At 37.4% G+C, this 144,179-nt stretch overlaps 3 protein-coding genes across 4 annotated transcripts; 1 reads left to right on the top strand and 2 right to left on the bottom strand.

Moving 5' to 3' along the window:
* Positions 1-44,942: 44,942 nt before the first annotated feature.
* LOC137388454 (uncharacterized) lies at positions 44,943-93,203 on the bottom strand. Its single transcript, XM_068074940.1, has 14 exons — positions 93,063-93,203; positions 91,672-91,855; positions 91,019-91,215; positions 89,935-90,105; positions 88,718-88,826; positions 86,731-86,787; positions 80,065-80,121; positions 79,779-79,856; positions 57,953-58,118; positions 57,529-57,685; positions 55,681-55,864; positions 55,405-55,601; positions 48,380-48,550; positions 44,943-45,068 (listed from the first exon to the last, which is right to left on the bottom strand). Exons 1-14 carry the CDS (start codon positions 93,201-93,203, stop codon positions 44,943-44,945), a joined length of 1,995 nt encoding a protein of 664 aa, XP_067931041.1.
* Positions 93,204-99,172: 5,969 nt separating this feature from the next.
* On the top strand, positions 99,173-105,935 carry LOC137387134 (mucin-2-like). 2 transcript variants are annotated; one of them, XR_010977871.1, is made up of 12 exons: positions 99,173-101,298; positions 101,454-101,519; positions 101,794-101,912; positions 102,496-102,649; positions 102,741-103,291; positions 103,496-103,537; positions 103,716-103,752; positions 103,872-103,891; positions 104,440-104,516; positions 105,033-105,085; positions 105,394-105,454; positions 105,761-105,786. XR_010977871.1 is itself a non-coding variant. In XM_068073448.1 (11 exons), the coding sequence occupies exons 1-11, from the start codon at positions 101,232-101,234 to the stop codon at positions 105,779-105,781; spliced, it is 1,248 nt and encodes a 415-aa protein (XP_067929549.1). In that variant the 5' UTR covers positions 99,178-101,231; the 3' UTR covers positions 105,782-105,935. The 2 variants fall into 2 exon arrangements, 1 of the variants encoding a protein (XP_067929549.1); XM_068073448.1 differs by lacking the exon at positions 103,872-103,891 and having other exon boundaries at positions 99,178-101,298; positions 105,761-105,935.
* Positions 105,936-109,722: 3,787 nt separating this feature from the next.
* On the bottom strand, positions 109,723-117,727 carry LOC137387597 (uncharacterized). Its single transcript, XM_068074064.1, has 18 exons — positions 117,578-117,727; positions 116,592-116,690; positions 116,413-116,484; positions 115,755-115,898; positions 115,530-115,631; positions 114,916-115,148; positions 114,521-114,702; positions 114,090-114,186; positions 113,477-113,647; positions 113,121-113,264; positions 112,795-112,912; positions 112,432-112,523; positions 112,158-112,272; positions 110,888-110,965; positions 110,624-110,788; positions 110,388-110,504; positions 110,100-110,191; positions 109,723-109,899 (listed from the first exon to the last, which is right to left on the bottom strand). The coding sequence occupies exons 1-18, from the start codon at positions 117,636-117,638 to the stop codon at positions 109,798-109,800; spliced, it is 2,184 nt and encodes a 727-aa protein (XP_067930165.1). The 5' UTR covers positions 117,639-117,727; the 3' UTR covers positions 109,723-109,797.
* Positions 117,728-144,179: the final 26,452 nt, after the last annotated feature.

The following is a 144,179-nucleotide window of genomic DNA, read 5'->3' on the forward strand; positions in this document are numbered from 1 at the left end:
GGTAGCTCAAGGAGGTAGCTCAAGGAGGTAGCTCAATGAGGTAGCTCAAGGAGGTAGTTCAAAGAGGTAGCTCAAAGAGGTAGCTCAAGGAGGTAACTCAAGGAGGTAGCTTAAGGAGGTAGCTCAATGAGGTAGCTCAATGAGGTAGCTCAAGGAGGTAGCTCAAGGAGGTAGCTCAAGGAGGTAGCTCAAGGAGGTAGCTCAAGGAGGTAGCTCAATGAGGTATCTCAAGGAGGTAGTTCAAAGAGGTAGCTCAAAGAGGTAGCTCAAGGAGGTAGCTTAAGGAGGTAGCTCAAAGAGGTAGCTCAAGGAGGTAGCTCAATGAGGTAGCTCAAGGAGGTAGCTCAAGGAGGTAGCTCTAGGAGGTAGCTCAAGGAGGTAGCTCAAGTAGGTAGCTCAATGAGGTAGCTCGAGGAGGTAGCTCGAGTAGGAAGCTCGAGGAGGTAGCTCAAAGAGGTAGCTCAAGGAGGTAGCTCAAAGAGGTAGCTCAAGGAGGTAACTCAAGGAGGTAGCTGAAGGAGGTAGCTCAATGAGGTAGCTCAATGAGGTAGCTCAAGGAGGTAGCTAAAGGAGGTAGCTCAAGGAGGTAGCTCAAGGAGGTAGCTCAAGGAGGTAGCTCAATGAGGTAGCTCAAGGAGGTAGTTCAAAGAGGTAGCTCAAAGAGGTAGCTCAATGAGGTAGCTTAAGGAGGTAGCTCAAAGAGGTAGCTCAAGGAGGTAGCTCAATGAGGTAGCTCAAGGAGGTAGCTCAAGGAGGTAGCTCTAGGAGGTAGCTCAAGGAGGTAGCTCAAGTAGGTAGCTCAATGAGGTAGCTCGAGGAGGTAGCTCGAGTAGGAAGCTCGAGGAAGTAGCTCGAGGAGGTAGGTCGAGGAGGTAGCTCGAGGAGGTAGCTCGAGGAGGTAGCTCGAGGAGGTAACTCGAGGAGGTAGCTCTAGGAGGTAGCTCGAGGAGGTAGCTCGAGGAGGTAGCTCAAGTAGGTAGCTCAATGAGGTAGCTCGAGGAGGTAGCTCGAGAAGGTAGCTCGAGGAGGTAGCTCGAGGAGGTAGCTCGAGGAGATAGCTCGAGGAGGTAGCTCGAGGAGGTAGCTCGAGGAGGTAGCTCGAGGAGGTAGCTCGAGGAGGTAGCTCGAGGAGATAGCTCGAGTTGGTAGCTCAAAAAGGTAGCTCAAGGAAGTAGCTCAATGAGGTAGCTCAAGGAGGTAGCTCAATGAGGTAGCTCAAGGAGGTAGCTCAAGGATGTAGCTCTAGGAGTTAGCTCAAGGAGGTAGCTCAAGTAGGTAGCTCAAGGAGGTAGCTCAAGGAGGTAGCTCAAGGAGGTAGCTCAAGGAAGTAGCTCAATGAGGTAGCTCAAGGAGGTAGTTCAAGGAGGTAGCTCAAGGAGGTAGCTCAAGGAGGAAGCTCAAGGAGGTAGCTCAAGGAGGTAGCTCAATGAGGTAGCTCAAGGAGGTAGGTCAAAGAGGTAGCTCAAGGAGGTAGCTCAAGGAGGTAGCTCAAGGAGGTAGCTCAAGGAGGTAACTCAAGGAGGTAGCTCAAGGAGGTAGCTCAATGAGGTAGCTCAATGAGGTAGCTCAATGAGGTAGCTCAAGGAGGTAGCTCAAGGAGGTAGCTCAAGGAGGTAGCTCAAGGAGGTAGCTCAATGAGGTAGCTCAAGGAGGTAGCTCAAAAAAGTAGCTCAAAGAGGTAGCTCAAGGAGGTAGCTCAAAGAGGTAGCTAAAAGAGGTATCTCAAGGAGGTAGCTCAAAGAGGTAGCTCAAGGAGGTAGCTCAAGGAGGTAGCTCAAGGAGGTAGCTCAAGGAAGTCGCTCAATGAGGTAGCTCAAGGAGGTAGTTCAAGGAGGTAGCTCAAGGAGGTAGCTCTAGGAGGTAGCTCAAGGAGGTAGCTCAAGGAGGTAGCTCAATGAGGTAGCTCAAGGAGGTAGCTCAAAGAGGTAGCTCAAGGAGGTAGCTCGAGGAGGTAGCTCAAGGAGGTAGCTCGAGGAGGTAGCTCGAGGAGGTAGCTTAAGTAGGTAGCTCAATGAGGTAGCTCAAGGAGGTAGCTCAATGAGGTAGCTTAAGGAGGTAGCTCAAAGAGGTAGCTTAAGGAGGTAGCTCAATGAGGTAGCTCAATGAGGTAGCTCAAGGAGGTAGCTCAAGGAGGTAGCTCAAGGAGGTAGCTCAAGGAGGTAGCTCAAGGAGGTAGTTCAAAGAGGTAGCTCAAAGAGGTAGCTCAAGGAGGTAACTCAAGGAGGTAGCTTAAGGAGGTAGCTCAATGAGGTAGCTCAATGAGGTAGCTCAAGGAGGTAGCTCAAGGAGGTAGCTCAAGGAGGTAGCTCAAGGAGGTAGCTCAATGAGGTAGCTCAAGGAGGTAGTTCAAAGAGGTAGCTCAAAGAGGTAGCTCAAGGAGGTAGCTTAAGGAGGTAGCTCAAAGAGGTAGCTCAAGGAGGTAGCTCAATGAGGTAGCTCAAGGAGGTAGCTCAAGGAGGTAGCTCTAGGAGGTAGCTCAAGGAGGTAGCTCAAGTAGGTAGCTCAATGAGGTAGCTCGAGGAGGTAGCTCGAGTAGGAAGCTCGAGGAGGTAGCTCGAGGAGGTAGCTCGAGGAGGTAGCTCGAGGAGGTAGCTCGAGGAGGTAGCTCGAGGAGGTAACTCGAGGAGGTAGATCGAGGAGGTAGCTCGAGGAGGTAGCTCGAGGAGGTAGCTCAAGTAGGTAGCTCAATGAGGTAGCTCTAGGAGGTAGCTCGAGAAGGTAGCTCGAGGAGGTAGCTCGAGGAGGTAGCTCGAGGAGGTAGCTCGAGGAGGTAGCTCGAGGAGGTAGCTCGAGGAGGTAGCTCGAGGAGGTAGCTCGAGGAAATAGCTCGAGGAGGTAGCTCGAGGAGGTAGCTCGAGGAGGTAGCTCGAGGAGGTAGCTCGAGGAGGTAGCTCGAGGAGATAGCTCGAGTTGGTAGCTCAAGAAGGTAGCTCAAGGAAGTAGCTCAATGAGGTAGCTCAAGGAGGTAGCTCAATGAGGTAGCTCAAGGAGGTAGCTCAAGGATGTAGCTCTAGGAGGTAGCTCAAGGAGGTAGCTCAAGTAGGTAGCTCGAGGAGGTAGCTCAATGAGGTAGCTCAAAGAGGTAGCTCAAAGAGGTAGCTCAAAGAGGTAGCTCAAAGAGGTAGCTCAAAGAGGTAGCTCAAGGAGGTAGCTCAAGGAAGTAGCTCTAGGAGGTAGCTCAAGGAGGTAGCTCAAGTAGGTAGCTCAATGAGGTAGCTCAAGGAGGTAGCTCAAGGAGGTAGCTCAAGGAGGTAGCTCAATGAGGTAGCTCAAGGAGGTAGCTCAAAGAAGTAGCTCAAAGAGGTAGCTCAAGGAGGTAGCTCAAAGAGGTAGCTAAAAGAGGTATCTCAAGGAGGTAGCTCAAAGAGGTAGCTCAAGGAGGTAGCTCAAGGAGGTAGCTCAAGGAGGTAGCTCAAGGAAGTAGCTCAATGAGGTAGCTCAAGGAGGTAGTTCAAGGAGGTAGCTCAAGGAGGTAGCTCAAGGAGGTAGCTCAATGAGGTAGCTCAAGGAAGTAGCTCAAAGAGGTAGCTCAAGGAGGTAGCTCAAGAAGGTAGTTCAAGGAGGTAGCTCAAGGAGGTAGCTCAAGGAGGTAGCTCAAGGAGGTAGCTCAAGGAGGTAGCTCAATGAGGTAGCTCAAGGAGGTAGCTCAAAGAGGTAGCTCAAGGAGGTAGCTCAAGGAGGTAGCTCAAGGAGGTAGCTCAAGAAGGTAACTCAAGGAGGTAGCTCAAGGAGGTAGCTCAATGAGGTAGCTCAATGAGGTAGCTCAAGGAGGTAGCTCAAGGAGGTAGCTCAAGGAGGTAGCTCAAGGAGGTAGCTCAAGGAGGTAGCTCAATGAGGTAGCTCAAGGAGGTAGCTCAAAGAAGTAGCTCAAAGAGGTAGCTCAAAGAGGTAGCTCAAGGAGGTAGCTGAAGGAGGTAGCTAAAGGAGGTAGCTCAAGGAAGTAGCTCAATGAGGTAGCTCAAGGAGGTAGTTCAAGGAGGTAGCTCAAGGAGGTAGCTCAAGGAGGTAGCTCAAGGAGGTAGCTCAATGAGGTAGCTCAATGAGGTAGCTCAAGGAGGTAGCTCAAGGAGGTAGCTCAAGGAGGTAGCTCAAGGAGGTAGCTCAAGGAGGTAGCTCAATGAGGTAGCTCAAGGAGGTAGCTCAAAGAAGTAGCTCAAAGAGGTAGCTCAAGGAGGTAGCTCAAAGAGGTAGCTAAAAGAGGTATCTCAAGGAGGTAGCTCAAAGAGGTAGCTCAAGGAGGTAGCTCAAGGAGGTAGCTCAAGGAGGTAGCTCAAGGAAGTAGCTCAATGAGGTAGCTCAAGGAGGTAGTTCAAGGAGGTAGCTCAAGGAGGTAGCTCAAGGAGGTAGCTCAATGAGGTAGCTCAAGGAAGTAGCTCAAAGAGGTAGCTCAAGGAGGTAGCTCAAGAAGGTAGTTCAAGGAGGTAGCTCAAGGAGGTAACTCAAGGAGGTAGCTTAAGGAGGTAGCTCAATGAGGTAGCTCAATGAGGTAGCTCAAGGAGGTAGCTCAAGGAGGTAGCTCAAGGAGGTAGCTCAAGGAGGTAGCTCAAGGAGGTAGCTCAATGAGGTAGCTCAAGGAGGTAGTTCAAAGTGGTAGCTCAAAGAGGTAGCTCAAGGAGGTAACTCAAGGAGGTAGCTTAAGGAGGTAGCTCAATGAGTTAGCTCAATGAGGTAGCTCAAGGAGGTAGCTCAAGGAGGTAGCTCAAGGAGGTAGCTCAAGGAGGTAGCTCAAGGAGGTAGCTCAATGAGGTAGCTCAAGGAGGTAGTTCAAAGAGGTAGCTCAAAGAGGTAGCTCAAGGAGGTAGCTTAAGGAGGTAGCTCAAAGAGGTAGCTCAAGGAGGTAGCTCAATGAGGTAGCTCAAGGAGGTAGCTCAAGGAGGTAGCTCTAGGAGGTAGCTCAAGGAGGTAGCTCAAGTAGGTAGCTCAATGAGGTAGCTCGAGGAGGTAGCTCGAGTAGGAAGCTCGAGGAAGTAGCTCGAGGAGGTAGCTCGAGGAGGTAGCTCGAGGAGGTAGCTCGAGGAGGTAGCTCGAGGAGGTAACTCGAGGAGGTAGCTCGAGGAGGTAGCTCGAGGAGGTAGCTCGAGGAGGTAGCTCAAGTAGGTAGCTCAATGAGGTAGCTCGAGGAGGTAGCTCGAGAAGGTAGCTCGAGGAGGTAGCTCGAGGAGGTAGCTCGAGGAGATAGCTCGAGGAGGTAGCTCGAGGAGGTAGCTCGAGGAGGTAGCTCGAGGAGGTAGCTCGAGGAGGTAGCTCGAGGAGATAGCTCGAGTTGGTAGCTCAAAAAGGTAGCTCAAGGAAGTAGCTCAATGAGGTAGCTCAAGGAGGTAGCTCAATGAGGTAGCTCAAGGAGGTAGCTCAAGGATGTAGCTCTAGGAGTTAGCTCAAGGAGGTAGCTCAAGTAGGTAGCTCAAGGAGGTAGCTCAAGGAGGTAGCTCAAGGAGGTAGCTCAAGGAAGTAGCTCAATGAGGTAGCTAAAGGAGGTAGTTCAAGGAGGTAGCTCAAGGAGGTAGCTCAAGGAGGAAGCTCAAGGAGGTAGCTCAAGGAGGTAGCTCAATGAGGTAGCTCAAGGAGGTAGGTCAAAGAGGTAGCTCAAGGAGGTAGCTCAAGGAGGTAGCTCAAGGAGGTAGCTCAAGGAGGTAACTCAAGGAGGTAGCTCAAGGAGGTAGCTCAATGAGGTAGCTCAATGAGGTAGCTCAATGAGGTAGCTCAAGGAGGTAGCTCAAGGAGGTAGCTCAAGGAGGTAGCTCAAGGAGGTAGCTCAATGAGGTAGCTCAAGGAGGTAGCTCAAAGAAGTAGCTCAAAGAGGTAGCTCAAGGAGGTAGCTCAAAGAGGTAGCTAAAAGAGGTATCTCAAGGAGGTAGCTCAAAGAGGTAGCTCAAGGAGGTAGCTCAAGGAGGTAGCTCAAGGAGGTAGCTCAAGGAAGTCGCTCAATGAGGTAGCTCAAGGAGGTAGTTCAAGGAGGTAGCTCAAGGAGGTAGCTCAAGGAGGTAGCTCAAGGAGGTAGCTCAAGGAGGTAGCTCAATGAGGTAGCTCAAGGAGGTAGCTCAAAGAGGTAGCTCAAGGAGGTAGCTCGAGGAGGTAGCTCAAGGAGGTAGCTCGAGGAGGTAGCTCGAGGAGGTAGCTCAAGTAGGTAGCTCAATGAGGAAGCTCAAGGAGGTAGCTCAATGAGGTAGCTTAAGGAGGTAGCTCAAAGAGGTAGCTTAAGGAGGTAGCTCAATGAGGTAGCTCAATGAGGTAGCTCAAGGAGGTAGCTCAAGGAGGTAGCTCAAGGAGGTAGCTCAAGGAGGTAGCTCAAGGAGGTAGTTCAAAGAGGTAGCTCAAAGAGGTAGCTCAAGGAGGTAACTCAAGGAGGTAGCTCAAGGAGGTAGCTCAATGAGGTAGCTCAATGAGGTAGCTCAAGGAGGTAGCTCAAGGAGGTAGCTCAAGGAGGTAGCTCAAGGAGGTAGCTCAATGAGGTAGCTCAAGGAGGTAGTTCAAAGAGGTAGCTCAAAGAGGTAGCTCAAGGAGGTAGCTCAATGAGGTAGCTCAATGAGGTAGCTCAAGGAGGTAGCTCAAGGAGGTAGCTCAAGGAGGTAGCTCAAGGAGGTAGCTCAATGAGGTAGCTCAAGGAGGTAGTTCAAAGAGGTAGCTCAAAGAGGTAGCTCAAGGAGGTAGCTTAAGGAGGTAGCTCAAAGAGGTAGCTCAAGGAGGTAGCTCAATGAGGTAGCTCAAAGAGGTAGCTCAAGGAGGTAGCTCTAGGAGGTAGCTCAAGGAGGTAGCTCAAGGAGGTAGCTCAATGAGGTAGCTCAAGGAGGTAGCTCAAAGAAGTAGCTCAAAGAGGTAGCTCAAAGAGGTAGCTCAAGGAGGTAGCTCAAGGAGGTAGCTAAAGGAGGTAGCTCAAGGAAGTAGCTCAATGAGGTAGCTCAAGGAGGTAGTTCAAGGAGGTAGCTCAAGGAGGTAGCTCAAGGAGGTAGCTCAAGGAGGTAGCTCAATGAGGTAGCTCAATGAGGTAGCTCAAGGAGGTAGCTCAAGGAGGTAGCTCAAGGAGGTAGCTCAAGGAGGTAGCTCAAGGAGGTAGCTCAATGAGGTAGCTCAAAGAGGTAGCTCAAAGAAGTAGCTCAAAGAGGTAGCTCAAGGAGGTAGCTCAAAGAGGTAGCTAAAAGAGGTATCTCAAGGAGGTAGCTCAAAGAGGTAGCTCAAGGAGGTAGCTCAAGGAGGTAGCTCAAGGAGGTAGCTCAAGGAAGTAGCTCAATGAGGTAGCTCAAGGAGGTAGTTCAAGGAGGTAGCTCAAGGAGGTAGCTCAAGGAGGTAGCTCAATGAGGTAGCTCAAGGAAGTAGCTCAAAGAGGTAGCTCAAGGAGGTAGCTCAAGAAGGTAGTTCAAGGAGGTAGCTCAAGGAGGTAACTCAAGGAGGTAGCTTAAGGAGGTAGCTCAATGAGGTAGCTCAATGAGGTAGCTCAAGGAGGTAGCTCAAGGAGGTAGCTCAAGGAGGTAGCTCAAGGAGGTAGCTCAAGGAGGTAGCTCAATGAGGTAGCTCAAGGAGGTAGTTCAAAGAGGTAGCTCAAAGAGGTAGCTCAAGGAGGTAACTCAAGGAGGTAGCTTAAGGAGGTAGCTCAATGAGTTAGCTCAATGAGGTAGCTCAAGGAGGTAGCTCAAGGAGGTAGCTCAAGGAGGTAGCTCAAGGAGGTAGCTCAATGAGGTAGCTCAAGGAGGTAGTTCAAAGAGGTAGCTCAAAGAGGTAGCTCAAGGAGGTAGCTTAAGGAGGTAGCTCAAAGAGGTAGCTCAAGGAGGTAGCTCAATGAGGTAGCTCAAGGAGGTAGCTCAAGGAGGTAGCTCTAGGAGGTAGCTCAAGGAGGTAGCTCAAGTAGGTAGCTCAATGAGGTAGCTCGAGGAGGTAGCTCGAGGAGGTAGCTCAAGTAGGTAGCTCAATGAGGTAGCTCGAGGAGGTAGCTCGAGAAGGTAGCTCGAGGAGGTAGCTCGAGGAGGTAGCTCGAGGAGATAGCTCGAGGAGGTAGCTCGAGGAGGTAGCTCGAGGAGGTAGCTCGAGGAGGTAGCTCGAGGAGGTAGCTCGAGGAGATAGCTCGAGTTGGTAGCTCAAAAAGGTAGCTCAAGGAAGTAGCTCAATGAGGTAGCTCAAGGAGGTAGCTCAATGAGGTAGCTCAAGGAGGTAGCTCAAGGATGTAGCTCTAGGAGTTAGCTCAAGGAGGTAGCTCAAGTAGGTAGCTCAAGGAGGTAGCTCAAGGAGGTAGCTCAAGGAGGTAGCTCAAGGAAGTAGCTCAATGAGGTAGCTCAAGGAGGTAGTTCAAGGAGGTAGCTCAAGGAGGTAGCTCAAGGAGGAAGCTCAAGGAGGTAGCTCAAGGAGGTAGCTCAATGAGGTAGCTCAAGGAGGTAGGTCAAAGAGGTAGCTCAAGGAGGTAGCTCAAGGAGGTAGCTCAAGGAGGTAGCTCAAGGAGGTAACTCAAGGAGGTAGCTCAAGGAGGTAGCTCAATGAGGTAGCTTAATGAGGTAGCTCAATGAGGTAGCTCAAGGAGGTAGCTCAAGGAGGTAGCTCAAGGAGGTAGCTCAAGGAGGTAGCTCAATGAGGTAGCTCAAGGAGGTAGCTCAAAGAAGTAGCTCAAAGAGGTAGCTCAAGGAGGTAGCTCAAAGAGGTAGGTAAAAGAGGTATCTCAAGGAGGTAGCTCAAAGAGGTAGCTCAAGGAGGTAGCTCAAGGAGGTAGCTCAAGGAGGTAGCTCAAGGAAGTCGCTCAATGAGGTAGCTCAAGGAGGTAGTTCAAGGAGGTAGCTCAAGGAGGTAGCTCAAGGAGGTAGCTCAAGGAGGTAGCTCAAGGAGGTAGCTCAATGAGGTAGCTCAAGGAGGTAGCTCAAAGAGGTAGCTCAAGGAGGTAGCTCGAGGAGGTAGCTCGAGGAGGTAGCTCGAGGAGGTAGCTCGAGGAGGTAGCTCAAGTAGGTAGCTCAATGAGGTAGCTCAAGGAGGTAGCTCAATGAGGTAGCTTAAGGAGGTAGCTCAAAGAGGTAGCTTAAGGAGGTAGCTCAATGAGGTAGCTCAATGAGGTAGCTCAAGGAGGTAGCTCAAGGAGGTAGCTCAAGGAGGTAGCTCAAGGAGGTAGCTCAAGGAGGTAGTTCAAAGAGGTAGCTCAAAGAGGTAGCTCAAGGAGGTAACTCAAGGAGGTAGCTTAAGGAGGTAGCTCAATGAGGTAGCTCAATGAGGTAGCTCAAGGAGGTAGCTCAAGGAGGTAGCTCAAGGAGGTAGCTCAAGGAGGTAGCTCAATGAGGTAGCTCAAGGAGGTAGTTCAAAGAGGTAGCTCAAAGAGGTAGCTCAAGGAGGTAGCTTAAGGAGGTAGCTCAAAGAGGTAGCTCAAGGAGGTAGCTCAATGAGGTAGCTCAAGGAGGTAGCTCAAGGAGGTAGCTCTAGGAGGTAGCTCAAGGAGGTAGCTCAAGTAGGTAGCTCAATGAGGTAGCTCGAGGAGGTAGCTCGAGTAGGAAGCTCGAGGAGGTAGCTCGAGGAGGTAGCTCGAGGAGGTAGCTCGAGGAGGTAGCTCGAGGAGGTAGCTCGAGGAGGTAACTCGAGGAGGTAGCTCGAGGAGGTAGCTCGAGGAGGTAGCTCGAGGAGGTAGCTCAAGTAGGTAGCTCAATGAGGTAGCTCGAGGAGGTAGCTCGAGAAGGTAGCTCGAGGAGGTAGCTCGAGGAGGTAGCTCGAGGAGGTAGCTCGAGGAGGTAGCTCGAGGAGGTAGCTCGAGGAGGTAGCTCGAGGAGGTAGCTCGAGGAGATAGCTCGAGAAGGTAGCTCGAGGAGGTAGCTCGAGGAGGTAGCTCGAGGAGGTAGCTCGAGGAGGTAGCTCGAGGAGATAGCTCGAGTTGGTAGCTCAAGAAGGTAGCTCAAGGAAGTAGCTCAATGAGGTAGCTCAAGGAGGTAGCTCAATGAGGTAGCTCAAGGAGGTAGCTCAAGGATGTAGCTCTAGGAGGTAGCTCAAGGAGGTAGCTCAAGTAGGTAGCTCGAGGAGGTAGCTCAATGAGGTAGCTCAAAGAGGTAGCTCAAGGAGGTAGCTCAAAGAGGTAGCTCAAAGAGGTAGCTCAAGGAGGTAGCTCAAGGAAGTAGCTCTAGGAGGTAGCTCAAGGAGGTAGCTCAAGTAGGTAGCTCAATGAGGTAGCTCGAGGAGGTAGCTCGAGTAGGTAGCTCGAGGAGGTAGCTCGAGGAGGTAGCTCGAGGAGGTAGCTCGAGGAGGTAGCTTGAGGAGGTAGCTCAAGGAGGTAGCTCAAGGAGGTAGCTCAAGGAAGTAGCTCAATGAGGTAGCTCAAGGAGGTAGTTCAAGGAGGTAGCTCAAGGAGGTAGCTCAAGGAGGTAGCTCAAGGAGGTAGCTCAAGGAGGTAGCTCAATGAGGTAGCTCAAGGAGGTAGCTCAAAGAGGTAGCTCAAGGAGGTAGCTCAAGGAGGTAGCTCAAGGAGGTAGCTCAAGAAGGTAACTCAAGGAGGTAGCTCAAGGAGGTAGCTCAATGAGGTAGCTCAATGAGGTAGCTCAAGGAAGTAGCTCAAGGAGGTAGCTCAAGGAGGTAGCTCAAGGAGGTAGCTCAAGGAGGTAGCTCAATGAGGTAGCTCAAGGAGGTAGCTCAAAGAAGTAGCTCAAAGAGGTAGCTCAAAGAGGTAGCTCAAGGAGGTAGCTCAAGGAGGTAGCTAAAGGAGGTAGCTCAAGGAAGTAGCTCAATGAGGTAGCTCAAGGAGGTAGTTCAAGGAGGTAGCTCAAGGAGGTAACTCAAGGAGGTAGCTTAAGGAGGTAGCTCAAGTAGGTAGCTCAATGAGGTAGCTCAAGGAGGTAGCTCAAGGAGGTAGCTCAAGGAGGTAGCTCAAGGAGGTAGCTCAATGAGGTAGCTCAAGGAGGTAGCTCAAGGAGGTAGCTCAAGGAGGTAGCTCAATGAGGTAGCTCAAGGAGGTAGTTCAAAGAGGTAGCTCAAAGAGGTAGCTCAAGGAGGTAGCTTAAGGAGGTAGCTCAAAGAGGTAGCTCAAGGAGGTAGCTCAATGAGGTAGCTCAAGGAGGTAGCTCAAGGAGGTAGCTCTAGGAGGTAGCTCAAGGAGGTAGCTCAAGGAGGTAGCTCAAGGAGATAGCTCAAGGAGGTAGCTCAAGGAGGTAGCTCAAGGAGGTAGCTCAATGAGGTAGCTCAAGGAGGTAGTTCAAAGAGGTAGCTCAAAGAGGTAGCTCAAGGAGGTAGCTTAAGGAGGTAGCTCAAAGAGGTAGCTCAAGGAGGTAGCTCAATGAGGTAGCTCAAGGAGGTAGCTCAAGGAGGTAGCTCTAGGAGGTAGCTCAAGGAGGTAGCTCAAGTAGGTAGCTCAATGAGGTAGCTCGAGGAGGTAGCTCGAGTAGGAAGCTCGAGGAGGTAGCTCGAGGAGGTAGCTCGAGGAGGTAGCTCGAGGAGGTAGCTCGAGGAGGTAGCTCGAGGAGGTAACTCGAGGAGGTAGCTCGAGGAGGTAGCTCGAGGAGGTAGCTCGAGGAGGTAGCTCAAGTAGGTAGCTCAATGAGGTAGCTCGAGGAGGTAGCTCGAGAAGGTAGCTCGAGGAGGTAGCTCGAGGAGGTAGCTCGAGGAGGTAGCTCGAGGAGGTAGCTCGAGGAGGTAGCTCGAGGAGGTAGCTCGAGGAGGTAGCTCGAGGAGGTAGCTCGAGGAGGTAGCTCGAGGAGGTAGCTCGAGGAGGTAGCTCGAGGAGGTAGCTCGAGGAGGTAGCTCGAGGAGGTAGCTCGAGGAGGTAGCTCGAGGAGATAGCTCGAGTTGGTAGTTCAAGAAGGTAGCTCAAGGAAGTAGCTCAATGAGGTAGCTCAAGGAGGTAGCTCAAGGAGGTAGTTCAAGGAGGTAGCTCAAGGAGGTAGCTCAAGGAGGTAGCTCAATGAGGTAGCTCAAAGAGGTAGCTCAAAGAGGTAGCTCAAGGAGGTAGCTCAAAGAGGTAGCTCAAAGAGGTAGCTCAACGAGGTAGCTCAAGGAAGTAGCTCTAGGAGGTAGCTCAAGGAGGTAGCTCAAGTAGGTAGCTCAATGAGGTAGCTCGAGGAGGTAGCTCGAGTAGGTAGCTCGAGGAGGTAGCTCGAGGATGTAGCTCGAGGAGGTAGCTCGAGGAGGTAGCTCGAGGAGGTAGCTCGAGGAGGGAACTCAAGGAGGTAGCTCAAAGAGGTAGCTCAAAGAGGTAGCTCAATGAGGTAGCTCAAGGAGGTAGCTCAAGGAGGTAGCTCAAGGAAGTAGCTGAATGAGGTAGCTCAAGGAGGTAGTTCAAGGAGGTAGCTCAAGGAGGTAGCTCAAGGAGGTAGCTCAAGGAGGTAGCTCAAGGAGGTAGCTCAATGAGGTAGCTCAAGGAGTTAGCTCAAAGAGGTAGCTCAAGGAGGAAGCTCAAGGAGGTAGCTCAAGGAGGTAGCTCAAGGAGGTAACTCAAGGAGGTAGCTCAAGGAGGTAGCTCAATGAGGTAGCTCAATGAGGTAGCTCAAGGAGGTAGCTCAAGGAGGTAGCTCAAGGAGGTAGCTCAAGGAGGTAGCTCAAGGAGGTAGCTCAATGAGGTAGCTCAAGGAGGTAGCTCAAAGAAGTAGCTCAAAGAGGTAGCTCAAGGAGGTAGCTCAAAGAGGTAGCTAAAAGAGGTAGCTCAAAGAGGTAGCTCAAAGAGGTAGCTCAAGGAGGTAGCTCAAGGAGGTAGCTCAAGGAGGTAGCTCAAGGAAGTAGCTCAATGAGGTAGCTCAAGGAGGTAGTTCAAGGAGGTAGCTCAAGGAGGTAGCTCAATGAGGTAGCTCAAGGAGGTAGTTCAAAGAGATAGCTCAAAGAGGTAGCTCAAGGAGGTAACTCAAGGAGGTAGCTTAAGGAGGTAGCTCAATGAGGTAGCTCAATGAGGTAGCTCAAGGAGGTAGCTCAAGGAGGTAGCTCAAGGAGGTAGCTCAATGAGGTAGCTCAAGGAGGTAGCTCAAGGAGGTAGCTCTAGGAGGTAGCTCAAGGAGGTAGCTCAAGTAGGTAGCTCAATGAGGTAGCTCGAGGAGGTAGCTCGAGTAGGAAGCTCGAGGAGGTAGCTCGAGGAGGTAGCTCGAGGAGGTAGCTCGAGGAGGTAGCTCGAGGAGGTAGCTCGAGGAGGTAGCTCAAGTAGGTAGCTCAATGAGGTAGCTTAAGGAGGTAGCTCAATGAGGTAGCTCAATGAGGTAGCTCAAGGAGGTAGCTCAAGGAGGTAGCTCAAGGAGGTATCTCAAGGAGGTAGCTCAAGGAGGTAGCTCAATGAGGTAGCTTAAGGAGGTAGTTCAAAGAGGTAGCTCAAAGAGGTAGCTCAAGGAGGTAACTCAAGGAGGTAGCTTAAGGAGGTAGCTCAAGTAGGTAGCTCAATGAGGTAGCTCAATGAGGTAGCTCAAGGAGGTAGCTCAAGGAGGTAGCTCTAGGAGGTAGCTCAAGGAGGTAGCTCAAGTAGGTAGCTCAATGAGGTAGCTCGAGGAGGTAGCTCGAGTAGGAAGCTCGAGGAGGTAGCTCGAGGAGGTAGCTCGAGGAGGTAGCTCGAGGAGGTAGCTCGAGGAGGTAGCTCGAGGAGGTAGCTCAAGTAGGTAGCTCAATGAGGTAGCTTAAGGAGGTAGCTCAATGAGGTAGCTCAATGAGGTAGCTCAAGGAGGTAGCTCAAGGAGGTAGCTCAAGGAGGTAGCTCAAGGAGGTAGCTCAAGGAGGTAGCTCAATGAGGTAGCTTAAGGAGGTAGTTCAAAGAGGTAGCTCAAAGAGGTAGCTCAAGGAGGTAACTCAAGGAGGTAGCTTAAGGAGGTAGCTCAAGTAGGTAGCTCAATGAGGTAGCTCAAGGAGGTAGCTCAAGGAAGTAGCTCAAGGAGGTAGCTCAAGGAGGTAGCTCGAGTAGGTAGCTCGAGGAGGTAGCTCGAGGAGGTAGCTCGAGGAGGTAGCTCGAGGAGGTAGCTCGAGGAGGTAGCTCGAGGAGGGAACTCAAGGAGGTAGCTCAAAGAGGTAGCTCAAAGAGGTAGCTCAAGGAGGTAGCTCAAGGATGTAGCTCTAGGAGGTAGCTCAAGGAGGGAGCTCAAGTAGGTAGCTCAAGGAGGTAGCTCAAGGAAGTAGCTCAATGAGGTAGCTCAAGGAGGTAGTTCAAGGAGGTAGCTCAAGGAGGTAGCTCAAGGAGGTAGCTCAATGAGGTAGCTCAAAGAGGTAGCTCAAAGAGGTAGCTCAAGGAGGTAGCTCAAAGAGGTAGCTCAAAGAGGTAGCTCAAGGAGGTAGCTCAAGGAAGTAGCTCTAGGAGGTAGCTCAAGGAGGTAGCTCAAGTAGGTAGCTCAATGAGGTAGCTCGAGGAGGTAGCTCGAGTAGGTAGCTCGAGGAGGTAGCTCGAGGAGGTAGCTCGAGGAGGTAGCTCGAGGAGGTAGCTCGAGGAGGTAGCTCGAGGAGGGAACTCAAGGAGGTAGCTCAAAGAGGTAGCTCAAAGAGGTAGCTCAATGAGGTAGCTCAAGGAGGTAGCTCAAGGAGGTAGCTCAAGCAAGTAGCTCAATGAGGTAGCTCAAGGAGGTAGTTCAAGGAGGTAGCTCGAGGAGGTAGCTCAAGTAGGTAGCTCAATGAGGTAGCTTAAGGAGGTAGCTCAATGAGGTAGCTCAATGAGGTAGCTCAAGGAGGTAGCTCAAGGAGGTAGCTCAAGGAGGTAGCTCAAGGAGGTAGCTCAAGGAGGTAGCTCAATGAGGTAGCTTAAGGAGGTAGTTCAAAGAGGTAGCTCAAAGAGGTAGCTCAAGGAGGTAACTCAAGGAGGTAGCTTAAGGAGGTAGCTCAAGTAGGTAGCTCAATGAGGTAGCTCAAGGAGGTAGCTCAAGGAAGTAGCTCAAGGAGGTAGCTCAAGGAGGTAGCTCAAGGAGGTAGCTCAATGAGGTAGCTTAAGGAGGTAGCTCAAAGAGGTAGCTTAAGGAGGTAGCTCAAGGAGGTAGCTCAAGGAGGTAGCTCAAGGAGGTAGCTCAAGGAGGTAGCTCAAGGAGGTAGCTCAATGAGGTAGCTCAAGGAGGTAGTTCAAAGAGGTAGCTCAAAGAGGTAGCTCAAGGAGGTAGCTTAAGGAGGTAGCTCAAAGAGGTAGCTCAAGGAGGTAGCTCAATGAGGTAGCTCAAGGAGGTAGCTCAAGGAGGTAGCTCTAGGAGGTAGCTCAAGGAGGTAGCTCAAGTAGGTAGCTCAATGAGGTAGCTCGAGGAGGTAGCTCGAGGAGGTATCTCGAGGAGGTAGCTCGAGGAGGTAACTCGAGGAGGTAGCTCGAGGAGGTAGCTCGAGGAGGTAGCTCGAGGAGGTAGCTCAAGTAGGTAGCTCAATGAGGTAGCTCGAGGAGGTAGCTCGAGAAGGTAGCTCGAGGAGGTAGCTCGAGGAGGTAGCTCGAGGAGGTAGCTCGAGGAGGTAGCTCGAGGAGGTAGCTCGAGGAGGTAGCTCGAGGAGGTAGCTCGAGGAGGTAGCTCGAGGAGGTAGCTCGAGGAGGTAGCTCGAGGAGGTAGCTCGAGGAGGTAGCTCGAGGAGGTAGCTCGAGGAGGTAGCTCGAGGAGGTAGCTCGAGGAGATAGCTCGAGTTGGTAGTTCAAGAAGGTAGCTCAAGGAAGTAGCTCAATGAGGTAGCACAAGTAGGTAGCTCAAAGAGGTAGCTCAAGGAGGTAGCTCAAGGATGTAGCTCTAGGAGGTAGCTCAAGGAGGGAGCTCAAGTAGGTAGCTCAAGGAGGTAGCTCAAGGAAGTAGCTCAATGAGGTAGCTCAAGGAGGTAGTTCAAGGAGGTAGCTCAAGGAGGTAGCTCAAGGAGGTAGCTCAATGAGGTAGCTCAAAGAGGTAGCTCAAAGAGGTAGCTCAAGGAGGTAGCTCAAAGAGGTAGCTCAAAGAGGTAGCTCAAGGAGGTAGCTCAAGGAAGTAGCTCTAGGAGGTAGCTCAAGGAGGTAGCTCAAGTAGGTAGCTCAATGAGGTAGCTCGAGGAGGTAGCTCGAGTAGGTAGCTCGAGGAGGTAGCTCGAGGAGGTAGCTCGAGGAGGTAGCTCGAGGAGGTAGCTCGAGGAGGTAGCTCGAGGAGGGAACTCAAGAAGGTAGCTCAAAGAGGTAGCTCAAAGAGGTAGCTCAATGAGGTAGCTCAAGGAGGTAGCTCAAGGAGGTAGCTCAAGGAAGTAGCTCAATGAGGTAGCTCAAGGAGGTAGTTCAAGGAGGTAGCTCAAGGAGGTAGCTCAAGGAGGTAGCTCAAGGAGGTAGCTCAAGGAGGTAGCTCAATGAGGTAGCTCAAGGAGTTAGCTCAAAGAGGTAGCTCAAGGAGGTAGCTCAAGGAGGTAGCTCAAGGAGGTAGCTCAAGGAGGTAACTCAAGGAGGTAGCTCAAGGAGGTAGCTCAATGAGGTAGCTCAATGAGGTAGCTCAAGGAGGTAGCTCAAGGAGGTAGCTCAAGGAGGTAGCTCAAGGAGGTAGCTCAAGGAGGTAGCTCAATGAGGTAGCTCAAGGAGGTAGCTCAAAGAAGTAGCTCAAATAGGTAGCTCAAGGAGGTAGCTCAAAGAGGTAGCTAAAAGAGGTAGCTCAAAGAGGTAGCTCAAAGAGGTAGCTCAAGGAGGTAGCTCAAGGAGGTAGCTCAAGGAGGTAGCTCAAGGAAGTAGCTCAATGAGGTAGCTCAAGGAGGTAGTTCAAGGAGGTAGCTCAAGGAGGTAGCTCAATGAGGTAGCTCAAGGAGGTAGTTCAAAGAGATAGCTCAAAGAGGTAGCTCAAGGAGGTAACTCAAGGAGGTAGCTTAAGGAGGTAGCTCAATGAGGTAGCTCAATGAGGTAGCTCAAGAAGGTAGCTCAAAGAGGTAGCTCAAGGAGGTAGCTCAAGGAGGTAGCTCAAGGAGGTAGCTCAATGAGGCAGCTCAAGAAGGTAGTTCAAAGAGGTAGCTCAAAGAGGTAGCTCAAGGAGGTAGCTTAAGGAGGTAGCTCAAAGAGGTAGCTCAAGGAGGTAGCTCAATGAGGTAGCTCAAGGAGGTAGCTCAAGGAGGTAGCTCTAGGAGGTAGCTCAAGGAGGTAGCTCAAGTAGGTAGCTCAATGAGGTAGCTCGAGGAGGTAGCTCGAGTAGGAAGCTCGAGGAGGTAGCTCGAGGAGGTAGCTCGAGGAGGTAGCTCGAGGAGGTAGCTCGAGGAGGTAGCTCGAGGAGGTAGCTCAAGTAGGTAGCTCAATGAGGTAGCTCAAGGAGGTAGCTAAAGGAGGTAGCTCAAGGAGGTAGCTCAAAGAGGTAGCTCAAGGAGGTAGCTCAATGAAGTAGCTTAAGGAGGTAGCTCAAAGAGGTAGCTTAAGGAGGTAGCTCAATAAGGTAGCTCAATGAGGTAGCTCAAGGAGGTAGCTCAAGGAGGTAGCTCAAGGAGGTAGCTCAAGGAGGTAGCTCAAGGAGGTAGTTCAAAGAGGTAGCTCAAAGAGGTAGCTCAAGGAGGTAACTCAAGGAAGTAGCTTAAGGAGGTAGCTCAATGAGGTAGCTCACGTAGGTAGCTCAAGGAGGTAGCTCAAGGAGGTAGCTCAAGGAGGTAGCTTAAGGAGGTAGCTCAAGGAGGTAGCTCAATGAGGTAGCTCAAGGAGGTAGTTCAAAGAGGTAGCTCAAAGAGGTAGCTCAAGGAGGTAGCTTAAGGAGGTAGCTCAAAGAGGTAGCTCAAGGAGGTAGCTCAATGAGGTAGCTCAAGGAGGTAGTTCAAAGAGATAGCTCAAAGAGGTAGCTCAAGGAGGTAGCTCAAGTAGGTAGCTCAATGAGGTAGCTCGAGGAGGTAGCTCGAGTAGGAAGCTCGAGGAGGTAGCTCGAGGAGGTAGCTCGAGGAGGTAGCTCAAGTAGGTAGCTCAATGAGGTAGCTCAAGGAGGTAGCTCAAGGAGGTAGCTCAAGGAGGTAGCTCAAGGAGGTAGCTCAAGGAGGTAGTTTAAAGAGGTAGCTCAAAGAGGTAGCTCAAGGAGGTAACTCAAGGAGGTAGCTTAAGGAGGTAGCTCAATGAGGTAGCTCACGGAGGTAGCTCAAGGAGGTAGCTCAAGGAGGTAGCTCAAGGAGGTAGCTTAAGGAGGTAGCTCAAGGAGGTAGCTCAATGAGGTAGCTCAAGGAGGTAGTTCAAAGAGGTAGCTCAAAGAGGTAGCTCAAGGAGGTAGCTTAAGGAGGTAGCTCAAAGAGGTAGCTCAAGGAGGTAGCTCAATGAGGTAGCTCAAGGAGGTAGCTCAAGGAGGTAGCTCAAGTAGGTAGCTCAATGAGGTAGCTCGAGGAGGTAGCTCGAGTAGGAAGCTCGAGTAGGTAGCTCGAGGAGGTAGCTCGAGGAGGTAGCTCGAGGAGGTAGCTCGAGTAGGTAGCTCGAGGAGGTAGCTCGAGGAGGTAGCTCGAGGAGGTAGCTCGAGGAGGTAGCTCGAGAAGGTAGCTCGAGGAGGTAGCTCAAGTAGGTAGCTCAATGAGGTAGCTCGAGGAGGTAGCTCGAGTAGGTAGCTCGAGGAGGTAGCTCGAGGAGGTAGCTCGAGGAGGTAGCTCGAGGAGGTAGCTCGAGGAGGTAGCTCGAGGAAGTAGCTCGAGGAGGTAGCTCGAGGAGGTAGCTAGAGGAGGTAGCTCGAGGAGGTAGCTCGAGGAGGTAGCTCGAGGAGGTAGCTCGAGGAGGTAGCTCGAGGAGATAGCTCGAGTTGGTAGCTCAAGAAGGTAGCTCAAGGAAGTAGCTCAATGAGGTAGCTCAAAGAGGTAGCTCAAGGAGGTAGCTCAAGGAGGTAGCTCAATGAGGTAGCTCAAAGAGGTAGCTCAAAGAGGTAGCTCAAGAAGGTAGCTCCAAGAGGTAGCTCAAAGAGGTAGCTCAAGGAGGTAGCTCAAGGAAGTAGCTCTAGGAGGTAGCTCAAGGAGGTAGCCCAAGTAGGTAGCTCAATGAGGTAGCTCGAGGAGGTAGCTCGAGTAGGTAGCTCGAGGAGGTAGCTCGAGGAGGTAGCTCGAGGAGGTAGCTCGAGGAGGTAGCTAGAGGAGGTAGCTCGAGGAGGTAACTCAAGGAGGTAGCTCAAAGAGGTAGCTCAAAGAGGTAGCTCAAGGAGGTAGCTCAAGGAGGTAGCTCAAGGAAGTAGCTCAGTGAGGTAGCTCAAGGAGGTAGTTCAAGGAGGTAGCTCAAGGAGGTAGCTCAAGGAGGTAGCTCAAGGAGGTAGCTCAAGGAGGTAGCTCAAGGAGGTAGCTCAATGAGGTAGCTCAAGGAGGTAGCTCAAAGAGGTAGCTCAAGGAGGGAGCTCAAGGAGGTAGCTCAAGGAGGTAGCTCAAGGAGGTAACTCAAGGAGGTAGCTCAAGGAGATAGCTCAATGAGGTAGCTCAATGAGGTAGCTCAAGGAGGTAGCTCAAGGAGGTAGCTCAAGGTGGTAGCTCAAGGAGGTAGCTCAAGGAGGTAGCTCAATGAGGTAGCTCAAGGAGGTAGCTCAAAGAGGTAGCTCAAAGAGGTAGCTCAAGGAGGTAGCTCAAAGAGGTAGCTAAAAGAGGTAGCTCAAGGAGGTAACTCAAAGAGGGAGCTCAAGGAGGTAGCTCAAGGGGGTAGCTCAAGGAGGTAGCTCAAGGAAGTAGCTCAATGAGGTAGCTCAAGGAGGTAGTTCAAGGAGGTAGCTCAAGGAGGTAGCTCAAAGAGGTAGCTCAAGGAGGTAGCTCAAGGAGGTAGCTCAATGAGGTAGCTCAAGGAGGTAGCTCAAAAAGGTAGCTGAAGGAGGTAGCTCAAGGAGGTAGCTTAAGGAAGTAGCTCAAGGAGGTAACTCAAGAAGGTAGCTCAAGGAGGTAGCTCAATGAGGTAGCTCAATGAGGTAGCTCAAGGAGGTAGCTCAAGGAGGTAGCTCAAAGAGGTAGCTCAAGGAGGTAGCTCAAAGAGGTAGCTCAATGAGGTAGCTCAATGAGGTAGCTCAATGAGGTAGCTCAAAGAGGTAGCTCAAAGAGGTAGCTCAAGGAGGTAGCTCAAGGAGGTAGCTCATAGAGGTAGCTCAAGGAGGTAGCTCAATGAGGTAGCTCAAGGAGGTAGCTCAAGGAGGTAGCTCTAGGAGGTAGCTCAAGGAGATAGCTCAAGTAGGTTGCTCAATGAGGTAGCTCAAGGAAGTAGCTCAAAGAGGTAGCTCAAGGAGGTAGCTCAAGAAGGTAGTTCAAGGAGGTAGCTCAAGGAGGTAACTCAAGGAGGTAGCTTAAGGAGGTAGCTCAATGAGGTAGCTCAATGAGGTAGCTCAAGGAGGTAGCTCAAGGAGGTAGCTCAAGGAGGTAGCTCAAGGAGGTAGCTCAAGGAGGTAGCTCAATGAGGTAGCTCAAGGAGGTAGTTCAAAGAGGTAGCTCAAAGAGGTAGCTCAAGGAGGTAACTCAAGGAGGTAGCTTAAGGAGGTAGCTCAATGAGTTAGCTCAATGAGGTAGCTCAAGGAGGTAGCTCAAGGAGGTAGCTCAAGGAGGTAGCTCAAGGAGGTAGCTCAAGAGGTAGCTCAATGAGGTAGCTCAAGGAGGTAGTTCAAAGAGGTAGCTCAAAGAGGTAGCTCAAGGAGGTAGCTTAAGGAGGTAGCTCAAAGAGGTAGCTCAAGGAGGTAGCTCAATGAGGAAGCTCAAGGAGGTAGCTCAAGGAGGTAGCTCTAGGAGGTAGCTCAAGGAGGTAGCTCAAGTAGGTAGCTCAATGAGGTAGCTCGAGGAGGTAGCTCGAGTAGGAAGCTCGAGGAGGTAGCTCGAGGAGGTAGCTCGAGGAGGTAGCTCGAGGAGGTAGCTCGAGGAGGTAGCTCGAGGAGGTAGCTCAAGTAGGTAGCTCAATGAGGTAGCTCAAGGAGGTAGCTCAAGGAGGTAGCTCAAGGAGGTAGCTCAAGGAGGTAGCTCAAGGAGGGAGCTCAATGAGGTAGCTTAAGGAGGTAGCTCAAAGAGGTAGCTTAAGGAGGTAGCTCAATGAGGTAGCTCAATGAGGTAGCTCAAGGAGGTAGCTCAAGGAGGTAGCTCAAGGAGGTAGCTCAAGAAGGTAGCTCAAGGAGGTAGCTCAAGGAGGTAGCTCAAGGAGGTAGTTCAAAGAGGTAGCTCAAAGAGGTAGCTCAAGGAGGTAACTCAAGGAGGTAGCTTAAGGAGGTAGCTCAATGAGGTAGCTCAATGAGGTAGCTCAAGGAGGTAGCTCAAGGAGGTAGCTCAAGGAGGTAGCTCAAGGAGGTAGCTCAAGGAGGTAGCTCAATGAGGTAGCTTAAGGAGGTAGCTCAAAGAGGTAGCTCAAAGAGGTTGCTCAAGGAGGTAACTCAAGGAGGTAGCTTAAGGAGGTAGCTCAAGTAGGTAGCTCAATGAGGTAGCTCAAGGAGGTAGCTCAAGGAGGTAGTTCAAAGAGGTAGCTCAAAGAGGTAGCTCAAGGAGGTAACTCAAGGAGGTAGCTTAAGGAGGTAGCTCAATGAGGTAGCTCAATGAGGTAGCTCAAGGAGGTAACTCAAGGAGGTAGCTTAAGGAGGTAGCTCAAGTAGGTAGCTCAAGGAGGTAGCTCGAGGAGGTAGCTCGAGGAGGTAGCTCGAGGAGGTAACTCGAGGAGGTAGCTCGAGGAGGTAGCTCGAGGAGGTAGCTCGAGGAGGTAGCTCAAGTAGGTAGCTCAATGAGGTAGCTCGAGGAGGTAGCTCGAGAAGGTAGCTCGAGGAGGTAGCTCGAGGAGGTAGCTCGAGGAGGTAGCTCGAGGAGGTAGCTCGAGGAGGTAGCTCGAGGAGGTAGCTCGAGGAGGTAGCTCGAGGAGGTAGCTCGAGGAGGTAGCTCGAGGAGGTAGCTCGAGGAGGTAGCTCGAGGAGGTAGCTCGAGGAGGTAGCTCGAGGAGGTAGCTCGAGGAGGTAGCTCGAGGAGATAGCTCGAGTTGGTAGTTCAAGAAGGTAGCTCAAGGAAGTAGCTCAATGAGGTAGCTCAAGGAGGTAGCTCAAAGAGCTAGCTCAAGGAGGTAGCTCAAGGATGTAGCTCTAGGAGGTAGCTCAAGGAGGGAGCTCAAGTAGGTAGCTCAAGGAGGTAGCTCAAGGAAGTAGCTCAATGAGGTAGCTCAAGGAGGTAGTTCAAGGAGGTAGCTCAAGGAGGTAGCTCAAGGAGGTAGCTCAATGAGGTAGCTCAAAGAGGTAGCTCAAAGAGGTAGCTCAAGGAGGTAACTCAAAGAGGTAGCTCAAAGAGGTAGCTCAAGGAGGTAGCTCAAGGAGGTAGCTCAAAGAGGTAGCTCAAGGAGGTAGCTCAAGGATGTAGCTCTAGGAGGTAGCTCAAGGAGGGAGCTCAAGTAGGTAGCTCAAGGAGGTAGCTCAAGGAAGTAGCTCAATGAGGTAGCTCAAGGAGGTAGTTCAAGGAGGTAGCTCAAGGAGGTAGCTCAAGGAGGTAGCTCAATGAGGTAGCTCAAAGAGGTAGCTCAAAGAGGTAGCTCAAGGAGGTAGCTCAAAGAGGTAGCTCAAAGAGGTAGCTCAAGGAGGTAGCTCAAGGAAGTAGCTCTAGGAGGTAGCTCAAGGAGGTAGCTCAAGTAGGTAGCTCAATGAGGTAGCTCGAGGAGGTAGCTCGAGTAGGTAGCTCGAGGAGGTAGCTCGAGGAGGTAGCTCGAGGAGGTAGCTCGAGGAGGTAGCTCGAGGAGGTAGCTCGAGGAGGGAACTCAAGAAGGTAGCTCAAAGAGGTAGCTCAAAGAGGTAGCTCAATGAGGTAGCTCAAGGAGGTAGCTCAAGGAGGTAGCTCAAGGAAGTAGCTCAATGAGGTAGCTCAAGGAGGTAGTTCAAGGAGGTAGCTCAAGGAGGTAGCTCAAGGAGGTAGCTCAAGGAGGTAGCTCAAGGAGGTAGCTCAATGAGGTAGCTCAAGGAGTTAGCTCAAAGAGGTAGCTCAAGGAGGTAGCTCAAGGAGGTAGCTCAAGGAGGTAGCTCAAGGAGGTAACTCAAGGAGGTAGCTCAAGGAGGTAGCTCAATGAGGTAGCTCAATGAGGTAGCTCAAGGAGGTAGCTCAAGGAGGTAGCTCAAGGAGGTAGCTCAAGGAGGTAGCTCAAGGAGGTAGCTCAATGAGGTAGCTCAAGGAGGTAGCTCAAAGAAGTAGCTCAAATAGGTAGCTCAAGGAGGTAGCTCAAAGAGGTAGCTAAAAGAGGTAGCTCAAAGAGGTAGCTCAAAGAGGTAGCTCAAGGAGGTAGCTCAAGGAGGTAGCTCAAGGAGGTAGCTCAAGGAAGTAGCTCAATGAGGTAGCTCAAGGAGGTAGTTCAAGGAGGTAGCTCAAGGAGGTAGCTCAATGAGGTAGCTCAAGGAGGTAGTTCAAAGAGATAGCTCAAAGAGGTAGCTCAAGGAGGTAACTCAAGGAGGTAGCTTAAGGAGGTAGCTCAATGAGGTAGCTCAATGAGGTAGCTCAAGAAGGTAGCTCAAAGAGGTAGCTCAAGGAGGTAGCTCAAGGAGGTAGCTCAAGGAGGTAGCTCAATGAGGCAGCTCAAGAAGGTAGTTCAAAGAGGTAGCTCAAAGAGGTAGCTCAAGGAGGTAGCTTAAGGAGGTAGCTCAAAGAGGTAGCTCAAGGAGGTAGCTCAATGAGGTAGCTCAAGGAGGTAGCTCAAGGAGGTAGCTCTAGGAGGTAGCTCAAGGAGGTAGCTCAAGTAGGTAGCTCAATGAGGTAGCTCGAGGAGGTAGCTCGAGTAGGAAGCTCGAGGAGGTAGCTCGAGGAGGTAGCTCGAGGAGGTAGCTCGAGGAGGTAGCTCGAGGAGGTAGCTCGAGGAGGTAGCTCAAGTAGGTAGCTCAATGAGGTAGCTCAAGGAGGTAGCTAAAGGAGGTAGCTCAAGGAGGTAGCTCAAAGAGGTAGCTCAAGGAGGTAGCTCAATGAAGTAGCTTAAGGAGGTAGCTCAAAGAGGTAGCTTAAGGAGGTAGCTCAATAAGGTAGCTCAATGAGGTAGCTCAAGGAGGTAGCTCAAGGAGGTAGCTCAAGGAGGTAGCTCAAGGAGGTAGCTCAAGGAGGTAGTTCAAAGAGGTAGCTCAAAGAGGTAGCTCAAGGAGGTAACTCAAGGAAGTAGCTTAAGGAGGTAGCTCAATGAGGTAGCTCACGTAGGTAGCTCAAGGAGGTAGCTCAAGGAGGTAGCTCAAGGAGGTAGCTTAAGGAGGTAGCTCAAGGAGGTAGCTCAATGAGGTAGCTCAAGGAGGTAGTTCAAAGAGGTAGCTCAAAGAGGTAGCTCAAGGAGGTAGCTTAAGGAGGTAGCTCAAAGAGGTAGCTCAAGGAGGTAGCTCAATGAGGTAGCTCAAGGAGGTAGTTCAAAGAGATAGCTCAAAGAGGTAGCTCAAGGAGGTAGCTCAAGTAGGTAGCTCAATGAGGTAGCTCGAGGAGGTAGCTCGAGTAGGAAGCTCGAGGAGGTAGCTCGAGGAGGTAGCTCGAGGAGGTAGCTCAAGTAGGTAGCTCAATGAGGTAGCTCAAGGAGGTAGCTCAAGGAGGTAGCTCAAGGAGGTAGCTCAAGGAGGTAGCTCAAGGAGGTAGTTTAAAGAGGTAGCTCAAAGAGGTAGCTCAAGGAGGTAACTCAAGGAGGTAGCTTAAGGAGGTAGCTCAATGAGGTAGCTCACGGAGGTAGCTCAAGGAGGTAGCTCAAGGAGGTAGCTCAAGGAGGTAGCTTAAGGAGGTAGCTCAAGGAGGTAGCTCAATGAGGTAGCTCAAGGAGGTAGTTCAAAGAGGTAGCTCAAAGAGGTAGCTCAAGGAGGTAGCTTAAGGAGGTAGCTCAAAGAGGTAGCTCAAGGAGGTAGCTCAATGAGGTAGCTCAAGGAGGTAGCTCAAGGAGGTAGCTCAAGTAGGTAGCTCAATGAGGTAGCTCGAGGAGGTAGCTCGAGTAGGAAGCTCGAGTAGGTAGCTCGAGGAGGTAGCTCGAGGAGGTAGCTCGAGGAGGTAGCTCGAGTAGGTAGCTCGAGGAGGTAGCTCGAGGAGGTAGCTCGAGGAGGTAGCTCGAGGAGGTAGCTCGAGAAGGTAGCTCGAGGAGGTAGCTCAAGTAGGTAGCTCAATGAGGTAGCTCGAGGAGGTAGCTCGAGTAGGTAGCTCGAGGAGGTAGCTCGAGGAGGTAGCTCGAGGAGGTAGCTCGAGGAGGTAGCTCGAGGAGGTAGCTCGAGGAAGTAGCTCGAGGAGGTAGCTCGAGGAGGTAGCTAGAGGAGGTAGCTCGAGGAGGTAGCTCGAGGAGGTAGCTCGAGGAGGTAGCTCGAGGAGGTAGCTCGAGGAGATAGCTCGAGTTGGTAGCTCAAGAAGGTAGCTCAAGGAAGTAGCTCAATGAGGTAGCTCAAAGAGGTAGCTCAAGGAGGTAGCTCAAGGAGGTAGCTCAATGAGGTAGCTCAAAGAGGTAGCTCAAAGAGGTAGCTCAAGAAGGTAGCTCCAAGAGGTAGCTCAAAGAGGTAGCTCAAGGAGGTAGCTCAAGGAAGTAGCTCTAGGAGGTAGCTCAAGGAGGTAGCCCAAGTAGGTAGCTCAATGAGGTAGCTCGAGGAGGTAGCTCGAGTAGGTAGCTCGAGGAGGTAGCTCGAGGAGGTAGCTCGAGGAGGTAGCTCGAGGAGGTAGCTAGAGGAGGTAGCTCGAGGAGGTAACTCAAGGAGGTAGCTCAAAGAGGTAGCTCAAAGAGGTAGCTCAAGGAGGTAGCTCAAGGAGGTAGCTCAAGGAAGTAGCTCAGTGAGGTAGCTCAAGGAGGTAGTTCAAGGAGGTAGCTCAAGGAGGTAGCTCAAGGAGGTAGCTCAAGGAGGTAGCTCAAGGAGGTAGCTCAAGGAGGTAGCTCAATGAGGTAGCTCAAGGAGGTAGCTCAAAGAGGTAGCTCAAGGAGGGAGCTCAAGGAGGTAGCTCAAGGAGGTAGCTCAAGGAGGTAACTCAAGGAGGTAGCTCAAGGAGATAGCTCAATGAGGTAGCTCAATGAGGTAGCTCAAGGAGGTAGCTCAAGGAGGTAGCTCAAGGTGGTAGCTCAAGGAGGTAGCTCAAGGAGGTAGCTCAATGAGGTAGCTCAAGGAGGTAGCTCAAAGAGGTAGCTCAAAGAGGTAGCTCAAGGAGGTAGCTCAAAGAGGTAGCTAAAAGAGGTAGCTCAAGGAGGTAACTCAAAGAGGGAGCTCAAGGAGGTAGCTCAAGGGGGTAGCTCAAGGAGGTAGCTCAAGGAAGTAGCTCAATGAGGTAGCTCAAGGAGGTAGTTCAAGGAGGTAGCTCAAGGAGGTAGCTCAAAGAGGTAGCTCAAGGAGGTAGCTCAAGGAGGTAGCTCAATGAGGTAGCTCAAGGAGGTAGCTCAAAAAGGTAGCTGAAGGAGGTAGCTCAAGGAGGTAGCTTAAGGAAGTAGCTCAAGGAGGTAACTCAAGAAGGTAGCTCAAGGAGGTAGCTCAATGAGGTAGCTCAATGAGGTAGCTCAAGGAGGTAGCTCAAGGAGGTAGCTCAAAGAGGTAGCTCAAGGAGGTAGCTCAAAGAGGTAGCTCAATGAGGTAGCTCAATGAGGTAGCTCAATGAGGTAGCTCAAAGAGGTAGCTCAAAGAGGTAGCTCAAGGAGGTAGCTCAAGGAGGTAGCTCATAGAGGTAGCTCAAGGAGGTAGCTCAATGAGGTAGCTCAAGGAGGTAGCTCAAGGAGGTAGCTCTAGGAGGTAGCTCAAGGAGATAGCTCAAGTAGGTTGCTCAATGAGGTAGCTCAAGGAAGTAGCTCAAAGAGGTAGCTCAAGGAGGTAGCTCAAGAAGGTAGTTCAAGGAGGTAGCTCAAGGAGGTAACTCAAGGAGGTAGCTTAAGGAGGTAGCTCAATGAGGTAGCTCAATGAGGTAGCTCAAGGAGGTAGCTCAAGGAGGTAGCTCAAGGAGGTAGCTCAAGGAGGTAGCTCAAGGAGGTAGCTCAATGAGGTAGCTCAAGGAGGTAGTTCAAAGAGGTAGCTCAAAGAGGTAGCTCAAGGAGGTAACTCAAGGAGGTAGCTTAAGGAGGTAGCTCAATGAGTTAGCTCAATGAGGTAGCTCAAGGAGGTAGCTCAAGGAGGTAGCTCAAGGAGGTAGCTCAAGGAGGTAGCTCAAGAGGTAGCTCAATGAGGTAGCTCAAGGAGGTAGTTCAAAGAGGTAGCTCAAAGAGGTAGCTCAAGGAGGTAGCTTAAGGAGGTAGCTCAAAGAGGTAGCTCAAGGAGGTAGCTCAATGAGGAAGCTCAAGGAGGTAGCTCAAGGAGGTAGCTCTAGGAGGTAGCTCAAGGAGGTAGCTCAAGTAGGTAGCTCAATGAGGTAGCTCGAGGAGGTAGCTCGAGTAGGAAGCTCGAGGAGGTAGCTCGAGGAGGTAGCTCGAGGAGGTAGCTCGAGGAGGTAGCTCGAGGAGGTAGCTCGAGGAGGTAGCTCAAGTAGGTAGCTCAATGAGGTAGCTCAAGGAGGTAGCTCAAGGAGGTAGCTCAAGGAGGTAGCTCAAGGAGGTAGCTCAAGGAGGGAGCTCAATGAGGTAGCTTAAGGAGGTAGCTCAAAGAGGTAGCTTAAGGAGGTAGCTCAATGAGGTAGCTCAATGAGGTAGCTCAAGGAGGTAGCTCAAGGAGGTAGCTCAAGGAGGTAGCTCAAGAAGGTAGCTCAAGGAGGTAGCTCAAGGAGGTAGCTCAAGGAGGTAGTTCAAAGAGGTAGCTCAAAGAGGTAGCTCAAGGAGGTAACTCAAGGAGGTAGCTTAAGGAGGTAGCTCAATGAGGTAGCTCAATGAGGTAGCTCAAGGAGGTAGCTCAAGGAGGTAGCTCAAGGAGGTAGCTCAAGGAGGTAGCTCAAGGAGGTAGCTCAATGAGGTAGCTTAAGGAGGTAGCTCAAAGAGGTAGCTCAAAGAGGTTGCTCAAGGAGGTAACTCAAGGAGGTAGCTTAAGGAGGTAGCTCAAGTAGGTAGCTCAATGAGGTAGCTCAAGGAGGTAGCTCAAGGAGGTAGTTCAAAGAGGTAGCTCAAAGAGGTAGCTCAAGGAGGTAACTCAAGGAGGTAGCTTAAGGAGGTAGCTCAATGAGGTAGCTCAATGAGGTAGCTCAAGGAGGTAACTCAAGGAGGTAGCTTAAGGAGGTAGCTCAAGTAGGTAGCTCAAGGAGGTAGCTCGAGGAGGTAGCTCGAGGAGGTAGCTCGAGGAGGTAACTCGAGGAGGTAGCTCGAGGAGGTAGCTCGAGGAGGTAGCTCGAGGAGGTAGCTCAAGTAGGTAGCTCAATGAGGTAGCTCGAGGAGGTAGCTCGAGAAGGTAGCTCGAGGAGGTAGCTCGAGGAGGTAGCTCGAGGAGGTAGCTCGAGGAGGTAGCTCGAGGAGGTAGCTCGAGGAGGTAGCTCGAGGAGGTAGCTCGAGGAGGTAGCTCGAGGAGGTAGCTCGAGGAGGTAGCTCGAGGAGGTAGCTCGAGGAGGTAGCTCGAGGAGGTAGCTCGAGGAGGTAGCTCGAGGAGGTAGCTCGAGGAGATAGCTCGAGTTGGTAGTTCAAGAAGGTAGCTCAAGGAAGTAGCTCAATGAGGTAGCTCAAGGAGGTAGCTCAAAGAGCTAGCTCAAGGAGGTAGCTCAAGGATGTAGCTCTAGGAGGTAGCTCAAGGAGGGAGCTCAAGTAGGTAGCTCAAGGAGGTAGCTCAAGGAAGTAGCTCAATGAGGTAGCTCAAGGAGGTAGTTCAAGGAGGTAGCTCAAGGAGGTAGCTCAAGGAGGTAGCTCAATGAGGTAGCTCAAAGAGGTAGCTCAAAGAGGTAGCTCAAGGAGGTAACTCAAAGAGGTAGCTCAAAGAGGTAGCTCAAGGAGGTAGCTCAAGGAAGTAGCTCTAGGAGGTAGCTCAAGGAGGTAGCTCAAGTAGGTAGCTCAATGAGGTAGCTCGAGGAGGTAGCTCGAGTAGGTAGCTCGAGGAGGTAGCTCGAGGAGGTAGCTCGAGGAGGTAGCTCGAGGAGGTAGCTCGAGGAGGTAGCTCGAGGAGGGAACTCAAGGAGGTAGCTCAAAGAGGTAGCTCAAAGAGGTAGCTCAATGAGGTAGCTCAAGGAGGTAGCTCAAGGAGGTAGCTCAAGGAGGAAGGAGGTAGCTCAAGGAGGTAGCTCAAGGAGGTAGCTCAAGGAGGTAGCTCAAGGAGGTAGCTCAATGAGGTAGCTCAAGGAGGTAGCTCAAAGAGGTAGCTCAAAGAGGTAGCTCGAGGAGGTAGCTCGAGGAAGTAGCTCGATGAGGTAACTCGAGGAGGTAGCTCGAGGAGGTAGCTCGAGGAGGTAGCTCGAGGAGGTAGCTCGAGGAGGTAGCTCGAGGAGGTAGCTCGAGGAGGTAGCTCGAGGAGGTAGCTCGAGGAGGTAGCTCGAAGAGGTAGCTCGAGGAGGTAGCTCGAGGAGGTAGCTCGAGGAGGTAGCTCGAAGAGGTAGCTCGAAGAGGTAGCTCGAGGAGGTAGCTCGAGGAGGTAGCTCGAGGAGGTAGCTCTAGGAGGTAGCTCAAGGAGGGAGCTCAAGTAGGTAGCTCAAGGAGGTAGCTCAAGGAAGTAGCTCAATGAGGTAGCTCAAGGAGGTAGTTCAAGGAGGTAGCTCAAGGAGGTAGCTCAAGGAGGTAGCTCAATGAGGTAGCTCAAAGAGGTAGCTCAAAGAGGTAGCTCAAGGAGGTAACTCAAAGAGGTAGCTCAAAGAGGTAGCTCAAGGAGGTAGCTCAAGGAAGTAGCTCTAGGAGGTAGCTCAAGGAGGTAGCTCAAGTAGGTAGCTCAATGAGGTAGCTCGAGGAGGTAGCTCGAGTAGGTAGCTCGAGGAGGTAGCTCGAGGAGGTAGCTCGAGGAGGTAGCTCGAGGAGGTAGCTCGAGGAGGTAGCTCGAGGAGGGAACTCAAGGAGGTAGCTCAAAGAGGTAGCTCAAAGAGGTAGCTCAATGAGGTAGCTCAAGGAGGTAGCTCAAGGAGGTAGCTCAAGGAGGAAGGAGGTAGCTCAAGGAGGTAGCTCAAGGAGGTAGCTCAAGGAGGTAGCTCAAGGAGGTAGCTCAATGAGGTAGCTCAAGGAGGTAGCTCAAAGAGGTAGCTCAAAGAGGTAGCTCGAGGAGGTAGCTCGAGGAAGTAGCTCGATGAGGTAACTCGAGGAGGTAGCTCGAGGAGGTAGCTCGAGGAGGTAGCTCGAGGAGGTAGCTCGAGGAGGTAGCTCGAGGAGGTAGCTCGAGGAGGTAGCTCGAGGAGGTAGCTCGAGGAGGTAGCTCGAAGAGGTAGCTCGAGGAGGTAGCTCGAGGAGGTAGCTCGAGGAGGTAGCTCGAAGAGGTAGCTCGAAGAGGTAGCTCGAAGAGGTAGCTCGAAGAGGTAGCTCGAAGAGGTAGCTCAAGGAGGCAGCTCAAGGAGGTAGCTCGAGGAGGTAACTCAAGGAGGTAGCTCGAGGAGGTAACTCGAGGAGGTAGCTCGAGGAGGTAGCTCGATGAGGTAGCTCGAGGAGGTAGCTTGAGGAGGTAGCTCGAGGAGGTAGCTCAAGGAGGTAGCTCAATGAGGTAGCTCAAGGAGGTAGCTCAAAGAGGTAGCACAACGTGGTAGCTCAAGGAGGTAGCTCAAGGAGGTAGCTCAAGGAGGTAGCTCAAGGAGGTAGCTCAAGGAGGTAGCTCAAGGAGGTAGCTCAATGAGGTAGCTCAAGGAGGTAGCTCAATGAGGTAGCTCAATGAGGTAGCTCAAGGAGGTAGCTCAAAGAGGTAGCTCAAGGAGGTAGCTCAAGGAGGTAGCTCAAAGAGGTAGCTCAAAGAGGTAGCTCAAGGAGGTAGCTCAAAGAGGTAGCTCAAGGAGGTAGCTCAAGGAGGTAGCTCAAGGAGGTAGCTCAAGGAGGTAGCTCAATGAGGTAGCTCAAGGAGGTAGCTCAAGGAGGTAGCTCTAGGAGGTAGCTCAAGGAGGTAGCTCAAGTAGGTAGCTCAATGAGGTAGCTCGAGGAGGTAGCTCGAGTAGGTAGCTCGAGGAGGTAGCTCGAGGAGGCAGCTCTCATCCCTTTCATCTTTATCATGTATACTGTAAAATTTATCCAACAAAGTATAATGCCTAGAGCACCAATGAACATGGGTATAACTTTTGATCTAACGCCTTTCTATTGTCCGAGTTTAAATCGTAGTTGCTTGTATTTATAAATCTTTACCTTGTATACACATGTATATTAATCATTGATATTACTTTCTCTGTTAAGTTTTTTACCTTTTTGACCGACATAGTTTTGTTTTTTTGACGAGAGAGCCTATAACTTTATTCGTTCATCAGTTTTCCTAGGATTAGTGTGATATACCTTTTAGCAGTGAATTGGTGTTTGTCCGCTTTTCTCTTTGGTATACCTTGTAATTTAAAAAAAAATCTAAAATCTGCTTTTAATCCTAGTGCTCCGACAACGGTGAACACCAAGTTAGCCTGGTTTTGACAACCATCATCAAGCTCATTTTGCTAAATCTCATTACTTGCCTGCTAGTTTTATCATTGTCATTTTCTAGTCAGCAATCTCTAGAGACTATTATGGCTACAATTCAAAACTGGCACATTTTTTGTCTCTGGAAACTTTACCTGGTTTACAAGTTTGTATGAAATGTTGTAAAGGAACCGACCGAGTTCTCTTACATGCTCCACAAAACAACAAACATCTCGAGTGCCAGGCAATGAATATATATTTTAGTAAATATATATACGAGTACAGCTCAGGCTGAAATTAACTTAAAATAAACTGTCCAATAGGAGACTTCTAGGCGCTCTGCTGTTGGTTGCTTTTATAGTGTTTTTTTTATTAATAGCGCTTGATAGTTGCTTGGATCACTTTTTCAGTAGCAAGGTTGACTCTGCTTTTGACTATCAGTTGACTTCAAGTACTACTGGAGTCTGTAGCATTTGCCTAGTTTTGGCTCAGCCTAGTCTGGTCATGACGTTTTTTGCCTCGGGGTTTGGTTCTCTCTTTGACCAGGCCCTGGTCTCAGCAATCAGTCAACACACTATTATGTTTTTGTATAAAGCTAATAATACTTTTGCCTATTTTCATTCTGAATATCTACTTGGTGTTTATCAATTTTTATTTATATTGTTAAAAAAAGGTTCAGGCTCATCCTATCATGCTTCATTTAGATATAAATGAAAAACTTGTAGAAAGTACAACGTGTGTGAAAAGCTGTCAGGTCGTGTTTTTTAACTTGGTTGCATAAAGAGTTTTTACTTGGATATTAATGTAATTTTTTTCAGCCAAGCGAAAATCTCATAATTTTACGATGTCGTAATAAGGCTTTCTGGCATTATTATATATGTATATTTTTTATTCTACACTTTTTTTTTAATTTTATCTTAAATGTTTTTATGATATTCACAAATTTTTTTTGTTGCTCTATGGTTGTCTCAAATTCCCTGCTTTATAGCTGGTTTTGTAAATTTCATCAGTAAACTGTCAGATCTTTTTACTTAACATTTTGAATAATATAACAGCTTATATTTATAGTTTTTCATCATTTTTTCTTTTACTTGCAAGCCACATCTGCAATTGTTCATCGGTAAGTAAAGTCTAGCTAGATTTCTTGCATGTGATGCTACACTGAGGGTCATTTAAATGAAATATGGGTAACTTGACATAAAAAGCTAAAGCTGGCACACTGCATAAATTTATGTAAGAAACCTAATTGTTAGATAAATGATAACTAATGACAAAGAATAGCTAAGTGGCAGTTTTGGAGTGGCAAGGCAGCCGACCTTGAAAATTGTTGTTATGTAAATGAGATAAAAATAATGCATCTGCACTTTATATTTTGTAATCCTTAACTCGGAATAGCTTATTCAAAGTGTTCACAACTCTAAATTATAAATTTTAATTTGATCTATAGTTATTTGTTGCTTGCAATGCTTTCGTGAATATTTTGATCATGCTGTGAGTTATTTACCCTATTTCCGTTTGTACTTACTTATAGCAATCTAAAAATGACACCAGATTTGAACAAAAATTTATTTGAAAGTATAGCAAACAATGAGAAAACCAATATAGAAAATCTTTCGGAATATTAATGTGGTATATGTCACTCTAAATATGCATTTACTTCACGACAAAAACAAATTGGTAATAATGCTCAAAGGAATAATTATAAGTGATTAACTTGCAAATTGTGGAAAGCTTTAAAACTCCAGTTTCAATATGACTACAGATGACAGAGTAAACTGGTTGGTTATAAATCATATAGTCTACACAAAAACACATTGAAGAGAGTAGGGGATCAAATCTTAATAATAACGCTGTCGGTTTCTTGTATTTGAACTTCTATGTCTCGTGTCTTGCCTGAAATGATAGTTATTATAATATAAAGTACTCAGCTTTTGTACCATAAAAGTATAAATAACCTAATTGCTATTTTAAAAAGTTATTAAAAAGTGAGCAGCTTCATAAGCCACTCGTTTACGTCTGTTGCAACTATCTATCATTCTCCTTCTGTGTGCCTGATTAGGTCCTAACCAAACTGAGGTACAAAAATGGTCAACAGCACTTGTCTGTTCTCTGTACTTATTCACAACCAACATTATCACAAGGTTTATACCACAAATTGTAGGATCGTCTTATGAAAGGCTCAAAACTTGCATAACTATCCAAATATACATTTATAATCATAATTTAATTTCAATAATCATAAACTAAGTAATAGGACAACCAAATAAATAATCCACTTTTTTAATTATTGGACCAGCAGAAAAAGAAAAATCAAAAAGGCTCCACAATACATTTAAATAAAAATTTGATTCCCCGATGATTAGCAGCCCAATTTCTCAAAACGATTGTATTTTTGTTCAATAGACAAATGAACCGTGGCAGTAATAATTAGACACTATGTCAACCAAATTAAATATTAATAGCAGATGTATACATTAAACCTTAGGAATATTTGTGGTTCTTTTCAGACTATTGACAAGCTCAAAATACTTAGCGGATTGTGATAACTACTATTTGTAACTTATCATTTTATTATTTTAACTTATTAGAGAGCAGGATGCCATCATCTTTTGAAAATTGTATGCATTGCTCAACAATAAATTGTTTTAGACATATAACAACACAAGTAATTGTGAAAAATGACCCATTCGAGTTTTGGCAATATTAAGGAGAGAGGTAACATATCCAATTTGTTGTTATAGTTGGAGACTAAGATTAAATAACCAGAGAATATAGCTAAACAAGAATAAAAATATTTACATTTGATTCTAAAATAGCATTGCCTATGATAAACGTAGCTGAACTTTGTAACTGCATAAATTAAAACCTACCAGAATTTTGGTAGGAAGGATCTTGTACATTCAGTTGCCGTTTGAGTATATGACAGGCTAAAATTATAATGGAGAAACAATAAAATGCGTAAAAGTTCCAATTGTACACAATTTGCTAGTCTCTATCAAAAGTCATTAAGAATATAACTAATTGATAGCCTGCCAAATTCTGCCTAGTCCTAAGCTTTTTTGAAATTTGAAGCTTTCCGAATAATTATATGGAGCTCATGAGTTCAAATAGATCCAAAAACAAGTGAAAGGATTCCAAACAAAAGAATGTGTAGCACTTGACAGCAAGTGTTTGGGGGTAGAGTTTTTGCAGGTTTACGGTGAAAATTAATTTATTTAATTTGTGACCAGTTTACGCTGTCAGTCATAAATGAAGACTTGACGGAAGTTTTCACAAAGTTGTAACAGTTAGGAAAGGATAGTTCAACTGATGAAAACATTGCATCTAAACCAATACATTTCTAATGCCTGTTTCTTTTCATCAAATACATTTCATATGAAAAACATTTAAAATTTAGGTCAATGGTGATAGCATCTCATAATTTCTTGTCACGGATAAACTCAAAGCGTGTTTTATATGTTTTATAGACAACCATGATTCTGAGAGAAAATACGTAAGACATAAAAACTATTTTAGAACAATCTGATTCTAGCTTAATGCTAACATTTTTAACTCGAAATTGAATCTATGCGTATCTGATTCATTAAAGAGCTTTATTAGAGACTAGATAAATGTCAAAAAACCAACCAATCTAAATTTTTAGTGGCTAAAAGATAGTGCAAATAAAAAAGACCCCCTTAATCAATCTTGTTAATGAAATGGATTTTTTAATAAGAACAGCAATGAAAAGAGAAATGTAAGATTTGTTGCTGTACACCGAAATCTATTATACAAAACAGTTTTTGAACCTGAATATGTTAAAATATATTATTAAAATTCATATTGGGAAGAAAACGTTTCCTGATGTTACTCAACTTAGTTGATTGTGCATTTGCATGGCAATAAAATTTTATAGATGATGGCTAATCCTCACTTTGTTTTCAAACGCATGTAGCAGGTGGAATACAAGCCTCCATAGCGGCTATAATCAAAATGAGCTACTTAAAACAGCTTATTTGTAAAATAGGTAGCATTTGCATGGTTGATTATTAATAAGTTGAATAATTATTAAAATATTGAAGATCATTCAGTTTTGATACATGTCACTCGCAAAAACCCTTTTTAGGAAAAATATGACTTTCTCTTATTTTTTCGTTTACTTTTCATCACCAAAAACGTTTATTAAAAACATATAATACAGTAACAACAATCGTGGTGGCTTGACTTTGTCTTCGCCTGTGGTGATTGAGGTTTGCAACCACAGTGAGAAAGCGACGAGAGTGTTGCTTAGTAGTGCTGGATTGGTGAAAAACTTTCTCAGGCTAGCACTAATTGCCACCATAGAGAAGTTGCTGAAGTTCAACATCATGCTATTGTTTAGGTGTAATCATCAAGCTAGTAGCCTAGCTCGTGAGTTTGCAAAGATATATATTTCGATTAGGGCGCATTATGAAACTAAGAAAAGAGCTGGCACAGGTAGCATGTCTGGTCTTGACCTACCAGGTCAAAGGTGTCCGGGTCGAGCCACCAGATCCTCAGGTCTTCCTATACGGGTTTTCCTCAGGTCTTCCTATAGGTTTATGGCTAAACAACAGTGTTGTATATCACTTTTTAAGTGCAATTGAAATGGAGTCGCATATAGTCCTTTTTCCGCAGGACCAGGCAAAATAAAACAAGGTGAGTCAAGAATATATTTTGACCTCTGCAACACTATTTTTTGGACTATAGGTTTCACAATGTTTTTCGGCAAGAAATAATCAACATTTCGGTGGTCTGGGAGTTCATGAAGAAGCCAGTCACGAAAGGAAAATACCAAGTTATTTGTACAATATGCAAAAGCAAGTTCAAAGTTGACTTGCAACAAAATCCATATTACAGTTATTTGGCATCGTAAGATTCACCATGTCTTCCTCTGCTGTGTTGTAGGTGTGAAATATATGAGAGTGTGATTACAAGCTCATAAAAGCTAAAAAACGAACAGTTAATTGGAGCCACACGAGACCGCCGTAGTTTGGATTCGCTTCCCAAAACAGCTCAAATAGGACGCAGTTGTTACAGGATGGTTTCTGTTTATACTTTCATGCAACCTCATTCATCGAAATATTTTCACAAATATACTTTACACATTCAATAAAACCATGTCTATTGTTCTTGCATATCTGTTTGATCGTCATTGTAATTCTGTCACTTTTAGCACTGATATTTTATAAATATCAGTGCTAAAATATACCGTAAAAAATCGTTAAACTTTTTAACCTTAGCTCGAACAAGTACATATCATTGTCTGACAATCATGACGAGCCTGTTGGTCACCTGTGATAATCGAAAAGTGCTGCAAAACTTATTTTCCAAGTATTTGGTCATGTGATCAGTTTACGACTTGACGATAGAATAATGCCGAAACAAAACTGTAAGGTAGCAAGATCTATATTTGATACGGGATATTTGGTAAAATCCAAAGTGTTTGTCATAAACTAGTGCTGCGATAAGTTTTATATTGAGCTTTTGATTGGCTTTTCAATTCGCGTAGGAACATCACGTGACAAGGCGATAACCAAACCGTAATGACTACGTCAGAGAAATAAACAGATTCCAATTTATGACGGCTTTTCGTTTTTGAGCTTTTAAGAGCTTGTAATCACATTTCCATGTATTTGGCCCTTACAACACAACAGAGTAAGACATGGTAAATCTTTTGATACCAAATAACTGTAATGTGAATTTGGTTGCTTGTCAACCTTTAAGCTACAAAGAAGGGTCCATCTCAATACTATTGAGGCATTTACAACGAGGGCATCCTGAGGAACTTAAAAGCGCGTCTAAGAACCTTCAATCCAGCAATATTATTTTATTTTTAGTTTCTTTCACTAATACCAGAAGCTTTAGGGAAGCGATGGAATTTTGATTTCCACTGCGCTGGGTTATCTATTTCTATATTTGTAAAGTATTTCTTAACTAATCTCTTGTTGATTATAATAGCAGTTGAAAATAAAATCTGTAATAAAAACACTAGCTAAAACATGCCGTTAATCTATCACCCATTGAATAGCATTGATCCACCAATGTCTAGCCATAAATTGTAAATTGCATCTATAAACCAAGCCACAAAATAAAATGATTGGTTTGATAATGGTTTCTTTTATCTTAGTTTATTGATGTCACAACATTAGGCTGTCATAGGTTAACAGGTAATAGGTTAATCTCTTAACCTTCAATGAATAAAAAATCGTGCGTGCTGACCCGGTCTGACTCAATCTTGGCCCTCATTGCTGACCCTGAGTTTGGTCTGACCCTGCATTCCTTGGCTTCATTCCAGCTCTAGTCAAGAAAGCCATTGATTCTTAACTTCACAGCCTCATCATATTTAGTCATGTTTAGTTCAACATGATATTAGTCTTTTACCTAGCCAGGATCTGGCTCTTTGGGTGGGTGGGCTATTTTCCTCCTTTCTCCTTTCTCTCTTTTCCCTTTCTCACCTCTTCTTTGGAGATGGGGAAAAGAGAGAATGGGGACAGACAGGAGAGGGTGGCAAATAAAGCCCTGATGGCTCATGATTTGTGTGGAACATTTCATAGCTTTTATACTTTTAATCTATGGTGGTTATCAGATATTATCATAGAATTGCTTTAGCTTACTGGATTATGTATACAAGAAGATTTTTATGTGAAAATAAATGTGATTATGTCACCTTCTCCTCATTAGCTCCATTGTTAACAACAGTGCAGTCAAGCATGAGGTACAATACAATAACGTTATGTCATGATATTTAAGTCTGACAGGCTTCTTCCCTATTGCCCAATCTAGGTTTATATATCTATGGTTATAAATGATTCAGCTTTTGTAAATCACAGTTATAAATAATCCAAGTACTGTTTACATAAAAGTTTTCAAAAACATGAGCCAGTTTTCATAAGCCACACTATTATATCTCTCACAACACTTTTATTTTCAACTCAGTGTGTATAACTAGGTTTTAATCAAACTGACGTTTAAAACATATAAAAAATAAATTTTTGGTTGTTTGAACTTATTCGAAACCAATACTATCATAAATTATTCATCACAACTTCATAAGAATTTCCTCTTGTTAAGGGACCGGTAGAGTTCCTCTGTTTGCTCAATAAACCACTGTTTTACATATTTTACAACTATCTATCATTTTGATTCTGTGTGCCTGATTAAATTCTAACCAAACTGAGGTACAAAATTGTCAACAACACTTGTCAGTTTTTTGTACTGAAAGTGTATTCACAGTCAATATTTACATACGGTTTATATCCCAACTTCATATGATTGTCCTATAAAGGGCCAGAAACTTGCATAACTATCTAAATATATATTTATAGTAATTTAAACTAAGTAATACTATAAACAAATAAAGTATCTACTTTTTTAAATTATGAGACACACAAAACAAGCTAAACTAAAAAGGCTCTACAATACAACTTAATGTATATTAATATTTGATTATCCGATGATTAGCAGATCAATTTGTCCAAATAATGGTATGATTTTTTATTTGACTAATGAACCATGGCAGTAATAATGAATCGCTGTGTCAACCAACATAAATATTAATAGATTATGTATACATTACACCTTTGTACTATTTGTGGTTCTTCTTAGATTATTGACAAACCACACAGATTTATAAGATTATGATAACTACCAATTGTATCTTGTCACTTTATCATGTTAACTAATTAGAGAGCAGGATGCCTTCACGTTTTGAAACTTGTGTGCATAGCGCAACAATAAATTATTTTACACATATAACAACAAAAGTAATTGAGAAAAATACTCAACTAATTGTTTGTACGGTTTTGGCAAGATTCGGGTGAGAGTTGACATCTTTCATTTGTTGTTATAGTTGGAAACTAAAATGAAATAACTAAAAAATTGCTAAACACAAATAAAAATGTTTACAGTTGGTCATAAAGTGGCATTGCCTTTAATAAATGCAACTGACTTTTGCGACTGCATAAATTAAAATCTTTTAGAATTTTTGTAGGAAAGATCTTGAGCATTCGGTTGCAGTTCTGATGTATCATGTGTTGAAATGATGATGGAGAAACATTAAAATGCATAACAGTTCAAAATTTACACAACTTGCTATTTTCTAACTAAAGTCATTGAGAATATAACTAGCTGATAGCCTGCCAAATTCTGGCTAGTCCTAAACGTTTTGGAATTTGAAGGTTTCTAATTATATGGAGCACATGAGTTCAAAAAGATCCATAGACTAGTAAAAGGACGACAAACTTAAATTATATTTGAGTACGATACTTTTCTTTGAATTATGTTACATCTATAAAAACAAAGAAATGTGTAGCACATGATATCAAATATTTGGGGTAGATTTTCGGCAGTAGTTCAGTAGAAATTAATATATTCGATTCGTTACTAGTTCAACTTGTCAGTCATAAATTCAAAAACATAAATTAAAATGAAAAAATAAATTAAATTCAAACTTGAAGAAAAATTCCAAAAAGTTAAAACAGGAAAGGAGTTAAGTTGATAAAAAAGTGGCGCGAAAACGAATAATTTTTTAATGCCTATATCTTATCAGCAAATATATTTTGTAAGAAAAACATCAAAATCTAGATGTATGCTGATAGTATCTCATAATTTCTCATCACAGATAAACCCCAAGCATGTTTTATAGTTTCTATAAACAAACATGATTCTGAGAAAAAACATGCAAGACACATAAACTATTTTATAGAACAGTCTGATTCTAGCTTATTCCTAATATTTTTAACTCGAAATTGAATCTATGAGTATCTGATTTCTTAAAGAGCTTTATTAGAGACTATATAAATGTCAAAACACTGACCAATTTAAAATTTTAGTGACTAAAAGATAGTGCAAATAAAAAAGGACCCATTTAATCAATCTTGTTCATGAAATGGATTTTTTAATAAGAACAGCAATGAAAAAAGAAATGTAAGATTTGTTGCTGTACACCGAAATCTATTCTACAAAGCAGTTTTGGAATGCAAATTTTTTTAATACATGTATATCATTAAAGTTCACATTGAGTAAAAAGCGTTTCCATAGCGGTAACTCATCTTAGTTGATTATGTAATTGCGAGACAAACTTTTTTTGATAGGTGATGGCTAATACAACTTTGTTTCCAAATGCATGTAGCAGGTGGAATACAAGGATAAGTCTCCATAGCGGCTATCAATCAAAATGAGCTACTTAAAACAGCTTATTTGTAAAATAGGTAGCATTGGCTTGATTATTAATTATGTTTTAGTTGAATAATCATTAAAATATTGAAACTAATTCAGTTTTTATACAGGTCATTTGCAAAAATTCTTTTTAGGCAAAATATGACTTTCTCTTATTTGTTTCAATTACTTTTCATCACCAAAACAATGACCCAGTGAACAAGCAAGCTAATTAAGTTTCTTGAATTGTGTTTATTAAAAACGAAAAATACAGTAACATTAGCCTGATAGCCACCATTTGATATCTGTCTATAAAAACATTTATTGCAGCAATGTTCTTATAGCTACCATTATATTGTCATTAAATGACAAGCAGGTTGCATATGATAAAATATCTAAAAAGAGCTTACAATAGAGACTGTGTCCACACTCTGGACAGAAGAGAGGTACACTCTTAGTTTTATGTGGACCACCAGAGTCTATCCCACCTGCAAACAAAACAAAAATCTGAGGCATGAGGTAATATTATAGAGGCACCAATGGTTCATTTACTTGCTTGTAGTAAGTCAGCTCATTATGAACATAGATATATATAAGTCTTATTTTATTTATCATGTTGCTTGAGCTAAATCAAAGTTAAGTGAAATAAACTAGTTTTAATTTTTATTTCCTAGCTTTTTGAGGTAAAGGTGAGATGAGCTGGTTATATCCATACGTATCTTAAAGGTAGTTCGTCTTTGAAGCTGATTAGATTAGCGCCTGAGAAAAGCTTTCTTAGAGAAACATGGGTAGCTTTTGACTGCTCAAGGCCATCAGCTCTTTGAGTAGGAATATAAAACATTGATAGGCGTGGCAATCCCTATTTACATAAGATCCTTATTTCTAACGGAATGCATTGATAATGTAACTATTGTCATATGTCTGCACATTACAAGAGCAATTGGAAGCACCCCGAAAATATGTGTGGGTCATAATGGTGCTCTAAAATACGAACAATAGCCGAAAATATTGCTGCAGCAATAATAGACCCTGTTTGCCATTGATAATAAAATATATGACTTTGTGTGAAAGATTAAACTTCACTGTTATAAACCACATGTTCTACACAAAATAAATTTAATTAGACAGTATTAAATAAGATCTTCATATCGCCATTATTTTTTTTAATCCGAAGCCTAATAACTGGGCTGTTGCTTGAGGTGATAGATATAAATTATATATAAATTATTCAGTTTTGTAAAACACAAATATAAATAATGCAAGTGTTTTTTACATAAAAGTTTTCAGAAACATGAGCAAGTTTTCATAAGCCACACTATTATATCTCTCACAACAATTTTATTTTCAATTCAGTGTGTATAACTAGGTTTTAATCAAACTGATGTTTAAAATATATAAAAACAGTCTTCAGTTGTTTTTACCTATTCGGAACCAATACTATCATAATGGTATTCATCACAACTTCGTAAGATTTTCCTATTGTGAAGGAACCGATAGAGCTTCTCTATCTGCTTCCCAAGAACCAAACCACTTGAGTATAAGGCATTGAGCATATATATTTAAGAGATATATACTAGAGATCGACTAGATATGTGAGACTTTCATGCGCTCTCTCTCCTCCACTCATCTAAGCTCCTTATATATGATTCTGACAAGTTTACCTCTGCCCCTTCAAGCTCAATACGTCGGGTGTTTGCAACTTGGCTTCAGTAACGCAAACAATAATGTGCCTAGCTTTAGCTAAACTGGTTATAGCCTTGTTAACTGAGCCAACTTTGTCATTAATAGCCAAAATAAACAGGCTAAGTCTGTGAGATATAACAGAAAACTTAGAGCTTCTGAAGAATTCTCATTCATAAAATATGTTTTCTAATTAAATCAGCAGTTGAAGGCAAAGTGAGTGTAATAATACATATATATATAAGTAAATTTAAGTATATGTCTGTTGTCTGTCGTTTGTCTGTAGTTTGTGTGTATAGCTAAAGCATTTTGAATATAGCGACAAAAATATTGTGTTACACCAGAATTGAAATCAGAATCTTCACGTCTGCAAGGAAAATTTCCCTCACCATCTTTATTTGTCAATATAATTATAATTATCTTATCTATTTCTGTCGTGTTGGCAGATTAAAACTAAGGATTATCTTTTTTAATATTAATTAATACTAAATTTTGCATGGGTTATTCTTTTGAAATCTTTAAAAGCTTCATAGCCATCAAATATTTTTAACTTATTATTTTTAAAGATGCTGCTTCAAATACAAATGTGTGATTAAAGAACATGAATTTCTGGAACATTCCTAAGAGCAACCACTAAAAACTGTAAACGCTAAACATCGATATCTATTTTTCATGTTGGTACTAGTATCGAGAGGTACCAGTATCATTGTGATCAAAGTTAAGATGGACAACTTCTGCTGCAACAATAATCTTTTTATACACACACTTCTATGTACCCATCGCTATTATTAATTGAAAATGCTCATGATTTTAACTTTGTTGTCTCAGTGAGTATTAATTGTATCATTATCAAATCATTTTCATTGTAATCAGCTTAGTAGAACAGACTACCCTAAACTTAGCTTGCTAGCTATTTCTCATTTTAACACTTTCGCAGTCGTTTTATTTTTCTCGGAATTAGTTTGAATGGCAAAAAACATTTTATTTTGTAATATGAAGCCTAGTAGTTAAAATGCTAATGGTTGTATACGTTAAATTAAAAAAATTATGCAAAAAATTTTTTATTATATGGGCAACGCAACGCATTTAGCTGGATAAAGACAAAGAAAAAACATTGTACATAAAGATGAGTTTTACAGCATATTGTTTGTAGCATCCCAATTTTTTAAATGTAGTTGACCTTTGTGACTACATATCTAAGAACATACCAATATTAGAATAAAACGACCATCATTTGGTTGTTGGCTGTTCAGGAAATTAAGGAACTGAAATTGGAATTGACAAATTTTGAAACCATCATCTAACTGACCGCAATGAATATGTAAAACCATGGCGGATCTGTACGACTCATAAACTATTTAACGCACACTGAATAAAAACCCCTATGTTATACACGAGAATGCTTTAAACTTCTGGCAAACAGCAGCTAAAATAGTTGTAGTTAATTTTAACATGACATAATTACCACTGTTAATAATTACCAGTTCTAATTAGCACTGCATGCCTGTGAGGTTGCGCATGAATAAGTCCACCTTAGGTCTAGCATCCACAGTTAGTTAGCAAAAGTTGCTAGTTACTCTAAAAGTTTCTAGTAATTAAGCTAAAATAGCTTGAAAAACCGACCATTTGTAAAGGAGCTGACCGAGTTCTTTTAATTGCTTCTCAACTATTAAACTACTTCAGTATGAGGCAATGGGAATATAATAAATAACAAACTTTGTTTGTATGTGTGTCGATGTGTGTGTGTACTTCGCTATGTTTGGCTATAGCTATTAAAATCTGTGAATTAAAAGCTCCCAGTCTGCTGGAATTTGACTCACGAAAATCATACTGTTTGAACTGTGCATTAAGCCAACAATCTATACTGTTCTTACAATTCTATCACTTTTATCATATGCTGTATACTCTTTTCTCCATTGCACACGCTAAATGATGTATTAGTTGAAACTCTATGATCTATATTAACTCTAGTAAAATTTTTCAAACACACACACACGAACGAAACACACTTCTATACCCAAATCGTTATTATTACATAAAAATTGGATCATTTCCAAATCATCTTTTCTGTAATCATAGCAAAACAGAGTTAATTTAGCTATTATTTGCTAATTATTTTCCATTTACATTTAAACACTTTTATAGTTGTTTTACTTTTGTTTCTTGATCTATTTGACCAGCTAACAACATTTTCCTCATGGTATGAAGTTTGAAAACTACAGAAGTTTGACAAAGTTTCAAAACCTTTACAGTCGTTTTGATTTTTTTTCTCAATTTAATTAAACTGCACAGAACACTTTTCTTATGATATGAATTTTGAGAGTTAGAATGGTGACTGTTTTTATATGATAAATCAAAAAATAAATTTCATGTGCAGAAATTTTTATTACCCGGTAACGCGGGACGATAATCTAATGAAAATATATTCCACCATTACATGTAGATATGAGTACAGTTCAATACACAATAAACATACAAAAAAATGCCCAATGTGCGACTTTTAGGCACTCTGCTTTCCTTGGCTCATTTAGGCTCCTTACATATGTTTCTGGCTGGTTTAGCTCCGCCCTTATAAGCTTGGCTGGTCACGCGTACATAAATCCGCTCCAGTAATATAAGTGATAAGGCGCCTAGATTTAGCTGAGCGGATTATAGCTTTGTTAGCTGAGCCAATATTGTCTTTAATAGCTAAGATAGTTTCAGCTACACTGGCTTCGGTCTTGCTAGCCGAGTTAAGTATAGCCGTGCCAATTGTGCTTAGTTTCTGATCGCTCGGCCAAACGTGCATGCATCTGGGTGTTTCCTTTTAACCGGAACACTAGGTGCTAGTGGTCTGCTGACTTCCACCAAACATTAATCATAAAATTTCAGTTGTAAATACCAACAGAGGCAAATTAACATCTTGTAAGCCTTGAATAAATTAAACCTGTGTGTAAAAACGGTTAATTTTTCCAGATTGTTCAAACAAATCGTATTCTGGTCTTTTAGAAAAGACGTAGGAAATTGTTATTTTAAAAGATAATTCCATACACCTACTGTAAATGCAATTTTAAAGAATATTCATATCTTTTACTTCCAGAGTTTTCACGTTTGTCAGCTCTAATGCTGGAAGCTCTCTTGCTCCTGCTGCATTCAGTTCCGCTTGGATATCATTATAAGCTCTCACTATATCAACCTGCAATTGTGAATGCATGCATATTTATAATTTATTAGTTTAGTAATTAATTTCTCTTAGCGTCAAAAACCTGATTTAAAATCCCTTTAAACTTGCCATCTATTGATATTAGTAATAGAAAGTTCAGAGGACTGATTCATTTTTAATAACAATTAGAAACAAAAACCATAGATCAAAAGAAAAAGTTTTAAAAATCAGGTTATTATTCATTTGATTAAAGCCTCAAATTCAGTAATCACAATAAACAAAAAAAGCTTTTACCAACCTCATAATGTGTCAACCGGTTAATCATTTGTCTTACCAAAAAATTTAGAATGCTATTTAAAACCATATAGTATGGAGTGCCATTTGTAAAATTTTGTGATATCCACAATATAAAAACTTTTTTAGTATATAAGTTCACATGTTTAATATGAGAAGATTCATGTTTAGTATGCTAACTTACATATTTAGTATGCCAACTTACATGTTTAGTATGTGAAAATTCGTGTTTAGTATGTCAGTTCACATGTTTTATATGGCAAGATTCATGTTTAGTATGCTAGTTTTCATGTTTAGTATGTGAAGATTGGTGTTTGGTATGTCAAAATTCATGTTTGATATGCTAACTTTAATGTTTTGTATTGCGAAACGCGCATGTTCGCTATTCCGCCGCGATCCTGTTTGATACCCTAGGACACTTATATTTCGCTAGTATTTAGTTTCGTGAGTAGCATACAGAGTAAAATTTCGCTGGAACTTAGTTTCGCAGCTCTGATGAGTGCGAAATTACAGTGATGTGAAAATAAATGCAGTGGAACAAACATTAGATTCCTCAGGTCCAGTTCACTGGTACGAACTATTTTTCAATTTGGGACTACCGTACTGTTTGGAACCGCACCTCTATATAAGCTGCATGTGCTTTATTTTCCAAAAACGATAATAAAACAATACATAAGCTGCACCTTACTATAGGCCGCAGAACTAAGGACTGCTTTTTAACGTGGCAGCAACTAAGCCATTTAAAACGGAACAATGCAGAACGGCACAGTTTCGTATTATCCGACGCTTTTTAACTTAGTGCCTAACGGGACAGTACCGTGAGGCATTGTTTCGTATTTTCTTTCACAGCTAGAAGTGCACTAATTGGAGATTCCCGTTAGTGCGCCCTAGCGGTGAAAGAAAAAGCCACAGTGATTAGCCGCACTCTTGTAGGCCTACCTATAAGCCGCATGGCTCAAATCAGAAAAAGTAGCGGCTAATCGTCCGAAAAGTACGGTAGTTTGTAATTGTGAACCGCAAGTAGAAATGTGTAGGCGAGATCAATAATGCAATTTGATCGCTTGCTGCAGTTTGTCTCCTGGACTATCAATGACGTCAAGGTCACTGCCGCAGTGACTGATGTTGTACCAATATTATAATTCAAGTATTTATAGCACGCGGTGGCCATGGCCCCGGGTTGTTATTGCTTTTGGTTGGTAATAAAATTCATCACCGCAATAATTATTATTCAATTTTATGACTTTCCCTACCATACTGTCATCCTCATCAGTTACAAATTCAATGGCAAAACTAATATCATCTTCTTCATTTGTCTAGGCTTTTTCAAAAAAACTTATTATCTTAATTTGTTTTGCCAAGGTGCTCAGTCGGTGTATTAGCTATAATGGGTTTAGCAAAACTTGCCCAATGAGCCATGCAATCACATACGAAAATTGCCTGCATTTCTAATATGACGATTTTATTGTGAATATCAATGAAGAAAGCCATTTATTTTCGCGTTTTCGCTCGTTCGTTGTGATAGTTTAGTTTCGCTCATGATATTTTCGCGAAAGGCTGTTGCCGCGAAAACGCGAAAGTTAGATGCCGCGAATACATAAGTGTCCTAGGGTATGCCAATACGCATGTTTGTTATTCAACTTTTATTTTATATGCGATCTCCTTTTTATTACATTTCGAAGAAATGCTCCTAAGTCAATCGCGCCCTGTTTTACACGTAGCCCGCGGCCCATCGATAAATAATTGGCAAACGTGGAGAATTTCGATCAATAACCCTGGGGAGCGAAGACACTATAGCGAGATTTCCTCACTTGCGTACATCCGAAGCTAGCTTTGCCACACTCGTTTAATAGAAAATTATTTCAAATTCAAAAGTTGCTTGACTTTGAAAAAAGGTAAGAGTCAAGATTCTATTAAGACTCAACTTTCTATATGTGATTTTTTTATCACAGCAAGTGAGTATTATAGGTTGCTGTTCTGTTTTGTAGTAACAACGACGTAGATTTCTTCAACGACCTTTTTTATAATATATTGAGGAAGTTAGTTATTAGATGTTATTAAAAATTAAATAGTTATTGAGGAGTTCTCCAAGTTTGCCAACTATTTATCGATGGGCCACGGGCTACATGTAAAACAGGGCGCGATTGACTTAGGAGCATTTCTTCGAAATGTAGTAAAAAGGAGATCGCAAATAAAATAAAAGTTGAATAACAAACATGCGTATCGGCATATCAAACAGGATCGCCGCGGAATAGCGAACATGCGCGTTTCGCGATACAAAACATTAAAGTTAGCATACCAAACATGAATTTTGACACACTAAACACCGATCTTCACATACTAAACATGTAAATTAGCATACTAAACATCTTGCCATATAAAACATGTGAACTGACACACTAAACACGAATCTTCACATACTAAACATGTAAGTCGGCATACTAAATATGTAAGTTAGCATACTAAACATGAATCTTCACATATTAAACATGTAAACTGATATACTAAAAATGTTTTTATAGTGTGGATATCACAAAATTTTACAAATGGCACTCCATAATATAGTGATATTATATTCAATTTTAGCCATGTCCTGTACTTTTAATGCTAATATCCTAGTTAGTGCACTAACAGTAATAAACAAATCATATTACTTCAAATTGCACCGAGATGGTCTAGTTTTAAGATAATTAAAAGTTACAAAACTTTTATTAGATGTAGTAGTAAGATTAGTCAAGCTTTTAGTTTTCTTTAAAATGTTTGCAGAAATTAAGAAGACCTAATGTTTCATAAATTTTACGTTGTTAACATTAAAGTCCGCTAAATTCAACTTTGCAAATGATAGTTTACAAAATTTATTGCAACACTTCATAAGTTTGATCTACACAAACTACAAGTACAGAGCTATCGTATGACCTACAGTTAATATTGAACACTAGCATTTCTGAGTAAAAACGAAGAGCTCGCAAATTTGCTATAACACAAACACAAGATTATTGAAATCAAGACCAAAAAATTGCTAGCAAACGCTATAACAGTTAACATGATCTTACCTGGTGGTTGTTCCTAATTCTTGCTTCTATTTCAGCTCTTTGAATACTCAGGTTAGCTAACATTGTACCAACTTCAGTCTCAGCAAACTCTGTCATCTTTTCTTGAGTGGCTACTCTTGCTGAAATCAGCTCATCTTCTAGTTCAAGGTACTTTGCTTGTATGGCAGCTATCTATTATATATATATATATATATATATATATATATATATATACATATATATCTATATATATATTTATATATATATAATATATATATATGACTGTAATTCCAGTAGTCATTCGGGAACTGGGCGCTATAACACCGGCGCATAAACTGTGGCTTGCCCAGATACCGACAGCAATCAACTCAGGTGAGTTGCAGAAAAGTGCGCTATTGGGAACAGCTAAGATCTTCAGACGAGTGCTCAAACTACCAAGTCTCTGGTAGGAGACCCGAGTTAGAACAGAGATTACCACCTATATGGGTTAACCAGGGTGAGGAAACAATTTTGTTTATATGTGATATGTATATATATAAATGTATGTATGTGTATATATATATATATATCTATCTATCGTGCATATATCTGATATGTATATGATATGTATATATCATAGTATATGATATGGCGCAGTTGATCAGGTATCTGTATAGTGACAATTAGATCCTAAGTTCAAATCTCAGCAACCGCACTGTTCTGGCGGTTTTAAGACAAGACTGTGACTTTAATAGCGTTTACAGCATCTACATGCATGATGAGTGAAATAACCAAAGCCATGCCCTTTAAGACTTTGCCCGGTCTAACAAGGACCGCACCGCCTGTAGCTGAACCAGGACAAGGCAGTGACAAATGGCCAACTTGTTCATTATGGATGAAATGGACTCGGACTGATAACACGAACCTCATGCAGCGCTACTTTATGAATGAACCTAAAAAGTAGGGTTACATGGGAAGAATGCATCAACTGTTGATAAACATGTACCTTGAATTGCCTCTAGCCGCTAAACAGCTTGTAGCTAGGAGGAGTAATATAATAAAGTGGCACCTCATATCAGAACTTGAGGTACATGAAATTAGGCATCAGTTCACCCAAGTGGCCTCTACAAACGAGGAGTGAATATCAGCACACACATTGCTAGGGTTGAAAGAGGCATGCACTTTGTCCTTTACCCAAGGGTGAAAGAACTTTCGGAGAATATCATCAACAATATGCCATCTGTTACTGACTATGAAAACAGAGTACAACCGCAAAGAGTTAGCAGGGCCATTTGTAAGAACCTGTTAGAATAAGTTAACTTGGCACTAAAGTCGTTCTCAACAGGATCGATCAGTGAAACCAATGCCCTAAACTACAGCACGGCAGCCATTGTATTAAAGTAGATGTGTATTAAGCCACTGTCAACAAGGCTTCAAGTTATTCCGTCTTGGCAGATGAGGCTGCAAAAAAAATCAAAGAATTACGCAATAAGTTTAGTAGGCTCAGTGAAGGATCTAACCACAGTTTGAAGTTTCCAAAAAGAAAAGCCACAATGGAAGCTCTAGAATCTGCCAAACAGCGGCTAGTAGCACACTCAGCACAACTGAAGCCATACACCAAACATCAGGATCACAAAAGAATAAAAAAATTGTTCACGAATAATCCATTGAGAGTTTTTTCCCAGTTCAAAGGTGAACTAGGAAGGCCAATGCCAGATCCTGTCAAATCCAGACTTGAAAGTTCTGGAAAAACATCTGGGCAAAAGAGGCTACTCATAACACCACTGCAAATTTGCTGAAGAAGCTCAAAGAGAGCCACCAACACACTATGGCTCAGTAAGGACTCACCATCAGCGAATATGATATCCATTGCAGATCAGAGTGTATGATGAATTGGGTGGCACCGGGACCTGACGGGCAAAGCAGATGGCATGCCTAATAGAAGAAAGTAACCTTCCAGAATGGTTGAACAAAGGATGAACCGTATTTCTGATGAAACACCCAAAGCAGTGGCCGATTCCCAAAAACTATCAGCCAATAACATATTTGCCCACCACCTGGAAACTGCTCTCAGGATTAGTTGCAGACAAACTGGAAGAACACATGAGTCACTATAAAAAATAGTGCTCAGAAAGAAATTGAACCCATCACTCGAGGAGATAAAGCTCGGTTGTTGGTGGATCAGACAGTCTGTCATAACAGCAGGAGAAGGCTTACCGATCTTTCCATGACTTGGATTGACTACAAAAAGGCATATGACTCAGTTACCAAAAGTTAGATACTTGAGCGTCAAAAGTTGCACAATGCTCACCCTGCCTTTGTGGTGCTCATCAACATGTCAAGGACCAAATGGGAGACAGAACTGGAGGCTAATGGCAAAAAGCTGGCTAGTGTCAAAATTAGTCGAGGCATCTATCGAAGTAACCTCTTATCACTGCTGCTCATCAGCATATGCCTAAACCCTCTAAGCATATGCCAGAGAAGACTCAATATAGGTACCAGTTCAAGAGTGGCACCAAAATAAATCACCTATTATACATTAATGACATCAAGCTATGCGTAAACAAAGAAAAGGAATTTGATTCGCTAATGCATCTTACTCATGTATACAGCGAGGACATCGGAATGACCTTCGATATTGAGAGAGGTGAAAGGCTTATTCTCAAGGAAGACCATTCTGTGCACACAAATGGCCTAGAACTACCAAGTGGTACCATCAAAGATACAGAAGAAGTGTACAAAAACCTTGGGATTATGCAAATCAACATCAACCATAAAGCCGAGCTATGTCACAAAGCCATTACCGAAAACAAGAAATGTGTTCGGCAAGCCCTGAAAAGCCAGCTCAAAACCAGGAATCAAATCATGACAATAAATATCTATGCACTGCCAGTAATAAGATACCCAGCAGGCATAATAAAGTTAACTGAAAAAACCATCAAAGAAACAGATAAATTACTCGCAAACTGCTTACGATATATGGAGCAATCAACCCAAAACCTGATAATACTAGATTTTATCTTGATATAAAGATGGGGGTAGATGGCTCAAAAATGGGCAGCAGACAGTGAAAGAGGAAAAACAAAGTTTCAAAGCCTATGCAGCCTCCAATGCCACCACAGATAAGTTGCTAGCTGAATTTCAATTGGCTGCTCTAACGCTGGAGCTTCGCAGTTATGATGAGGAACTTGACTGGCACGTGAAACCTCTTCATGGTGCATATCACCAAAAATGTCTAAAGTTGACAATTTTCACCAGACATAAATGTGACTGAACAAAGAGAACCTAGCAACTTATACCGTTTTGCTAATTACGGCAGCCCAGGAGCAAGTGCTCCCAAAAAAAACTTCAAACATAGATCTACCACACTAGAGACGATCCTAGATGCAGACTGTGCAAATATGCATCTGAGACCATTCAAGACATCATCAGAGAATGCAAGTATCTAGCCGGACACACATACACTGAGCAGCATAATCATGTTGGAGGTGTTGTGTACAGAAGTCTATGTGACGAGTAAGACCTTAATAAACCACAACACTAGTGGAAAGATTCTGGTAAGGTCAATGAGAATGGCCACGCTAAAATCCTCTGAGACTTCTACATCCGGACAGACAAACATGTTCTGGCAAACCAACCAGATATAGCGGTGATAGACAAGGAGAGCAAGAGGGTACTATCATAGATATAGCAGTACCCAATGATCATAATATAGCCAGCAAAAATAAAGAGAAAGTGGAGAAATGTAACCCTCTTGGAGAAGAGATTGAAAAATGCTGGAATGTAAGAACAACTATAATTCCAGTGGTCATTGGGGTACTGGGTGCAATAACACTTGCGCATAAAATGTGGCTTGCCCAGATACCAGCGGCACTGGATTCGAGCAAGTTTCAGAAAAGTGCTTTATAGAGAACAGCTAAGATCTTGAGGCGAGTGCTCAAACTCCTAGGCCTCTATAGTAGGACACCCGATTTAGAGCAGAAATTACTACCCATATGAGTGAACCGGGAGCAGGGAAAGTTTTTTATATACATATGTATAAAAATATATATATATATATATATATATATATGTATATATATTAATAATATTTATATATATATATATATATATATATATATATATATTAGAGCTGCACAATGATCGCGTTAATTAATCTATTGACGCGATCAATACAAATACACGATTAACTGAGTTGAGCCAATTAATTTTCCAATTAAATGCAACCAAAGTGATGACCATGATGTGGCTATCTTATATTGTTTAATACGTTGTAAAGGATTTTGCCAGCCTTTACTCAGGCACGGTGTAGGCAGTAATAAATGTTACATAAATTGTAAGAGAAATTAGTATAACTTTTCGTTTGTTTTATTCCGAAGGAAATTAGTTGTGGAACTGCGACTACTCTGTTCTCCTAGAGGGATTTGCTCTCCTAGCGTGAGCCCGCCTATATAAATGTAATATATTTTTCCCGAACCATATAATGGAACCGGGTAGGAAACCGTATAAGAATAAATGATTAATAGAGTCTCTAACACGTTGGCTCATTTATGTCCAAAATAGCAATGTGTTAGCGATAAGACACATAATAAAGACAATGACAATATGTAAAATACATATATGAGTACTTAAATACAAGTAAAACACTTAATAAACACAAACACAATTTGTAAAATATATATAAGAGTAACTACATGCAAGTACATGTAAGCCTATAAAACATCAGAAATAAAATCGTGGCCTAGCATTTGCTAAAATTTAACATTAACATTGCAGGTTACTACTATTTAATTTATGACAAGCAATACTTTCTGCCCAATTAAATACAACCACAATAATTTTGAACACAACTATGAAAACACTAAGTGAGTCGCCAACGTGAAACTTGTTTATACATCGAAAAAACCACAGTGTAGATTTAGATGTAAGCACTGTGTTGTTAGTTGTTTGAACATGTTTCTAGGTAATAGCAACAAAAGCGATTTCAGTATTATTTAATACTGTACTTTACAGTCTATTTTTGGTTTATATTTGAAAACCTTTTTTTAGGTAAATTATACATGTATTTTGATTTTTCAAACAATCACATTCATATTTTAGCTTTAGAATAATAATATTATAAGATTGATACTTTATTGGAACATGAAAGTAGAAATATGTCCTCAGTACTAGCGGACGCATTTTCAGACGTTGTTGGAAGCATAAACAAGAAAGTGAAGTGCAATATATGCCAGAAAGAATTTGCCTACCACCACAGCACATCATCAAGATATCATTTCACTAATTCTCATCATACCGCTCATAATTCATCAACAAATGTCGCAGACAATAACTACTACTACTGACTACCACCACTACTGTCCCCTGTGAGTGGTTATTCTTTAAAGCTGGCAATATTGTACGTAGGAAGAAGGCATATCTTCATTTGGATAATGTGAATAAACTGAGCTGCCTCAACTTTTGGCTGGCATAATTATAGACTTTCTTGAACTATTTTCATACTCAGAATAATTATTACATTGTAACTTATGTACATTGTACATAACATGTACTTCTGTTAATAATAATGGTCTCAATATAATTAATTTTTATGTCACGGTATTATTTGTTTTCGAACATGCAGGCTTTTGCTAGATTATTTCTAAGATTAATCGAAGATTAATTGCTTCAGACCAGTGATTAATCACGATTAATTTTTAAAATCATTGTGCAGCTCTAATATATATATATATATATATATATATGTATATTTATATATATATATATATATATATATATATATATGTGACTAAACAAAGTTGACCCAAGAGCCAACGCAGATGCACTAAAGATGATTGTTCAGAAGCGAGTGATTCCAACTAGGCAATGTAAAACATAGATCTATCACACTAGAAATGGTCCTGAAGGCAAGCTGTGCAAGGCTTCCCGGCACAACAAATCATCAGTGATGGCAGCGGCTAGTAAGCAATGCATACACTGCATGCACAATCGTAACCGCGGTGTAGTTTACAGGAGCCAATGTAATGATTATGGTTTGGGTAAGCCACTATGCAAGTAGACACCTACTGGTAAGGTAAATGACAATGACCATGCTTAGGACTTTTACATCCAGAGAAATCAACCTATCCTGGCAAACTAACCAAATTTTAGGAAATTTAAAAAATAGTGCAAAATGGCTACCATAAAATATATAGCAAAAATTCTATGACTACAACATAATAAATAAAAATAGGGAAAGCAGAAAAACATTTCCCAATCAGAGAAAAGATTGAAATGCTCTGACATATAATAAAAAAATAGTATTTTAAGTCATCGAAAGAGTATTAAATACAATAACACCTGTACATCAAATATAGCTTGCTCTAAGACTGGCAACAGTTAAGACAAGTCAGTTGATTGAAATTGCACTATTGGGAATAGCAGAACGCTTTAAGCAAGTGCTGAAACACTGGTAGCAGACAGGAGTTTAACTTAAAATTGTTACCCATTTGAATATAGTTTACATATACATGTACATACATGTACATTGCATCTACAAATATATGTTTGTGTAAGTTCATAGGTGCATGCATGTTCTCATGCATACCAGTGCGTAAGAATGTAAACAAATGTACATACAATACATGCACAGACACAAGCAAACATACACACATACATGCGCAATCATAAGCAAAAACAGACACATATGCACCCACACACACGTGCGCGCACACATGCACACATGCACGCCCGTTGGTGCATGCGAGTATATGTTTGCTTGCGTCTGTGCATGTATTGTATGTGTGTATGTGTGCACCTGCTTTTTTGTTGTGCATGGCTGCATGGCTTGTGGATACATGGGTGACAAAATCCGCAATCTATACTAGAACAATTGGACCACTGCTTGATCTGATGAGTCTGTTAGATACTACAGAATGCATGTGTAAATTTTTTTCAAATTTGCTAACCTGAAGCCTAATAAAGTTTTTTTGTAAAGAAACAAATTAATCCAATTTTTAAATATAATTTTTATGTCTAATGCAGTTGCCTGAGCTATAAAAACCAAAAATGCATAGAACCATTATAACCTGCTCATCTCTGGCCTTATGCAGTTTTTCTAGCATCTCTCCTGTCTTTCCTTCAAATTCTGAAATCTGTTTAATAGCTTCTTTATAACCATCAGATAACTTTGTCTCTAGACTTGTAATAATTTCTTTCAATGGGTCAAGGTCACCCGTAAGTTTTGCAACAAGCTCTTTCAAGTTGAATAACTCATGAGGTTTGCCTGCAAAATATACAAAAATCCTGTTCTACTTTTAGAGATTCGTAACACTAATCAACCATCTGTCACCACTTTAACTTACCTAATTTGCATGTGTTTGTAGGAGATATGCAGCTGAAGCAGAACGCAGTTAAACATATTCCACAACCAAAGGTGTAAGCTTCCGTGTTATGCTTCTCACAGTTACGGGTTTCAAGTCTACCAGCTTGTTCAACATACTCTGTGATAGTCAATGTAACATGGCCATCATTTATCTCATCGTGAAACTACAAAATACACCTTGAGCTATTAATTTCAAAAATTAGTCAAAATGAGTTCAAACATAAAACTATTTCAGTGAATGCCCAGATTATATGAAATGCAGCAAATTTATTTTTTCAATGAAACTTCTAAAGACTAGAAATTCCACTGTCATACAGCCCACGACCAAGGATATATTGGAAAAAAAGAAAAGGGTACTGATGGTTGAGAAATGCAATATTAGCAGTCAAATGGCACTGCAGTGCAATAGGATAACTGCAATGGTAGTTGTAATGTACTGGGTGTAGGTGTTATTATATACATGTACAACAAATAGCAAAAATGAAAGGAAAAGATAATATGTTTATTTTTCTCTCCCTGCAATAGGAGAAATGCAATATTGGCCAATATTAGAAGTAAAATGCACTGATATTATTATAATAACCAGTATTATTAATTTAGTGATAATATAAAACCAATGCACAATTTTGTTTACATTTAAAAATGTCATAGTTAGCAATATCAATAAGTTTTGATATTTATATAGATTTTTAGAAAAGATGTACTACGTAGTCATTGTTCTGTAGTCATCTGAACTTATAATTAAATATTGTAATAATCTCATAAGAATCAGAATAAGAATCTCATAAAAAGATGTCATCGTCATTTCTTTTACTTACACTGCGTTGGACATCAGTTAGAATACCAAAGAACTCAAGTGTCTAAAATGTCAGTTACTCTGAAATCGGCAAAAATGAAACGATTTCAGTACTCCTACATTAATTACAGAGACCTTCGACAATGCTATAGACTGGTGAAATGTGCACGTTATTTTTTTGCGAAATGCGCATGACTTAATCGTTCTATTATCTGTCGCTCGGCGTTTTAATTTCTGATCAAAACTTTTATTAAACCAAGCATTTCGAATGTTTTATGACAATTTTCGGCCAAATTAATCTGTCTATTTGGGTATAATCTGATCATATGGGCAAGTTTCAAGAAAATTTCGACAATTTACAAAGACTTGGTAACATATTTAAATAGGCTTATAAGTGTTTTGCATCGTTATTATACTTTAATGACTCTACAAAACGATTGTTAAATTTGTTGATGAAATTTCAAGACAAGGGTTCGTCTCCTTGTTGATGAATATTTTTCGTAGGTTGTGTGCACATGCATTTATCATAAAACTTTCAAACATTCGCTCCGCTTGTTTGGTCGTGGGATTAGAAAAACAATTACCAGACAATTTGTGTATTAATTCAATGTGTCAAAACAAAAGGAAATGACTTTTTGAAAATAGAAAATATATTTTTGTGGTTGACATCTAACATGCAAAATTTAATTTGGTCATGAGCTTGTTTTAGTTTTAGCTTAATTGTGTAGCAATCTAGCATCTTCATGAAATAAACTTTTAGCTTATCAAGATGAATAACGGTGGAAATAGCACTATAATAAGCAAGTTTGAATGCTTTACTAATTGATAGCTCACTGCTAAACAGCAAACACCGATTTAAAAAAATATCAGAGTATAAAAATAGTCAAACAATTATCAAAAAAATAAAAACCATGATGAAACAGCTTTAGGCAGGCATATTGCACCGATCTTTAAATGTACTAAATGTATAAATTAAATCAAAGTCAAGTTCTCTAAGCTTTTCATACTTTTTAGATTTGAAGAATATTTTACCTCTTGATGGCGCATGCAATACTTTTTAGAGCAGCTGCAACAGTACATAACGGCTTGCTGTATCTTCTTTCCTTTTAAATTGCACACATCACACTTATGATCAGGCTTGTCTGAACTATAGCCTGGTAAGTCATCTATCTGAACATCGAAGACCTTGCTGAAATAAAAGTCAAATTAAAGGCATATTAATAAGAGTTTATTGGTAAAAAGTAATTTCTTATGAATGAAGACAAATTTATCAAATCAAAAGAATTTCATAAAAAACTAGCGATATTTTGCTAAGCATTTATTCATGTGTAATTTAGGCTAAATATGTTTTTTTATGTTTAGAAATTTTGTTAAATAACCAAAACTTATATTTCTGCCTAGGCCCAAAAATGCCAAAAATGTTTTGTTTATTTTTACAACTACAAAGAATACATACTTGCAGTTTTTACACCAGACAACCTTTTGTACCTCCAGTTGACCAGTTAGGCATTTTTTGCAAGCATGATGACCGCATGGGAGATTTTTTGGATCAACGATCTTTTCCTTTTTTGACCAGCAAAATACACACTCTACAGCGCTGTTCTGCTCCTTCTCGGCCATACCTGTATAATATGGTTAACAAGAAAGTTTTTGTTACTGTCAGAGACAAGAAAAATATGGCAACAGCACCATTAGACAAAAACTTGAGAGTTGTTTGGTATGTACAGGTATAAGTACATGTACATGCAATACTATTAATAGACCACGCTAGTTACAAATGCTATAGAAGTATCCTTAGACAACACTAAATACAAATCATGACAGACATCACAAACAATTTTGCTATATTTCACACTTTGATAATTCGACAGCCATTATTTTCTTCTTTGACACTAAAAGCTTATAAAAGGTTAATCTATTGTCAATAATCAATAATCTGAAGTATAGTAATCAATAAAAAAACCAATCAGTGGTGGTAAATAACACACTATGGTTGAATAATTATGAATTAATTTGATAGAACTACAGTGCCTTTTCCTCCTCCTTTTCCGCTAGTAGATGAAATTAAATCGACTTAATGAACGGGCCCAACAACTAGTAGATGACCTTGAGCGCATAATAAGGTCATTGTTAAGGTTGGTTTCTAGCGCTTCTACGCAAGGTGTTTGGTTATATGTAATCTATATCAACAGCCTGTACACATTTCTTTGGTTCTGGTTTTACACGCAGTCTACCAATAAAATTATACCATGTATAAAATACTATGATTGTTCTTCAGACAAAGTAGCGGTTTCATCAGTCACTAAAATTGCTTTAACTTAACCACGAAATACGTCTCATTTTGAACAAAAACAACTGCATTTTGCAGATTTGGCCAATTGGGGTTTACTGGGTGTGCTAACTGCATGTTTAACAAGCTTTATTGTTCATTTTAAACTGCCAATAGTTAATACCCGCTGATGCAAGCAGTCTTGTGAAGCTTGTCACCAGTGGCAAGCGCTGATAACTCTTGTTTTGTGTTTAGCAAAACGCTGAGGTACCCTAATCCACAACAAATTCAGACCGTGGTGAAAATTCATACTAGAGTCATTTGTAGAATATTTTTAATGTTTTGCGGGCTTTGTTTTATTCTAGAGGATGGCTGACCTAATCATTTAAATTACCATGACTAACCATTGAGCAAAACAATAGTGAACCACATTGTAAAATATAATAAGTTTGGACTTCTTGAATGCTTAAAACCTGTTATTACAATATGGGTCAAACCTGTTATTACAATATGGGTCAAACCTGTTATTACAATATGGGTCAAACCTGTTATTACAATATGGGTCGCAATTTAAAAAAATTTAGTTTAGTCACAAATCACAAAGTTGAGTTATCCGACTTTAAAGCTGCACGAACTGAATTTATGATATCAGCAAGGATTTTTGCAAAACGTGCATCTAGACCAATCAGTGAAAGACATTTCTGAATCTGAAGTCAGTTTACCCAATAGAAGTCTCTAACCCTCAGAAAAGAAACTTAAATTCGTTGCTATGCTAAACAGGAAGTACTGAGAAATGGCACTCAGTAAAAGTAATCGATTCTTTTTTGCTGATTTTAAAGATAACTCTGACATTTTTGACACTTTTAATGAGTAATTTGTTATTCCGATTGACGTCGAAAGCAGTGACAGTAAAGGGAATGATGATGATATTTTTTAAAGATTCTTTTAAAATTATTATAAGATTTAATAATAAGATTAATTATTCAAGTTAATCAGATTTTATAAGATTATTATTAGATTTAATTGTACGATTAATTATTCGATTTTACAAGAACAAAGTTTATTGTTTTTTTGGCAAGCGATATGCTGCTGTTATGCTATTAAAGATTCTTATAAGATTATTATAATATTTAAATAGAAGATTAAGTATTTGATTTTATAAGATAACAGTTTATAGTTTCTGATTGTCTGCAATATGTAACTGTTATTATTTTCCTAAAGATTCTGTTAGTGATTCTACGGTTGCGCTCAAAATCGACAATACTGCCAAGTCGTTTTTAATATTTGCAAAATTGAGAACAAGTAACACATTTTGTAATAGAAATACAGCTATTCCTATGACAGCCAGCTAAAACCTGCTTAAATACTTGAATTCAGCATAGACTTTTGTATATAAATACAAAGATTTAGAGAATTACCACATTTCCTTGATATTGGTTGTTATGATGTTTTGAAATGTAAACAAAATTGTGCGTTGGTTTTTGTCTCTCCTACTTAGAGACCAGTTTTCTCAAAACTATGTTTTAGCACTAATGTTGAATGTGCATTCAGTTTATTGACCATAAAATCTGTTGCAATTAAGCTAGAAGCAAATTTATTTTTACAGAATAACTGTGGTTGTATTCTCCTTCTGTAAGTGTGGATAACTCCAAATCTTGCACACCCGACTCAACCATGGTTTCTGAGATCGTTATTCATATACATTAACCAATCATGAGAGCTGCCTTTTTTATAGCACCAGGTGTGTGTTTGCATTTATGTCTAATCAGTTCTAAGCGCATAAACAGCGTGCATATTAGTAAGATTCAGCTAGTTATACATGTACATGTATGATTATCTGTTATATTATTCATGACACCATAACTATGTTTTCATGACTCCCATATTTCGCATGATTCGCATTTGAGACTGGGTGCAAATTGAGTTATTTTGCAATGAATCACTTCAATGAACACCTGCCAAGGCGTATTTAACGCTAGCGCTAGACCCCAAGAGTCAGGTATTAGTCTAATTACCGACTCTATAAATAGCTTCGGTCTTGTCAAGCTAAGTTTAGCAACATTTGGTCAAAAAACTGGCAAATGTCTAGAATGGAATTGTGGTAAAATTACGTGGTCAGGCTATGCATTAGCGAGTCTTTAATATCACGCATTTTGTCAAACACAGGTCTTAAGAGTTAGCTTCCCATGGAATCTTGCAGTTATTAATAGCCTGTGTTCCACACTTGTTTGCCAACTGTAAGCGATGAAGTTACCATTATTCTTTATGAATAGTGTCTTATAAACGAGCCAAGGTTAGGATGACTAGAAAATTGATAGCTTCCTTTTCTTTAGAAGAAGTCAAGGTGCAAGGGGGATTAAAAGAGCTTAGGAGAAGCACTCGTCATTCAATTGTTTTACACGAGACAAGATAGTTGTTACTTTATTATCGTTGTGGTTAAGATTAGATTTTACATTAAGTTGAACGAGCACGCTTTTTCTTTGGTTTGACCACCTAAGTTTATCCTAACATATTTTGTTGATAATACATCATTTTAGCACTGGTCTGCACACGGTCTTCTGTTTGTGTACCGCTTGGTCTACTTTGGCACTTACAACTCATCACAGGTATTGCTGAGTCATTGACTAAAGCACGTAGTATGCTAATACAGCCATATTTATTCAATCAAACTTGGTAAGATCAGACAACTTGTGCTAGATCTCACATAGTAGTGCTTGCAAGTGCCGGAAGTCGCTATATTAGTGAGAGGCAGGCGCAAAACTTCACTACAAAATAGCTGCGATACTTTATAGCGTATGATTCGCAAGTGCCGTTTCCATGATTCGCAAGCAGGGTGTATTCAATAAAGTTTGGTAGATTATCACAAAACTCGCCTATTTTGGGAATTTATGCTGTTTCCATGTTGCGGATAACTTGCAGATTGTCTCAAATTTGCAAGTTGTGCGAATCATGGTAACACAGTGCTTAAACTGGTGCACCCTTGCTCATTAAAGCATAGGACACTTTCACTAGTAATGTTTACCTACTAAAGACCGTCTGCAAAGCATTGCTTATCATTTGAAGATAAGGGCTCTGTTAGCTTGCTAGCCCTGTCTTCAACATGTACTGCCCTTGCTGTTCCTACCTTCAAAAACGATCTACCAGTTTCCATCTCATGGCAAGACTTCATTAGAGAAGGGGTTAGTTAAAATGAGTACTGTAGCTCATCAGGTGCTTATGTAGAATAACTGAATGACAGGATTATGGGCCCAACAAAGCTTACGGAACATCTACAGTTTTTGTATTTGTTCAGAAATTTGTCATGACTTCGCAAACACTGCTTTGTCCTCATCGCAATCAAAAAGAATGAGCTATGTTTGTAGCGGATTTGTTCTAAGGGTCTAAAGAACTTGATCTATAACAAATAGGTTGGGGTTGAGCTACCCTCTACTTCACCTGTGATGGTAAAAATAATCTGGCCTTCAATTTCTCTCTTCTTCTCCCTGTTTATCTTTCACAGCAGAATTGTTTGCACACCTTTTAAAGATAGCTGAGCCAAGCAAAATTATACAAGAAACACTTTGTTAATTTAAACTCTAGTAGTCTGGTATATTGCAATAACATCAGTGGCAACATACAACTGAAATATATTACTTGATGTAGGATTTTGACTGTGAAGCTCTAAAAAACCTTTTTGTTTGTGTACACATATTTTTAAACAAACAAATATTCATAAACTTACTGACTGTTCTCTAGGGGCCTTCCCTGAATCACAAGCTGCACTGTATGATTGATGATTGCCAGCACGTACCTTCAGGCCTAACTATTCAACAAGGCCGTCACGTGACAGATATGTCTTCGTTGGAATTCCCGTTGCACAACTTTGTTATGAAATGAAACTGCCGGTACTCAGACACAGGCAACTAGCAAGAATGCACAGAAATTAATGGCATAGACAAAATGATACCTCAGAGTTAACTTATTACATTCACATTAGTTTTCTTAGCTACATGGAATGTACTTTACATTTTGAAGTCAGTGACAATCGCGTGCTTCTAACACGTTATAATTATGTGCAATTGAACCTGCAGTTAAAATACTTAATTTAGATAAAAACCACAGTCATTCAGATTTGACATTGGAATAGCTCCATTTCGGTGTGATATAAATTTTACTGAGCTAATTTATGATGATTGAGCAATGATATATGCTTATCTTGCAATTTTTCAACAATACATTTTGAGATATTCTTAGATTTGGTCAGTATTCTTATAAACTTACAAATATATTTAAAGACTTTCAGCATATTAAAGCAAGAAGATCAAAGGATAACTAATAGCTCAATATAACTTATGCTAATAGAGTATAACTTAGTTGCCTTTACAAACTCATTAACATGATAAAACTGAAAGGTGTAGTATGTACCTTTTTGACAACAACAAATGAATGAACCACAGTGGTTTACTAATTTAAGCCAAAGCCACTTTCTCAGCTAATAACATAATTTAATCACTTTCCAGGTTTTTGTTTACTCTGAGCTGTTCTCCATTATGCATTAATATATTTATATATATCAAATAGTTGAATGCCTGGCGTTGCTCGAGTAATAGAAGTTGTTGCACAGAAAATTAATTTTAATTTACCATATAACTACTAACAGTTACCATTTTAACTTTCAACTTTGATATCATGAAAAATAGGTTTTGTGCAGTTTCAATAAATTATGAAAAAAATTAAAAAAACTGTAAATGTTTTCAAACTTTGTCAAACAACTGTAACTTTCATACTTCATATCACGAGAAAAAAATTTTTTTTGGTCAAATCAATTAAGAAACCCAATAAAACAATTATAACAGTGTTAAAATGTAAATGGAAATAGTTAACAAGTAAAAGCCAAATTAAGTTTGTTTTCTTACAATTACAATAGAAATGATTTGGTAATGATAAGAATTAAAACGAATTCAAAACAAAAATGTAAACTATAAATATGCTGAATTAATAATAACAATTTTTGCATAGAAATGTGTCTTTATATACAAAAGGTTACTGATTCAGCAAAAAGCTACACATTAAAAATTTGCGTACAAGGATACTGGTACCTCTTAGTACAATTTTATGTCTAAAAATGAGATATTGGACTGCGTTTGTCAAGTACTTGGTCTGACCGACTGGAGAAAGGATGTAGAGGCTGTTTCTACTCGAGATAATAAAAATGTCTGTGTGAAAAGTACTAGCATTTACCGGTTTACTGAAAGCTAGAAATACATGTAGAAGTTCAAAAAAACACAAAAGAGCATAGTGATTCATAGAGGTAATAGAGTTTCAATTAATACATCATTTAGCGTGTGAAATCGGGTAAAGGTTGGATACAGAACATAATAATAGCTTTGAATTGTAAGAAAAAATTTTTGTTCATTTGAATTTTAAAAAATATTTATAAACAATCACCATATAATATGTGTATTAATTTGACGTGTCCAATCAAAAATGAAATGACGTCTTGGAAAAAGTGAAATATATTTTTGCAGATGGCGTTTGAAATGCAATCTTTAATTTGATTGTGGATTTGTTTTAGCATTTAGTTTAAGCAAGTGATAATTTAGCATTTTCATAAAATAGCCTTTTATTTTATCATTATTAGTTTCGTCGAAAATCAGCACTATCATATATAAATTTAAATTATTTACTAATCGAGAGCTCACTGCTAAACAGCAGAAACGGACTTAAAATCGAATGCAAACTATAAAATAGTCGAATGCTTATTTAAGAAACAGAAACTTTTGTGAAGCGGTTTTAGGCAGGCATATTGCACCAATCTTTAAATGTACTCAGATAAATTAAAACAAAGTCAAGTTTTGTAAGCTTTCCATACATTTTAGATTTGAAGGTGTATTTTACTTCTTTATGGCACACACAATGCTTTCTAGAGCAGCTGCAACAGTACATAACGGCTTGCTGTATCTTCTTCCTTTTTAAATTGCACACATCACACTCATGGTCAGGCTTGTCTGAACTATAGCCTGGTAAGTCATCTATTTGAACATTGAGACCTTGTTAAAATAAAAGTCAAATTATAGGCATATCAGAATATATTGATTGAAAGTTATTTCTTATAGATGAAGACAATTTTATCGCTTCAAATAATTTTCATTAAATTATTTATTAATATCGCTCATTATTCACTAATTCATTATTAACTAAAAAAAATTGTTACTAATTTTTTGTTAATGGGTAGCTTAAGCTAATGATGTTTTCTCTATGTTTACAAATTTTGTTAAAAACAAAAATTTATACTTCATATACAGCCCAAAAATGCCAACCATATTTTGTTTATTTTTACAACTACAGAAAGTACTTACTTGCATGCAGTCCTTACATCAGACAACTTTTTGGACAGCCAGTTGACCAGTTAGGCACTTTTTGCAAGCATGATGGCCACTTGGGAGAATTTTCGGATCAACCATTATTTCCTCTTCTGACCAACAGAATACACACTCTACAGGTGCACAGATGTGCTCCTTTTTGGCCATACCTGTACAATCAGGTCAACATGCAAGTTTTTGCTATTGTCAGAAACAAGAAAAAATATGGCAACCACACCATTTGAAAAAAACTTGAGAGTGGTTTGTTATGTGCAGGTATAAGTACATGTGCATGCAAAACTATAAATAGACTGCTCTAGTTTTAAATACTATAGAAGTATCCAAAGACAACACGGAATACAAATCATTTCAGACAAATCACTAACAATTTTGCTATATTTCACTCTTTGATAATTCAACAGCTATCGTTTGGCAGTCATTATTTTCTCATTTGACATTGCCAGTTTAAAAAATATCATTTTATTGTGATTATTCAATAATCAAAGGTATAGTAATCGATAAAAAACAGAATTAGTGGCTATACCTTGGTTGAATAATTAAAAACTAATGTTATAGAACTGCAATGCCTTTTCCACTTCCTTTTCCGTTAGAAGGTGAAATCAAATTGAATTAATGAATAAGTTCAACAACTTGTAGATAAACTTGAGCACATAACAAGGTCATTGTGAAGGTAAGTTTCTATTGATTATACGCAAAGTTGTTTGGCTATACTTAATCTATATCAACAGCCTGTATACATTTCTCAGGTTTCTGGTTTTACACTCAGTCTAGCAATATAATTATACAAGGTATAAAAACCTATGATTGTTCTTCAACTAGAGTGACAGATTCAAAAGTCACTAATAGATTTTTTACCACAAAAAATGCTACATCTTATCCATCAGACATGTTTGGGTTACAGGATGTGTTTTTAACATGAACAGGCTCCCACCAGCAGCCATTTTGGGTTTACTGGATGCATTAACAGCAGTTTTAGCAAGCTTTATCCTTTACTTTAAGCTGTCAATAATGAATAGCTACTGATATAAACTATCTTGTGAAGCTAGCCACCGGTTGTAAGAGCTGATAACTCTTGCATTTGAAGCAGAAACATATCTGAGATACTCTGATAAACAACAAGTTTAGGCAGTGAAAAAATTCACACTAAAGTCATTTGGGGAAATATTTTAATGTTACCGAGATGTGTTTTATTGTAAGGAGCAGCTGACCCAATTATTTAAAGATAAAAATGAGAAATTTGCATTGTATAGTCATTGAGCAAAACAATGGTGCATGTAAAATGTTTTATAAAATAAAAATGTTTGGAAATTTTAGATAATTAAAATCAGCGGTAACAATATAAATTAACCAATCATGAGAGCTGCCCTTGTTTATAACACCAAACCTGTCTTTACATTTAGGTCTAATCAATTATAATTTTATAAAATGACTGCTTTGCAGTTAGATCTAGCTAATGATAGCGTAATACTTTTAAACCAAATTTTTTCAACCAAATCAAAACATTTTCATGACGCCATAAACGAATGCATCTCTATTCATTAAAGCGTGCAACTTCTACTATTAATGGGCACTGACTAAAGACAGCCTGCAAAGCATTGCTTATCTTTAAAAGGTAAGACATGTATTAGCCTGCTACCCAAACCTTGTTATCCTGGATGTTCCTACTTGTAAAAATTATCTATCAGTTGCCAGCTCATAGCAAGAATTTATTAGAGGAGGGTTTAGTTGAAGTTAGTACTGTTGCTAAAAAGGTAATTATGCAAAATAGCTGACTGTCAGGATAATGGGCTCAATAAAGCTCATAAAAGTTCCAAAGCTTTAATGCTCACTTAAATATTAGTCATTTGACTTAGAAAACAAAGTTTTTAAACTCAACCAAGAGAAAAATAATTTACTGTGCGGTGAACAGTCATGACCTAATCATCCACCTGATGATCTTTTATGTGGACAACAGGCTGAACTGGTAGACGACCATATGATCTTAAATTGATCATTCTGTCCGTCCATCAATCAAAGCAGACTGTTTGCATACTCATTAGAAATCGCTTAACTAAGGAAAAATGTGCCAAAACCTACTTTGTATGGCGCCTTACAGTGCCTCGTGTTGCGCGTTCACAACTCGAGTTGATCAACTCGAGTTGCACAACTCGAGTTGTGAACGCGCAACACGACTTTTCAAAAGTAAGGCGCAATATATTGGTATTACGGTAGAATAACCGTAGATCTGGTTATATTAACAATGGTATATCAATAGACACCCGTTAGCTAATAGAAATTAAACTATGTATGTACTGTAAAACTAGAGCTAATAGCGAATTATTAAAATTATACTGTGCCAAGTTTGCAACTCGAGTTGTACAACTCGAGTTGCACAACTCGAGTTGCACAACTCGAGTTCATCAAAACCCAAGCCGAGTTCTTTAAACAGCAACTCGAGTTCAACAACTCGGCTTGAGAACATCTCATCGTTTCATTTTCTCTAGCTATATGGAATTTTTTGTGCATCATTAAACGCCGTTGAAATAATTTCTATGTTCATTTTGGTGTTCATTCAGTTTCTTGTCAGATTCTAGAGAGATGACTCTTTTTTTATTTGAAAAAGAAGTTGCCCGGCTGGCTGCGAATTTCTTTTTCCCAAACAGGTTTACATACGGCAGCAAAATTTTGGCTCATGATTGGCTTTAGTAATTGAGTTTTAGTAACCAAAACTTACATCATTACATTAGAAATCAATAGCTATAATTAGAAAGGAACACAAAATTCTAAATAACGTAGCAAAACTGATGTTATCATTCAAAAAGTGCTGTTAAAACGTATGAGGCGCTCACTTAAAACTCATTAATTTAAGCCATTTTGAATAATATTTTGGAATTTTGTGTTTCTCTCTAATTATAACTATTGACTTTCAATGTAATGATGTAGGTTTTGATTACTAAAACTCGATTACTAAAGCCAATCATGAGCCAAAATTTTACTGCCGTATGTAAACCTGTTTGGGAAAAAAAATTCGCTGCTCGGTTCTCATATAGATTGTTTTTAGTTTGCTTTTTACATTCTACAACTGTTTTTGTCTCTTTATATTTATAGAAATGAATATGCGCAAATCTCGCCAATATATAATTTAAATATGTATACATATTTAAATCATTATTATTATTAATATTAAATTTCTGTAAATGAGACACCCCAATTACTCACCTTGCTTTCTTTACGAACCTGTGTTAGTTTTGCGTATAGGTAACACAACTCGAGGTCATAAACCCAGGCCGAGTTGTACAATTCAACAACTCGAGTTGGACAACACGGCAACTCGAGTTGTACAACTCGAGTTGTGAACGCGCAACGCGAGGCACTGTAAGGCGCCATAACTTTGCTATTGTTAACCCAAGTGACACAGTAGTCTATATTTAAGTAAAAGTAGTGACAAAACATTCTTGAAAGAATAAACTTAATGTCTTGAGTTTAACTTTGAAGCTTTGCAAAATTGAGTTGCTTTGCTGCGTATACGAGGCAGAAAAATATTCATAAACTTATCAACTAATCTCTAGGCTGATCCCAGCATCACAAGCTGCGTTTCAATGATTGATGACTGCATGCCAGCATGTAGCCTTAAGCTGGTGAATCCTGCAAAGTAGTCACATAACATATGTGGCATCACTGGAATTCTCATTTTCATAACTTTGTTAACAAATGTGACTGTTTGCGCATAAAAACGAGTGACAGAATGACTTTGTTTATTTTGTGGCATTGCTGACTGCATTACTGTACATGAAAAAAGAGACATTTTTATTTAAGGATATATAGATATCTTTAGAATAAACATGCTGATACCTTAGAGCTGCTTTGCTATGCTAACTTTCTGCTTCTTTGTTGCATATATCCTAAATCTTGAAGCCAGTGACAATTGCTGGCTCCTCGAATGTTAGTATTACGCGTTCTTGTGTACACATTCATGCCAATTAAAACATGGTGAAAGAGGCTTACAATGCATCAAAACCGCAATTATTTAAGTTAAAATAGAAAGGGATTGTGATATTGTATAGACACTTCCACTTCCCATTACTTCTCCACAGAAAAGTCAAGTGATGCAAATAAAACCATTGAGTGTTTAGTCACCAAAGAATATATATTTCAGCCAAAATATATATAACTATATGAAAGCAAAGGTGTACAACTATTGACAGCCAAGCAGAGAGCCTGCACTGTTCTGATGGGAAGTTCTAGGCAGGCTTTTTTATGTTTCTTTTTACGGTAGGCTCATCTTCCTGCTTATCGCTTCCCGCCATCTTCCTGTGTGATGTAACTTGTGTCCATGACATGGCTCTCATATCTAAATCATAATAGAGTAACAACTTGATACAAATTATACAACTTGATTTAGTAAGTCAAGCTGGCTACTGCACAATTGCCTGGCTTTTAATACATACCAATACTTCTTGACATCTCAGTCTAACCGATTGGTGTTGGTGCCTGACTTCCTGCCATTACACACTCTCCCATTAAGGACAGCAGTGTTTCTAATGACTAGCCTGGCAGTGTAATAGCTAGCCGGACGAAGGGTCAACGTTGTCGACCTCGTATACCAGACTTCTTTCATGTCGGTTTGTTCTTGGTTGCTCGATAGAGAGCAGAGCTTCAACCAGATGTGACTTGACAGCTAATCCATTTTTCTGGGAAGGAAGTCCCTGGCAAAGTGGGCCAGTCCAGCACTAGCATTCTGATTGGTTCTGCTCTATCCTTGTTTTGCAAGGAAAGTTATCAGGATCGGATACTACTAAATATGACAGGAAAACCCTCTGAGGTGTATGCTTAGTCTGTCAAGCACGCAGCGAGTCAACCCTGCCACCCTTAAGGCAGGCTTCGGATGAAAGTGTGTGGGTGCGTGGACCTGTGGGCGTGTGGGTGTGAAAGTGTGTGTGTTGGTGTGTTGTTGTGTGGGTGTGTGGGTGCGTTGGTGTATGGGTGTGTGGGTGTGCGGATGTGTGGGGGTGTGGGTGTCTTTGTGTTGGTATGTTGTTGTGTGTGTGTTGGTGTGTGTACTGTACACAAAATACTTAAAAGCAACAATGCTTTGGACTTTGCTTAGTAAACTTATGATAAACCTTTTAAATGTTTAACAACAGAGTAGAACAATATCGACTTGCACGAAAGCACAGACTGGGTCCCATTACATGAATTATGTTACCATATAACATTTGTTTATAGTGTCCTTTAATCAGATTTATTTTTAACCTATTATTGCTTAGCTTGCGTTTATACATTTTACCAACTTTAGGTCATTTTACCCAAAGAGTGTACCTACTATGCACGAAACTACTCAGTAGTAAAATGCTTTAACCATTTTGGTAACTTTACCTCAAATTTGATTTTAGTCAGCTCCAGTTTTACTATTGAGCACTTTTTTCAAACAGTGTGATAATCTTTCATTAAATATATATTTATATATATTTCTTTATTTATATATATATATATTTCTTTATATATACATATATATGTATATATAAAGATATATATATATATCTTTATATATACATACTGTATATATATATATATACATATATATATAATTTTAATAGCTCTATACTTCATATCTTCTTTATTACACAGCAAAAACAATTCATACATACTAAAGTGTACTAAAATGGTTACGCCTTTATAAAACCAGAGCTTGCATTTCATAACTTTAAATTAAATTTAGAGTGTTTTTATTTGAGTTATCTTTTTTGAGCATTCACCTCTAAAATTTAAAAGACTTTCTGGCTTTGCCTGATGCGGATATACAACCAATTGATACTTACCATTTGTGGTTCCATAAATATTGCTTTTGGCTAAAGTTAAGAGACAAATATTATCGTTTAGTTGTGAGCTTTAAAATTTTATTTGCCAACATAGGTCTGAAATCATATCTATCAAATATAACAACTGTAAAAGTTTTTTAGTCTATTAACATGGTACGTACCTGTATTTGATAATACCGTTCATTAACTCATTTGTTGCAACAGCATATATTTGTGTGTACAGATGCCGTTTATGGTAATTTACTGCTGAGGTTATTCACTACTAGAGCCAGAAAGATTTTATTGGGCTTCTCATATATTACAGTTCAAATTGTATTGTTACAATAAAAAAATTGTCATAAAAGACACTTTGCCAAAAATCTTCGCAGTTTTTGTAATTTGGATTGCAAGACCTTGAGCCCATATCTCGCTAGCAAAATCTCTATTGTCTTTTTCAGATTTTCAGCATAAGAAGTCTTTCTTCAATAAACTCTTTGTCACTGTTTATAAACTGTCTTCTTCCTCAATTTATTTTATGTTGTGTATTTTTGGTCATCTCATTGCTAATTTTTCAGTTTTCTAATCTGTAAAAGCTCACAGCCATCCACTTCACATTATCTGTTGTCTGAATTTTTATGTTTTTTTTTCATTTTCAGGTTTTGATTGCTTTCCTTTGTTGGTAGTTTGGTAAACAAGTCTAAGCGCAATTTGTATTGTATGAAGTGTTTTACTGGTGGTCATAAGTTCCGTCTTTTTTTACCAAAATTATGTAATCCATCAATCGATTAGTTATTGCCGCCTATTATGATCATTAGTACTACCGTTAGTATTATTAATATTACTATTACTATTTAGAGTAACCAGACCTAATTTAATTTTACTTATGTTGTTTTATATCTAAATTTGATCTTTTTCTCGGTAATTATTTTCCAAAACCCATATTACTGACATTCATGGAAGACTTTCACTTCAATGCCCGCATTCGCCGATGGTGATAACTCGAATGCTTTGCAGATTTTTAATGAAAAAATGTAGGGAAATCAGTTTGGCACAGATAATTGGTATGTCTTGAAAATGAATTAACCACATGCACAAAATGTATTTTTATTGTAAAAAGATATCGCTTTTTGTTTTAATTTTTGCAGCTACTCCTTTAATTTTTGAGAAGAAAAGTTCTGATTTATGTTTTGCTTATTTTATTTACATGCAAAGAAAGCGGATCAAATTTTAACTCAGCCAGAAACTTTTGAGCCTTGATGGTTTCAGCCCTACTTGACAGGAAAATGGATAAAAAAGGAACAAAATAATAGAAGGGGAAAGAAAATGGTTTGACACCAACAGACCGAGAAAACAAGTGACCAACGCAGCAAAGAGAATGGCAGGTGGACACCGAATGGACAGGACTGCTTCTAAAAGAAAAAAATGGCGCATCTTGTACCTAAGATTGCCGCCAAAACCAAGCAGAGCATGAGAAGGACTCCATGTGAATAGTTGTTTGTGCGTACATGTTGCATATTCTACACTGAAATTAATAGATTGATACAAATACATTGTATGTTTGTTCTTACTTGAACAAGTAGCTGGTATTAAGCAAAGCAGTGAAGAGTCTCTGAGAGTTCTTTACACAAGTTTTTTAAAATTGATCATGTGACTATATCATTTTTTCATCATTAATTAATGTGAAAATAGCACCAAATCTGAATAAACATTTATTTTTAAAATATGATAAAAATACCAAGTTTGGTCCGAATCATTGTTCAATGTATTGTCGTTTCATTTTTCACACTCCTAATGCTAATTTACATTGTAAATTCATTTTGTGAATAATAAAGAAGTAATGATAAAATTTATTGTTATTCATGAAATAAACTTTTAAAAAGTAAGCGTAGCCAGTTTTCATTAGTAAATAAATATGCCACACTGAAATAATATAAAATAGTTCAGAGAGAGCCTGTGATTGCCAAGTTCTTTAATCAGAACATGCAGACCTTTCCGCAAGCATTTTTTAAACAAATTTTAAAAAGCTGGTTATTTTTCTAAACAGGTCTAAACAGCCGCAAGAACCTAAACAATTTTTAAAGCAAACACTCTGGTAAAAAGAATTAAATTCAACAAATGCATTACAGAAATCTGGTTAGTAATACTAAAACTATCACTTACAGTAATTCATTATTAAAGCATATAAAGTTTTAGTGCCTCTGCTATCAGGTAAATGATTAAAAGCCATAAATTACAGGCTCCTAATTAAAAAGATAGTCACTATTGACCAATAATTCCAGTAATTAACGGTATAGACGGTGCAGGATCCAAGGCTATAAAAATGCTGTCTGCTTCCTTGATTCGAGCCTCTATGTTTCGTGTTTCACCTAAAAGATAGTTATAGTAATGTACATGTAAATCATTCAGCGTTTATATGATACAAATATAAAATAGCAGATCTATTCATTTGAAATTGTAAGTAAAATAACAGTCAAACTTTATCTGCTACATTCCTTTACCTTATACAACATTTATCATTTAAATTCTGTACTCTTGATTAAGTTGTAAACAAGCAAGCATGTATTTAGATGTCTACAGATCTTGTCTGTTGTTGGTTCTTCTTTACCTATCTAAATAATAATACGTAGGAATAGATGAAAAATAATATATGATAACAATTATGAAAAATGTAAGTACAAGTAGAGGTCTAATTCCATCGATTATCTACTTTTGTTAAATGAAAATACGCATGGAGCATGGAAAACAAAAAAGGCTCTCCAATAATGTCAAATAGAAATGGCAAGTCTCCAAGGAGTACCCATTAAATGCATGCAATTTGCTAATACCCTTGCAGTTTTTGCTGTAGGTTGCAGTAAACAAAAATTATGTCAGCCATTTTGAATCTTAACCAAAGATTTGTACTCGACAGTTGAAATGTCTGTTGGGTGTTTTTCAGAGTATTAATAAATCAACACGATCTATAAGTTTACGGTCTTCACCATTTTAATATTTTTGTTATTTTAAATTTTTAAGTTAGAAAGCGAGAAGAAATTGCCTTTCGAAAGTTGCTTAGAAGATGACTTGTCTAAAATATAGCTAATTCCTAAATTTAAATGAATAAAAAAAAATAAACAAGTTTATATTATATCATAATTTATATATATATAAATTTATATATATATATAAATATATATATAATTATATTTACATATACATATAAAAAGTTTATTAAAAACTATATATAAAAGCTGGTATATATACATATATATATATATGTATATACATATACAATATACACATATTTATTTATATGCATATATAGATATGGGTACATATACTTATATACCCACATCTATATATTAAATAATAGTTGTGCAAAAAAATATATATACATGTATATTATATTCATATTTACAACATATTTTGCATTTGAAATCAAAGCTACCTAATTCATGACCACGTACTTCTGAAAATAGTTTTAACCGAATATTTTAACTACACGCAGTTCATCAGTCTCTTAAAAAAGCGCAATAAACAACTGGCAAATTTTAGGTTAGCTCCTCCTCTAAGAATTTTACTAACGTCTATATTTTTAAAAAAAGTAAGAGGCTTTATTAAAAAATTTTCCATGAAACTTTTTTCACATTTGTAAGCAGTTTTGAGGGCTAAACAATATTGGTTGGTATATGCAAAGATAATTTGTACAGCAGATTGATTCAGCATGTTTTGCCTGTTACTTACTCTTTTACTATCATAGTAACAAAAGGCGAGCAAAACAAAAAAATTATTTCAAAATTGGCTACCACAATATCTTTTTATAAATAGCAATAGTATTAAAATTATGTACAGTCTATGCCTGACCCACGTGTAATTTCCATGTTGAATAAACGACGGCATGATTTGAACTTAATCAACTTACTGCTATAAACAAAAAAGAGACTTCTTTAAAACAACCCAACTGCCTATGTAAGTAACCAAGGGTATACCGTTACTTGGTGGAATTCAACTTATATGTATAATATTTGGAAGGCGTCTCTTTATGGACAATTCTAATTTAAACTGGTGAACAATTGTTCTACCATTTTTTCAAACCAGAAACTCTCCTGTCATACAACCCCCGACCAATGTAATCTACTATCTAAACGGCAATCGTTGTCTGTCTGCGTGCGTGTTTGATTGAGTGTCCGCCTTATAGAGTACCGTACTTTTCAGACTATTAGCCGCACTAGGTATCTAGGGCGCATTAACAGGAATCTCCGGTTAGTAAACGCCTCTATACATAACCTATTCATCGATTGCCATCTTCCACAAAAATAATGTAATAATTAAAGACTCTACGGATTTCTTTTAGCTTCATGACACGGGATGCTTTTTGTCCTCGACGGATTAGGGCTGATTCATTTTCGGCAAAACGATATTGACAATAGACTCTCTCGAAATTAGAATTAAGCGATTAAATTTTATTACCTCTATGAAAAACGATGCCGTTTTTGTTAGCCTCTATTTTTGGCTTTTCTTAAGGTTCAATTGTTAAATCGCTGTCAAGCTCACCACTTTTCACACGGACCATTGTATTATCTCAAGTAGGAATAGCATCTAGATTCTCTTACCTTCGATCAGACAAACACACTACAATATTTTATTTTTACATAACATATCGTCGTACCAGTATCGGCGTATTCAGAGTTTTGATGGATAGCTGTTGGTGGAACAGTAACTTTTTTGTACACACTTCTATGCAAGAATTGTTATGATTAATTCAACATATTCACAAGTTTTATTTTGTTTTCTCAGTTCGTAATAATTGTATCATTACCGAATCATCTCATATTGTAATCGTAGCTAAACAGACTCAATTTAGCTATTACTTGCTAATTATTTCACTGTGACATCTAATTTCTTTACAGTCATTTTATTTTTAAAATTTATTTGACCTGCATAAAACATTTTTCTCATGATATGAAGTTAAAAAGTTGTTTGACAAAGTAAGTTTGTAAACCTTTCCAGTTGTTTTAGGTAGAATGGCAAATGTTGTTATATGTTAAATACAAATCAATTTTCTGTTCAGTTTTTTTATTACAGATAGATGTATTAGATTACACACCTTTCCTGTTAAACCTAACCAATTAGTTTTTCATAATTAATTTCACATTTTATAACAAACATTTGTAAGATTACTGTAAGATTTATCGTGTAAGATTGGAAGTATCAGTTATTCTCCCCCTCTTATATTTACATACATTTACATACTTTGAGAAATATATATATAGATATATAAATTTGAATTCTCTTATTACATTTATAAACTTCTTATGACTTTTGAAGTTTATAATATAAGTTTTTTAAAGTTTGTTTCATCGTTGTTACTATTTCAACTTGCATTATTTTAAATTTTTATTGTAATTATTGCAAAACCGACTTAATTTAGCTATTACTTGCTAATTATTTGAAGTTTACATCTGAAATTTATTAGACTGGCAGAAAACCTTTTCCTCATGATATGAAGTTTAAAAGTTACAGTTGTTGAACAAGGTTTGATAAACTTTCCAGTTGTTTTTATTTTCTCTCAAATTATTTCAACTACACAAAACAGTTTTCTCATGATAGGTTAGCTATCATGTTTTCTCATGTTACCAATGTAGTTTGAATGTTAGAATGGCGAAATGCTGTTATATATGTTAAAAATACAAATAGGTTTTCTGTGCAAATACTTTTTTATTACCCATGTACAAGTACAGCTTATGGTGTAAAATGTTGAAAAAATACTTTACCGAAGTGGTTTTCTCGCCTTGAAGGCGGAATAAAATTTACATTATTTTAATGGGAAAAATTGTTTCGGATCTCGAACTTCTGGAACTGATTATGTTCGAGAACTGAGGTTCCACTATACGTTATCAAAGAGATAGGTCACTGAAAGTTATGAAATTTTAAATTTACATTGGTTTGAAAACCTTTACATTTGTTTTATTTATTTTTAAATCAGTTGTCCTGCACCAAACCTTTTTCTCATGATATGTAGTTTGAAAGTTAGAATGGCAAATGTTGTTATATGTTGAATACAAATCAATTTTCTGTGCAAAGACTTTTTTACTACTGGGCAACGCCGGGTAGCGCAGCTAGGCTTGGGGCTGTGGCGTCACTTGGGGATGCGCCGGAGACCTTTTTCGCCCTGAGTACAGCGAGAGTCTCCAGGCGCAGCTTTCCAGATGAATGAGTTGGCGAGTGCGAGGCGATTGATTGCAAAGCGATTGAGTGCTAAGCGATTGATTGCGAGTGCGAAGCGATTGGTTGCGCAACGATTGGTTGCGAGTGCAAGGTGATTGATGGCAAGGTGAGTGCGAGGTGATTGATTGCAAGACGAGTGCGAGGCGATTGATTGCGAGGCGAGTGGGAGGTGATTGCAAGGCAAGTGCGAGTCAATTGATTGCGAGGCGATTGATTGTGAGGAGAGTGCAAGGCGATTGATTGCGAGGCGGGTGCGGGCTGATTGATTGCAAAGCGATTGATTGTGAGTGTGAAGTGATTGATTTCAAGGCGATTTTCAACTTCTTGGTGGATAAAGGCTGGTCAGCCAACAATTTCAGTAGACTGCATATTTGGAGTTGTTTTACAGTATGAAAGACAACTCTCAATAAACCTTTTGCTACGCGTGAATCTGTGCCTGTAGGCGGGTAATGCAGCTAGTAATGGAAAAAAGAAAGGGTGCTGCTGGTTGAAAGATGCAATATTAGCAGTCAAATAGCACTGCAGTGCAATAGGAGAACTGCAATAGTAGCTGCAATGGTAGCTGTAATGTACTGGGTGTTATTATGTACAACAATCCACAAAAAGGATAGGAAAAGATTATATATTTACATCTCTCCCCTGCAATAGGAGAAATGCAATATTAGAAGTAAAATGGCAAGCTGCTGTGTAACATACACAGTTTGAAAGTTGGTTGTGTTAAATGTAGAATGGTTTTGACAGCGATATGTAACAGAAAGCCAGCATTAGCATTCACATGTGTCTGGAAGTTTTCTGCAAACTGGAGCAAAATAAAAAAATCTTCTTGTCATGAAGGGGCATTGTAGTTCGACCTTGGCTTGTACATAAAATGTAAAGAAATTTGGCTACTATTCTAAATAATTTAATGAGACCGTTGGTAATAGGACACAAAAAACATAGGCTGATAAACTGTGCGCCATATTTTCGTACCTGTAAATTGGTCTACGTCTCAAACGGCCTACGTTTATTACAGAAACCTTTGGCAATAGGACAATGCCATAGACGGGTGAAATTGCATGTTTTTCTTATGAAATGCGCACGACTTTATAGTTGTACTATTTGTCGCACAGCTTTATGGCGTTTTGCTGGCCAGTCTTAATTATGATTAAAAAGGCTTGCCAGGTTTTAATGGCAATTTTAGGCCAAATTAATCTTTCTAGTTAGGTATTATTTGATCAGATGGGTAAGTTTTAGGATATTGTTGACACTTTTCAAAGACTTGGTGACATATTTAAATAGGTTTACATGTGTTTTGTATCATTGTTATACCTAAACCACTCCACAGAAAAATGGTTAAATGTTTTGGTGGGAATTCGAAACAAGGGTTTGAATATGCCGTTGATGGATACTTTAAGAGAGTTGGGTTTACATATGCATCTATCATAAAGCTCCCAAAGACTCGCTTCACTCGTGTTTGGTCTGGGGAAATATTTATTCATTTATTTGCATTTAATACATTTGATTTTTTTCTTATTGCCACTTTTGGAAAACTACATTTTTTAACCATCATTTAAAGTGGGTCTATAGAAAATATGTATTACGGTAATTTTATCCTCATAACCACCATTAATTAGTGTCTATGAGGGAAAGTTAATAGCCTTTAATTTTTAAAATTAACAGTTTGATATTAGTCATAGGAAAACATTAAATTGAGTCATTTCACATGCATACCTACTTTCTAATACAGGTTTATGGAATAAAAATTATAGCACATTGTAATACAATTAGAAGATTTGTATGGTGTTAGCTATCATTTTTCTAACTTACCCCAGAAAAAAATGTACAGAATTTATAATATTTGTGAGCGTATCAAGTTTAAAAGAAGCAAAGTTAAGTTATTTCTGCATTACTGATGTTAAAGGCAGCTGGCTTTGACAGTTGAATATGTTGTTACCTACCAAAGTTTGGTTCTGAGGTGAAGGAGAAATGAGTCACGGAGGATGGTCGAGCACTTCTAACTCGCGTTGAAGACACGGTTGGGACTGAAAATGTGAAAGAAAAACATTCAAAAGCATGGCAATCCCATATTTGTCTTGAAGCTTGCCATCTAACTGAGGTCGTCGAGAATATACTGTAACTACTTGCTTACATGGTAAATTCAACTTTCAATTAAGCCTTCTTAGGTTTAAGCACTTCATACTGCTTTTATTAAGTATATTCAAATGAATCATAAGCAAAGCGAACTGGTACTTATGGGCAAATTTCATCATCGTATATTGATTTAATATAAATCCTGGTATGTACAAGTATATTTCGATGGAAGTCGGTGTAGCAGATGGTTCATCAAACCTGTGGTTGTAGAATTTTAGAATAATGGTGTAAAAATTTGTATGACTAACTTGTTTCCTATTTAAATAAATAAGTAAGAAAAAATAAAAGATTTCAAAAAAATTACTACAAAGAAGGAAGCGTTAAATTTAAGTATGCAATGTACAAAAAATTTGGCTTTACAAAGAATTTACGCAAAGGTTCTTGCAACTAAATTTGGGATACATGTTGAAAAGTTGTTTTTTATTTATTTCCTCAGTCTATGAACAAACTTTGATCCAATAAGTGGCATTTTTGTTACCGCTTTATCACTATGGGCAAAAATTCTGGTTGCAGGTAATAAAGTATTTTATATAAGCTTACCACAACCAGGTTGTATAAAGGTTCTACAGTGAGTACGTTGATTTCCTCTGTTTTGGTTACCAATATACATCATGTTACCTAAAAAGAGAAAAAGACTACGTTGAAAAGCAGTACAAAACAATATTTTAAGGGTACCATAAGAGGCTGATGTTTGTTTAAAATGAGCTTTTCAGGTGGACCCTTATTGAAAGTGCAAAAAAAGATGGCTAATAATACAAAACTGTAAGTCTTACAACACATCGCTTTAGCTTTATCTATTTTCAATGTAGCATAAGTCATCATTTACCCCCATTGTGTCGGGACATAACTGCGTTGGTTGTGTTCTGCCAAGGTACTTCACTGACTAAAATTGTAAATGAAAAAAGAATAAAAGCATGACGATCCTTTTTCATACGCAGAAACCTACTCTGTAACCAAATACATTTAGAATATACAGCAACCTTTTTGCTGTAACAACCTTATAGATCTATGCAATGCTTGAACCCAAAAAATCACACTAAAGATACATTAGTATGTGGTTGATTACTTTGCTAAAAAATACTTCACAAATGCAGCAAGTAATGTTTAAGATATAATTATCACTATGTGCAATGGATTTTGAGATAAAACTGATATATTTAAATTGTAATAGGTTCCTCGTTTAAACCTTTGAACCCGGATGACCAGTTATCTTGCATTGGGCAGCTTTTTTAGTAAACCTGGACAGCTTGTACACCAGCATCCAAATAACTCTGTTTATAAATGCTCTTTCTAAGAAAAAGTGTAAACTAATAATTCAAGCCTAGGCAAGGCCTTAGACCAAAGATTTGCTTTTTTTAACCATTTCTAAATATTTTGCTTCATTTGCTTCATCACAATAACCATTTTACTGGGAAAATAATGCAGGAAACATTGAAACCTTCCCTTTGTTATTATGTGATATATTATTGTGATACCAATAGACAATTATATTGTACTAAGTAAAATTTTAGGTATCATTTTGAGTCATGAATTGAAGGTGAGAATTTGCTCAATAGATATGATGCTATTCCAAAAGTTTTTTTAAAACTAGGTGCATGTATGTGTGTGTAGTGTAAGGCGTGCAGGGTGGTGGATAGTGTGTGTGCGCATGTGTGCATGCGTGTGTGTGATGTGTGCATCTCTGTGCATGTCTGTGGTGTGTGTGTAGAGTGTGTGTGTGTATGTGGTGTGTGTGCGCGTGCGTGTGCTTGTGCGTTTGCGTGTGTGTGCATGTGTGTGGTATGTGTTTGGTGTGTGGGTTTTTGGTGTTTGTGTGTGTGTGCATGTGTGTGGTATGTGTTTGGTGTGTGGGTTTTTGGTGTTTGATGTGTGCATGTGTGTAGTATGTGTTTGGTGTGTGTGATGTGTAGTGTGGTGTGCAGTGTTTGTAGGGTTTTTGGTGTGCATGGTATGTATGGAGTGTATGGAGCGTGTGGTGTGAGTGGTGTGTATGATGTCTCTAGTGTGTGTTGGTGTGTGTTGTCGTGTGTTGGCGTGTGTTTGTGTGTGTTGGTGTGTGTTGTCATGTTTGGTGTGTGTTGTCCTGTGTTGGCGTGTATTAGCGTGTGTTGGTGTGTGTCAGCTTGTTTCGGTGTATGTTGGCTTTTGTTGGCGTGTGTTGGCGTGTGTTGAGGTGTTTTGGTGCATATTGGTGTGGGTTGGCATACGTTGGCGTGTGTTGGTGTGCCTTGTGTGTTGATGGGGTTAAGTGTGTTATATGCATATGTGTATATGTGTATATGTATGCGTGTTATTCAACTGTGTATGCGTCTTTGGAAAACTCTAAAATATTTCAAACAGTATAGTAATTTTATAGCTGTTAATTCAATATAGGTATGTGGGATTCATTTGCTAAGTATAATTTTAATAAGATAATGTTATATGTACGGTTATATTATTGATATTTTTTAATTGTAAACAGACTATAGCAAAGTGTTCTTTATAGCCTTTGAATGTTGGTCAGTAAAAACTTGTAATTAATTCCTTCTTGCTCCTACTGTGTTCTCATTAAAAACCAAACAGGCTGCAAATAATCTTATGAGCTTTTGATGTAATTTCATTGTACATCCTAAGATCAATTATATTCCTAAATGCTAACAATATATGTTTATGTGTGCAGGTAAGTGTGTGTGCGTACCCGCACACATATACATGCTGTAAAACCTCTATTTGAACGCCATGGCACTTTATTTTTTGACCTTTACTCTATAGTGGCAGTCAATTGGAGGCGGCTTTCAAATAAAGACTGGTGGTCTATTTTTTAACTAGCTCGGCAGAATTTTCGGAAAATAAATTTCCCCCAACTACGGGCGAAGCAAAGGTCGCCAATATTCTGCCCTCTTTTTTTCTGGTGGACCGATATTAAACATTTTGAATGCAATAAATCTGCTAACTTACGTTTAACCTGTCAAACATCTCTAAATAAATGTTCATCAAAAAACTGAATAATATCTGTAACAGTTGATATCTATTGCTTGCAATTGAACTGCGATGATATTGTAGCCTGTGACCTTTTTTGCATTTTGTTGGCATTTTCGAATTATATTTCATTCTAAATTTGAAGACATATTTTATATCTAGATTAAAAAATGTTGATAGAAAATTCTTTGCACCCACTGATATCTTTGCAACAGTTTGCAGCCAAAACTAGCTTTTTATATGCAATAGAAATGAAGTTATGAGCATCGATACGTTGTAAGTGGCCCTAAGATGCTATGAAATAACATGCCATAAATCTGCATTTTTATAAAGTATTCAACAATAATATTTTGAATGATACAAATATATATTCATGAAAAAGTGAGATAAACTAACCATACTTATATTACATGCAGAAATCGAAAATAAGGTTTTTATAACCAAAAAATATTTCCATTGCTTGTTCGCATCGCTGCGTTCTGATTGTTGCTTTCGGTGGAACAAACATTCTTTCGTTTTCTAATGCAATCAACAATATATTCTGGCCTCACCTCTTCTTCTGCACTGCTGAACTAGTTGATATCAGTGTCCAAACAATTTTTTGGCAAAGCACAACTTTCACTCGCTGCATTTATCACTAAAGCAATGCGTAAAAGTTTCGTTAGCAATAAACTTAACCTTTGGTCCAAAACTTGCAAACAGGTTTTTATATGCATGTCCGTCGAAGTGTTAAGATCGCGTTAAACTAAAAATCTACTATTAGCCTGAGATGGTTAGTAGTTATTTTTATGGCATTGCTTTAAATCTTCCATCTACTATCGTAAATTAAAACCGTTTGTTATCTAATTATGTAGACTACTTTGAGGCAGAAAGACCGCACTAAACAGAGTACTACCATTAGCCTGAGACTGTTATGATTATTTCTATGATATTGCTCTAAAATTTTTAACAAAAAAGAGGAAAAGAATTAGAGTTGGACGAAGAGAAAACCTATTGTTATTGAAATATACGATTCATTATTATTAATACAATTTTGTGGACATTTTTTCACTGATCAGTTGATAGTATGAGCTCGTAAAGATCAAATAATGCCCAAGTGGCGGTCAAATGGAGTAGGCATTCAAGTGGAGACTGCCGGTCTACTTTTCAATTCAATTCTCAGGGTGGCGATCAATTTGAGATGACGTTCAAATAGAAGTGGCGTTCAATTAGAGGTCTTACGATATATTTTGTACATACGTATATATTTGTGTACATATGCGTATATTTTTATTTTAACAATTAGTAGACATACAACATTTTACAAAACATTATGATATAGTTGCAATATCAGTAAACTGAAAAACAAATTAAATTGAAGCCCAGTTTCTTAAGGTAGGATGAAGCCTACATTTGCACTGGCATGGCAGCTAGTCAAGGAAATGAGCCTACAGAAATTGGCTTAATTTGGCTGGTTATTTAAAATATTTGGCGTATTTCATCAAAATCAAAATAGGTTTGTTTAATTTAAGCTTTACAAGTTGCCCTAAAATTTCTTTTAAATGTTTTTCAAGATGAAGTTTAAACTTGGTCTATTTGTATATTGTTTTGATGTGTCGGAAATCTGTAATCAACAGTTTTTTGATCAAATGCAGTATAAAATGGTAGTAATGGTAGTATAAAATGGTAATATTGGTAGACGGGTTTTCAAAACGTTGATTTTATAGTGATAATCTATTTTTACTTTCTAATTGTTTGAGTAAAAATTTTGAATTCGTTGTCAAAAAGATTTTATACTTGTAAAGTTCCTTAACAAACAACACAAAAGCTAGACAATCAGGTACTGAGATGGAGTCAGTGAAGGTCTATTAGAGATTATGCCTATCAGACGCTTTTGAGATATATATAATTATCTATTGAAAATACACATTGAGGATTTCTCCAAGACTATATAGTACATAAGATGTTGAAAGAAGTTTAATATATGCATTAAAAGTTGGTATCTTTTTTGTTATACAGGTTAAATCAATGAAAGTGAAACTATATAGCCTTTTTATTATAGTTGTAATTTGCATTATATTGTAAAAATGAAAGCCTTTCACAATAGTATATGTGACATCTTTTGTTTCTCGCTTTTCCATTATACATGGTCAGGCTTGACGCTATGCATTACGTTAGGCACAATGAAAATTAGTTAATGTTCATTTCTATTAAGTTGAGTTGAGCTAGTTTTTTGAACTCTTGTTCTTTTGCAATAAAAACGGTAACAGTGCATCCTAGGTCAATACAACGCGCATACAACGCATGCGCAACGGAAATACAAGGTACTTGCAACGCACAAACATTTTAGATACAACGCCGACACAAGTAATTAACAATGCATGCGCCACAATGTGACACTGTTAACACATTAATATTATTAATAATATTAATGTGTTATAATAATAATAGTAGTATTATTATACTATTATTCAATGTTCTATTTATATTTATAGTCTGTTAATAAAACATGTCTAAAGCACTACACAAAGTATTTTGTTTATTTTCTATTGACCATTGTATGTGTGTTGTGATGATAGTGTATGCACATTGTGTCCACAATGTTTGTGCATTGAAAGTGCTTTGTATGTCCATTGCGCATTCGTTGTATGCGTGTTGTACCGACTTAGGATGCATTATTATCATAAAAACTGTGCATTAACATATATATCACATCAAGTATATCATATATTATTTGGCTGACAACTTTAGTTTAATAAAAACAAGCAAATACATTTTTGTTGTTGCAGGTGTAAAATATTTTATATTGCACATATGAAAGCTTTTCAAAATTGTACATGTGGCAGTTTTAGTACAATAAGTTAACCCTTTATGCAAAAAAAAAATTGAATTAAAACCTTTTGGCTGTATTTAGCAGAGGATATCCAATGACTGCATAGTCTGCAATAAAGATTCTTAAAGATTACTTTATACAAAATTTTAGCAGATTTAATCAGAAATTATTGGTATTTGTTTAACAATTGTGATTTTTGTGTGTTTGAAATAGTCTAGCTGTCAAGATGTTTCTAGATTAAAATTTAAAGATGAGATTATGATTAATATGCTCCTTACTTTGATTATATTCTCTTCGTTACAAGTTTTGCCAATTACAATTGATCGGGTTGAAAAGCAAAATATCCATTTTGCCATTGACTTTGTTTTTTGGAAAGCAGTTACTCCGCTAATAATATTTTTATTGTTACAGTTTTATACTCATTACTAAGATATCAGGTTACCTTTATGTCTACCAGTATTACATTTTCTTCTGCAAGATGAACATTGAGAAAACAAATTTTCTGTAGACCTGCCTTGATTATATTAAGGGTAACTCATGTTTAAAAACAAAGAAACAAGTTATTGAAGGGCAAGAAAATACATTTTTAACAGTTCAAAGAATTTTCGGCACACTTGTAAAAAACAGATGAAAAAAATTGAAAATAAAGTTTGAAATTACAAAGGAAGAGTACAGATTATACTAAAAAGTAAGTTTTAAAACACTTTGCTTTTAGCCTAAACTAGAGATGGACATTCAAGTTAACAAGCCTACTAAAACAAACCCTAAGACTCAACTTACAAATAAACTCAATTGCATTAATTCTCTAGTATTCTTAATTAAAAGTAGCGTTTAAATGAGTTGCAACTTCCCACTACTACTATTGATAAAATCAGCTCTTTATTACCACTATAGACACTTGACTCAATTATTTATTTTCAATAAGCAAAACAACTCAAAGCAAAATGCATCAATTTTTTCCTTAATATTATATTTCCAGTTCTCCATTGTTTTGCTTTCGGTTTAGAATAGATGAAATGAAAACATGCAACCAAAGAACAAAGAACTAAACCTAATTTTGCTAGTGAAATTTTCAATATTAGGTCTAAATAAAATAATAAATAAATATATTAATAATATTAATAAATAATATTTTTCCTATTAAAGAGTTTGGGTCAAACTGTAATAAAAATGTTTTTTGCAACTAATTTTTCTCTCACAGAAAAGATATTAAGCATGTTTTTTGTTTGTCAAATTCAATGATTTTAATGCAAAACCTATTGTTCCTTTAAGAAAAGTTTAAAATAAAGCTCTGAGAAAATATGTCAACACAATTTTTTTAGTATTGAATTGTTAATATTAGCTATAGAAACAGTCAAGAAGCTTATGTAATGTGTGTAGTTAGGTTTGTGATTATGGTTTATTGTTATTTTGATAGATTTTCATAAGTTGGTTCGCAGTAAAAACTAATAAATAATTGATTTTTTACTTGAGAACATTGAATTGGCTTGATTGATTGAAGTTATAATAAGCTAAGAGTTGAAAATCCACAAGCGAAGTTTCACATTTAACGGCCTAATTAAATCGATTTTTAGACAGTCAGTAGTGCGAAATAGCTGAAAATTGAAAAGTTAATTGTTAATTAAAGTTAAAATTGAAGTTTTTTTAAAGCCTTAAAATTATCTCTAATGCTGCCTATTTTTAATGAAGGCGGTCCTTGTGACTGCATAGATCAAAGCCTACCAGTATTGGGATAGGAGGGAGATGAGTTGCTTGTTTGCTGTTCAGGTATTTCGGTGCCTAAAATTGTCATGGAAAAACATTAATATACATGACCATATTGCTATACAAAAGTTTGTTCTCTAACCAGATGCACTGAAACTACATCAACCATACCAGATACATGTACGTGCAGTGCTTTAACTCAGAAAGGCGCACTAGAGAAAAAATAGTATATGGCAGTCGAGGGTACGCTAAAAATTCTTGCAAGTACAGGAAGTATTGTTAAGGTAGGGCAACACGAGACAAAATTCTCACGAAATCGGCAAAATTTGGACGAAACGATTCGTACGAATTGACATTTGAACGAATTCGTCCATCGTTGGTTGCGCACGATGAACGAATCCTGAATTGGACGAAACGTGAGAAATTCCTACGAATCGTTGTTTGATTAGTCGGTTGAAAAGGTTAGTTGAATGTTGAAGGTCGTTTTCTTCTACGTCTGAAGCAAATGATTGAAACGGAATCGGCTTCAATTTATCACCGTGTTCTGTTTGGCTAGTTGAAAGTTAGTTTCGTACGAATCCGTGGTGGGGAAACTCCGTGTGGCAGGTCAGAAATTTCGTACGAATGGAATTTCCCAGATTAGTTAAAATTAGAAATTAGAAATTTGAAAATTAGATACGTGTGGCCTTACCTTTAGAGTTATAATTGACACTATTTACCTAAGATTTTGAAGAAAAATTGGCTCACTTAAGATAATTGATGTTGCTAGCTGCTTAAGTAATCATTTTCATATGCAAGCAAACGACATCAGTTTGAGATTCGCCCTGGTGGTTTAACATTTTGATTGATCTTTTCAAATTATTTCATTTATTTTTAATGTACATTCTAAAAACTAATGTTTGGCTTAATTAATTATGCTAGAACCTGTATCACTAGTTAGGCTAATATTTTACGCACGAGTTTTACTTATGGTTTTACGCAAAGATTTACACAAACTTTTTTTTCTTAACCTGGAAAGTATGAAAAAAATGGTTACGTCTAACAAATTTTTCTAGGTAAAAAAATGTTCGGATGCTAATATTTCTAATTTCAGTAGAGTAAAATAAGACTTCAGATTAGAAAACACTTGAAAAATGTTGATCATTCAAAAGACGCTAAAATGAGTCAAAACAAAAGCAACTATAGAAAAGCAAACAGACCAGCTGATGATCCTAAATTTTTAGTTCAAAATTGGTTACTTGGGCTTACGCAATTTTATAAATATCGTTTGTTCATCTCCCATGTTTATGAATATATTTTTACTGTGTTTATTAAAATATTTTCATATGATTTATAAGTTTGCAGATTTGAAGCCATTTGATAACATCATTCCCATTATCTAAACTCAACTTTGGGAGGATCAAGGCCCATAACTTATCTTATAATTGCGCATAAAAGGCCAGTTTTTCTGCAAACTGTAGCAAAGATATTAGTGACTAAGATGAAACATTATACAACATTAATAATATAATTATTCCAAATATCTTTGCAAATTTACAACAACAAAACAATTATTCGTTTGCTCAAACAATTGCAGCTTAAGTTACATGTATATGATCTTTGTAGGAAAGTTACAAGCAATATATAAGCTTGTAGACAAGTTCCTTAGATTCTAAATGCACACTTGCTTATGGAGCTACAGTAAGTTAAAAATAAATTGTATCAGCTTATCTGATGTTGTGTCTAAGGTTCACATTGCATTACTAGTTACTAGTTACTACTGCATTAGGCTAACATTGTTTCGTGACTGAACTGTTGATAGGAAAATATCAAGTGTAAATATAAATAGATACAAGGTTCATTTACGCTCTTGAATAGATTTTAAACAGCTGTTGCAAAAGTATTTTTATTCACCCAGATGTTTCTACAAATCAAATTTCTATTTAGACCAATAAGTTTGACATTAATGATTACAAAAGATCATGCTATGCACAACTATGAAAACGGCTTTGAAAAATATTCATACCTTTCACTTCCAGAGATTTCACAGAGTTCAGACTTAACATCGGAAGTCGACCTCCAGCCACAGCATTCATTTCTGCCTGCACATTATTATATGCTCTTACTATATCAACCTAAAATCATGAATGCATGCAAGCCATGTTTAAATTTAAAATACTGTGTTACTGGCACTGGAGAGGTCGGACAATTTCCGTAAAAAGGTGGGAGAAGCCAAAAATTGAAAATCAATTTTAAAATTCTAGATAGCACATTTAAGGAAGAGCAGGGCACTACAAAGCTTTAAAGCAGAAAGTTGTGCTCTCATTGCAGGCTTTCCGCAGTATCAATAAATTCATTAGAATGTACATGTATTATCTCATTACTCGAAAAAGCAGCAGCTGCCAAGTGGAGAAATAAAGGGTCTTTGTAAGATCTTTAGAATTGGTTTATACACAAGCACTTAAATGAATTGCTCTCAAAATATTTTTTGCAGTAATAGAAAGAATTTTAATAGAATGAAACCTTAAAAATTTTAAATATCAAGAAACAGATCATCAGAATAAACATTTTAACGATTGAGGAAAGCTAACTTTTTACCTCAAACACTAGAAGAAATTTAGAGGAAACACCTACAAATATCTTAGGCTTGTGCTTGCCATGCATAGTCTTCAAAGCACCTTAAGCAATTTAATTTTTTTCCTGCAGAATACTTAAAATATTTTACAGTCTGCTTTGAATTAAACGCAATTTCACCAAAGATTAACAATTTTTGCCAGTTTTCTCGTTAAAAAAAGTTTTTAGTCAGTAATTAAAACATTTGAATTATCGTTTGTAATAAATTTGACCCACTCAATTTGAGCTCATTTTCGTAACAAAGCATTGATAAACATTTTAGGTGCACACAATTGTAATTCTTAGCGCTGCCATGAAAATTCTTAATTGACGTCTGACAAACATGTGTCGAAAACGTATAGAACAAGTTAAAACTCATGTTATAACATACTATTGGAAAATTACAGTTGCAGCCCAGTGGCAGTCAAATTATCTACTAGATGTACCCAATTATCCATTTAGTAAACTCTTACAAGGCCATAAAAGCTCATTAAGTTTACTAGAGGGTTCAAAATGATAAACCTAATTCACCTAAATTGATAATGTGAAAAAGTTGAAAGTTTGAAATGCTGTGTAAAAATTGAAACTTGAGCTGAGTATTTTACAGAGAACAAACTTGTAAGCACTCACCTGATGGCTGTTTTTAACTTTGTTCTCTATATCAGCTCTCTGCCTACTAAGGTTAGCCAGTGCCTCCCCAACTTCTTTCTCTGCAAAAGCTGTCATCTGGTTTTGAGTTGTTCTTCGTGCCTCAACTAGTTCTTGTTCCAGTTGTTTGTATTTAGCTCGAATAGCATTGATCTATGGGTAACATTGATCTATGGGTAATATGACTCTTCTCAGGTTATTTGTTATTATAGCTTAAGTATTTTCTATTAAATACCAATAAAAGCATAAAACACTTAATTATTTGAAAAACCTTCACTAATACCAATATCATAAAAATGTTATTCCACCTGAATATTAGCATTCATAAATTATCTTGCTTTACAGTCTGTGTAAAAAGCAAAATAATATTGTTATCCGTCAAACTTATTTTATTTCAACAATAAGATTTTTGCTTTATCATAATTGCTTTTTTAACTTAGCCAAAACTATTGATTACCAAATCATCAACTAACTTACTAAAATTACTCTGCATTTCAGAACCGTTTTAACATGCCAAGGTGTTAAATACCTAATTACCAAAGACTGCGGCTTTGAAAAAGATGGGAGTGATCTTTCAGTTTTTTGCTAGAGTTCTGGGGTCATGATGAACACGGATCAATTCCGAAGCTTTAAAGAGTTTTAGTAATATGTAAATATTAATAAACTACAGGAATCATGGTTTTAACATGTTCCTTTAGCACTGACCAAACAATTTTAGTATGAAAATACCAAGTTTATTTGATATCCAGTCTCAATCTTACTCATAATTAGTCTTTCATCATGTTTATTCAACAGTTTAGCCAGTTGTAATTAGTAACCCAATTTACTGAGAAGTAAATTTTTAACTGAATGAAAATAAAGTTCAAAATGTCAAAGACCTAAATCTGTTGTCATTTTTTTCTGAAAAAGTTTGCTTGTTTTAAACAAAATACATGTAATAAACTCTCTGATTCCAAAAGACTAATATTTAATTACCCTGAACGCATCCAATTTGCATTTTTGCTTCGAATAAATTTATAAATAACAACTTATTGTAACTTTTAATACAATACAACAATTTGCAAACCTGGTCATCACGAGTCTGGTAAAGCTTTTTTAGCAGTTCCTGTGTATTCTTTTCAAATTCAGATATATCTTTGTTTGCTTTCTTAAGCAGTGCAGAAAGCTTCTGTTCTTTTTCACTCACTGTTTTACTAAGCCTTTTTATGTCGGAAGATAGTTTAGACACCAGCTCGTTTAAGTTGAGCAACTCATGAGGTCTTCCTGTAATCATGAGTTTTGATTAAATCATTACTTAATCTGATGGAGACCGTTTTTCAAAATGAGCATAATTTAAACTTTTCAATGCTCCATGTGCACTAAAAGTTGTGAGAGTCTTTCAGAGTGTTAAAGGTCGCTGTAAACTAATCTGCATAAAAGCATTTACACCATTAATGTTACAATGCTTAATATCTTGCAGAAATTGTTATCTTTAAAAAATTATATTACTGGTAATTCTGAAATATGAATCTTAAATACACAATGTTTTACTTTATTAGAACAGAAAATTTATAGAGAATTTCATTTTCAATCCCAACGAGAACTTCATCACCAAACCGTAATTAAAAGCATTCCAAGTTGAAGTGATATGTAACAAAGTAAGTTTTTCTACTCATACATAAAGCCCATATTGGCAGCTACATGTTATAGTCACATCATTGTGTATGCACCTCAGCTCACCTTCATTACAAGTGTTTCCTGGAGAAATACAATGGAGACAAAACACTCGCAGACACACAGAGCAGCCTAAACTGTATGCATGATTTGGGTGTTCGGCACAGTTTCTTTTTTCTAACCGGGCATGTTCTTTAAAATTCTTGGTGATAGTCAATGCTACATGGTTTACATGTAGATAGTCATGTAACTGCAAAATACATAATCACTGAGTATTTTAGTTTTAGAGCATTGAGTGGCTGACTCAAGGATATAGCGCAGTGACTGACAGTTCTGGCCACATTACAAATATTAAAAAAAAGAAATATTTAAGACAGAATTAGTTTGTCAAATCAAAAATATTGCGAGCATTGTAGGCATCATAAGCATCGTGAGTATCGTGATCATAGTGAGCATCGTGAGTATCGTGATCATAGTGAGCATCGTGAGTATTGTAGGTATCGTAAGTATCGTAAGTATTGCGGGTGTCGAGATTATTGCGAGTATTGCAAGTACTGTGAGTATTGTAAGTATTATAAGTATGAAAAGTGCCATAAGAACCAAGTGGTCAGGCTATAGCTTTTTATAGTACCAACTAACTAGAATAACTCTGGTGAAAGAAAAAATGTTGTAAGAAAGTTGACTGGTAAACTCAATCTAAATGAAGTCATTGTCTAGATATACAACTGCAATAGACTGTTAAAGAAAAAAAACCTTTAGAAACATCTACTTTTAATAAATTTTTTATCCTAACAATATAGCTTTACTGGCTGTATTTTAATATTTGAAAAAAAATTTTAATTAAAGAGCGGAAATGAAGTTATAAAAATTTGCAGTTAAACTTTCGTTCATATCAGTTTTATTCTACATTACAGGACAAATATAAAAGACTGAATGATTGATACACCTTGACCTTGTTCAAGTAAAAAGTGGTTGCGATGGTGTATCATTGAAATAATTCCGAGTCAATAAACTGTAGGTTCTCAGCCTGTAAAAAAAGGTGAGCCTGTTAATACTATTTTGTAAATAAGTTTACACTTTTATTTTAATGCGATCTTTTACTATGCCTGTTTTATCGAAGCCTGATTCAATTAGTTATATATGCAAAGTTTTAAATAATTACCTTTAGGGTTTTCTAAAGGGGTTTAATGTTACCATAAGTCTTGAAGCCAAAAGTTGGACATGAAGATAATTACTGCTAAGGACTATGCTTCAATACTATAACCATTGCTAAAATCTTATTTTGCTGCTTTGAATGCTTGAATTAGCAACACAGGGAACCAAAACGTAGTTTTAACAAAAACTTCAACAATCAAGACAATTATGATAGATGCTGTTAAGATTGATTAGTATATATAAAAACCTATACTAGTGAACAGCCATAAGCTATTACCATAAATATTGATGCTTCAAAGTACCTTTTGATGAGTCTCACAGTACTTCTTTGAGCAGTCTGCGCAGTAGACAACTGCAGGTTGTGCCGTCTCCCCTTTCTCAACACACACATCACAGTCAGTTTTAGGTCTGTGAGTTGGATGCAATGGTAGAGGCTCTGCCATAATGTCAAACTCTTCACTACAAACAGCGTAACAAGACCCAGTTTAGCAAAAATTCATCTGGCATTCTAATTTCAAGCATTTCTTTTATAGTTGTTGAATTTTTTCGGGAAAGCCAATTTTAGGCTATACAAATCTTTTTCTTTCCAAAAACTTATTAAACAAGCTAAACATTCTAATGACCTACAGCTTTGTTTAAGAGTGCCCTGTGTTGTTTGCACGCTGCTAAAATATTTTTTTAAAAGCTGTTTTAATTTGACATTGTCTGCAATAAACTTGCATTAAACAATTAGTCCTGAACTCTGACTTGCAGCATTATCTTTCAGTAACAGAATTTATTTGCTAAGCAGAATGGAATAATTTTTGCGCAGACTGGCAGTGGCCCTCTTTCACTTTTTAATGCAGATCTTTGTATGAATGTTTAGGTTACTGAGCAAAAATCCTTTGCGGACAAAATGAAAACATAGAAATACTCAAGGATCAAAATATTTTTTATCTTCAGACCAGCTGTCAAGGGAGAAACTTCATTTAATAATTAATAAAATATTTACCTAATTAAAAACAATAATAACTACTCGTAATAATACGTGAAGTTTTATAATGATTATTTAATTAAAATAATAGTTATTTGATAGTTAACTAATAATATATATGAAATGTTGTGTGTGTTTTCTTTGAGCGTATTAATATAATAGTAGTATGGTTTTATGCGTAATGGTTAGCCTCTGGACTTTGAGTCCAATTTCTCCCAAGACAAATTTTGACCGCAGACAAAGAGGCACGTCTGCTCCGCAAAAATCAGTCTGCCGACATTTTTCTTTCATTTTTCATTGTTTCTGCCATTTTTTCTATAATAATAATCAAGGTGGAAATAATTACCCTACCAACCCTCGCTGCATTAGTTTGTAAGTTTGGGTTTTGATAAAGTAAAGTTACGGAATTTTACAGATGCAAACCAAAAAGAGCTCTATGGTCACTAATATTTTTGCAATAATTGAAGTCTCCGGCCAATTTATTGATTAACTTTTTTCGTATGAAATTTCCAATTAGCTTCATCATTTTAACCCAAAAGCATCAAAAGATTGAAAATATTTGGTATTGAACTCGATGCAACTCCTTGCTTTTAGTTCATCATTTAAATTGTACAGATAAACTTGCACAGGATTTGTTGTGAACCTTATCAGAATGTATTAGTATATTCTAAAACTTTTACACTTGAAATGATCTGATTTTCTTGATATTCCTAGAATAACATTAGTAAAAATTGATCACGATTAAAAAGTTCTGATAATATTGAAAGTGTTAATATGATGTCTTTATTTACAAAGAGACTGATAGAATAGAGACCCATAAAGCTTCAACTTGAGCACAATAGCTGATATAAACCGTCTACATGACGACAACTGGTGACATTATTTTCTTATGGGCATTTTGAATGTTATCAAGTTCGGTGAAGATTAATATTACAACATTGTGGCAATCATATCAGCTGAAATATCAAAAACAGTCACAAATTACATAAAAAGAATGATACATTTGATAAAAATCACAATAAAATTGTGTAAGTTTATTTTTAACTATTATAGTCTAGTTTGTTTTATGCAATCGTGTTAATCACCTCAACTGGGTTCACCCTTTCAAGTAAACTCAACACTAATTGGTTCTGGTTAATGAGCTACATTGATAGAACTGGGACAAATTCTTCCTTACTTCCTTCTTATTTAATCTTGCTGCAGCAAAACCGCTTTCTACTTAACTTATTGTGAGGCTCCTAAGAAATAGGTCCTCATGGTCTTCTCACACAGTTCAAAAGTTACGATATTAAAGCTATTATATTGCGTGTTCGTATAAATGTATATATGTGCGTGAGTACATATTTTCATACGTATGTACATAGGTATATACATAGGTATGTACGTAGGTATGTACATAGGTATGTAGGTACACGCATATGTATGTACAGATGTACATATGTATGTATGTATGCATGTATGTTTGTATGTACGTACATACGTACATATCTATGAACGTAGGTATATACATCTGTACATATTATGTAGGTACAGACATACGTATGTTTGTACATATGTACGTATGTAAATGTGTATGTACATACGTATGTATGTACATACGTAAGATGTAGGCCTGTACGTACATATGTACATACATATGTATGTACATATGTATGTACATATAGATGTATGTACATGTGTATGTGCATGCGTATGTATGTATGTGCATGCGTACAAACTAAGTATGTACATATGTAAAAACATATGTAGGCCTATGTACTTACGTATGTATGTACATATGTACGTACAATGTATGCGCAGATGTAAATACATATGTAGGTACGCACGTATGTCTGTACATATGTACGCACCTATGTACTTACGTATGTATGCACGTATGTACTTTTGCATGTATGTATGTATGTACATATGTATGTACGTATGTATGTACATATGTATGTACGTATGTATGTGCGTATGTACATACGTACGTATGTATGTACGTATGTACATACGTATGTACGTACGTATGTACATACGCACGTACATACGTACATATGTACTTATGTATGTACGTATGTCCGTATGTACGTATGTACGTATGCACGTATGCACGTATGTACGTATGCACGTATGTACATACGTATGCATGTATGTACGTACGTATGTACGTATGTCTGTATGTACGTATGTATGTATGTACGCATGTATGTATGTACGTATGTACGCATGTACGTATGTACATACGTACGTATGTACGTACATACGTATGTACGTACGTATGTACATACGTATGTACGTACGTATGTACGTACATATGTACGTATGTATGTACATACGTATGTACGTTTGTATGTATGTACGTATGTATGTATGTACATATGTACGTATGTATGTACGTAAGTACGTACGTATGTATGTAGGTATGTACGTATGTATGTATGTATGTATGTATGTATGTATGTACGTTTGTATGTACGTACGTATGTACGTACATACATATGTACGTACGTACATACGCATGTACGTATGTACGTATGTATGTACATATGTATGTATGTGTGTATGTATACATACATACATACATTGTACACACATTATACACACATTGTTTAAAATACAATGTGCTACATTTCATTCCGGCAGACACGTTGGGGTTACAGGGTGTGTTTTGAACATAAATAAGCTGCATGTCACACCATCAGCCAATCCGGGCTTACTGGGTGAGTTAGAAGCATGTTTAGCAAGCTGTATTATTTATTTTAAGCTGCTAATAGTTAATAACTACTAATTTGAACTGTCCTGTGAAGCCGCTCACCAGTTGAAAAAGACGATAACTTTGGCTTTGTGCTTAGCAAAGGCCCTGAGGAACTCCGATCAGCATCAAAATTAGGCAGCGGTAAAATTTTTAGACCAGAGCCATTTCTGGAAATCCTTTACTATCAGTTCCAATGGGTTTTATTATAAATAACAGCTGATCCGATCAGTTAAAAATGAAAACAAGATTTTTGCTTTGGAGAGCAAAAATACTAAACAGCTTTTAAAAAAATGTTTAGATTCTTTGGGCCTTTTATTAAATTAGTGCTAACAATATACATTAAACAATCATGTGAGCCGGCTCTTCCTATTAAACCAGATTGGTGTTTAAATTCAAGTCTATTTTATTCTGTAAAGAGAACTTTACAAACTGATTGTATCACAGTTAAGTCCAACAAACCATTTCCATATTTGAAAGGATTTTTGATGCTATAGACAAATGCAATTTTATTCATTAATGTGCACTGATTAACAACATCTCACAGTGCATTGCATGTCATCTAACAAAAGAGCTGCATTAGCAACCTATTCTAGCCTTATATTACCCTTGTTGTTCTTATCAAAATGATTTACTAGTTGCCTACTCGTGGCAAGATTTTATTACAGGAGAGTTTAGTTGAAAATTATTAGTGTTACTGATAAGGTGGGCCCATCCCCAAACATCGAAAAACCATTCCGCACATATTTCACACATGTTTCACATTTGTCCGGAGCCTATGCGCACACATTTACAATGATGAAGTCAGATTTACTAGAAGAAAGAATAGTGAGTGAAAAGGCTTCTATTATCTGTTGTTGCTGATAAGGTAAAAAGCCAAAACTACCATTTATTGCTCTTTAAAGTTTGTTAGATAAATTTTCTCGTTTGGGGCAATAAGTTTTGTGAAAGAAAACAACGAGAACTAAATTGCTATATCAAAACATTGCAGTTCTTCAATTTAATGTTGTTGAAACTTTAAAACTTGACTCAACAAATAATCACTGTATCATCATAAAAGTATTTGCTTAATCTCGCTGTCTCTCGTAAAAACTAAATTGAGATAAAATCACACCAAAATAAATACAATCGATCCTAGAAATGAAAGTGAAAAATGTATACTCCATATGCTTTGTCCAAAAGTAGTTTGCTTTTGCCACAGTCATAAGGTTTATAGTTTGGTAAGGATATGTTTGGCTAACTGTATATTGATTTTAAACAGACTTATATTAGTTTATGGGCGCCTTTTGTCTGACTATTTTTGTTGCAAAACTTATCACAGCTGTTTTAAAATCGTTAGACATAGTCAACATTGACCATTTGCTCTATCATTACAAAGAATTCCTTGCTTGCTGGTCAAGTCGGTCAAAGAGATTAGATTATTGTTTGTAAGCCTAACAACCAAATTCAGCTGAGCTCTAATCTACATGTAGATATATCAGAGTGGTGTTACCGCTCTAAATAAAGGACATCTTCAGTTTAGAGTACTAATAACTACAGGGAGTAGTTAGCAAAGTTGACAATAAAAAAGTTAGCTGATGCCCTAAAGGGTAATCATCAAATTATCTAGTCATTTAAAGCCAAAATAAGAGTGGCATCGTCTGCCTACTTTTTATTACTATTACATCAAATGAGAAAAGATATTGCTAACATAACTGCAGTAGACCTACTACTAGCAAATATGATATAAGATTAGAAACTGCAAGCGCTCTGAAAGGTTTCATAATGAATAAAAAGAATTGTCAAGCAAGTTAACCCATGTATGATAGACCAGTTTAATTGGCATCTAGTATGTTTTATTATCTAGTTCAGTTGTTGATTCTAGTGTGTAGTTGTTCATAGTGAAAAATATAGGTGGAAAAATTTAAAATAATAGTATAATTAATACCTTAGACCTGCTTAATACCTTTTTTTGTAGAGCTACAATTCTAGAAGCACCAGCTGAACTGATTGCATGCAGTTCTTGAAATCACTCCATCGATTCCTATTAGTGAAGCAACTTTATGGAGAGAGGACTGCCACAGCCAAGTGAGATCAGGTATGTGGTTATACTACAATGAAACTACAAGCGCTACTCAGTTTCAGTCAATATAATTGAGCTCCAGACAAAAGTGAGATTAGGCTTCATCTCCTACTAAAGAAATAGGTGTGATTACTTTGTGTGCTCAAGCATTACTTAAATAGCTTTTCTTTTGTAAACCAGTCATGCCAAATGGCCTACAGAATGCTTAAATGTTTTTTTGCGCACCTACTTGCTTTCAATATATCTGCTCTTAATATGTCCAGTATATCCCTCACCTGTACGACTATATTAGTCGATAGAGTTGTGGGCGCGGGTCGGCGTATGTGGTCGTGGTGAAAGGCTGCGCGTATACGACTGATATCGTCGACAATACAACCCGCTTATAATATTGCTGTACATTCTTCACCTGCACGACTATATTAGTCGATATAGTGGTGGGCGTGTCCATCCAATCTGACCCGTAGACTTTTTTGTTAGGTGCTCCGTTGTATTCGGACACCGCACGTTTTCCGGAGAAATAATTTATTATTCTTTCGTTGGACAATTCTTCAGCGCTAATAACTTGAACATAACGCTACGCTAGATAACTAGACTACTAAGCACCATAGATTTAGGCTTAATGATACGCTAAAAGAACTTGAGCAGTTTGGTCGTGTCATGAGAAAATGTCCGAACTGTGCTGTACCATTTGTTAATTTGTTACAGTTATAGTATTTTTATTGTGTTAACTTTTATAGTATTGACAGTGTTGTCCGAAGATTTCTCCATAAAGTGAGCCTCAAATCACGAAGTAGTTGTAATTTTTTGTTTGTGAATTTCCAACATAAAAACGAACATTTTTGTGTACGTTTTGTTAAGTACCGCGCGAGCCAGAAAACAGAAAATTATTTGTGTTGGTGCCATCATAGCCAATTAAGATTCAGCTTTTCGTGATGACACAGATAATTAAAATAGCATCCTTGACTCTGATGATGGTGAACGTAATAGTTTTGGGAGAGTAAGGAACATTTTAGAGGATCGTTTTAGCTTCGAAGCGATCGTGGCTTCACATAGCTTTAGCAATGCACAAAGCGTGGATACATTGAATTTTTTTGCATAGTACTATTGGTTAACATGTTAGCAAAATAAAATATATAACAAAGTGTTCTAGATAAGTTTGAAGTTGAAGAAAAAATTGTATACATATCATGAAGAAAAATCGGCAATTTTCGGTAAAAGGCTGGCAGTAGGCCGATAGCTAAATTTGTACATGAGCAGCAGTTAAAGGGTAGCTCACAGCAAACACAATTTGGAGAGTTCAAGGCCGTGAAAACTATCTAGCAACTTCATTAGTCTTACACACAGCCAAGTTTTCAAACCCTGTTGATTAAAAAAACATCCAAACACAATTCAGTTGTAATGCATTTCTGAAATTACACATCTTATAAAGACCCAGCATAGGTACCCATAAGTATAGCAAAATAAAGGGAATTGATTGGGTGCAGGCTTAATTAACCCTATCCATAAACTGATTTAGCGAGATGGCTGTACCATTGAATAACGATTCAGGACATATGTGTTTAATATCTTTGCTGAAGGTCATGTGTAGTTGAAAATTCATAATCACTACCTACTACGGCTGTGCTGGTAATCTAAAATTTTGAACTTAGCCATACCTTAACTTTACAACGAGAGTGATCCAGGTGACTCAAGTGTTGATTTCTTTGCTTAGACGGTACGTCAATTGGTACATATTTAACATTACAACTTTTCGACTTCATCTTGAGACTGGAGACCAGGCTCCTAGGCTGGGCATGTACCATATGAAGCGGCGCTCAGTTTATTAAAAAAAAAGTTATTATCATGAATCACCAGTGAACCACGCACAAAAATCTAATACAGTGAAACTCGGCTAACTCGACATTCACGGAACCGAAAGAAAGTGTTAGAGTTATCAGAGCGTTCAAGTTATGAGAACACTCACAAGTGCATGTATTATTGTATTTATCAGTACATATACAAACTATATATAAATCAAAAGCATTTATTGCTTGTTTCAAGTTAAGGGACCTCTCATGTAATGTTTTAACAATTTTTATCAGAAAGTATAAATATTTTCCTCTTATTACTTGAGATTCGTTTGTTTGTTTTTGGTGATGTGACGCTTCTCCTTGCTTGCGGAGGGCTATCCCCAAGCGGATGTTTGGTAAAATTTAATTTTTTGCAAACCTTTAAAAAAGTCGTTAACGAAAATATTTTGCCGATAGTGGTAATAATGACGCCTAAGAACTACTAAAAGTTGTTGTTTATCTCTATGGCTTAGAATAAAGTGATATTCTAAAGCGATAACAATCGTCTCGGTAGCCGTTGGGCAAAAAAACTGTTCGAATTAACAAAGTTAAGGTCGAGTTATCTAAAGCATTTTATCATTGCGTTGGAACGGACCAAACAAATCCATTCGAGTTAACCATGTGTTCGAGCTATCCGAGGGCGAGTTATCCGAGTTTCACTGTATATGGCTTGAAGCAATAAAGTCTCTATAATATGTCTTTTCATTTTATTGTTTGTTTTATGAACATATCTAACAGCTCATTTTATATGCTGGAAGCGGTCAGACTGTTGGGGCGTCTCCTTGTTATTACTTATATTACTGGTATCACGCTACCACCACCTCATATTTTATTGTCTGATGTTCTTTTGTCTGTGTTTTAGCTTGCAGCATTATGGAAAGAAGTTGTAGCATTTGCGGTAGCACAGGAAATGTATCTAAAAATAAATGTAATGCATGTGGTAAGTTTGTCTATTTGTTGTAAAACAGTGAGCCCGCTGCCCTTTTAATTCTGCAATATTTATAATAATTTGTTATGATTCACAGGCAAAGCACCCAGTCACATCAAAATAAAAGTAAGCTGTCCTTAAATTTTCCGTTTTGCATTTATTTTTAGTTGTCAAGATGAAGTGCCAGTGTGGGGCCATTAATGCCATCAATGCCACAAAGTGTAGCGCATGTCGTAAGTCTAAAACAATCATCATTTAAAAGCTTCTGCGTTAATACTAATAGTCGTGATTGCTTTGCATGGTCTTTTAGCATTGAACTCTTTTCTTGTTTTGCCTAAATCTCACTGTTCTCCATAACAGCTTTAGATCATCAGAACTCCACCCCATGTGGAAATGCGATGTTGGTTTCGTATGCTTTGCAGTGCCAGATTATCCATCAATGTCAAAATGTCAAAGTTTTATTCTGTATGCGATAGTTTTATCTGTACCCATTTATTGTTTTCACAGCTATCATCTTCCGTGATTTGAAGGCACAGACAAGGATGTCTACACTTAAGAAAAGGCGGGAGGAGGGCTGGGCTGGGAAGAAGACCACAAAATACTATGTGGATGCACTGGAGCGTGCTGTGAGTGAAGTAAAATATATTTTGCTTTACGTCAAGTTATAAGACTGACATGCCAAATTGTGTAAATAGAAAGCTTTAAATACGCTCAGGCTCAACTTTAAAACAACTTACTTTTGCGGCTGCAATTCAGGTTTTGTTTACATTGAAAATGCCCGAAAGTATGCAGATATCGAAGTATAGTAGATTCAGATACAAACGTGGTTAATGTGAAAAATCACTTGTAATATTGGTTTTGAAGCCTTGTGATGGCGGTGACTACAACACTATTGATTGGTCCCCTGAAGCTTAACATGCCAGTAATAGTTGCACAAGCCCAACTGAGTATAGGACAGCTTTCCTTAGTAGATGAAATGAATAAGACAACAACCCATGCAAAAGAGTTATTTTAGGAATACCTAGCATCCAAATAACTGAGAAAATAGTGCAAATTCTCCAAGCTCAACAAATCTGAACCAGCTCACGTCTAGTGCAATGGTATATTATCAGCTAGCAGAAGATTTGCTTTTCATGTTGTTGTTGTAATTCATGGTATGAACGAATGTATCATACACTCTTATAATATTGTTTATGTTCATTTTTACAGGCTGCCCACGCCCACGGTGCAGGTTTATCTGTTTTATGCCTGGTATTCAAACCTTCAGGCAAAGGTACCTTGTCTACTATTATCGAGGAAGGATGCCACCAGACTGAAATTGTGTCAGTCATCAAAGAAGCGTTCAATGATATGACAAGATGTAGTAAGTTCCCTTGGTCTTTTCAATGTACAGCAGAACTTAATTGCCTGTTTTATATTACATCCTACTCCCCTATGTGATTGTTTTGTTGCAGAAGACTATGTGCAAAGGACCTATAAACCGTATAACCCCACATCTGCTTCCACATCAGCTACTACATCAGCTTCCACATTTGCTACTTCTAAATCTGCTCCCACATTACCTTCTACATCTGTTCCCACATTACCTTCTACATCTGTTCCCACATTACCTTCTACATCTGTTCCCACATTGCCTTCCACATCTGCTCCCACATTACCTTCCACATCTGCTCCCACATTACCTTCTACATCTGTTCCCACATTACCTTCTACATCTGTTCCCACATTACCTTCCACATCTACTCCCACATTATCTTCTACATCTGTTCCCACATTACCTTCTACATCTGTTCCCACATTACCTTCCACATCTGCTCCCACATTACCTTCCACATCTGCTCCCACATTACCTTCTACATCTGTTCCCACATTACCTTCCACATTTGCTCCCACATTATCTTCTACATCTGCTCACACATCATCTGCTCCTACATTACCTTTTACCTCTGCTCCCAGATCAGCTACTACTACTACTTCCTCAACCACACCAACACCTACAAAGGCTGTAAGTATAGTATTCCTAATATTTCGTCCCAAAAGAAACCAAAATTTTAAATAATACGAGATCTTTAGAGAAACAATGCATATGAATTGCTTCCCATTGTTTGGTCATCTTTCTTCATACAAATTATGACATATAAGATAGACAAACAGTTCAGAAAAACTAATACAGACCCAGCAATGAAATGTTCAATATCGTTTGTTGTAGAAAAGGTGTGCTAACAAAGCATGGCACACACAGACACACAAAGTAAGTAAAGCCATAGCTCATTTCTCACTGTCTAATTTTGTTGAACCTCAGTCAAGCAATTTCATTGCTGATATGTTTGTCTACGCCATGAGATATTTACTTTGCAATTGACCTTTACTCAAATTTAAAGTACCCATAATTTCTGAATGCCATTGACCTCAGTACTGTTATTTTCCAGTGTAAGCAGAGAAAAAGGCCGAATAAGCAGCGCTCTAGTAAGTAGAAAATGCTGTTTCATTTTTCATTGTCGTTGTGTTGAATCTCTTATCAATTGTACAGTAATGCGCTATGACCATGATGAAATTGACTATTTTGCTATTTTATTTTCTCTTAGAGAGGATGGCTGCTATGCAGGTAAAATTTTTCTTCTGTGTGGTGCATAGGCAGCAAAAACTCTTGTTATTCTCTTCTTTCCTTCCCTCACCACTCTTCATGCGAGGAGAGGTGGGAGGGGAAGAAAAGAAAAGAATAAAAAGAGTTTTTGCTGCCCATGGGTGGTGTCTTTTTTTGCCTATAGTGGAATTCACAAAACAACCCTGCAATACTATCAGTTATAACAACCTGGTGTCGTGATTTTGTTACCATTTTGTTTAACATGTCATAATTTGACATGTTTGTATGTTAATTGGCAGCCAAATAACCACAACACAGCTTGCGTTTGCCTCACTCACTAGCAGCTTTGTCATAATCACGACATGCCAACAGCCCACAGGGTGGCAGTACATGATCAAATAATTTGCTTTCTTCAGCTAACCATGGTTGATTTCAGGTCTGATTCGGGATGGGCTTTTCGCTTGTACAAATTACTTGTTGCGCTAACATGCTGTGATATGCACTGGTTGCTAGCAGCTCAATCATTGCGTCTTTTTTCACCAAAGATATGGTTTTTCTTTGTTGTATAGGAAATACTACTCCAGCAGAGTATATCAACCCAAACAATTCTGACTCAGATGCAGAAGAGATATTGAGTGAAAAGTTGGTAAGTTGATGAACAGTCAAAGGCACTTTTCCAGTGTTTTAGAGTACACATTGAAGTATACCAAGGTCCAAATCATGGTAATTTTTTGTCTTCTCATGCCAATAAACATCTATAATCCTGGGGATCTATCCTTTGGCAAAAAATTGCCTAAAAGGACTAAATTGGTTAATTAATTGGGTATGATCATTACAAATACCTGAAATGGTGTACTCGGTAATGTATGTGTATTATTTTTAAATGACGTTCAATATCTTATGGCACTGTTTTATTAGATAGGTGCAAATTTGATCAATTTTTTGTGTCAGCAATGGGTAATGTTACTGTCGAGAAAAGACAACTTGACACATATTTGGAATGCAAATTGATATTTTGTGTTCAAAAAGTTTCAACCTCTGGTCATGCGTGGACTACATTCACTACCACATGTTACAATATGTTTGACATAGATTTTCTGCCCCTCCCCTCTTCTCTCTTTCACTTTTCGATTCTCATAATTTGTTTCTGAATCTTTTTCAGGACAAGAATGGTAGAACACTGTACCTGGTCAAGTGGAAACATTATTCATCACAGTAAGTCGCGTCAGCCGAATGTCTATTAGGGGCGAATATTCATGGGCTGAGTCATGACTAAAATCCATGCTTTTAGTCATGACTCAGCTTCAGCCAGTCAATACGATGAAAATAACAATTTAGCAGAGTATACAAAAATCAGGATTATCAACAATAGAGCAATTGATGCTGTATTGAGTTGTCATTTATTTATTTAGTCATTGCTGCAACAAAGCACAATGACCTTATGTTAAGAGCGGAAACATGTAGCATCTTAAAACCCACCAGCTGATCAGACTAATAATCATCTCAATTTTATTTTGTTGCAGAAGTAATACCTGGGAGCCCTCTAGAAATCTCAAACAAACTTTGGCACTGCTAAACTATAAGGTGAGTTTAGCCAGTTACACAAGCAAAAAGTGCTTTGCTGAAAGTCTTATTGTTTACCTAATCATTGATAAAGATCGCCACAATCATGGAGTCAAATCTGCACCCCATTCATGGCTATAGGTCGCCCGATTTTTGTCACGCAATGCATTCATATCATACAAGTTAGTTGCAAGGACATCAGCCGAAAAGAGTATCGCCTCTCCAGCTGAATCATCATATAGCCATGTGTTTTTACTGGGTAACTAATGCACATCTTGTTTTGTCACTTCAGACAGCATTTCTTTACCGTTTTTCCTTCTTTTGCAGGAACATGTCCAGTCAACATGACCAGCAACTCCTATCTGCCACCAGCAAGCATCCACATACACAGACATTCTTTACTTTTTACCACAAAGTTGTATAATATAAAAATATGTAATGTAATAGTAATATAATATATCAATTAATAATCAACAGAAAATAACACTTTGTTGCAATAATCAATTCATCAGATCAAACTACCCGGCTTGCATTATTCTATTTGAGGATTGGTAACAATAGGAAGAAGAAATAGAATAGAACGGAATCTTGCTTACTCTTGAGTGGAGTTCCCTACACAGCTTTGTTGTGATCCTTTGTGTAATCTTATAATTATGTTCAATAAAAGTGATCACAGAGACCCCCTACACATAACCACAACATTCTAACACAATTCTAACCTGTTGTCCAATCAGGTTGATTTATGCAACTTGCTCACCTGCTTAGTCCATACAAACCATCATAAAGTTTTCGAAGCCTTAGGATGTGCACTGATGTGGTCCAGAACAGTTTTGTAAATCACTGCTTTTTTGGTAAGGCAGTGATGGCTGAAAGTGTCATGGCTGTCTCACTGGTGCGGACACCTGCAGGTATGAATAGACAACTCCAGAGTAGATAGATAATATTTATCTATTAATAACGAATTTCTACAATTCTTGTCCCACATGTCTAAAAACTTGGTATTTATACCGGTGAGCCTTGTTAATACTGAATATTACTTCAATATTGCTACATTTGCGTTAGTTCCCATGTAAACAGTGAAAGATATTCAGGATTTATCTCCCCCTTGTGTTGCCTGTCATAGTTGATTATTTTAATAATTCAACTCAATAGATACAGTAGGCTTATGGAAATGCATTTTAGTCATTTTGACTTGTATTCTGAAAAAATTGAAATGGTTAAAATTAGGTGCCCGACTTGCTTCTCCATGCAAATCACAATACTTGTGGAAACCTATTACTTTATTTACTCATGTCGCCCTGAATAGTTTTGTGAAAATGAACTTTTACAATTTTTAGGCCACGTGTATAAAAACTTGGTATTTATACCGGTGAGCCTTGTTAATACTGAATATTACTTCAATATTGCTACATGTGCGTTAGTTCCCATGTAAACAGTGAAAGATATTCAGGATTTATCTCCCCCTTGTGTTGCCTGTCATAGTTGAATATTTTAATAATTCAACTCAATAGATACAGTAGGCTTATGGAAATGCATTTTAGTCATTTTGACTTGTATCCTGAAAAAATTGTAATGGTTAAAATTAGGTGCCCGACTTGCTTCTCCATGCAAATCACAATACTTGTGGAAACCTATTACTTTATTTACTCATGTCGCCCTGAATAGTTTTGTGAAAATGAACTTTTACAATTTTTAGGCCACATGTATAAAAACTTGGCATTTATACCGGTGAGTCATGTTAATACTGAATATTACTTCAATATTGCTACATTTGCGTTAGTTCCCATGTAAACAGTGAAAGACATTCAGGATTTATCTCCCCCTTGTGTTGCCTGTCATAGTTGAATATTTTAATAATTCAACTCAGTAGATACAGTAGGCTTATTGAAATGCATTTTAGTCATTTTTACTTGTATCCTGAGAAATTGAAATGGTTAAAACTAGGTGCCCGACTTGCTTCTCCATACAAATCACAATACTTGTGGAAACCTATTACTTTATTTACTCATGTCGCCCTGAATAGTTTTGTGAGAATGAACTTTTACAATTTTTAGGCCACGTGTATAAAAACTTGGTATTTATACCGGTGAGCCTTGTTAATACTGAATATTACTTCAATATTGCTACATTTGCCTTAGTTCTTATGTAAACAGTAAAAGATATTCAGGATTTATCTCCACCTTGTGTTGCCTGTCATAATTGAATATTTTATATAATGGATACAGGAGGCTCATTGCAATGCATTTTTTGTCATTCTCACCTGTATCCAAAGGTATCAAAATAGTTAAAACTAGGTGCCCGACAGGCTTGTTATGACATTCTCACCTATTGTCGCATGGCCTAGACTCACCTGAGAGGGGTTGTCCATTTTATTCTGGCTGATAACATATGTGACCCAGGCAGTCAGAATGTACAATTGTACTAAAACCACATTTTTGAGTTATTTAAAGATTTAAAATCAGCAAATTCTGAGGATTTTAATGCATTTTAAATTTTTTCAAATTGGATTATTTATACCCAGGTTAGACAAGATTTAGTAGAGAAGGTCTCATGATAAACTAAAACTGTTGTTTTGAGTTTAATCAGAATAAAGTTGGTGATTCATGAACTGTAAATCATGGTATTTTCTTACAAATCAAAACGCCATAGCAACCAACCACTTAATCTCAACCTATATTGATGAAACCCGGCATTCTTCACAATAAAACCTTGAAACAGATGATCGTTGCATTTTTATTCCAATTCGATTGACGGTTGACATCCCAAAGGTCATGGTAAGGTTAACAATATATGTGGCTAAAAGCTCACCGTCCTGGATGCATTCATTAAAAGGGTATGCTTCAAACTGGACAATTCTCATCAAGCTATATTGCTATGACTGCATTTAATGACAGTCCAACAACTTAACAAAGAGCTGGATGTGTATTCAGAATTGTCCACCTATACAGAAGGTCGTGGTAAGGTCAACGATGCGGAAAATATGTGATGCGAAAATATCAACCCAACTCATCAAGTGACTATTCAATCTAGAGCTCTTTTTATGTAGTTTAACACTCACACAGTGTAGCACGAGTACGCTGCAAAGATTTATTGTAGCACATTGGAGAGGTTTGTTTGTTATGCTAGTGGCAATTTGTCCCAACGCAACCATATCCAATGTTTCCTTCGGCAATCCTTGATATACAGTTCTAATGAGGCTTAATTGTTCAGATGACATAAAACTAGCGCATAATTCCCTACATTTGCACCCACTTATTAGTTTGATGTCAACAGCTAGAATGGGAATGTTATCAGCAGTGATAGGCTGATCGTTATTCTCTGTAATTTGATTTAATTAATTCGCATTATCGTTAGCAGCCACATACTGCGTAAGCAGCTGTATTTCTAAGATTGCCCTATTATCACAATTCTCATCATCACTTTCACTATGATCTGAGGCAGCTGACTCAGATTCTAAGTAGAAATACTCATCTAGCATCAACAAGCCGTAATTTTGCGATTGTTTATTTTGTTCTAGCCTGAAGCATTAAAAGAGGAAATGGCCACATACATGCGCGCACCCGCAGTTAGAGCCTACAGTAATGATCTTGGGTTATGAAAAATTCCATAGCAACCACCAATATGGGTATAGTCAGAGCCGTATACATAGTTTCACAGAGTCCCGTAACCAAAAGCCGGAAACAAAAACGCTTGATTCCAAACAAACCCGATCGACATGCTGATCTCTAATGGAATATTCTTACCTCGCTCTCAACATCTCACTCTTTTGCATTTACTTTATTACAAAAAATAATTTGTAGTTTCTTGTAGGAAATTTTGTCCTTTTTCAAGTGGTGTATAATACAACTATCAATTTCAAAGTGACTGCTAATGGGAGTAGTTTTTGTTGATTAATGTTGCGGCTTCTACATTATAACTTATATTAAAATAGTAGGCGTGGCCTGTTTGTTTGGACTCGAGCTCCCTCCCGTATACTCTTCTGTTGGTCGCCGGACTCTGTGAAACCATACGACACTGGGTATAGCTAAATGGCAATTCTGGATTTATGATTGGTCAGACACAAAAATAAACAAGACCATGTGAAAGAGCAGGGTTGAATGCACTGTAAACCACTGTTTACTAAAATAGTGACGGTGAGTCATATAATAGCGTGAAGCACGCTTAGCGCGCTATTGTGAACAATGGAATTACTGCACGATTGTACATTCTGACGGCCGGGGTCACATATACTAAAGGTTATACAAAAGACATTTCGTTTATTATTGAGAAATAAATTAATATACTTTATTACAATATTGTTTTGTGAAGATCAGCATAAAAAGTAATACAGAAAGTAGATCAGCATACATGTAAATCATGGCATTTCAATCCCCATAAAAACTTCCATCAGAGTCATCGTCGTCCTCGTCATCATCATCATCAGATACATCTAAGTCCTGGCATAGTGATACGGCTAGCTGCATATCCTAACAATAGAATAATTCAATGAATGAAATCATAAGTAAATCATAGGTAAATCATCGGTCATGGCATCAAATAATACTGGATGTTTTTTAAATCTGTCATTTTCTGCTATATGAAATGTTGTTGCTGACTGGCAAACAGTGACTGGCAAAAGCTTGATCACTATTGCGATACTGTTCTTCCCCAATTTAATAGTACGTACCTCAACTTCCTCAGAGAAGAAAACAGAGGATTTTTCGACCATGTTTTGAAGAAATATGGCCTCTTCTCCATTGCATGTATCAAGTTGCTGGACTGAAAATGAAGAGGACCAAATTAGCCAGAAATCTGAACTCAGAATTCAACTAAATACTTAAAAAAGTATCTTATGTTTCAACGTGATGTTGTAGACAATTTGTTATAGAATGGACCTGCTAAAAACAACTGAGACATCACTATTGATACTATATCATGTATATTAAGCATCTACAAACACGGATAAGAAACTCACCTATTGTTCTTATCATTGTATGCCTTTCCTGTTCTAGAATAGGGATTTCTTCTACAGTTCTCTGCCACAATTGATAGCTCTCCACTGCCTTAAGAACATCCTGTGAGAAGGTTATATCTGAAACATCAAAAAGTGACATCAGCATGGCTTGCTAATATAGGGTTTTCATGTGTAAAAGTTGAACAAGGAATGTCTAGATTTGTTGCGGGGAATTGATATTTCATGAAAAAACTTACCTCCACGGACAACTGCCCATGGGAATAACCCTGACTTCAAACAGCTTTGCAGCTCTTCTGTTGTCGTTTCTGGATGGAGGTTGCTGTATTCTAAAGCCTTTTTCTTATAACTGCAATGGTTTGCACGCAGACGCGATCTCAACTTCTGTGCAATTTTTCCACTCTCTGTTAATATAAACAGCAATTACATTCTCGATAACTTAGCCATACATAGAAAAATTTTAACTTTGATTTTTTTTCAGAGAGATCACCTGACAAACCTACCTGATTTCTTAAGAACATCTTCTTGCCGCAGGATATTGACTCTGAGGTCTTCTAAGACAGCTTGTATGTTATCTGGTTCTGAAAGATAATACAATATATCAATCACAACATTCTAATCATACATCTATATGTATACTTCTCAAAGTATGTATGTGTGTATTCCGGCTATAGCTACTATTAAAATTGCTATTATTAAAATAGCTACAGCTGGACAATGCTGACGCAACATCATGGCGTATGTCATTAGAAGCCTAACGCTTATTAGCAAGCTTAATGGAATTTTCCAGTGGCAGTGTGCCAGGCTAATAGCAAAGTGGCAGGTAGCCTGTCTTGACAAAATGTTGTTTTTTGTAGGGTTGTCCCCCGTCGAGCGGGCGAGCAACAAAACAGCTTGTCAAAAGACGTACTGCACCTGATGCATCAGCTGCACTTATAGGGAGTTGTTCTCTTCCGTCTATGCGGCTTGGTGGCAATGCTATGTCGGTCGCTCCATTGGTAATCATAACCGATTTCGGGCAAAAAATTATGTAGAAAGAAATAAGATTACAACGTTTAACCAAAGACTGTTGGTTGTTTACAACTCTGTTGTAAACTTTAGTAGAATTTAAGAATAAAATAAATTGAAAATAAAATCCATAAGAACAAATAAAACTGACTGATACAAAAATAGAAATTAAACTGACTGAGCGCACAAATAATGACGTTTAGTCGCTGTTGTTGCCTAAGTTCTCAAGTTCTACTAAAGTTTATCGCAGAGACTGGTCGCTAGTTAAGCGTTATAATCTTATTTCTTTCTACATAAATTTTTGCGCGAAATCAGTTATGATTACCAATGGAGCGACCGACATAACATTGCCACCAAGCCGCATAGACGGAAGAGAACAACTCCCTATAAGTGCAGCTGATGCATCAGGTGCAGTACGTCTTGTGACAAGCTGTTGTGTTGCTCGCCCGCTCGACGGGGGACAACTACGCAAAAACTACAGTTTGTCAAGACAGGCTAAGTGGCAGGCAACTCTCATCACTCCTCATTGTTTATAAGCTGATTTTTAATACCCGGGCAACGCCGGAGGCACAGCTAGTTGTTACTATAAACTACAATGAGCATCTTTCACCATGAAACGTCATCTTTGCATCAGGGCCTCATATTATTCATACTCATATTATTATGAGCATTATCATGAAATACAAATCATCCACTGCTAATTGACACAGAAAAACAATCATTTATTCTCTAAGCATGCGGAAATAGTATAAGTAAAAAACTCACTTGGCGGCGGCTTGGCAACAAGGATTGCTCTGGCCTCAAGTTCAGCTAAAGTTAACCCAATTGAGTGGCAGTGTGCATCCACTTGTGCCTCTAGAATGGGTAGTTGTTTCTTGGCCTAAAACGAGACGTACTCGGCACTATAATTCTTCACTTGTTGTATAACTGCAATAAAGCCAATTATTTATTGAGAAAGCTTGGCTTTTTGTCAATAGTTAAAACAAATTGAACCTGGGTAACAGTACGATTTCATCCTATGATTGCTGTTTCTACATACTTTGGAAAGAGATGTAAATATCTGTTTGGGCAGATTGACAAACTTTCGGAGATTCCAAAAAGCTGCCCCTTGCTCCAAGCGTCTCCGTCTACCTTGAAACAAGAGAATAAATTGGGAAGTCATACCATTGACAAGTTGGCACTTAGGCACAATAGGCGCCAAAGTCACCAATGTGTATTGTCATTAACCAAGTTATAAAACATATCACAGTAGTACAATACATTGAACATTGTCAAATGCAAAGCTAATAACTTACCCGATAGGTTTTAACTATCGGGTAAGTTATTAGCTTACCTGACAGTTAAGGCCTAAAAAATACCTCACTTGACAATATATAAAATAGTGCTCACTGAATAAACTCACCATCTGATGTCATGTGTCTTGTTACTTTTCCCAATCGGGACATGTAGCTATTAACAAGTTCTGTAGTCTCCCCAGTACTTAATCCTGTTCCTACAGTGACTCTTCCACTCCATTTCATCTGAAAAAAGCAAAAAAGAAAATTTTGGTAATACGAAACTTAAACTAAAGTAGATGAACGATTACTATATTCATTAGACAGATTACTGACAACTCCAACGGTGAGCTTTATTCATTAGACAGATTACTGACAACTCCAACGGTGAGCTTTATTCATTAGAGAGATACCTGACAACTCCAACGGTGAGCTTTATTGATTAGACAGATACCTGACAACTCCAACGGTGAGCTTTGGCGTGCATGATACTAAGGAACGGGCGTTGCTGCTGTGGTAGCCTCTCCAGCCGCTCTAGCCAAGGCCAGTATCTGCACATTGTATCAAGGGCAATGAATTTTGCACCTTGAAATTCTCTCTAAAAACATAATACATTAGCTTTATGGAGGGAGCATCGTAGCAAAAACTATTTAAGATTTCTGCAATAGAAAGACCATTGTAATAAGTAGACAGACATTCCTGTTGCCAGAAAAGAAGTTGTAGGTTTTAGGGAGGTTTGTGAATTTTTTCTGTGACAATAAAAAAGGTTGACTGGACCGATGATGAGGTATTATGGACAACCACCAATACCTGCATAGTGTATGGATACGCGTATATCTCCCCCCTAGTCATATCCAATCCCTTCAACAGGAAACAGTGGCGGCATGTGGCTAGCAAACAACCAGTCACATCCTTCTTGGAGAATGCTTTTCCTTTGGCAGACGCAGCCTTCCACACCGTATCACCACATCTATTGGAGACCTGTAATAACGATCTAGGTAATTGAGGTATATAAAGACAACCGCAATTGGCCAGGTTCATTGGCTATAGACCAGGACTTCCCAGCAGTTATCTTTTCAAGATATTCCATATAGTTTTTAAAATATTCTAAATTTGACCCATCAAACTTACTAAGATTTTTTTAACTTGGGTGGATGGCAGCACTATCAATTCAGTGCACTGATTGGTTATTCAATGGTACAGCCACCTTGCTGTATGGGGTTTATTAGGCCTGCAACCAAACAATTCACTTGATTCTGCTATACCTATGGGTACCTATTCTGGGTCTTCATAAGGTATGAGATTTCAGAAATGCATTACAACTGAATTGTGATTGGATGGTTTTTAATCAACAGGGTTTAAAAACTTGGCTGTGATTAAGACTAATGAGGTTGCTAGATAGTTTTGACGACCTTAAACTCACCGAATTGTGTTTGCTGTTCTTTATACGCGTGACCTGCTCTTCGACGTCACTAGTAGAAACAAAAAACTCACTTGGCTCCTCAATTCCTGATGAAACTCTAAGATCAATGACAAGAATCAAATTAAAAAATGAATAAACAAAGGCTTCCTCTTTGAATTACTACACAATAGCCCCACTTGAGAAATCTAGTAATAGAATGCGAATAATATAGTTGCACATCAAAACTTTAAACACGCAACATCATATTAAAAACGTTGGGTGCGTCTAAACATTTTATATGCTGAATGGAGCTAGTGCTTAGTAATTTGAAGATTTGATGATAGGCAGAACCCACTGTCCCAAAATGAAATTAACCCATATTAAATTGTTATTATCTGTAAACACAGAGAATGCAAAAATCTGATATATGGTTTTTTCATTAGATATCATACCTGCCGGCAGCTCTATAGTGAAATAGTTTTGCATTCCCGTCAATGTGAATCGCATGGGGCTCGTCCAAACATGCAGGGCAACTGAACAAACTACCACCGGTAGCTTTAGATAAATAGTTTGTCTCTTGAATCCTCCATTCCGACATTGAATAGTTGAAGACATCTTGTTTGAGCATGAAACTCTAAATAACAACACAACACCTTTCAAATCTAATGGAAAAGTCAAAGAAATGTCACAAAAGACTCTGTGTCTAGTTTTTCTGCTAATTGGATCCTTGCTTGATGACAAATGCGGCATTGCGCAAGTTGGCTGACTATATAGCTCGACACTCTACACGTTATACAATGATGATATCACTAACATCCACTGTGAACATAACGATCAGATGTAATACCTCGCCATCCAAGGATGAGATAAAGCTGACGGAATCTAACAGACTTTTAAGGCTTAGAGATGGTGAGAAGTGCTGCAGGATTGAAGCACTCAGAAGAAAACTGAAGTTGAAGTAGGCTCTTCCCTCAACGTCAACAGGCCAAAGTCCATACTGGACCAGCTGTTGAGGCTCCCGCCAAGAAGACCACGAACATGCTTCACAGACCATAACGTCTATTTTTTGGCTGACCATCCCTGAAAGATTAGTTCAATTTTTACAAACACAAAACACATTAGCCTATTCTAGTACAGCTAACTAGGGTAGCCTATGTTAGTACAAGTAACCCAGGGTAGCCTATACTAGTACATCTAACCTAGAGTAGCCTATTCTAGTACAGGTAACCTAGGGTAGCCTATACTAATATAGGTGACCTAGTGTAGCCCATGTTAGTACAGGTAACCTAGAGTAGCCTATGTTAGTACAAGTAACACAGGATAGCCTATACTGGTACATCTAACCTAAAGTAGCCTATGTTAGTACAGGTAACCTAGGGTAGCCTATACTAATACAGCTAACCTAGTGCTCGTAAAGCTAACCTTGGCTAGTATAACTAATCAATTCAGTTGAAAACATACCTTCAAAAGAAATAATTCTAACCATCTCATATCTACCAGGTGGACAGAACACGGTTCCATTGCAGTCTGGGCAAACCTGATGAATGGCAGACTGACGATCATCTGTAAAATTATATGAAAAATGAAAAACATAATCGCCTTTTATTATCTTCTGAATTTGTGATATATATATATTCGACATATTCTTGATCATCTCAGATAACGGAATAACACGGGGATGCTCACCAACTCTCATTTTTCGCACTCTCATTCCATCTGCAAACAATCTCCCAATCTCCTCTCGGTGAAGATCCCAATTCCCTTTCTGGGTCTGGATGTAAGTCTTCTTACGGTGTCTCAATGACTTTAGTCTGGTCAAAATAGTTTCATCTACAATAACACATTAGATAGTACAACCAGTGTGTTAGTTAAACATGAATATTAATAAATTATAAGATGTATGAGGAAACAAATATTCATTTTACAATCTCTCAGACATGTAAAAGGACCAATCAGATTGCAGCAGACTCATTATAGCGGTAGATTCAAGCTTGTTCAGTCAAATGACTTTAGGTCTAAGATTTTTGGCAATACAAACAGCCAACCATGCACAAATGCCACAAAACCTAGCCAGCTTCATTGGCTATAGACCAAAACTGTCCATACCAAGTCTTTTCTAGAGACCACATGTAGGTTTCAAGATATTCTATTTGAGCAGTAGGCAGCACTTGATTTGATTGACCTTGACCAGTCCTATCATCATGTGAGTGCAATGATTCATTGGTACAGCCACCTTGTATAAGTTTTGCTAAATGGGTATAAGGGTATGGTTAATTAAGCCTGCAACCAATCGATTCACTTGATTCTGATAATCCCCGTGGTAGGTGTGCTGGGTCTTTATTACCTATGCAGCCTGTGTTTGTTATGACATCACCTCCACTGCCATCACCAATTTCCATATCACAAGCTGACGTATCTATAACATGAAAATCAATATTGGTAATTAAAAAATACAAACAAGAATAGAAAGCACACAACAGCACATTGATTTAATAATAGTATTTCCTTTGCTCCGGCTCTCACCTGTAAAAGTGGTTGCTGCTATTCTACTGTTGTCAATTGCATTCCTCAATTTATGGAGACTCTCCTGGGCTTTTTTTTTGCTCTTACTCTGCCTCTTCTCTTGAAACATACAATGCATGTTAACAACTAGGCAAGAATCATGATACCCATAATTACGCTACACATGGCATATTAATAAAACTGCATCACTGTCAAACTTTTTGACAGTGTGGTAGTTCATGATAAATGCTCAAAAAATATAAAGCCAGCACTGGGCCTTGCTGAACCAACGTGTAGTGTCTCATTACTTACTTTCCAATTGATCCTAAACGCCAGTTCAAGGCATGTAGGGTATATTAACCTGTATCACCGAGTATTAACTGAGCTCTGAGTAAAGTGAATCAAAGTATAGTTGTTGGCATAAAATGAGGGTTATAAAGTGGTAAAAACTATATATACGAGTATTTATGTATCATCAGTCCGATTGTCTAAGGCCAAAGGTGATATGAATGATATGAGTATTTGTGCATATCAGTGAGTATTATTAGTCTGATTGTCTGTGGGCGGAAAATATATTTTAACTTGGTTTTTAATGCGATTGTAAAAGCTAAATCGCCACACATTTGTTCGGTGTTGGTGGCTTAATATCTTACTTCTAGTGTCATGTGTCACAAGTGCAAATTTAATGTATTCATTTAATTGTATGTTATAGAAACTCGCTTCAATTTTTCTCAGAAATAGGGTATCCAGACTGTCTCGCCTGTCACTCAGAAAAAGAATTTCATTTTCGTCGCGGCATTTTGTTATACTAGCTCTTTTACGGAGCCAGAAAATCATTCACCAAAGGCTACCAAATACAAGCCCATCCATTATCATAAGTCAAGATTGAATAAACCAACTTTAAATACATAAATAATTATATATGATATTGAATATATTAATTTTAGTAAATAATAACAAAAAAATAATGGTTTAGAGTCAAATATAACAAATGGTAAAGTACAGACCTTTTCTCATTCTGTTTCTCCTGACACGACCAGACTCCACAAGTTCTTTGAGCGTTTCCATGAGCCAAAATCTATGAGACTTAGTAGTTTAGTAGTCTTGCGAAGCGTTGTGTTCAAGTTATTAGTGCTGAAGAATTGTCAAGCAAAATAATAAATATTTATCCCTTCGCAAGCGGTGCTGTCCGAATACAACAGCGCACCTAACAAAAAAATCTACGGCTCGGCATAGATATAGAGATTAAACGCAACTTTCCATTGGGTGCAGAATCGTTAGGGACAATTCGACCGTATGCGTCGTAGAACGCCCATCGACGAGATCAGGCGACCATGAAGCACGACCGATTTCGTGGATAAGCTACACGCGTCTATCGACCGTTTTGAGCATATGAACTGCGGTATGGGCTGATATGTCTCAGTGTAGGAATTTTGAAAGCAGCTATGCATGACTGACCACAGGGTTAATATGTATGCCACCTTTTTGTGATTATTTTGATACTATTGTGCGCAAGCATCCAGTTATGTAAACATGCTCCTGTTACTAGATTGTATAGATATGTCTAATGTGCTAGATGTTTATATGAATATACTGTGCATGCGCTCACATATGATGGTCTCGCAGCAAAAAGGGAACTGTGTGAACAGTTTGAAAAAGTGTCTTTCCTAGCTCCGCAGACTACTATTGCCTTTTGAGTGTATTGTACTGTTGAAACCATTTGTTGTAGTTTGAAGGTTATGTATGTGGTGGCTAATGAGAAGTTGAAAAGTTGTATAATTTTCCACCATGACACTCCATAATTCTGATATCTCCATAATTGATTAATAATTCATTTTTGCATGTCTTTTGACAACACATGAATACCTTGTGCTTTTGAGACATTTATGAGGCACTAGTTGCTGTACCCATCAATGCTTGGGCCTTGAATTAAACTGGCAACACCATCTGTCACAGGTTCCTTATATATTTTTTTCGCTTTTTAGCACGCTTTTTTTCTGGACAAACAACAACACTAAACTCATCTGCATCTTGGGGTACTCTTTCAATAGCAATTGTAATATTTTCCACATATTTTCTATATTCATGCACATAATTTTAAAACCAAAATTATTTTTGCTTTTTTTGTTGCAACTAAGCTCTGCTTATATTGGCTGGTCGCTAAATAAACACAAAGAAATCATGTGATGCTAGAAGTAAACAGCTAATTAACTGTTAATATTAATCTCAACTTTTGAACTTTGACATAAACTGTTTTGGCTTAAAATAAAGTAAGCTGAAAACAGGTTTTATATTTCCCAATTTGAGAAAGAAAATGCTTTAACTTAAAGTAATTAGGTAATAAAATTGATTTAAAATTGAAATTAAAGAAATTAAATAAAACATTTCAGTCAGAGGTTGCACTTGGATTTTACTGTTTTTTTTTTCAACAAACTCTAAGTGTTGAAAATTTTCAGTGAAGTGAATTGCATTTGTGCCATTGACAGATATTCTTCCCTGAAGAAACATTTGCTTTATATAGTCTTGTGCTTTTAGGAGATTGTTTGCAGCAAAAGTTAGTGCCCATTGATTATGCCTCTCTGTTGCTTTTGTAGAATCATTTTAATTCCCTAAATGGCCAATAATCAGGTATATATCCTGCTACCAATGATGGCAAACTCTGTCCCTGCCACCCTAGCTTCTGGGTTGTGCCATTTGTTCTGTCCATTCCATGCATGAGTCAACTTTGTGGTTTCAGGTTTCCTAGCTATTGCCATATTATGATTTCTGTTTTCCTTTGCCACTCATGGTGCTAGGCACTTGCTACTGGCTGTTTTATAGCTGCTATGTGCTACGCTCAGTCTTTTTTGCGTCATTTCTTAGTTTGCTATGAAGCTCTGGTTGTTTTAAATGTTATTTACTTAGGGCATTGTTGGTGTAATATGGTGAATTATTAACCTTTTTCGTACCACAACTGAAAGAAAGTTACATCAAAAGTGAAACTGTCGGCGAGAGAACTGGAGCTAGCAATGAATACCGAAAAAGAGATGATTTAATGTTTGGCGAGTGCTTACAGTTTAAAAAAGCACGGAGAGCATAACTCTGAGTTAATCAGTTCTCTAACATTTCAACTATTTTAGTTGAATTTCTGATTTATCAAAAAATTAATATGACATACAAAAACTTTGAAGCTCTTACATATTAACAAGTTTTTCTTTTTTGTAGTTAACTTTTTTTCCACAAAATTAAAAAAATGATTCCAGTTATGTCTGTAATGTGAGCTGCAACATGAAATATTAAAAGTTAAATCACCAATGTTTATAAGTTTTCACACCTTTTTCTGGCTGCAATTTTAAGGCTTTTACTTTATCAAGGTATGAACGAGAGCCTTTAAACATTGCTTTTCAAATACAAAAAAGTTAAGTTAAAAAGAAAAGTACAGTTGTAGACCAATCTGGAACACTGCATTTTCTTTAGATTGATGGCAAAGCATACTTCATTGTAACAACAGCTCGACTTAGGTATTTCATGCTCCTGCAAGTGTTCAACGTTGCCTTAAAGCTATTCATGTAATTTTTTACCGCCTAGTAAGTAGGCATGGGCTACTTATTTTAAAGGCTATAAAATTATAGCGCAGATGTAAAGAGACAAAGAAAAGATAATACGGAAGAGTTTCTAATAACTTCTAATAATGTAACTGAACAAATATGATGAATTTTTTAATATCTTATATACATGTACAGCAAAACCTTTAAAACTAACATTCTTGTGCAAAAAAATTTTACAGTCAGGCAGTATTATAATAGCTCATTTACTAGATAGAAACTAAACTTGGCACCTTTAAGATGTCTTTTACTGGAAGTTGTACATTATGTACAAAAGGCTTCCAGACTAACTCTGCAATTTACATTGCATATTATCGCCCTACGTTGAGCATATATTGTGATACCCGGCATATTTAATTAGTTTCTATGTGTGCACTTAGTGATTATGAATACTAGTGACAAATAAATGTCACTGTGAAATAAAAGGTTCTTTGCTAACTTTAATCAAATTTTGTTGCAATATAACAGTTTATTAAAAAAACTAAAATGACTTGTTACATAAATCTTACTAGCTGACCGCAACCTTTTTCAGTAAGATGGGACATTCAATATAGTAGAAATATGTGCAAAATGACATAATTTTTTTCATACAAAATAAATGTAGGCCTTTAGAAAAAAGGGGGGACTAAATAAAATTAGCATATAGCAAAACAAATGTTTACAATGGATATAGCAAGTAAATTACCGCAATTATATATTAATTTATATGGTTGATAATATTTTGGGCAAACACTCATGCCATTAATTTACACTAAGGTATTTAGCTTAGAGCTCTTTCTGTGATATTGTAAACTCAGTAAAACTGTTAGTAAAAAATGTTACCGACACCTCTGGAATTGATTCAAAAGCGACATATATTGCATACTAACTATATATTATTATAAATTCTAAACAATTGTTTAAAAAAAACCAATGGAATTACAAAAAATTATTTAATTTGAAAACAATTGTGAGTAGATTAACTTGCACAGCAATGCTTACTTTGCACAGTGTTTGAAACTATCTAGCGCATCTTAATAACAACGTTGGAGTTGCATACACTTGTATCGAGAGAAAATAAGTCACAATTCGTTTACGTTTGTGGAAAATTCACAGTTTGTATGATATGAAAGCATGATTTGGAAATCTTATCTATGCCTCATAGGTATATCACATATGCTATGTAATGAAAATACCACTTTTCAATTTTTAGATAAGAAATTGTCAATTGTGAGAGAACAATGGTCAGAAAATGTTCCTAGTCTGAGAGTTTGTAATAGTCAGGTCACACCAAACACTGTAGGTATTAAGAACGCTGTCACCAAAGATTTTAAAATATGCAAAGTTCTATAGTATAATACATTGAAATGATGTTGTTATTATTGGCAAATTTTTATTTTTTATAGTCTGTAGCATAGAGATTCACTAGTTACGGACAGCTTCAATAAAAGTTACCTACACACTGAAACATGAGTTAATATTGTATTTATCATCATGCTTACAAATACTTTCAAAAAGATGACATAAGCATGTGGAGAAACCGTTTCCAATTACTAGGAGATTAGGTAACAAAATTAGTGTTGCACCCTTAGTAGATTGACTACCTTGTCATGGTGAAGTACATTAAATGAATAATTCTTTGATTGTTTTAAAAGCTTGCCTTTTTCTTTACTTGGCAAACAAATAATAAGGCTACATTTAGTATTCGTACATTTGGGAGGGCACAAAAAATTAATATTTTTATAAAACATATTAGCGCCTTAGATACTTTAAAAACCTGCCAGACATCATTCAAAAAATTATTCATCGCTTTTTCTATTAGAAAGCACAAAAACGGAGCAAAATAATCAAAAAATGGTTATTGATGATAAGGTTAGAAATGTACTCAATTGAACAACTAACATATACGGTAGTCACTAGGAATGCCAACTGTTAATTTGATCCATTTTCAATTGTTTTACAAGTAAAAAATAATTATCCAGGTTTAGGGTTTTCATGAATCTTAACCAAAAACGATGCCACAAAATTAAATATCAAAAAAGGGTACTCAATCATAGCTATAAATATGTGTAACTGTAATAATTAATTTAAATATTCAATTTTGCTTTATTTTGAGGAGACTAAAGGATTTTAAAGGATATTGGCTTGCTGAATAAAATTATTAACGGCTTTGAACACCCTTGAGGGTTTTTGACAGATGAAGGTCTCTGACACTTATCCCACCTTATCATCTGCCTACTATACTCTGCTCTAGTTATGTTACTTTCTTGACACATTCTAGCTTGAGAACAAGGAATATAAAAAGAAATAATAGATAATAAAAACTATCATTATAACTAAAAATATTATAGATAAATAATAGAAAGTAAAAACCGTCTCATTCTGAGATTTGTAGGGTTTAATACAGATTCGCTGTTTATTCTTTGATTTATTTCTTGTGTTTTAATGAAGGAAATATAGACTATTCTAAATTTGGAGTTGAAAGTCAAAGATAGACAATTCAATGTTGCAGAAATGAAGTTATGTTGACAAATAATTTTCTTGCAAGTTAGACAAGCATGGTCCACTTATTTCAGTACTTTAGGCACATGGAAAAACCAACCTTATTTGATTTTCAAGTGCTACATTGTTTGCCAGTTTTTGTTATGCTTTCAATTTACCCAACTCTACCATTAATTATTTTCAAGGCAACTTTTTTTAACCTGTTCATCTTTTCATATTAGTTTCACCACAAAAAAGCGCTTTCCTGTATGTCTCGTATAGTAACTCACAAAAACTTTTTATTAGAAACTATGGAGCTACTAGTACTTGGGTTTTACAGTAATTTTCTTTTTGAAGCTTTACAAACAAACCTTTTTGTAATAATTTGGTCTGCTTGACTGATTTTAATAAAAGTGGCTTGGAAATTGGAACACACTGTAAGTTGGGCCTTTATATAAATTGTTCTAAAGTAGTTGGTACAGAGTCAAATTGGAAATTTTGCATAATGTAAAAGCTGCTTAGTAAGTTCCTAAACATTAGCGGTTAAAACATCTTAAATAATAGTTGCAATTCTAAAAAACTTCTTTAGGTAGTGATTTTAATATCTTATATTAACGGTCGATAATGCATCGGGCTTCTTAATTGATCATGTTTCCTTTGGCATATTACTTGGCATTTGGCAGCCAGTTGTAAAACCTAAATCAATTTATTGATTAACTAACAGGCATTAAAGTTTATTCAACAAAACTCTATTAGCATGGTTAAACATATAACTAGAGAAATTTAAAACATTTATTACATGTAATATTTTCAGGCATTTAACATGGTGAATCATTGAATAGTGACGCCTATCAATTTTTGTGCATCGGTATCACCAGTAATTAAAGATATCATCAGCTTGAAGAGTATTTGCTATAAAAATAAACAACTGAACTTTCAATAAACTTTATTTTAAACTCCCCACTACATCATTAACAACCACGAGCCAATTGATCTCTAAAAACCAGCTTTCCAGTGTATCTAGTAGCATTAACTGTATTGGAAAATCTGCTAGGCAGCTTTACTAGCATACAGTATAACTTACAAGACATGGCATTAAAACACATATAATAAAAATTGCCACTGTTCAAAACTCAGCTCGATGTCTAGCATCACTTTTCAAATGATTTATATCCTGCTTTAAAGCCTATGAAAGATTACTCTAACTAAACGCTCAGACTTATGGTACGGTTCTTTGACGTCATTCCCATTGTTACTGAGAGATAATCAATCAATATAAATGTTCTCATTAATCCCTAATAAATCAGCCTCGCATGACATAAACTGAATAGTGATAACTTTGGCCTCAAGCTTTTTAGAATGACAGTCTTAGATCATTGATATGGCTAGTCGTGTTTTAAGCATTGACTACAGATTTAGATACAACCAATGTAACTTTATGAACCTTTTGTAGAGTGTGCATCTGGTGTTTATGGTTTCCCATGAACCCTGTCATATAGTCCTGCAGGATTTGGGCAATTCAGCCAACTTTTTAGTACAAAGGGCCAATTGGCATGTATCATGAAGCGTTACTTTAGTCACATGGAACACATATTGATCCACAGCAGCAATAAGGTCATCTAAGTAGCAGTCATTTGTCTGTCGCTTTATGCAACTATCCACGATTTTCTGCCAATGAGCATAAGGCAAGTTGCCTATATGACTACCACACAAGGAGAACTACATGTACTTTCACTTTTTGCTACATCACTGACATCACAGATATCTTTTTTTATACCTCAAAAACTTATGTTTATTTACAATAGCAGAGTAGTTCACTCGTAACACTAATCTTAGAGAAAGCTTACCTAGATATTGAAGTCATGAGTTATCTTGCTATTTACTACCGTGACTGCCAAAGCCCATCTGTACTAGCAATTTGAGTAGAACTCTTAGTTAAATTGATGGTTTGCAAGCTGCAATATTGGGCAAAAATTAGACATACATGTATCTAATAAATTATAGTTATATTTAATCAATTTTAAGTAATATGCCTGGTTAGTCCATTAGAAGTAAAAAATGTTGTTCTCATTATCTAGGAAAACTACTAAAAGGATGCTGCAGTGCGCTTTTGGTTAACATGGCAGTCTTTTGGCTAACATAGTAGCTTACAGTTATTGATGCTGCTATAATTTCTACATACGACCACTAAACTTGATATGTTCATATACAAGAAAACCACATTGATTTTCTTGACACCAAAACTTTATTGAGCCCGCATTCATCATTGTTGTTTGGTACACAGGTAATGCTGTCCCACTATAGCTTGCTTCATCAATGCTTAATTATGTTATTTTAAGGGTCTATTCAAGAATATCAAAAAATAAAATCATTATTTAACTCTTTTGCATATTTTAATATTTGGGCTACTTAGAGATTTAGTACAAAATCTTTTATTGGATAACTTTGATTTGCCCTCACCGCTAGAAATTATAATACGTAACACAAAGTAGCAAAACAATGCTAAGAACTAAATTGGAATTACAGCTAACAGTAATTCCAATTTAGTTGTACAACTAACTTTTGTACAACTAACAGGCAGCTGGTTAGAAGTAAAACAGATAACTAACTTAGAAAATTGTAGTTAGCTGTAGAAAAAATGTTTTACCGCAGTTTACAGTTGTCACTGTTCCAACTAGATTTCTTACAACAGCGTAAGGCTAAAAGAGGAAAGTAATGATAAATATACATAGCTAATTGTAAGGATTATTTTTAGTAATTTGCTTTGTTAGATTAAAAAGCACGTGCTCATTTAAGTATGTGATGATTAACTTTGATAGTATTAACAGTTTATGCTGTTTGTTTAGAGGTTTTGACACTTATCCTTACTTATCCTTTGCATATTCCTGTAGAGTATTTTGATGTTTGAAAGACTTATTATTTGAAGTGTATGACTTACAATTTTTAATAGTCTTGTAGTTGGTGGTTTATTAAACATGCTTATTTCACTTTGTTTAACAATTTACTGTTTGACTTCTATTCATTGCAAGAATTTTTTAAATCCATTTCTATTAACTGCCACTAATTAATTGTGTAATACGGGCAGCTCAATATTTAAAAAATAATTAGGTTGACAGAGCCTGCACCGTAAAAGAGGAGTTCTTTGTGTATTTGGCAGTCATGTGAACTCTATAGGATTACTTTCATGGCAAATAGAGCTTGACATTAATTAATTTCATAGCATCAAAATCCATCTACAGACAAAACTGCTTTTTCTGCCATTTGCCTGCAGATTCTTCTTTATGAATTTCTTTAAGTTTTTCTTAAGGGCTTTTGTTTCATCGTACAAAAGTATCAGCTGGTTATTCCTGTAATTAAATTTTTATTTTGTTTTTATACATTTTTATTGCTACAATAAGTCCTTGTCTGACAATTTAATACATAAACCAACATGAATCATGTAACTAGGTATTAAATTGAATTAATCATAAAAAATTCACAAAATGCATTTATTGGTAACAGAGTATTGACTTAGTAATTAAAGTATAGAAAAACTATGCAATCTGAAAACACTTTAAAAAATATGATTACAGCTTAGTAGCCTATAATAAACATCCTGACGTGCTCATGCATATTGATGAACTTTTTTATAATGCAACTTATTATTTAGTAGATTTAAAACTATAGCAAATTTAAATTGAGAGTGTCTATGTGCGAGCTTCAATCTTATTACATAACTGATTGGATCAGTAACAACCAGTAACCGGAACTGCTTAAACTGTTTAAAGGTATTACAAATTTGTTTGGTATATTGCTGTAAATATATTTCAAAAGCAGAAACCCAAAAACCTTTGATTGAAGTTTTTTGTACGATTTTAAGTTTCTTTCAATGTGACAGATGTCATACCATTTTATGAGTAATGATGCTTTTTTTACATACAAAATTGACTATCGACGTCAGTGCTTTAAAGTTAATAGAGAATTTTGAGCCAGTGGTGACTGTGCCATTCATGACGACATAGGTTGTTTAATAGCAGGATTAATAAAAAATGTATATATACACCAGGTGCCTCTTTGTTCAGCCATTATGTCAGTAGCACCAAACCTTGCTAAACCAATCTGCTTCACTATGAAACAGTCTAACGTATCTATGCTGGAGCTTTTTTCAACAGAGCTTGTCAATGATAGTTTACCATCAAACTGGACCGAACAAGAGAGAGATACTACAACTGGACATTATTATGCGAGCGCGGATCAGAATCTTCTTTATTTCCGCTGGACTTCCTGTGTTTTGGGATTTGTTCTGAATATCATAGGAATTTGTGCTATCAAATTAGGGACAAACTTAAACTCAAAGACTAAACCACAGCTTATTAACTTAGCAATAGCTGACTGTCTTTTTTCTGTAATATATCCAGTTTACCATGATAAGTTCTATCTGAAGAGTCCACTTCCAATAACACTGACACAGTGTCATCTCTACATACTCTTCTGCAGAACAGTTCTCTACGCATCTCCGTTATGTAATGCTGCCATCAGTCTCGAAAGATTTGTTATGGTGTTTTTTCCATTTCGAGCCAGTTGTTACAGAACTGTTCACAAGTTGATAGTAATTTTAGCTATTTGGGTGCTATCTTGCTTATTTTCTTTGGATGATGTGATCTTTGCTAAAATATTCAAGATATATGTCAACAAAAACTACTGTCATGCAGCCATATATGACATGGAAACTTACTTCGCTGTCCGTTTGTCAGAGTTAATGTTTCCATCAGCAATAATATTTATATCATATAGCGCCATGTTCAGCAAACTTTATATACGGAAGTTTCGCAGCTTTGGAGAGAGCCCATCAGCAAAAAAAGATCGCAACAACTCGGTAAGTGATATCAATCAATTTCTGTATTTGTGTTGCAGTGATCCTATGAGATTCTAATTATTTTATTTTTTCATGTTATTTTGAATGTTGATAACTTAAGTTCTATTATTTAAAAAGAAGTAATATCCCTAGTATGCTAGAAACTAGTAGAAAAGCAATATCTGTTTCATCTTACCAAACCGGAGATACTAAAAACACTTTGTAAATAACAACTTTGTTTAAAAAGGCAATAAAAACATTTTATTTACACGCATCACATTTTAATGAAGTGAATCTTTTGTAGAAAAAATACTTCTGTATCTAACATTTGTTTTAATTACTAAACAATAGGTAACCTGGGCATGCAAACAAATTTGTCATTAAATAGGTTCAAATTTTTGAGAAACAATATATTTGTTGGTGATGTAGCCTAGATGCTTAAGGTTCAGCTTGAAATACAAGCCTTTAAAAGTTTGATCAAAGATCTCAATCTTACACTTTCTAAAATTATTATAAACAATAAATTACCTAGATTTCCGCGCTTTGGTGCTAAACTATAGAGCAAGCAATTGCCTAACATGTACATGTAAGTATGACTTACCATTACATAGATACAGGTAAGAGACATTTAAGGCTAAGATCGCTGCAACACAAGCTCATAAAATAAAAAATAATGAAAACCTCAATGATAGATTATTTAAGATGATGTCTCAGTTTTGAATTTTAAATAGGCAAAAACATTGAAACAATCGAAAAAAGCTCAATAAACACTGTTTAAAGCTTGATTGGTCTCTTCATGTGCAATTGGATGCAATAAATCTGTTTCTACTAAATAAACCCAAATTTATTTCATGTAAATATAATATTTCCTGCCAGCGCTTAGTGGAGTTACCTTCTGCAAACATTCAGTAGCTGCATAATATTTGGCATGTCTTCGAGTTTTTTTAAACAAACTGTGAACTGATTTGAAATTTGGTAAAGAATAATATTTTCTTCAAAAATTTTGTTAATGATCTTCTTACTTGCTTTTTACCATATAGTATTTACTTTATGAAAAACATGCTAATTTCAAAGGGAAGTATATTAATTTACTTAAAAATCGTAGCTAAATTTTTATAATCCAATATTTGAACTGTGTTTTTAATTTTTAAGCGAGTACAAGGTGCACGCTAAAACTTAATGTTTGTCATTATCATGTTGAGTTTATATCTTAAGTTATTGGTTAAGATACTAAATTAAATATATTTCAAAATCACTGTTGTTTGGCATTTAAATAGTTTGAGATTGTTTGATAAAACCTTGTGGATCATGTTTTTTACGAATATTGAGAGGTTTAAAAAATTTTAAATGCTTAGTTTTTAGATCTCTTTTTATTTGAATATAATGATACAAAGCTTTAAAATTTTGGTGCTAAACCATACAATAACTTTGAAGTTGAAATAAATATGATGACAAAGCCAACAGTCAGGCACTGTTGTGAACCAACAGAAAATTAGTTTATATTTTAAACAATTATCTCAATATAATCAGCAAGAATCTACCACATATGAAGTCTGATGGAAAAAGATTATTGAAGATTATATTTTGTTGTTGATTATTTAAGTGAGTGCGTGCAGTCATGATCATTTAACAAAGATCATGCAAACACACTTTTGATTTCCTAAAGCAACTTTACTCATTGTGTTAAACCATTATAAAGCATTATCCTCTGTCAGATAATTTCCATTCATTGTTTGTGAAAGGAGAATATAATACTTTGTTTATTGGATGTATTAAAATAAGATAATCCCAACTAGTGATAAATATATGATGGTTTTTGTTTATCTGATTAAATTTTTTATTGATGAAATATTTAATTTTCAGTTAAGTATAAACAGCTGGCATTTTTATGCCTATTTTATGGTCTATTTATAACAGTGAAGATAAGATTAAACTGCTAACAAATGTTTATCTTTGGCTTTTTATCAATCAACTTAAAGAAAAGATTACTTGCTTAGTTATACTTATTTTCAAATAATCTGAGAGAAACTGCCATCAATGACAGAGGATGATTAAGGACTAGTTAAATAGTTAAATTTCCTTGTGGATGATTTGCTCGCATGCTTGCCACTCATCTACAGTACAACAGAAACCACACAAAAATATGATCTACATATCTACATATCTACACAATCTCTTTCAAATGACATTATAACGTAAGTTTCTAGATCAGATCAGCTCCACTATTGTTATAGTAAAAAAATAAAAAAGAACATATAAAAATTTGTCTGACAAAATCTTTCAAAAAAATAATCTTAACCTATGATATTTTTATTAATGTTTTAGATGATGTAACTCAGTATTTGTACTCAAATATCTATTAGTGAATAGAAGTGAATCAAGTACTTTTAGTAAGTTCGAAGTACATACTAACTAACCAATTTTAATTATATGTTGTTTTATGCCAGTTTTAGTACTAACATACATATATCAATCATTGATGTATTTAATGACTGATTGTCTGCATCATCTACTTAGTGTGCTGCAAAAATTCTAAAGAAAACTTCCTCTATAAACCATTTTGCTTGTTTGCAAAGTCTTCTACATCAGCAAGATAGTGAGTACATGTGCTTGGTATAAGTTTTAGCCATGAGGTTCTTTTTACCAAACATCACTATACTTGGTGGCTGCTTGGAATTTTTTTTTCAAAATTTGAATATCCTAATATAAGTTATTTTAACTCTATTTTTGAAATTTAAAGATAGCAAAACTCAAGAGTTATGAGTATTGAGTCATACATTTTTAATAAAGTTTCTAAGTTTTGTAATAAAATTATTACTTAGTTGGTTCTGTCAAATTTTTTAATATCTGATATCAAAAGAGCTAACCTTTTAAAACCTTTTAAAAAATTTTAACAGTATGAAAGACAGAAGTCAAGTAAAATGAGTTCACCTTAAAACTTGATTAATATAAGCATAGTTATTTTACAGCTATTATTTACTTGTAGCTTCTTGTCATGCTGGCAGTGGATGCATTTGTAACCATGGTTACTTATCCGATCTACAATCTTTACGTCTATGTACATTATCTCACAAAGAGGAATGACTTTGGATACACATGGCACAACATACTCGAAGGAGTGTACATCACAAATGCATTTTCATCACCAATTATCTATTTTACTTTCAACAGGTATTTTAGGGTAAGTGACTTCAATGTAGAAATAAACATTCTAACAAGACATTTCCACATTTCTTTACGTCAAACCAGTAAACTAGACTATAAGTAGTTCATAAAACTCCTTAACTGCCATCAATTTGTTAGACAAGAACAAACATACAAAGTCATAAGACATTATTCAATCTGTTTTAAGTCTTTTTAAAGTTTCAGGAACTAAAACTTACCAAAAAAATGTTTTAACAATTTTTCGCAAGATAAAATCTCTTTTTTTGTTTATGCAGTCATTGCTAACAAGTTATTGTTGTTCAACAGCTGCCGCAACTTTATTCAGCTTACTGTAAACAACTTTTTGTGAACATTGTTTTGTCTTTTTAAGTGGTGTAGATTATGTTCTAGGCATCACTGAAGCAACTTTATTTAGGTCATGTTTTAGGCAAAAGCAAAATCATCAGTTTGAAGTTTTTATTTGCAGTTGGATGTTTGTCAGTTCTTACAAATGCTCATCTGCAGGAAAGCTAAAGTGAATCGAAAAATGACACCTACTCCACAGCTGCCCACTCCTTGTGGCCCTACTCCATCATCTACCAGATACTGAACAAGTCTTTACAGTATGTTCTCCTTACGTTAATTAAGCTTTCATAGTTTTGAGTCATTAAAAATAGTCTTATGTTTTTACTATATGATTTATATAAACAGACTGTTCTGCTTTCAGAAAAGAAAAGTATAACTTATGGCTGATCTAAAGCATCATGGGTATGCTACTACAACCCTCACTCTATCTTATTCTGTTACAGGTTTTTTGGCTTTTGTTTTTAGGCATTCATGCTTATTTATTTTTGCAATTGTGGTAGTATAAACTCATTTGGTGTAGATTTTTTTTATAAATGCATGTGAATAAATTTATTATGATAGGTTGTTTGTGATAAATGAAATCATCTGATAAATTTATTTCAATAAATGTATTTTGATGTTTGTGCCCTGGTTCTCAAAAATGAAGAATAACATATATATATTTCATGTATATATAAAGATATAAATAAATATATATATATATATATATACAATAAGGCAACTCAAAACCAAAATTTATCACACTAGAAACAATCCAAGATGCAGACTGTGCAAAGATGCACCTGAGACCCTCCAACACATAATCAGTGGATGCAAGCAGCTAGCAGGAAACGCAAAAACTGAGCGGCATATTCAAGTTGCAGGTGTTGTGCACAGAAGTCTATGTGATGAGTATAGCCTTAATAAATCACACCACTGGTGGGAAGCCCTTGGTAAGGTGAATGAAAATTACCGTGCTATGATCCTCTATGACTTCTACATCCGGACTAACAAGCATGTCTTAGCAAACCAACTAGACATAGTGGTGGTGGACAAGGAGAACAAGAGGGCTACTATAATAAATATACATGTAGCAGTACCTAGTAACTACAATTATATAGCCAGCAAAGAAAAAGTAGAGAAATATCTCCATCTTGGAGAAAAGATTGAAAAATGTTGGGGTTTAAGAACAACTGTAATTTCAGTAGTCATTGGGGCACTGGGCGCAATAATACCTGCGCGTAAATGTGGCTTTCCAGATACTGACAGCTACCGATATATGTAGATATATTTATGTAAATATATAACTATTAAATCATGTGACGGTGGTTTACTATTATAATACAAAGAAAGACGTCAGGAAAATGATAAACAGCTCAGAAGAGATTATGATTTCCTTGTCAGTTATTTTTAAACTTAGCAACTTTGACATAATATTTCTACATGTGTCAGTAGTCTATTGCTATGTATTTCCACATGTGTCAGTAGTCTATGGGTATGCAAAAATAAAATGTCTATGCTTGGAGAGCTCACGCTGAACCCGAGTAAATATATTAATAATTAAAACTTTGATGTAAGGTCTACTAACAGATAGTCTTGGAACTATAAACCTATGAAATTTGATTTGTTTTTTTACCCTAATTAACCAAAATTATACAACCAAATAAACTAGTAAAGGCAAAAAACAGTTTTTTTGTAGAGCATTTTCCTCATTGTTAGTGAAAACATCTATGAAGAAATTTGTATAATATTACTATTTCCTTATGAGTTGCTCAATGGTTAGCATTAATATTCTCAAAATAGCTTTTACTTACTCACTGCAAAAAATGAGAGTAAAAAGCAGTGATGATTTTGGCTGTCACAATAGTCTGTTGGAAAGGGTTTAGAATGCTTAAATTTTGATTTGGGATTTATCATAGTATTAAAAGCGTGTACTAAATGCTTTATTAGCTGTAAAAACACAAACCATGGTTTTTTCTCATAAACCGCATTGTGTATTTGAAAATTGTAAACATTCGCTGTTTTTTACATTCCATAGTAGTTAGACCTGATGAAAAAAGGCTTTAATATAATGCTGCTAGTTTAAAGTGTAATATTGAAGACAAAGCACAAGTAGCAACAAGCCTCATACTTAAACATTTTAGCAATAAATCAATGAAGGATAATCCTCTCTTTTTTGCAGTAATATCAGGATAATCTGAGAGAAACTAATACAGATGACGTGCAGGGATAAAAAATATCTCAAAGATTATAATTCCCATGTTGACTTTCACGTGCATGCTTGCTCAAGCATTTAACCAGAAATCCTGAAACAGTAATATCTGGATTTTTCAAAGCAAATCTAATTATTATAAAATGCTGTTTATAGCTCATTTTTTCACACGCTATAATTTACACACACTGCTGGTGTAAAAACCTGTCCAGAAATAAAGACTGTGTTTGAAAATATCTTACACAAAAATAAGCTGTTTTAGATGTTCTGACCAAATATTCACTAGGAAGTTACATGTAAATATATTAATTTTTATTTTCTCTTTAATTTCATTAAAGTAGTGTTTTATGTCTGTTTTGAAGCTAACATTTTATTCATTAGCGTATGCAGTGACTCTAACATCTTACAGCTTGTTTAATAAGTTTCTTGGTCAATAAGATAGTTTCTGACTAAATTGTTGAGAATGAGATTTTTGGTATCTACCCTGTGATTTTGGTACAACATAGTTAGTGCTTTGAACATCTTTTTAATGGTGGATATCATAATATAAGTTATTCTCCCTCGAGTTGAACATTTGATAGATAAATAAGCACCAAAAAATTTTTGTAATGGGGCTAAATTTTTATTAAAGATTAAATGTTTCTGGTTTTTAATAACACTATTTCTTGGTAAGTTTAATTACTTTTATTGAAGTCTAAACAACAACAAAAAACAGACATCTTTAAGGCTTAAACCAAAACATAGGCAAAGGTAACGTATACCGGCCATATAAGTAATTTTAGCTTGTGGCTTTCCTTTGTCTACAGCTGGGAATAGACCCATTTGTAGCCATGGTTACTGATCAAATCTGTTATCCTAATGTCTGTATGCAAGGAAATATGGGTACAAATGCACCTGATGCAACATGAGTGAGGAAGTCTTGATCACAACACTTTCGCATTACCAATAATCAGTTTCCCCATTTGTAGATATTGCAAAAAGTTGATATCTAGCTGGAAGGGATCTTTTGCCAAAGACATACACAGCATTTTGGGTAAAAAAGGAATTTTGCAAGAAGTGCGCAACATTTAAGAATAATTTTAAAATTAAACAAAAAGGGGACCAATTAGTAAACCTAAAAGCTCTATTTGATGGAAAAAGAAACAAACAATGGGGGAGGATTCTGCTTATGTTACTCCTTTGAAGTCTTCTTCAGCAAACTCACCAACATTACAGTACTTTGTCAAAGGTGTACAATTACAGTACCAAAAACTACTGTATTTTGACACATTTTAGTATAATTCAAAACATATTTTCATGTATTATCAGTCACTGTTATATCCAGATTGTTTACAGATCCAGTCTTTCCAAGCAGTTGCCATAGCTTGTACTTATTTTACTATGAAAGTTCTTACTTTTTTTTTGAATAAATTTATATTAAAATTTTTTTTTATATTTGTATACTGACATTCTTTAGGTAGTGATTACACAGCAAGATCAAATCACTGAATCAAAGCATTTGTTTGTCAGGTATTAAATATTTGTTAGGAGACCTAAGTGCTCAGTTACAAAAAATCAAAGTCAATCCAAAGGTGACCCTCACACCACAACTGCCTATACTTTTTGGCCCATATCCACTGCCTACTGGATCTTCACAAAGTGTTTCAGTGTTTCTTCCCTAAGCTTTAAATCATGTCGTGTTTTTGCTACAGATTATGTTAAGGCTATGTCCGCTAGCTTTACCTAAAATGAGCATTGTTTATGGCTGATACAAAGCAGCATATCTATGTTAATACAATCTTCACTCTGTCTTCCTCTGTCTCAGATGGTTTAAATTGAATCTATTAGATTACTGTAACAGGTATACGCACTTCTGCAGTGTTTCTCGTATAAATTCATTCAATAAATTTTATCTGATCAAATTATTTAGATAAACATATTTGAATCATTATATTATATTATATTATTGTTTTGCATTAGAATAAAGGATTTTATAGAATCGTGAAGAATCAATAAGTGCTTATAAGTTCCTTGTCAATTATTCTCAAACTTATCAAATGTGACATATAATTTCCTTAATTAACAATATGATTGATGAATAATTAAAAAGCTAAAAAGAATAATAACAAAGAAATGTTTCAGTTGTAATAATAATGCAGACAAACGAGTGTGTAACACAAAACATCGGAACTTCTAAATTTGGACATAAAATATGACACTTGAAATTTTTTAATCATCTTAACACTAACCTGTATGGTTTCTTAATAAAAAACATGCAGACGTCAAGGAAACCAAGGAAACCACATTAATTTTGCTTTTTATTTAGAGAGCGTTACATGAGTGTCACTGAATAGATGGCAGTACCATGTGGTCTGTAATAAATGTTTGCAAGTGTGACAGAAGTTTGCCATATCTGAGAGCAGGCACCCAATGTGTGCAATCTAAATGTTGTCTGTGGCAATGGCTAGAACAAGTCGATTTGGTAAAAAGTGTGAAGTCTTAAAGGATTGTTTAATTTAGTGCTCTGCTAGAAATCAAAAGTATGGTTTATCTTAGCACTAGCTGTGCCACCCGACTTTGCCTGGGTAATAGGAGAGTCTTTGGACAGAAAATTGATTTGTATTTAACATATAACAACATTTTCCATTCTAACTTTCAAACTACATATCATAAGAAAAGTGTTTTGTCTTATAAACAATGAGAGGTAGTGAGAGTTGCTTGATATTAGCCAGTTTAATAATGTGAGCGAACAGCTTCTCGTGACGTTATGCTATGACCCGCGTCATACGCAAAGCAGTTAGGTATTTGCTCTCATATAATAAATTATATTGGCAAGCTAGCTATTCGATTTCTGTAGTCTAGTGGGTAAGGTGTCAGTCGACTAACAAATTGGCAGGGTCCGAGATCAAATCTTCTTCAGTACAAAAAATTTATTCCAACATTTTAAGATCTATAGCCGGACAATCAATCCTACAAACATACGACAAACTTTGAGAAATATATATATAGATTATTATGAAAAACATACCTACGACTATAGCTTTTTTATCTATAAACTAGGAAGTAAAGGACTATCTAAACACTCATAATTTTTTATCAGAAAAGTGCTTGACTTAGCTACAAAAGGCTAAGTGACCTGTTGTGGGTTAATGAGCCAACTGAGTAATTGAACTTAGGTGAATTATCCCTGTTGTAGCAGGTATTTTTACTTTATTTAGTCTATCTTATTTGTTCATTTGTTGTTTACTAATATAGAGCTTTTATGCGGCATTTATCTATGTTATTTAGTTATTGAGAATTTTGCTAGTACAAACTTTCAAGCAGTAGCAACATACAGAACAGTGTTCACAATCAGCAAACTATCCCATAGCAGCAACTGCTCACAGTAGCCGCGTATAAAGGGCAAGGAAAAACAAACCTATTAGTCTACCAGTAGCCGCGACAGGACAAAAACACTACTAGTGCCCAATATTTTTATGCTTCATGAATACTATTTCTTTCCTGTTAAGATAGTGAATTTGGTCTGGTAAAAGTTAGGTAACAGTATATGTATTTCAGTATGGAGGTATGGTAATTGATGGATACAGTTTTTTAGTAGAAAGTGAGAGAGTAAAACAAAAGTCTGTAGTCAGGTTTGCTACTAGGAACTCAATTGCCCAAGGCCAGTTGCCCACATCTGATAAGGTCATAACAATGAAATACCAATGTGAGGATTAATGTATATTCCATTTTAAGCTCATACTATGCCAACCACTACGTAAACAAAAATGATTTTTACAGTGGCCTAAAAGGTGTCATTAAAAAATTCCTCATCACTGGATAGGAACTTATTGCTGCAGATAAAAATGCTAGAACAGAGATAGGATAGGAAGATTGGCGTAGTGTTTTGAAAGCGCAAGGTACCGGCAAATTCAATCTAAAAAGTGAACCACTCCTGAGTTTCTGCTAAAAATACAAGCAGCTCATTGCACACACTGTTTTTTAGAATGACAAACACCACCAAAGAATCTAGATGCACTTGTGGTCAAAGCACTGGCACCTCTCACACCACATCATTACCAGACAGTTAGATCTAAGTCATGTGTTTGATATCAGACTCAACAGAGTGGCTGATGATGCTACTGCAGATCTTAGCAATGGGTGTGCAAAATTTCTGTTTATTATGTGACTCTGCTGGAAAAAAGCTCAAAAAGGCCAATGCTTAAATTAAATGTAAACAGGTCAAAACTCCTGAATGCTGTAATGAGTTTTAGAAGAAATAGAGGAGAACGAAGATTAAACTTGTAGTTGAAGGGCCGATCTAGAAGAAAAATAGGATAATTTGAAACCAGTCACATATGAAACCGCAAGTGAGCTTTTGAGAAATTTGTACAAAAAAAACATCCACACTGGTTTGATAAAAACGAGAAATAAATTAAACCGCTGATTAATAAATGAAACAAGGCTATTGCCACTAAACCATAATTAGCTATGAGACACACGCCAACACTGTTCTTTGATGAAAAGCAAGCGACCAATCACAACAGTACACCTGTAAAATGAAATATTATGGGTGATTGGAGGAATGACAGAAGGAAAAAGCTTACGCACTCCAGTAGGACACAAATGCCCCAAAGCCTTTTTAGAAGTAATGGAGGTAGGTTAAAAGTTATAAGAAAAAAAATAGCTCCACGTCTTGCTCAGGAAAAGCATACAATGTTGGAAAATGAAGAATAGATATATGGCCCATTTTGCCCAAAACTTCGACTAACTGATTATTATGCATGGAGCTTTAGATAAAATTCTGCTTTAAAAACTCCGGTGAATTTGGCAGACCAAAATCTGAACAAGATCTTAAATTTGGAGAATTTGGCAGATTTACACCTAGCTATACTGATTAGCTGTGCTGGTAGACTTGTGAGGTCTGTCAGCAGTGCGAGCTGATTGAGCCAAAAAAATGGCTGACCTATCCAGAAGAAGCTAGACAGAAAAGACCTTTTTTCTTAACGAATGCTCGAGGTAAGTTCAGAGACTGTATCAGCTGTTGCCAGACTTGCTTGCATAATGGCCGACTTTTTAAACCAACTGGCAGCCTTGAAATGATAGCAGACGAGGTAAGTCAAGGTTTAGCTGGTGGTCAGGTAGGAGTTGATTGAGAGCACACTAAGTTTTTAGACAAGGCTTAGGTGAAACTTGAGGTGCCACAAGAAATGAAATAGCCTAGCTGCAAGCATACAGAGCTACCAAGCGCCAGTCAGTGCTAGTGACCACTTGCGGAAAAAATAGGGCCGAAACTTTGATATAATATAGGTGCTTTCAGGAGACAACCAACCAGAACACAAAATAGTTTCTTTGCGTACAGTGCATGTGAACATGTTGCAAATCAATCATTGCAGTAATATGCTGCAGATATATATATATATATATATATATATATATATACATACATATGTGTATATATAAATCTGCGGTATATATATATCTGCAGTATATATATATATATATATCTGCAGTATATATATATATATATATATCTGCAGTATATATATATATATCTGCAGTATATATATATATATATCTGCAGTATATATATATATGCATATATACATGTATATAGTAAACAAAAGCAGGTGCAAAAGCATAGAAAAAGAGAGCTCTACACTAAAAACCTAAAAGATAATTATAGGAGTGTGAAATATTTGAGAAAATATGAAGAAATATGCAACATGTACATACACACAACAGTGTGTGTGTACATGTTGCAAATTGCTCATTGCCATAATATGCTGCAGATATATATTTATAAATATATATATATATATAAAATATAGTAAGAACTGAAAACTTTTAAAATTGTTTACTACTTAAAGTTTCATGGTTGTTACCATTCATCAGGTAAAATTAAAAGTCTATGTATATATAATAGATAATATTATATATAATATATAAAATATATATATATATTCATACTCATACAAGTGGCTAGTTTTAAGTAAAGCAGTAAAGGGATTTTGGAATCTTTTGACACATCAACTGATCTAGATAGTTAACGCATTCGGTAAATGGCTAACCTATTGCTAAACTAGCAGCTGGGTGTCTTTAAAAAGATGACTTAGACCTGTCTAGAAAACTTTGAAAGTGATCGCTATTATGTGCAGTAAAGTCCTGAATGGTTGCAGTGATGTAGAATACATTCATTCTGAAAAACTATCTGTTGGGCTAAAAATGAGTCAATAACAATTGATCAATAATTATTTTAGCTTTTGGACTTGAGTTTGGCAATAAAACAGGGGAAGGGTTGCCAGCCTCAGCATATACCTGCAAGTTTAATAGCTAATGGGTGGGTCAAAACCTAGCAACCTTTTCACAAATACTTCCCTTGAAACAAGCAACATTGACTGTTCAGAATTCTTTTCTAGAGTTTTAGTCATCAAAAAATGATATGCTAATTTTGTATGCAATCTTTGATACACCATAAAATTATGTCTAAGAAGGTTTGTACACACACACACGCACGCACGCACGCACGCACGCACGCACGCATGCACACAGGTGTTATAATTTATTTGTACCTTAGCGTAGCCCCCCCCCCCCCCGGTTTGAATTTGAATAAATTAATGTATTCATTATTCTGGAGTTACCTAAAGGTCTGAGTGCTTGCCATCACAAATTATTGAAGCCTTTTTAGCAAACAACTCAAACCATATGCATCTCTAAAGTTGGCAGCATATCGAAAAGGTAGGCTAAACAAGCTTTTTTAATATTGCTAGATTGGTATGTGCTTAGACCTTTTGTAGTCATCTATATGAACAAATGATTGGTACATTTAAATGTTAATAAAAACAGAGATCAATTAACATAACATTGTGGTACAAAAAATTTAACAATAATCAAAAGTTATGAATTTCTGAAGTTTTAATGTTTTTAGTAGTCTTTAAGGTACTGGTAAGTTGGGGGCGTAATGTTTCCCTAGCAGAAATATTTTCTATATTAGTTTTTTCTGCTATAGTATACATTTTTTGTCCATATATAGTGGTAACCAGCTTCTTGCCAGCTAATTTATCTCCAAGGTTGAGAATCCTCATAGCCCAGATAGAGTGAATCTTAAGCAATTTTATGCTAGCCAATCATTAGTCCATTTGACTGTGCAAGCAATAGAAAGTCTTTGACTATTTGCTGATGGGCAGTAGATACCCTCAACAGCAATTGAGCCAAAATGAGGAGCTGGTCAATTAAAAGTATTTCAAACTGAAGAAAGGGTTACGCTTTTAAGTAAAATAAATATAATCGGGTTCCAATTATTAATTTGCGTGGGAAGCACAAAAAGGTAAAGCTCAAGATAACTCTGATATATTTGCTACAAATAAGAAGTGCAATATAATTGTTTCAAAGCTATCAGTATGGTTGGACAAAAACGCAGCAGTTTTCTATGAAAATTTGAAAATATCTCACAATGGTCAACTGCTTACAGAATTGTGAGTAGAGATTTCTCAACTGACAATTCTGATCCTTTCTTAAAAAACACTATATTGGTGTAGGTCGGTGTATCATAAATAAATTACTCAATATGTGATTTACTGTTTTTTACCATAATCAAGTGTAGTGATAAGCACAAAAAATATTTAATCAAAAAAATAAAAACAATTATTTAGTATATGAATTATAGTAATGTTTCATAAGACAATAAAGAAGCTTGATTAGTAGAGCCATGATGATCAAAAAGTAATAGAAAGATCAAATATATTAGAAAGAGCGTGCGAACGCAGACAAAATGGTGAATAAATTAAACTGAATTATGTGAATAGGACTTAATTACACAATCAAAGCATCAGCTGATGGAAAAACTTGTTCACAATTGTTTACATTTTTTATAACCCAAATGACGTTAAATCAAGCGATGCTTAATATCATTTGCCAATCTAAAGCAGCTTATGATGAAGTAGATATTTTGCTATACCAAAGAATTTGAATATTAATGAAGTTGATGTCCTCATAAAATAGCTGAAAAAATGGATGAGCAAGTTTTATATGTGACAACACTTGAGACACTTGGTTTACATATAGTTTAGCATTGTTTAGGAGGGTCAGCATAATTATCTTACAATATTGATGAATTTAAAGCAACTTTGCACCCATGACAAACTAGGGGTAACTTATTTAAATTTAAGATTTCTGTATAATGTAATAAATGTTCAAAGCAGCCAGTTTCCTGAAGTATAGGATGAGCAATGGCATCACAAGTATCAGTCAATTACATGAAAGGCTCAGAGTGGTTTGTTGTTTGGGTGGGTTACATTAGTTAGTTAGTTTTAAAAAATGTCAAAATCAGTATAACAATTTTCATAGCCGCGATTCAGGTTTGGTTTTTAGTCCAAACAAAAAAGTTGTTTAGTAAAGGGTGTTAAGTTAAAATACTTGCAAAAAAGTGCATACACAATTTTTTTGTTCTATTAGCCGACTAGTTTGTTAATTTCCCCTGAAAAATTAGATGATAATTTTGTCATAGCAAATGCTGGGTGTTCGGCTTCTTTCTTAAGAATAATTTTCTGTTTTACTTGTTACTCTGTTACACGACTTTCCAGTGTGGCTGTACAGAAAGCCAAGGAAGTTAGTGTGAGTACTAGTTGGACCAGCATACTTTATCTTGCTTGCATTGAGAGTTGCACCAAACAAGGTGTTTGAACTGTTAAATACCAGAAGTGTCTAAATGAAATATATCACCGCTTGACCTCTTCCATCAATGAAAACCATAATTTAGAAAATAGTGTGCAAGAAACACAAAGCAACAATTCAGTTGGTAGATTTAATGAATTTACATAGATATGTATATAAATATAATGTAAATATACAACATATGTAAGATATATATGGAATATATATACAGTATATATTCCATACATATATGTATATACAATAAATAAATTTAACTAAATATATGTATGCAGTATATATATAAATATATATTTACAGTATATATATTATTACATACATATAAATAAATATATATATAAATAAATATAAATATATATATAAATAAATTTATATATAAATAAATATAAATATATATATATATACATAGCAGTAGTAGACAAGATAAGCAGTAGTGAATTTATGATAGATACAGCAGTACCAAACTACTACAACAAAGAAAAATGCAAAATCTTTGCACACTCAAAAGGAATGTTAATAAATATTATATGTATTTTGTAAATATAACTAAGGCTAATAATATACACCGATGCCAGGCTAATATAGCTCTGAAAGCTAATTGTAGACTTTTAATTAACCAACTATTTTAGAACAACTTGATTGATTTGTATAAAAAAAAGTTTAAAAAGACCCCTAGACAGAAGGGAATAGCGCACAGTAAAGTTCACAGGAGGTATTTCTAACTTATTTAGTAAAGATTCAATTGATTTGAATAAATTAGAATGCATTATATATAGTAGCATATATACGCAATTTTTTTTCTTCACATGTTTTTCAAATGTAAACTAGTATGATATGAAGTGAATAGTCTCAAAAATGCCAAAAAAAGTTCCATATATATTGGATATTGTAATGGATACAAAGAATTTGCAATGTTGTCCTATCTTTGTTAAATGATGGCAAATCAACCATTTCTTTAGAGGTCCTTCAATTCATTCTTTGTGCCATGCATTATTTGTTTAAGAAAGTATCATTGAACTATCAACTTGAGCTGATTGTAAACAGCTTTTACAGCACAAGAACAAACATTACTGCTGAGACGAAATTGCCAACAGTTTATTGCCAACAATTCACATTCCGAGAATAGATGAAAAACTACAACTTTTGGCAATTCACATTGTGTAATAGTAGAAAATAATCATGGTTACTGAGTACATTAAATTATGCTTTGCATATCTTCTGCTAATCATCTGCTGCTAATCATCGGTACTAGGGGGTTAATTTCAATTAGGGGCTTTGACTGCTTGTAAGTATCCAATGTCATCAATTAGTGAATCATCAAGGATAGTTTAGAAGGATGTTAAATTTTATCGTTGAACTACTGAAGAGGACAATTTTCACGTTTGATTATATGTCATTTTTTTATTATTTCAAGCAGTGAGATTTATGACCGATTCTCCAGATGCAAAAACTTTGGGTAACTGTAAAACAAACTTTTTCTTTGAATGTTTCAGTGAAATTTCAAAGCATCAGAAATATTGGTGATAGATGAATAATTACTTAGATCAAAGATTAACTTAAAAACAAGGAAGTCATTGAATAAGGGAACATAGTCCTGGCTCTTATTTTAGCTAAATTTAGCAATTGACGTGTTAAAAATACTAACAGTCTATATTAAAGTTATATGTCTGTAGAACTGGCTACATGGCATAAGAAATTGCTTAGGTAAAAAAATATATATTTATTTGACCAACTGTAATTTTGGGTGGCAATATAGTGCAATACACAAATTATATTTGCTTGATAACTAAATTCTGATAGAAATTCTAAAAATATTCTTTTGCAGAACTTTGAACAGTACAATTATTTTAGCTCATAACATAAACTTTAAAGTTTTTCTAGTCAATCATCTAGACCTCAAAGTTTTTTTTGTAACATGAACTTGTCTATAAAAATGCACAAACTGTTGATTTTGAATGATAATCTCAGCACAGATCATTACTGTAGACTTATAAAAGTAGTTTACAGATTTATTTAGGTTCCAGTAGCTTCCATAGTAAGAAATAAAATTGACTAAGCTAACGGAAAAACATGGTAGTATAGGTTGTGGTCTAAGAAAGCCGCTCATATTTTTATTCCGAAAAATCATTAGCCTTCCCAATAATTTATTAAAGAAACTCCTTCTGTGATATAAAATTATTCTAACACGTAGTTTCAATTTTGAACTGTGACCAATTCTAATTTTTAGTTCACATTATATTCAGAAACTCCATTGGATATAAAATTAGAAAAATATTCTCTGCTAAACAGAGTCAAGCTCCTCTTTTGCCTGATTCCTTACCAAACATTTGAAAGTTTTTTTATCTGAACCAAGCTGGAAATTTTTAGATTGTCCACTTCAAACAAACGCAGCTATGTAGCTT

Source organism: Watersipora subatra, chromosome 2 (genome assembly GCF_963576615.1).
Source record: "Watersipora subatra chromosome 2, tzWatSuba1.1, whole genome shotgun sequence".
Classification (NCBI taxonomy): domain Eukaryota; kingdom Metazoa; phylum Bryozoa; class Gymnolaemata; order Cheilostomatida; family Watersiporidae; genus Watersipora; species Watersipora subatra.

Coding starts and splice junctions, on each gene's coding strand:
- LOC137388454 (XM_068074940.1), bottom strand. CDS start 93,203: ATGGCAGAGCCTCTACCATTGCATCCAACTCACAGACCTAAAACTGAC. Junction 90,106..91,018: donor ACCAGACTCGTGATGACCAG/GTTTGCAAATTG, acceptor TGTTACCCATAG/ATCAATGCTATTCGAGCTAA. Junction 79,857..80,064: donor TATGTCCCGACACAATGGGG/GTAAATGATGAC, acceptor TTCTCTTTTTAG/GTAACATGATGTATATTGGT.
- LOC137387134 (XM_068073448.1), top strand. CDS start 101,232: ATGGAAAGAAGTTGTAGCATTTGCGGTAGCACAGGAAATGTATCTAAA. Junction 101,520..101,793: donor CACAAAGTGTAGCGCATGTC/GTAAGTCTAAAA, acceptor TTGTTTTCACAG/CTATCATCTTCCGTGATTTG. Junction 105,455..105,760: donor TGGCACTGCTAAACTATAAG/GTGAGTTTAGCC, acceptor CTTCTTTTGCAG/GAACATGTCCAGTCAACATG.
- LOC137387597 (XM_068074064.1), bottom strand. CDS start 117,638: ATGGAAACGCTCAAAGAACTTGTGGAGTCTGGTCGTGTCAGGAGAAAC. Junction 112,524..112,794: donor AAGACACATGACATCAGATG/GTGAGTTTATTC, acceptor TCTTGTTTCAAG/GTAGACGGAGACGCTTGGAG. Junction 110,966..112,157: donor TGTTGCCAAGCCGCCGCCAA/GTGAGTTTTTTA, acceptor ATTATCTTTCAG/AACCAGATAACATACAAGCT.